Source organism: Wyeomyia smithii, chromosome 2 (assembly GCF_029784165.1).
Source record: "Wyeomyia smithii strain HCP4-BCI-WySm-NY-G18 chromosome 2, ASM2978416v1, whole genome shotgun sequence".
NCBI classification, from domain to species: domain Eukaryota; kingdom Metazoa; phylum Arthropoda; class Insecta; order Diptera; family Culicidae; genus Wyeomyia; species Wyeomyia smithii.
In genome coordinates this window covers 73,319,454-73,463,632 of record NC_073695.1, presented here as the reverse complement: position 1 = coordinate 73,463,632, position 144,179 = coordinate 73,319,454, and the positions used below count along the sequence as shown (strand labels likewise).

Below are 144,179 nucleotides of genomic sequence, written 5' to 3'. Positions count from 1 at the left end.
CAGGATTCCTTATCGAGGACGCTTCACGATTCCAATGCGAGGAATCTTATGTGTTCGTCCGGGTGAAAGGACGTGGTCGGTGCCGTTATTGGTCTATAAAAAATCGAGTTATTGAATGATGCACAGTGAGAAGAAACTACCACTCCCAGTCGTTCTTTCATTTGATTCATTGTGCATCTTGAGTGGCTCGGACCCATCACGGAGTAGCAACCATTGATATGTACAGTCAGAACTAAGCTAAGCTTAGCTATTAGTAGACTGTTGAGTTTTCCTATAATCATAGGTTATCAATTACTCCAACTTTTCAATTAAATAAAATTCAAATTCATCAATCTTCAATCTTCTCTTCAACAGTGATGTGTGTGATGTGAATTGTTGTATGTCGTTGCTAAAAACACCTGCAAATAACTTTAAAAAAAGTTTAAGGGTGGGTTATGGGTTATTAAAGTAATTGCAAAGTAATTGCAAGCACGCTATACCTTCCAGAAGCTTGCTTGAGGTGATGATAAAGTCGATAAATAAGATAATAGTTTGGGGGAATACAAGCATTCTAAAACGGTAACTTCTCAAAGAGTGACACTGCAAGAAAAAAAAAACAAAAAGTGCGAATAGCAGAAACGTTCGGACAATGCTACAGAAGATAAAAAAATCTGGTCGCAAAATGTTATTGATAACGTGTGAGGAAAAAAATCCGAACAACTTTTAAATTGGTCTACGATGCCGAAGTGCTGCACAAATCGAAAAATCCCTTTCCACAAAATGAAGATCCACTTTTATATAACTGGTAACACAAACAGTCGATTCTGTCAAGTGACGCTTAGTCGGGAAAAAGGCATGGTCGAAAGAAGATCGTCGTAAATTGATTTGCAATTTTTGTAAGCGAAATGAAGAAAAATCTATAAGTGAAGTGTTCCACTATTCACAAGATCTTGGATATAGAAAAAAACATTTATATACATTATTGACAAACTCTTCGAGAATAGAAATACATTCAAAAAAATCTGGTACCGGACGAAAATGCACTTTGCAAGAGAGTAAAGTTCGAGCGAAATTAAGGGTGGAAACGCCTGGTTGGTCGGCGTAATCATATCGTGAGCTGGCTAATAAATATGCGATTGATTAAAAAACGATGAACTAGTATTTGCATAAAATGGGTTTAAAACTATAAATATAAGAACTACAACAATGACAAAGTAGTGATTTGGTCAGACCTTGCATTGTTAAACAATGCTAATGCAACTTTATCGGATTTGCGGCAAGGCAATATCGGATTTATGCCGAAAGAAAACAATCCTCAAAAAGTGCCACTGCTGCAGTCCATTGAAATTTTCCGAGCAAATTTGAAGCGAATGGTCTACCATAAAAGTTACAGAGCAAAAAACGTCGATTGTTTGAGAGAAAAATCAAGAAGGAGTTAAAAACAATTAAAACATCCGGAATTCAGGAAGCTATAAATCAAGTACCCCAGAGGATCAGGAAATCAGCGCGATGTGGGACTGAGTTTTTCCTATGAGGTTTGTAAATGAGTTACATTACTTGAATAAACAAACAAGTATAGAAAAATGAGTTACGATTTTAGATTGGAATTGAAAGTTTGTTCGGATTTTTTTCCTCATACGTTATTCAACTTGCAATTCTAGAAAATAGAAATATCTTATGGGGTCGTTCCTAAACCACGTTGTCATGAAGAAAAGAACTTTGCCGAAAACTGCAGAGCTCTAGCATGTAAGAATTAAAAGTTGGTGTCGAAGCGCCATCTCTGCGGTTAAATCGCGAACAAAACTGAGCGTCAAGTTGAAGTTCTGATTACACTGAGAAACTTTGCTGCAGACTGCACATAGGTTGAATAGAGTATCAAAGTACTGGATCGTGTATTCCATGCATTAAATACATAGCAATTGTATTTTCTCATGAAACCTATGGTTATATATTAAAACTGAAATATCACAAAAACACAAAAAACACATCTTTCAAAATTTCAGAAAATGAAGATTTTTTGATGGACAGTTTTTAGAAAAAATCATGGTTTGCTAAAACTTGCTACCCGCTGAGATATCTACTTCACAAAATTATGTATTTTTTTCAAATTTTGTGTAATGTTTTCACTTAAGTACTTCAAAAACTTCTGTACTTGGAAGAATACGACGTAATTATTTAATTTCTATCAAGAAAAAAAAAAGTTAGAGATTAATTCGAGTGAACTCATAAAATTATCACAATGAAACGTGAAGTTCAGACAAAGTTCGTAGATCTCTGAAACTTGAAACTAGACGACGAAAAACTAGCGGCGCCCTGCTCCACATATACTCTACGGTACTGTTGTTTTTACCAGCATGTTTTCATTCAAGACATTAGTTTCTATTACGCTCTAACAGCAGGTTTCGAAATTGTTCAAGAAAAGAGGCTGTTTCAAACTTTTCGAAAAACCTTCACCTTCGAGACATCAAATTAGTCTAGGCTCATGGAAGCAAAGCAAACATAAATTGACCTTCGAGGCGAATGATCAATACATGGTTAAAGCCTCATAAAAAGTAATAAACGAATAAACGAACATAAATTAACCTATTGGAACGGGGAGATCCTGTAATTTTTTTTTTGATATTGATACAAAAAATATCACAGGGAGTGGTTGGTGTCTATTCATGTCGTCTGTGCTATAAATGTTCGCATGTGATTGGTTGTCCTTGACACTTTTTATCCATTTTTACCGCTTTGCAATGAAAAAATAATGATAACTAGCGTATTACAAAATTGTTTAACATTTTATCTATCCAACAACATATTGGTTATTGTTATCCATCATGTGGTTATGCAGTTATTATCGGTTAAAATCTGACGCAACATTTGCCAACTTTATTTCCAATTTTACAAAATGCATACCAGTACAGAAAACAAAGACGTAGTCCCACCTTAAAAAAATTCACAATTGTATACCGATACGAGTCAAGGTCGTTGCGATTATGTTTTGATTAATAAACGAGTGCTAAAACTTGAAAATATACCAAAATCATCATGAAAAGTTTATTACCCTGATTTTCAATGAATGTTTACTATAAACGCATTTTGTGTGTTTTGTTTCCCTTTTGAATGTAGTTTTTCTAGCATATGTTTATTTACGTTCAATTATTTTTAATCGGATCTGTTTATTGAATGGATATTTTTACTCGACTCTTTTATACACGGATTTTTTTCACGCGGTACAATTAACCGCGTAAAAAATATCTCCAATGATAGATAGATTCAATAGATATTTTAGGAATCGAGATGACGTCCAGAGACCAAATATCGATTTCCGATAAATGTTTGGAAACTTTTCATCGGCCCTTTTAAAAGTTTAGAAGGTTGCTTTTTACGCGGGATTTTTTTACGCGGATTCCGGAATTGACACGGTTTTTTTTAAGCGGATTCCGAAGTTAACGCGATTTTTTTACGCGGACTCCAGGATTTTGTTTATTTTTCGATAAATATGATATTAGAGAATTGAAAATATTATTTAATTCATAACCGACCAGTTCTAACGAACATGGTGATATATGCCGCATGGAAATGATCATAAGTCGTAGCAAAACTTCAGAGCTTAATAGTTTTGATATCAAAGTGTTCAAAGTTTGGATCAAGACGGTACACCCCTCTTGGAGCAGAAAACTTCATCTCAGAAAAGCTCCTAGTAGACGGTAGCAGACAACTTTGAGACAATCTTGCACGCAACATTGCTTGTTTCGAAACCTCGCAACTGTAAACGCACAAAAATTCGAACGAAAGTCTCACCATCAACAGAAACAACGTTCACCGTCCGAATGCATTGCCACTTGCTGTGATCCATCACCACGGACATGGACTATCGATACATTATTGTGTGCGGAATCGGCATTAATTGACCTATTGCATATAGGCAGCTTAGCACTTCGGTCTCAACAATACACAAGGTTGAAAAAGTTAGCAATCTTCGGGAAGCCTTTCGAGTTGTTGTTGTTGGTCGATGCTTTGCTGTTAGTACAGCAAGTATCAAATGTAGTTTGTTTGAAAGGTTTGCTTATTTCTTTAGTGATTTATAAGGATGTTTATCAAATAGTGATAATCTTTTTAAACTAAATAATTTATTATGTGAGGTAAACGCAGCAAGTTGAAAAATGTATGTAATACATAATGAACTGTGTTGCATGGAGTTATATTTTTTAGAACAGGAGGATGCAACAAAAAATGCAAATACCTTAAAAAATTAATGCAGGAACTGATTCTGCATAATCGAAATCAGACAAACAACAAAGCATATTTTCCGCATTCAATACTAGCGTCACCATTTATAAACTCAAACTAGCTAGAAAAACTACCCGGCTGGCGATATGTGTGAACAAACAGCCAGTAATGTCGTCAACAGCGGCATGCCAAACAGGTTGCTTTATTTGCAGTCGTTTGTCCGAGAACTTGAAAAACCGTTCCAATGGTCGGGCATCTTTTGTAGGAGTTGAACTTGACGATTGTGATCAGCTCTGGTTTGTTGCACCTCTTCCATCCGGACGTAAATTGATCGCCAAGGCCAAGGTGCGATTTTAATACGAGTGAGCTTCTTCATAAAATGATCTAATTCTACTAAGCATACAATAATCGGAAAGTAGGTGATGGTTATTTCCTTATTCTCTTTTTTTGACCATAATACATGTTTATAATCAGAGCCGGATTTAAGGGCGGGCCCAGGGGGCCCAGGCCCCGGGCCCCCACATTTTTGGGGCCCCCAAAAAACGAGAAAAAGTTCTTTTCTTTATCAAAAATGAGATTCAATCAAAAGTTCAATTTACAGCAAGAAAATTTGAACAGACCATTTCAATTTGAAACTTTTCTTCAGTGTTATTTTTTCGCGAGCGCCAATATCACAACTACATCCAAGATCCTTCGATTCTCTTGGAATGACACACATTAACACACCATTTGAATCGAACCAGCGCGCATGGGAGATCAAGCAGGAAAGGAAATATATAATCCACAAGTTTTTTTAATGCATTGCTGTTGATTCCGAAAAAAAGTTTACTTGTCCGAATCAGGGATACCAGATTTGCGTTGTAAAATGCAAATGTTCAGAGTCCGTGTGCAGATTTTATTGACCTGCAGATGTATGTAGTTTTTTCCTAGTTTCTGTAGATTATTGCCAGCGTAGCCTTATATTTGCGCAGTCTTACTCGAATTGTGTGCAAATTTTTGCCTGCGGATCGCATTTTTTTCAAATTGCGGCAGGTTTTTTACAGATATCAAGAAAAAATTTCCGGATTTCGAGCAGTTGCAGACATCTTTCGAAAACATCTGGCATCTCTGGTCCAAATCAGTTAGATCTGGCTATAAACAGTGAGCAAGAACCGAATTTATTATTATATTTATTCAAAATGAGCTGTCACTACAAAACCTCGCGTATATCAAAGTGGAGCTCAAAAAAGATGATTACATGAAGAAAAAAATCAAAAACTCGTTAGTGCCTTGCAAAAGTTATTTTATTTAAGGATTTATTTGAGCCTAATGATCTCGAACGCGAATGGAGGAAGGTCTTTTTCGAAGATGAAACCGATTGAAAATAGGTTGCGTACGACTATGAAGAGTGGAAGGCTGTCAAACTTAGCATTGTTAAGTTGAGAGTACAATATTCTGAAGGAGCTGAATGTTGATTATTCAATCAATAAGTTCTCTGCAAAAAAAAACTCGTAAAAAAAATCTAGCAAATTTTTGGTAACTTTTCAATAACAAATAAATGTTTTTAACTCGTACGATAAAAAAACGGGTTTGTTTTATTTTGAGGCCCCCACTGAAAACTGGGCCCCGGGCCCCCAGAATCGTAAATCCGGCACTGTTTATAATACAAAAAGTCGCTTGAAAAAATATTTTTTTCATAAAGCGTTTGAGAGATTCGCAAACTTGTATAGACGCAAACTTGTCTAGAAAGATAACAATCTCCTCTCAGATTTCAGCGAAACTATGCAAGTTTTGTGGAGACGGTATTTAAGCAATTTTTCATAGATTGAATTTCGAAAACAAACCCCAAGGTCATTTTAGAAAAGGTTTTTTTTTATTTTTTTTTTAAATTTTCTTACTCAAAAACAATACGTTAAATTCACAGAGTTTCCCTGGAACCGGAAAACTTTTTTCAACGGCTGAGTGGATTCGGATGAAATTTTTTATTTCTCTAACTTTACAATTGAATACGAAAGTGTTCTCAACGATCAAAACTTAATATTTTCGCGCTCAAACGAATTACATCTGCCGTCATAATAAAATCGAATCAACTGGAATACAACTTTCTGAACATTTGCATTCGAATATAAGGCAATTATATGCAAAAAACGAACTGATTGAAATATAAAAATAAACCTGGTGCGTCCGACCAGATGATCAATCTACCTGACAACCGTCAATCTATTTCGTGGAGAAACCCAACGAAGCCGGATTCACAGTTTGTCATGCACGCTAAAAGGCCCAATACCAGCAATTGGAATTAAGCGATTCATTGTCCATTTATGTCGGCTCCCAGCAGGTGTGCGTAGATAATATCATGTATATGAACCATAATGGAGACCTTGTGAAAAACGGTAGATCACCACTCGCATCTTAATGACCTTCGCCAGGATTGGAGTATTCTTCGAACGGCCTGTCGTTCTAACCAACAAAGACACACATCATCACCACCCAAATCTTCCAAACCCACAAACTAGAGACAATGATCAATGCTAATCAAATTTATTCTTCTCCTCTGTCATAATTATTGTCAAGCTTTGCAACAAAAGATATCGCTGTCTCCTAAAAAAAAATCTCACATTTCGAAGAAAACGACACTCCAAAAACAAACAAAACAGGTGTCAAACTGGTTTTTTGGACTGGCCACATTTTAGGCTGTTTCCGCTGCTGTAGTAGTGTATTCGGCACGATCCAGGATTGTGCGTCCTCATTCTAGAACTGCATGAATAAAGCCTGAGTGGCAAACAGTACCTATATCAGCCTTTACCGTTCGTGAACTGTTCCGAATGAGAGCGGTAAATGATCTGCTGGATATGGAATCTTTTCCGCTGTGCTCCAGCTTGTGGTGGGCTAGTTTTTACGGTTGGCTCATGATTTATTAGCGTATCAATCAAGAAGTAAATGGCTAATAATAACCATAAAATCGCTGGTAGACTTTGATACGTCCATTGTTCAAAAACTAGAATGATGTAGCGAATATGGCAAATCGGTAGAAAAAAAACAGTTCGTCGTTTTTGCTGTTTTGGATCAGTTATTGAATAAACAGGTACGGGCACTCGAGAAACTATTTGAAACAAAGGAATGAGGGTAATTGACAATGTTTCATAATTTAGAACGTGAAGTGATCAAATGAAGAGGCTATTGGAATAATCAAAATACTCATGACGAATTGCGTAATTTTACTTAACCTAAACCTTGATCCTAAGTGCATAAGTTATCCTACATGTGCCAGTTGTTAAAATGTTTGCAAGATCATACCGTTCGCACAGTTCTCCTCATCATTGATCTTCCAAACAAACGGCTTACGATCTGTGCACTGCAAGGTTTCACGCGTCATCTAATGACAGGGAAATCCTATTAATAAGTTAATTCGAAGCATTATGATCAGTATTTTTTTTTTGTCGGAGCACATTCGAATGTTCTTGTTCAAAGTTCATGCAAGACTTGAACAGGAGTCTATTAACCTTTGTAAAGAGGATATGAGGTAAATACAGGCTACCCTCCACTTAAATTTAATTCTTCATTGATTTTCAAAGGTGGTGTTTTAAAATATTGTTTTCCTGTTTTTATTCGACTTAAAAGTTTTTTCAATCTGCTCAAACAAATACACCGTCTTAGAAATTATTCCTGAGTTGAAAGAAACACCGGTAGAAAAATTATTCGAAAACATATACGAGGTTAGATCACGTTAAAAACTATCCTTTTAGATTCAAAAGTTTTTAGGAGGATTTTACTTAGAATTACTGCGTACCTAGGAAGTTGCTTTTAAGTTGATTGCCTTCGCATAAATAATCGTAAGTAAGGGCGCTGGGTGAAGTCGTCCTCCTGAGCGTCGGTGATTAGCACAAGCTGACATGCAAAACCACACTAGACTACTATCACTCATGTTCATCAAAAACATTCCCAAACTAGATTGGAAATATATCATAACAATATGATAGCTCTCCAAACAAAACAAGTTTGGTGTTTCATCAATTAGGGAATTCTGATCGGTGATAATGAATTCACTGACAGGCTGACTAGACAAGTACCAGTTCAACAGTTCATTGGTCCCCAAAACCGCTTGTAGACATCGGTATTGTTTCAACTGACGTTTATCGCTTCTGTTATTTTGAACAACAAAATTCTACACATTTGGTTAGCCACTGCGAAGATCTTGTTTTGCATAGGTACAATTTGTTTGTAAGCCATCACCTAACTTCATAGTTAGCATGGAACCTCAGGATCGAAATTGGTTTTATTCACCATGCAGCACCACCACACAAGTGGTTTGAAATGTCGTAAACTGGAATAAGCAAACCATAAATACACTTTACAGAAGCTAAAATAAAAGTTATTTCATCTTTATTTTGTTTTAGGATTCCTTCCATACCTTTAAATGAATGTGTAAGAAAACAGTTTCAAGTTTCAAGAGTGAATGACTTCTATACATTTTCAAAAATCGTTTTTTTTTATTCTCAATGACATTTTAATAACTGTAGAATAGTTTCTTTCTTTCAAGCAGGTGTTCACTTTAAAAATAGTTGAAGAGGTTGTTTATAAGACACCACCGCAAGGTTAACGTAGAATCACGACAGTTTGTCTTAAGTCGATAATTTTTTCGCAATAGCTTTGGAAATACACTAGATTAGAGTTGATAAATTTAAAGGTGTGGAGAGGTATATTTTTTCGTATATTATTTTTGCTTTAAAATGAACTAAATTCGTTGGAAACTGACTGAGTTTAAAACATTCGAAAGTGGGCAGTTTTCGTGATGCTCTCGATGTTCGATTTCTACGTCAAAAGCGCACTAATCGATGTGCTTAACTTGACTCTTTTGAAGGAAAAATGAAAAACGAAAAAAAAGTTGTATTAATTTATTCATAAATGCTTCATGATCGCGTGCGATATCCGCTCTGACATAATGAATCTCTGATTCTGGTTTAGAGTTATCTTCTGAATAACCCCGCCTTAATTTCAAGTTCCCACACTTTGTCCCAGTTTCATAATACGAATGCACAAAGAATGACATGAGTATGAAGGTCGAACTATAACCGTTTTGTTTTATGACGCGATCAGCCAGAAATTGAAACCCGGCCTTTCTTCCTTCGCCACGAGTAGCATCCAACGTCCGTGTGGTATCGGTACAGTCATGGAATGAATTATACATAAAACACAAAGCGCGCATTCCTAGTCAACTAGGTATATTTTGTCGACCTTGTTAGGAAAAGAAGCATTAAGCGACCAATCAGAGATCGACAATTGCGTTTCGACGAGGCTTATAGTTCAAACAATCAGATTACAATTTTCTGCACTTGGACGGGTGCTTAGGGGCTATCCATATTCCACGTGGACAGATTTTTAACGGTTTTGATCCTCCCCCTCCGGACAAATGCCCACATAAGATCTGAAAATTAAGTAAGGACTATGGACCCCTCTCCAAGCTGCCCACGTGGTATGTGGATAGCCGCTTTGAAGATTTTCCAATCGAGTGCTGCAAAAATGACGGAAATCGGTTGGAAACTGAATGAGTTTAAAACGTTTGAAAGTGGTGGACAATTTTCGTGACGCTCTCGATGTTTTCGGTTTTTAAAATTGGATCCCTGCATTAAAAGTGGACCCCTGTATATGTTGCCGTAAGACGTAATTGATTAGACGTAATGGATAAATATATCCGTGATGAGTTTCTTAAAAACTCCTCGCTGAATAGAAACCAACATGCCTATCAAAGCGGCAAGTCTACAGAAACTGCTCTTCGCAGCTTAGTGACGTTGATTGAAAAGTCCCTAAGTTATCAGGAGACGGCGCTATGTGACTTTCTTGATATTGAAGGGGCCTTCGATAACACGTCCTTTGCATCAATTAATACGGCTCTCTCCAATAAGGGAATCGACTACACTTCATGGAGCTGGATACACGCAATGCTCTCTAGCTGAGTGATCACAGCAACCTTGGGAGATTCGTCTGTAACAATGTCAGTGATCAAGGGATGCTCGCAAGGAGGAGTTCTCTCGCCCTTGTTATGGTCATTAGTTGTCGACACACTTCTCAACAAGCTTCCACGGCTTGGATACGAGGTCATTGGATACGCTGATGACATCGTCCTCATCGTCAGAGGTAAAGATGACGCAACTCTGTCGAGCCGAATGCAAGCGGCTCTGGATGCCACCACGTTATGGTGTCTACAGGAGGGTCTAAACATAAACCCCTTAAAAACAGTCCTAATTCCATTCAGTAGACGAAGGAAGATCTCCATCACTCCTCCAACACTGAATGGAGTCAGACTGGGCTTCAGCAATGATGTCAAATATCTCGGAATTATTCTGGATAAGAAACTGAATTGGTCTGCACAACTGGATCATGCCGCTAAGAAAGCGATCTCGGCGATCTGGGCCTGCAGAACTCTGTTTGGTAAGACCTGGGGACTGAAACCAGACTTGGCACTCTGGTCTTACAAGACCATTGCCCGACCAAGAATCACCTATGCTGCCCTTGTGTGGTGGCCTAAGGTGAACGAAGTGACTGCGCAAGCCAAACTCAAAAAAGTTCAAAGACTTTCATGTCTTCCGGTTACCAGCGCTATGCGAACAACTCCAGCTGCAGCCATGGAAGCAATGCTCTGCCTACTGCCTCTACATCTTCATGTGAAAAAGGAAGCAGAGCTTGGCGCTCTAAGGTTGCAAAGGAGGAAAACTATACTCGAAGGGGACCAAATCGGCCACCTTCGCATACTTAGGGAGTTCAAACTAACTCCGCTATTAACCACAGTCTCCGACTGGATGGACGTTAGGATCAACATGGATATTCCGTATAGAGTGATGGAAACAAACCGCTCTATCGTGGAACAATGAAGGGCCTAATCTTCCACCTGGCATCGTCGGTTTTTACACGGATGGCTCGAAAATGGGATCCCTAACGATATCTGGTATATACGGACCCGGTATCAGGGAAACATTTTCCCTGGGCAAAAGGCCCACTGTTTTTCAAGCAGAGGTATATGCCATATATATCTGCGCAGAAATATGTCTGAAACGCAACTACAGACATGCGATAATCGGTATATTCTCGGACAGTCAAGCAGCACAACTAGCACTTAAGTCCGTCAAATGCGCTTACAAACTTGTTTGGGAATGCATTGAAACTCTACGGGAACTCTCCCGGTAGAACTCAGTTTTTTTTGTTTTGGGTGCCTGGACATTGCGTAGTCGAGGGTAATTAATACGCTGACTACCTAGCAAGACAGGGATCAGCTAAGCGGTTTATTGGCCCCGAGCCGTTTCTGGGTACGTCCATTTCCGCTATCAAAAGCGAACTACTAACATGGGAAATGCTAGAAATAGTATCTCAATGGCAACAGGCACAGGGTTGTAGAAAAGCTAAACAGTTTATCTATCCGAACCCTGGAACCGCCAGAAAGCTACTCAGTCTAAATCGTAGTGACCTACAGATAATCACAGGACTCCTTACCGGACACTGTCCCGCTTTTTATCATTTGAAGAAAATCGGTGTAGTGTTGAATGACACCTGCCGATTCTGCAAATCTGAACCAGAGAGTACAGAGCATGTGCTTTGCTCTTGCGGAGCTCTTGCTTCCTCTAGGTATAACTTCTTAGGAATTTACCTTTAAGCTCCATACCAAGTATGGAGCTCTAATCCCAAGCAGGTCATTAGTCTCATCAACTATGTTGTACCTAATTGGGATAACCTAATTGGGATACAGGTTTACAACAAAACAGTTCTACTCCATCAATGAGTACAAGCAATCCGTAACCTGTGCACAGCAATCGGGACCAGCCACAGAAGACAATCAGCTAGAATGTCGCAGTGGCATTTCAGTACCTAGTGCCCTTCAGGCATACAGTATAAAACAAACAAAAAAGACGTAATTCTACGTCAAAAGAATTAGAAAAAATTGCTCAAGAAAAAAAACAACAGAAAAGTTCTCTTCAAACTGATTCATCTCATATGAAGGGTTAACCTAGGTCTTTGAAATGCGGTTAGTGATCCACCGTAGGTCGCAACTTTTTTTTCTTCGTGTGAACTCATCACTGACTATTGAAGTAAGTGATACGCTTGTCATTTATATCCGTGCTTGTGTGTGAGGTTTTACCCTTCCGTTTCAAGCTTACTGCTCTACTATATCGAGCCTCTTTCCATCTTACCAACATCACGAGATTGCATTTCCCTGAAGTGAGACTTCACCTAACGTTCCTCTCTGGCCTTGTTTATTCTCAGAGGGACTTATATGTCAAAAGGAAGGAATCTTTTGGAAGCCTCGTTCTCTGTGCCAATATTACCACTTACAATCCTCTGGAGAAAATTAATATTCCTCTGGTCAGTTTTATTATAAGAAGGACTTATTATGCCAAGAGGAAGGAGTCTTATCGATACCTCGTTTTTTCCAGTCAACATCGCGCCTTTATTACAATTCTCTGAAGAGAATTATTATATATGTTACCCCTCTTTATTCCGTCGATCTAGTTCCGCCACTGTTGTTGTGCCAATCACCGACGCCCGAGGAAGCAACTTTACCCAGGACCCTTACTTACGATGCGTTGATTAACGGACCGGCGCTAACGGCTTTACTTCCTCATGCAATGGAAGTGTTGGTTGTGAGTGGATCACACCACCCCACAACTATCGTCACCTATGTCGGTGTTAGGATTTGGTGTGCTGGGTACCAGCGTAGCTGGCGGAGATGTTAGGCCCTCTGCCTGTTTAGAGTTGTAGCCGTAATGAATAATGCGACGAATCTGTTTTATGAGGCAGGTGATTGAATCAAATGAATTTTATTCGAATTTATTTTGTATCTAATTTAGTGCTTTGTTTCTGACCTACGCCGGTAGGGGCACCGTAGATGTTCATAAGGTGCTATGGCGGCCTACCCTAGCTATGACTACACTGTTTCGGCATCGACCGCCATGGGACCAGGGGACTATTCCATCATGGATAAGGATAGCGGCTGGAATTCAACCAAAAATGAACAACAATAAATAACCAATGATGAGCCTAGAGGGGTTATCAAACCCCTTTGCGCGTAGAGGCATCCAGCGATCTAGAGCGGAAAGGCTAGCATACTTATCTCCACACTAGATAAAACGGTCGACAGTCCCAAGCGGCCAAGAGTATTTGCGCTGTCCGGACTACTTGATGCCATAATCCTAAAGAACAGACGAAATATCGCCGGTAACGTGACGCAGAATACCATTGATGATGCAAGAAAAAAGTGGAAGAGGTTGTTTATAAGAAACGATCGCAAGATTAACGTAGAATTACGACAGCCTGTCTTATGTCAATAATTTTTTGCAATAGCTTTGGAAATTCACTCATTTAGGGTTAATCATTTTAATGTTGTGAAGCGATATATTTTTCCGTACATGTTTCGTATATTATTTTTGCTTTAATGGAATGGAATGAGATAACTGGAAAAATAGGTATGACTAAATTATTTCCAGTTATACCATTCTACAACGTGCGAAACAAAATACATCTCATTCATTCTGGCTGACATGCTTGTCATTCTCCTCAGTATGTGAAAGAAGAGGAGAAAAAACTCTTCAAATATTCATTTGTGTTCTTCAAATTTCAGTTGTTCAATTTAATATCCGATAAAATGTCTGTTTATTATCGAATGTTAAACCGGAAGTAGTCAAATTAAAAAGGTCAACCTTTACACTACTGGACAAATAAATAATAATAATAATAATAATAATAATAATAATAATAATATTATCTGATGAAGCTCTTATATAGGCCAAATGATGCATTCCCAATTTACTAGGTCTATAACTCTGCCGACCGTGCTTGTGAAAGCGCGGTATAACGACCATTCAGAGGGCGAATTTTGTGTTGTGACAAGGCTTAAGAATTTTCAATAGTACAATAGTTCGAATGATAAAATTGCAATTTCATGCATTTGGTAGGAATCTCAGAAGATTTTCTAATCGATTGCTGGAAAAACGAAGGAAATCCATCGAAAACTAACCGATTTATTAGCATTTGAAATTTTTCTCACTTTTTTGAGTTTTAGATTTTCATTTCACATCCCTATGTAGCCGAACTTCCTGAGAGAAGTATTCTACTTCAAAATTAAATCTTCATTAATTCATTTGTCGTCCTTTTAAGGACAATTGTTCAATTTATCATAGGATGTAGTGTTTATCTTAAATCTCTGTGTTACCTTGACAGTGAGGACTAAGGCGCACGGTCAACACAATAAGAAAGGTATTTCCACATTGAAAACTAGACACGGCTTTACTGGAGGAAGTGTTGGCAAATGCATCTACCGCTAATACCGCTGCTATCATACGAAAGCGCGACGTTTCATGTGGGGAATATCAACAACGAAAAATGACGCGCGTCTAAGCATAACCCGAACTGTTTCGCCGTGCTGCTTCCATTTACTTCCACATCGGCCTCGGGGAAGTACCGGCTGCATCTACCGCTGAGGCTGTTACTATACTACTATTAGTACCAAAAGCTATTAACTCTTCAAATAAGTGTTTTATTTGTTCTCAAAAGAACAAGTGTTCAAATCAAAATCGGATTTACGCAATCGCATCTCTGTAATATTACCGACAATAATATTCTTCTGAACAAAATGATACAACTTTCGCATTAGGCCTCTGCCATAATAGACGCGAAAAGCGACACGAACCGATTCACTCGGCTGTAGGGTAATGTACAGCCATCAGTAGAGCTGTACATTAACCTACGGCCGAGCGAATCGGTTCGCACCGCTTTTCGCGTCTACTATGGCAGAGGCCTTAGAGAAAGTTGCTGGCTGAAGCAAGCCTGCTGCTGATGCTTCCCGCTACCACACTGAAACAGCATTTTAGTGAAGGGAGTGTCGTTGCATCAGCTGACCCTGCTACTATCGATGCTGATATACCCGCTGCAACAGCTACGCTATGCATAGCAATGCCACAGTTGAGGCCGCTATACGCTGGCCCAACTGCTGAGCAACTGCAACGCTATCCGTAGCCATGCCACAGTTGTGGCCGCTATCCGCTATCGATGGTACCCACTGCACTGCTCCCGCTGCTGCTAGAGAGGACTGCTGTTGTCGCTGTTCAGAACTATTATGAGCGGCTTCGACTAAAACAGGCTCTTATATAGGGATGAAAATAGGAATGAATTATTTTACGTACGTGGTGGAATGATATAACTTGAAAAATATGTGTGACTTCATTCTGGCTCAGAGCGATCATTTGATAAGCTCCACCTCTTTTTTCAGTTTCTAAAGTTTTTCCTCAGTTTCGTAGCACGTTTGTTCAAAAATGATTTCTTGTGGACATTCTGTAAAGCCGGACCGATAACACTCTCAATGAAGCAACAAAATAACATGTTTTGTGTCGTGTTGCGCAGCTTGGTTGAGGAAAATGTTCCCGTCCCCGTGTCGTATGAAAGCAGATTATTGCGTGTTTGACACTGCCGATGGTAGACATGAGTATGAGGTCAACTACTGCTGAAGTATCAGAATAACCGTTTTAATTTAAGACGCAAGAGCGTAAGTGCTGCATTTATGTTATCTGCTGCCATCCAGCACGAGAACAAGTATAAATTATAACCGGTCCTTCTCAGGGCCACCAAGACGTTTTTGAGGCAATGTTGAATTTTTCCTCGCTTACAAATGCTGGAATTCGCGGTTTTCCGTCTGTTACACACGATGAAAAATTTTAACTACTTCAATCACAACAGTAACAACACTGGCAAGTTTGTTCAATTATCATCATTCCGGATAACCATTCGCCGATGATTCCAGATCTTCCGTTTTCTCTAGTAGAATTGCCTGCCATTTCCAAAAATTCTGCAGCTACCGAAAACTCCATAACAGCTGCCAGATAGACAGGTGCTTAAGTATCAACGCGCCCAGAACAATCAGCCAGAAATTGAAACCCCGGCTTTTCTTTCTTCTTCACGATCAGCAACCAACGTCCGTGTGGTATCGGCACAATCATGAAATGAGTTATACATAAAACACAAAGCGCGCATTCTTAGTCAACTAGGTATATTCTGTCGACCTTGTTAGGGAAAGAAGCATTGTGCGACCAATCACAGGTCGACATTTGCGTTTCGACAAGGCTTGACAATTTTCAATAGTACAATCGTACGAACAATCAGATTACAACTTTCTGCATTTGGACGGGTGCTTGGTTGATTTTCCAATCGATTACTGCAAAAATAACGAAAATCGGTTGGAAACTGACTGAGCTTAAAACGGTTGAAAATGGACAATTTTTGTGACGCTCTCGATGTTTTTGATTTTTGAAATTGGATCCCTGTAATGAAATTGGTCCCCTGTATATGTTGCCGTAAATAGTAATTCTACGTCAAAAGTACGAGGAACTCGTATCTCGTGTGGAGGCGGCCGAGAAGGTCAAGATCAGGAGGGTGATTGCATCTTAAGAGATACAGACAGACGGTTTCTTTTTCACAGTGGTCTGATCTACGGGGCAGGTGGCTAAGAGAAGGCGGCAGTCCCCGGAGAAAGCCGATACAATACAATAAAATGAGAGCTGACCAATTAGTTACCACACTATTGCTGGTGTGCGACGCCAAGACCAAAAGTGAGTTGGAGCCTGCAGAGCGACTACCAGTGATACTGGAGCGCATCATCGAGGGATTCCTTCCAAGCCACAAGTCAAACCCTTGGCCTCCGGCAGTACAGTCGACCGTCGATGTCAAGATACGGGTTATCTCAGACACAGACCAAGGACGTGTCGAGAATAAGGAGGTAGCAAGGGCTACGAATAAGAAACTCATCGTGATCGCCGACTCCCTAAAGGTGAACAAGGCACCGGCAACATGCGCAAGGTTGTAGACAAGCTGAACAGTTTATCGTCCCCAACCTTACGGTTTTTAAAGATTATTTAGTTTAATTCGTAGTGAACTACGCATCATCACGGGACTCCTCACCGGACACTGTCCCGCTTTCTATCATTCAAAGTAAATCGGCAAGGTCCCAACCGACAATTGCCGCTTCTGCAACGCTGAACCTGAGAGCTCAGCGCATTTGCTCAGCGCATTTGCCGTGGACCTAAGTCAAACCAGTTTGCGCGTTTCGGATCTAATATTAAGGCTTAATTTGCACCTCCCGCCAAAACTGGTCATTGCTTGCGACCATTTATTAGGTCTGGTTACCAAATAATACTAAATAATAAATGTAGAGTGGCAGCTTTGGTACCGTGACCAGGATTCGCACCAATTTGCCATCACGCACTTGGCTATCGTGAGTCAGGTTTTGCTTCCAGTGATTCTGCCTTTCGTGCTCTTCGAAATTCTGCCTTTCATATTTCCGCCTTTTGAAATATTCTGCCTTGTGTGTACGGTCATAGAATTCTGCCTTTCATGATTCTGCCTTTCGTGCTTCTGCCTTTTGTGATTCTGCCTTCTGTGGCGAACCCAAAAAAGCTATAATCGTTCTAGGGCAGCACTTTTCTCGCTTTTGTCTACCAGTGTTAACCCCAACAGACTGGTAAAATACACGGAGGGTGTAAACGATCTGTCAAGCAACCAGTTTGGTTTCCGGAAGGGTAGGTCCACTCTGGATGCTATTCTGTACAACGTCAAGAAGGCGGTGGAAGCACTCAAGCGCAAGAAAAACCCATTCCGTTTTGCGCAATCGTCACGCACGATGTGAAGAATGCGTTCAATAGCGCTGGCGCTCAAGAGCATTCATGTACCAGCGTCGCTGTACAAGATTCGCATACCACGATATACGGCAACCTCGTTTTAACGTAACTCGATATAACGTAACTTTTACCTCGATATAACGTAACTTTTTAAAATGTATTGAAATTAAAATAAATGATACAGCAACTGTTTTTGGGTTATAAATTGCTTCAAAAAATGTTTGTAGTAAGTTTTGAAACCAATGAAACCAATGCGAAAATAGTCCAAAATGGGCATGAGGAAAGTTTAAAAGAACTAATAGGTGATGGGAGATAGGTTTTCACGCATCCTTCAGTAATACTTCACAGTCTTGCATCAATTAAAAAAAATTTTTTTTTGCTTGTTGAAATTTTCTCTAAATGGGCATACGAAAGGTTTCAAAATAGGATAGGTGATGGGGAATAGGTTTTCGCTCATCTGTGTGTAATTACCAAGAATCTTGCATCAATAAAAAAAAAATTTTGCTTGTGGAAAATTGTCCTAAATGGGCATAAGAATGGTTTAAAAATACTGATAGGTGATGGGAATTAGATTTTCACGCATCTTTGAGTGACCTCTTGTATCAATTGAAAAATATATTTTTTTTGCTTCTGAAATTATTTCTGAATGGGCATAAGAAAGGTTTAAAATTACTGATAAGTTATGGCAAATAGGTATTTCGCGCATCTTTGAGTAACCAATAACATTCTTGCATAAATTTAAAAAAAAATTTTTTTTCTTTCAATATAACGTAACTCGATATAACGTAACGAAAATAAAAATAAAGTTGCCTTATATCGAGGTATGACTGAACTAGTTTACAACACAAAGGAAGATCAGAGGTGCGCACCAATCCCAGCAGGAGTTCCGCAAGGTTCTATTCTGGACCCCTTTGTTGTAGTTTTGTAAATGACATACGCTAGAGGTCTACGGCGAGTCGACCGAGAGATCGAGTTGACGGCCGCGCTCTGCATATGTGTGGTTGAGACTGGTTTCACTCCAGGAAACTGGAGCTAGTGCATCATAAGATAAAGGTTACGGTTGTGAATAATCGCAAATTGGAGCAACAGATGGTGGTCAGAGTCGAAGACTGCATTATTACTTCAAAGCGATCCCTGAAGCTCACATGAAGCAAGACGGACATGTTAAAGAAATAGTAAATTTTTACGTGTGAAACAACATATTTTTTGGGACCTTAACCCCTTACATTATAGGTTGACACAAGCACTTCGATGCGTAGCATTTGGTTTTGCAATTAAAAATCGTTCTCTATGTTTTTTGAAACAATAAAAAGTTGATTGCAAAATTCGTTTTTTTATTTTTGAGTGTGCGGGTGAAACGGACAGGTGGTGTGGGTAAGGCGCACATGTTAAGGAAACCATATCAAACTGAATAGTTTCATGAAACAACAATAGTTATTTATTATGCAGTGGATTAAATCTTGAACCATTATCAATTTCAGACAAAAGTTTTAAATGGAAGAGAAAAAAAAACAAAATTCAGTTTATGCCGCATTTCACCGCGGTAGCACGAACCGACATTTTGCAGTCCACTACGCGTCTAACAGCGGCCTTTCGGTGCACGCTTGATGGATGCGATTGAGGCTTACCATAATTTGAAGGAAATAATACTATACACACTGTCCATCTTACCCACCCTGGTGGTGGACCGTCTTACCCCACCAGTACACAAAATTTTTTAACTCTCATAGTTTTTCAATAACAATATACTTTACCTGTATCTCTTCACGTATAAGTCAGGCATGTTTCAAATAACCGGAAAATGGACCAACACCGAAAAAAATGTGGAAAATTGCGGGAAAAAATCTTATTTTCTAACACGCAAAAATTGTATCCGCACGCGAACTCGTAGCCTATTTTCAAAATTTGTTAATTTTTTGCACATTCGACAAACTAACATCGTCAGCTAACTTGGTTAAAGGTGGCCGAAGCAATTTTGCAAAAAAAAAAAAACGATAAGCTTTAGAACAAGTCACATGTCCGTTTTACCCACCCTGTCCGTCTTACCCTCATCCCCCCTACATGAGGGTTGCGAGTGCGTGCCGTACAGTGTTATATGACGTGATCTGTAACTTGTTCGGCATAGTGCCTATCAGTATCGCCATTGAAAAGTACAGAGAATGCATCGACCAACGCGACACAAGGGGCATACGAGGAACCAGAAAGTTATCCTCGATGTCCCCAAGACAGTGGGGATTGTCCAATTCCGTGAAGAGTAGATGGACGCACCGACATATTCCGGAAGTATCCGGTTGGGTCGGGAGGTACCATGGTGGTTATAAAAGTAAAGAGGATGCACCAAGCACAAAATAATACTTAATTCGGGAAGAGTAGGGCCTGAGATTGGAGGGGTTTTAGTAGGACTGGAACAAGCCGTAGTAGGTGTCTGGTGTAACTACCCCAGCATCACTTTCCTAGTTTCATCTCCATACTCTGAGTTCTCTTCTCAGATTCTGTTAGCAGATTGATATTGTCAAGCTGAGGAAGCACGACAGGTTACAGTAGGCTGGCCACGTAGATAAAGGATAAAATTCAGTATAAATGACGACGACTGCGGCAGACCCCGCAAGCGTTGGATGGGAATTATGGGAGGATGTCCGAACAGCGGATGTTGGGATCGATTGGAGAGGAGTAGCCCAACACCGAGTTATGTGGAGCGCTTTCGGGATTCAACATAAGATTTCCAAGATCTGTCGCCATAAAAGTAGTCGCCATAAAAGTAAGGATTATACAGTGAAATTGAAAGATAACACAAAATTCACAGTGATTGATGTATTTAAACAAATGACTGAATTGCTTCTCTCCCGACTTCACCTTGATGACTTTTATAAATATTTCTTGAATGTTTTAAAAACATACTGAATAAAAAAATGATGGTTTTTATATCAAAATTCAAACCCCGAATAATCAAGGTCTCTATCTGCGAAAACTTTGAAATGAAAAGTTGTATTTCTAGTATATTTAATATTTCGAACAGTCAAAAATAATTACTTTGGAAAATAAAGTTATTGGGGTCGTAATAAATCATAATAGATCAAAACAAATAATAAAAATGGATTTATCACAACAGTTTACATTGCAATATCTGCACCTGTAACACAAACATTAAAACGTGCAATACTGCTCGCTGTAATTAAAACAGTCGAAACTCATTTTTCGTTCATTTTTAATAAATAAAGATACAGAAGTGTTCGAAATTTGTAATTTTGACCATTGTACTACGTGAAACGCAATAGTTTGTGACGGAAAGATTGCTGCAAGAACTCTTCTAAATACGTTGCATCATCATCGCTTTCGGAATGTGAAGTCGTCTTATACATGATTCGTACCGAACGATCGACAACAAAAACACTTAAAACAGAAGAATCAACCCCAAGGTTATACTGAGTATACTCAACATCATCTCAGCTCAATGGATCTGCACCTGCAAGTGATGCTGGCCATTAGTGCAATTCCGGCGAAAACAAGGAGAGATAATTTACATGAAAGAGAGAAAAATGATAGAAAATTCCAATTACATTAAAATGAAACAAACATTAAGCGAAACATTTTTCATAATTAGTCAAACAGAGTTTTTAAATGTCCCAAATATATTCGAGGTTGAATGCATGTTCAACCTGTGATCGAGATAAAATTGATAAACGTTTTTAAAACACATCAATTTAAGAATGAAAAAGAAAATCTATTGTTTGATCAACAGAGACGGTTTTGTCCTTTTGAAACTCATTTCTTTGGCTGAAACTAAGAAAAGTGTTATACTGAGAAAAGTCAAACTCGGTCAATTTTAGTTTCAAAGAGTTGGTTATTTCCAGCATTGACCCTGATCAGTCGTTCATTAGACCAATTCCGCATTGGAAAACCGGTCATAAGACCGGTTTTCCAATACCAAAAGAGGAATTTTACCAGCTTGTTGACTCCAATCTGTTTTCTAAGAACTAGTTTGTCACGTAACTTTATATACACAAAAGGCTCCAACGCTAAAAAACATCAAATCAAAAATTTTGAACGTGAATTACGCTAAAAATATTTGGGAAGCATGTGAAAGAAAATTGAAGTTTCTGAATTAATAATGAGTTTTCAATGTAAGTTAAGCGAATCCGTGTAAGTGAAACATTGTTTTTATTTGAAAGAACGTGAACTTGTATCGATATCAAATGAAAACTTTAAGGCAATATTTTTCTACTACACACTCCAACAGTATAATATTAAAACGCTGCTTCGGATTTTCTCTTTTTATTATTCACGCACCTATTTTCTCTTATTTTGTACATACATATTGTGTAACACTGTGCATTCACGACACAGTGCTCATATACAACTACTTCTTTTCACGCCTGTTCACTTTGCACATCAAACGTTCGAGTTGTTCAGTCGATCTCTCCCGTGCGCCCCCCGTCAGAAGGTCATAGACCCACGGCTATCAAACATTGTTCTGTCGCTGAAGTTCACTGATATCAACCAACTCACTGTCGGAGTTATTGGATGAGCTGGAACTGCTACTGGACGAACTAACGGTAGGTGGCAGATACTGATCCGACGAGGACGGAGAAGCGGCGGCCGAGCCTGATTTAATGGAAGATTGCCCACTGAACTGGAATGACTTCTCGTGCTCCACCAGTGGAGCAACGGAGTTCTTTTCCGGAATCGGTGGTGGTGTCGTAGACTCCGTCTGCTTGTCATCACAATCGCCATTGGAGCTGCCTCCGGTCGGGCCGAAACTGGTGTTGATGGTAATAGTTTTCTTGTACGGCGCAGAACTTTCAGCGTTGACCATATAATTGAAGCTGCGAGACTTGATGTCCATCAACGAGCGCCAGAGTTGATTTTTAAATTCCACCTTCTGTCGAATGAGGCTGGAAATCATGTCGCTTATGTTTGGTCCATTGTATTGCTTGTTGATGGTAAAATCGAAGTTTCCCCAGGGAACTGCCACAGTCGTCGACAGAACGCACACAGCCAGAACTATACACACCGAAACGATTTTCATTTTTACCACACTAAAAAGTCCTTCAGGAAGTCTGAACTTGCCAAAAGTTACAACGTTGCGTGAAACTTCAAGTCAGCCTATATATAAAAATGATCGCCGGTGGTAGAGCGAGATCACCAAATCACTTCTAAGCGATTCCGGATACTGAACGCGAATGCGGTGCCGTCCTGCGCGTTGGTGGCTCAAATTTTCAAATATTCGAAATAAATATTGAACTAATCGCCCCGCTTACCGCCGTCCGTTCGACCAACCACACTGAGGGCTGGAAACTAGTTTGGGATGGCAAATAAATCGCGCTGCATGGTGCGGCACACTGCGACGACGGTCAATCGATCGTCTTTTTGCTCCTCTTCAGTTCGCTTCTGGCCGGTGCCTTCGCGCCATTGAGCGAACAGATGAAGATGAGAGTCGAATATGGTGAGGAGACTGCTAATGAATTTGCATCATCGCGCTCGGAAGATACACTGCTATATACTGCGGTAAAAAGGCGACGGAATCTGCAGAATTTGGAATCAAAGCAAAGAGCCTAAGCGCGTACGGTGAACGTTATTTTGGCAAATTGGCGACTTTGTCATGCGAATGACGTGACGCTCGGACTGTTGATTCCGTAGGTTTTTATGGTATAAGATACGATCTTGGGTCAAAGGAACATATATTATATTTTTTATTAGAAAACCTTCAGTTCAGATACAAAATTTTTCGTTTTTTTTCTAATTAGGCAGCAAGATTGAGGATGTAAAGTACATTTACCCTATTCGTCGGTGGTATTAGTCATACAAGAAAATATGAAAGAATGTTACCATCAGCAAGACCCGATCGCATGTATCAGAAGTTGAGCAAATATAACCATCGGCGGTATTTTTGCATAGACGTAATTCGGTAAAGTTTAAAACTATTAGAAAATTTCCTTTATGAATGACCAAATTCACTTGTTCTTTCTACTAAAATATGGTTTTAGAAATTTCCTGAAATATCTACCATGCTCTTCAATAAACAGACCGTCTCACAGTAGCAATTTTATTATTGCATTCGATTGTATTCAGAGTCCCGAACTAGGATGCACTTCAAGAATCAAATATCAAGACTTTAATAGAAAAAGGATGTACACAAAAACGAATCGGGTCTAGCTGGCGAAGCCTGCGGACGAGAGTCTTTTTGATGACTAGTCCAAATCTCAATGTGTCCCGAATGGAAATTTTATGACTTGTGATCATAAACCAACATTTTTTTTTTTTGACGTGGGACTACGTCTTTCTTCACTATACTAAGGTACATTCTGGGAAAACTGGATTGAACATGTAACGTTTTTGGATGTCGGAATGGAAGATTTTAGATGCTGATAGCGCTCAAACAACTGTTCCGATTTCAATAGTTAATATACCGTTGGAAAGCTAAAACATACAAGATTTGTAGAACATGATAATTTTAGTTGCCATTTTCTCATTACTCCACCCCACCAGTGGTAATCTAACTCAGATATCGTTGAGGAATACAGTCCGAAACTGGACGTGATCGGCACTGGGGACCATTGGAAGCCGTTGGAAGGGACCATTGGAAGCCGTTTGTATGCTGCCGATAGTAATTTGTGTAGGTATAGTGTGTCGTATACCAAGTGTGTGTGTCTGAGTAGCGTTAGCGTGTGTATGTGTGTGTGTGTGTGTGTGTGAGTAGCGTGTGTATGTGTGTGTGTGAGTAGAGTGTGCATGTGAGTAGCGTGTGTGTGTGTGTGTGTGTGTGTGTGTGTGTGTGTGTGTGTGTGTGTGTGTGTGTGTGTGTGTGTGAGTAGCGAGTGTATGTGTGTATGTGTGTGTGTGAGTTTCGTGTGTATGTGTGTGTGTGTGTGTGTGTGTGTGTGTGTGTGTGGATGAGTAGCGTGTGTATGTGTGTGTGTGGATGAGTGGCGCGTATGTGTGTGTGTGTGTGTGTGTGTGTGTGTGTGTGTGTGTGTGTGTGTGTGTGTAGCGTGTGTGTGTAGCGTGTGTGTGTGTAGCGTGTGTGTGTGTGTAGCGTGTGTGTGTGTGTAGCGTATGTGTGTGTAGCACGTGTGTGTGTAGCGTGTGTGTGTGTGGGTGAGTAGCGTGTGTGTGTGGGTGAGTAGCGTGTGTGTGTCTGTGTGTGTATGTGTGTGCGTGTATGTGTGTGTGTATATGTCTGTGTGTGTGTGAGTAGCGCGCGTGTGTGTGTGTGAGTAGCGCGTGTGTGTGCGTGAGTAGCGCGTGTGTGTGTGTGGGAGAGTAGCGTGTGTGTGTGTGAATGTGTGTTTGAATGTTTGTGTGTGTGTTAATGTGTGTGTGTGTGTTAATGTGTGTGTGGTAAATTTATTTATGATAGAATACTTTTGTAAGCAACAAGTTAATTATTTTTCCTATTATTTTGTATGCTTTGGGTTATGACAGGTGTGTGTTTTTTTTTGTTCATGGATTGTTGTGTATGATATTTGTACGTTTGGTGTGTGTTATTTACTATTGCTATAACAGAATTAAATCTTTAAACCCACAATAGTCCCACGTCAAGCCTACGTTTGGGCACTCGAGCACATACCCTTAAACTTTTTTGATTAAATCCTTTTGTTATAAATTGTTATATTACTTAGTGGTTCTGTTACATCATGCTGATCAGGAGTGATTGCTTTGAAACTTGAGAGTGTTTCCAAACGAAGTTCTTCCGGATGGTTGATAAGCATTTTCACGATACACTCAAATGTTGACTTGACTTGCACACAAGACTCGACCCTATCATGCTTCTTATATTTTAGCCTGCAAGTATACCTGATACTGTTTTTGATCAAAGATCGCCTATCTCAAGAGTACAGACGGTGCGAGAAACTCTTCTCACACTTCTCTTTTCTTCTCAGTGTTATTTATTTTTTGCCCTCCCTTTAGCTAACTTTGATAACCGGGAACATAAAAACTATTCAAAATTTGTATCAGCCTAACTTAACTCTTGCGTGCGTTTGAATTATTTGCCTAGGCAAAGTTTACGGTTGAGTAAGTTAGTTATTGAAGATTGTTGGCAAGGTTGCATATTCAAATTCGGGGTGTCAATTCCATTCAATTTGCCGCCTGCCGATAGGTCGCTCCACAAGTACAATTTTCTAACTTGATGTACGATATACTTGCAGTCCAAAAATAATGTTACAAGTTTGTTGAAGGAAGCAATGTTCTAACTCTTGGGCCTAGGGTTACCATTTAGTCGGGGTTAAAAATCAGGACAACTTTTTCCGGTACAAATTTGATATGAGGTGTTTTCTTTTTTTGAGGTATCATTAAATAAAACACGCAATTTGAGATTTACACTTCTAAATACGCCACTCATTTATTCATTTAAAGTATTTCTCGGACGATACAATTTTGCAACTTTGATTCATTAGGCGTTAGTAGATACCTAAAAAATGCAGTAACGTAAACTGTTCGAAATTGGGTCCTAAAGTTTAACAAGGTTTTTTAATTTTTATATATCAGTTGAAAGAGCGCAATTTTCTGAACAAAACGTGATTTTGGAAAAATGTTTATCGTTGTCCTTCGATTTTTAAATGAAGAATAATAAATTGCTCGAAATACCTTAAATGTCAACTCTCCCATATACCGTACTTGTGCGAAATGTGATTTAAGACATTTCGAGCAGTTTTTTATTCTTCATTTTAAAATCGAAGGAAAGCGATAAACATTTTTTCAAAAATCACGTTTTGCTCAGGAAACGCGGTTTTGCCTTTCTCCTAGAAATGTATAGCAATCACTTGCAAAACCGAAAGTATAAAAGTGCTCCAAAGGGCCGAATGGCATATATTTTATTCTTACTCACTTTTCTCAGAGATGGCTGGACCGATTTTCATGAAATTAATTGCAAATGAATGGTCTTGTTGTCCCATGAGACCTTATTGAATTATATTGTAATCGGATTTTTAGTTTATAGGTTATGTATCAAAATGTGAAAAACACGAAACATCATTATCTCAAAAACTACACAACCGATTTGAACAAAATTGATATCAAATGAACGGACTACCTTAAAAACTCTTAACATTTGAATTTTATGAAGATTGAACTTGTGGTTCAAAAGTTATGAAAAGAAACGTGTTTTGAAGACTGTTTAATCTCACTCATGTTTCTCAAAGATGGCTGGACCGATTTTCATAAAATCAGTTTCAAATGGAAGGTCTAGTTGCCCCATAAGACCTTTTCGATTTGTTTTGCAATCGGACTATTACTTTGCCTGTTATGTTTAAAAATGTGAAATCAAGCTATGAAAAGGAACATATTCCGAAGACTACTTGGACTCACTCACTTTTCTCAAAGATGGCTGACCCGATTTCCACAAAATTAGTGTCAAATGAAATGTATAGCTGCCTCATAACAGCCTATTGAATTTTACTGTAAGCGGACTGTAACTTCGTCTGTGATGTATCGAAATGTGAAAATCACGAAACTTCATTATCTCAGAAACTACACAACCGATTTGAACAATATCGATATGAAATGAACGAGCTAGTTAAGGGGTAACTGATGAATTATGATTGAACACGTGGTTTAAAAGTTTGGCAGCCCTATACGTTCCCATTTCATTTAATTATAATCGAACTTAAGCAACCGTTATGTATTAAATTGTTAATAAAACAACGGAATCTATTATCTCAAAGACTACATGACTTATTTGAACATAACTAGTGTCATACGAACGAGTCATCTCTCGAACTTACAAATAACAAACTTCATAACATTTTGATATGTGGCTCAAAAGTTATGGAAAGAAATAAAATTCAAAGACTATTTAAAACTATACCTGCTTTGATCGATATATGTGGCCTCAACATAATTTAAATGTGGTATCGTACTATTTGAACGTTCCAATTTAATTGATTCCTTGCGATGTGTTAAAAGTCTGCAAATGCACGACGAATCGGCCATAGGATAGGATCAAAGTCAAATAACAAATCGTTTGAAATGATTGTGTTTATGGAAATGACAATATCCTTGACTTTTGGCTTCTGTACATCGCCTTAAGTCTGAATATATTCATATTGGGTGGTATTCTGTCATTATCGGCAGACTTTCTGGCATCAATCTGACACCGGAAGTACCCATATTGGGAGGTATTTTTGGTTGTTTTCCAGAAACTAAAAGTGGTCGTTTTCAAATTCAAAATGGTGTCCAGGGTCAATGTTTGGTTTCTATGCATCATCACGTTTACGGAAATATCCATATTGAGTATTATTCGGTCATTTCCGACTGTTGCCTATAAGTTGTCATTTAGCAATTCAAAATGGTGCCTGAGGTCAATTATTAGCTCATTGCATCATTCTAGTTCCAGATATACTCATATTGGATGGTATTTGGTTATTTTGGTATTGGGTGTTATTCGATCATTTTCGGCTGTTTCCCAGGAACCGGAAGTCGCCAACCTAGAATCCAAAATGGGATGTGTGGTCGATTTCAGCTGCTGTGTATCATTCTAGATCCGGAGATACTCATGTCAGACGGAAATCGGCCATTTTTGGCTGTTTTCCAGAAACCAGAAGTTGTCATCCTACAATTCATAGTGGTGTTCTTGCAACATTCTGGCTCCGGAGATACTCATATTGGGTGGTATTTGGTCACTTTGGGCTGTTTTTCAGAAACCAAAAGTCGTCATTTTGAACTTTAAAATTGCCTGTGAAATCAATTTCTGTCATCTGGGCGTAATTCTGGTTCCGAAAACATTCATATTGAATGGTATTTGGTCATTTCCGGTTGTTTGCCAGACACCGGAAGTCACCATCTTAAAATTCAAGATTGTGTCTGTGATCAATTTTTAGCTTCTGTGCATCTTTCTGGTTCCGGAGATACTCATATTTAATGGGAATCGTCCATTTTAGGCTGATTTCCAGAAACCGGAAGTTGCTATCTTACAATCCAAAATGTTGCCTAAGGTCGATTATGGAACATATTTTTTACCACTAAAACATTCACCTGCCAAATTTGGTTCCATTTAGTTGGTTAGCTCTCGAGATGTGCAGAAATTTGTGTTTCATTTGTATGGCATCCCTCCCTTCCAAAAGAAGGAGGGGTGTCAAAACATTATGGACATATTTTTTACCCCTTAAAACATCTACATGCCAAATTCGGTTTCATTTGCTTGGTTTGTTCTTGAGTTGTGCAGAAATTTATGTTTCATTTGTATGGGACCCCTCCCTTCCAGAAAAGGGAGGGGTTTCAAACTATCATGGGAACCTTTATCGGCACCAAAAACCCCTACATACAAATTTTCCCGCCAATCGGCTCGGTAATTTTCGAGCCTATATGGATCAGACAGACAGACAGACCGGATTGCATTTTTATATGTATAGATTACAACAAAAATATTTTTTAAGAGTGAATATACATTTATTGGATTGAAGCGTTCATGTAAATCTAGTTTTACAAATAAAAGTTTGAATGAGAAAGGCTGGGTCTGACCGCTAGGTGGATTAATTTAGGTTTTTTCAAATGATATATAAAAACTGATATCCAGCTTTTTACGCGCCATAATGGCGTAGGCTAAAATGGAAAGTTCGTATTAAATCATCCACCCTTTTAACAACTCTGCTCATGTCAATTTGAAATCTTCACGTATTTTATCAAAAGAGAAATAAATCTGGTAAGATTTGTGTTGCCAATTCCTCAGAAATCCCCAAAACTGACGTAAGCAGAGAGGTTCGCATATTACGAACACGCATCACAGCGAACGCCATTATGCGAAAAAAGTTGGATGGCTTTAGGACCCAAAAGTCAGATAGTTGAGGGTTGCAAGAACTAGACAATTTCTCTCGACAAAATTCAACCAAAGAAAAAAAATCGTTCAAAATGAGTCCGTTCCGTTCCGGAGTCAAAGTTAAAGTACTGAACAATCTTCAACATTTTTGAACATCCGGCATCATCCAGAAAAATCAGGACAAATGCTAAAATCTGAAAAATAAATCAGGACGCTCCAAACGGATCTCAAAATCAGGATAAGTCCTGCTAAATCAGGACGGATGGTATCCCTACTTGTGCCTGAAGTGTGAGAGCCCATATTCAGCGGGATGATATTGCACTGAATATGGGCTCTTACGCTTCCGGCATAATCCGATAATCCGTTATCCGACAAACTTGTAGTACTACTTAGGGACTACAAGTTTGTCATACATCGTATTTCTAAATTGTACTTATGAAGCGAGCTGTCGACACGCGGCGAAAAAGTACCCTAGTATAAGGGCAAGTTGATTGATGATTGATTCCCTTTTAACTAGCTGCCTACCATGTGTCTATGGTGTGTATGCATCTTGCGAATGCAATTGCATCGTTCCATACCTAGGCAGGGCCGGCGTCACATTATTTTCCCGAGTGGGTAGTAAGGAATAGGTAAGGTTCATGGGTGACCAAAGGCGTAGCCGGGGGGGGGTCTGACCTTCTGATACCTGAACAAAATTTTACGAAAAGTCGACAGTGCATCAACAGGTTGCCAATGGTATGTTTAAGAGAAATTAGCTTTTGAATTTCGTTCAGTAGTCATGTTTTCCATTAATTTCCCATGGAAGGCAATTATGTAGGCTCATTTGCAAAAGTAATTCCACGCCCTTGCGAGTGGCTTTCCGTGAGTTTACCGTATTTATCAATTCCTCCTCAATTTTCGCGTCAAGATTGTTGAGGTAGGTCTCACGCTTCTGGTTTGTCCAGAAACTCTGGATGGGATGCAGCTGGGGAACGGTGGGTGGGTTGGCCGACCTGGGTACCGCATCAATTTTCAGCCGCTCCATCTCCTCCAACGATTGCTTCGAGTAGTGGGCCGACACCAGATCGGGCCAGAGCACCGCGTCTTCGCCCCTACGGTATTTCTTGATAATCGACACAACTTCCGGCAGGCACTTCGTACTATGAATTTCCCCATTCACGCCAACTACGGAGCTTCTCGCTGATTGTCAGCCACAGCAGCACCTTCTTTGGGAACTTGGTGTGTGAAATTAATTTCATCTCAAAGGTCACTTCCTTTGCGGTTAAAGTAAAATACGCAGTGCCCTGCCAGTTGTTGTCATCCAGGGTGAGATAGGTCTCGGCGTGGACCACCATCATCACGTCGCGATTCACCAGAAAAAATCGACTCGACCATCGAGCAGCTCCGAAACCAATGAACGGGACTTCCGCTTTCTGATGTCCAAGTTCGCCAGGTACTTTTCCACTGTTTGGCCGGTTGAACCGACCTCCCGATCAAGCGTACGCAGCGATGTAGCCACTTCCCCCTCGGTTTTTCTCTTCAGCATTCTTTGGAGCTTCTTGAACCGGTCTTTCTTTTGATGCTCTGATTGTAGTCCAGCAGTGCCAAGATGTTGTACATACCGGAACAAGCGTAACCGGCGTCCCTTTTCCGTAAGATATTTGTTTTTGACGCGACGGGATAACGTTCTTTGATCGCGCACACTTCTGAACGGAGTATCTTCACTGTTTTCGCCATTATGGTTAGAGTTTGAGTCATTTTTTTTTCTGCTGACTCATAGGTTACTATGATTGATGCTTCATGGGTAGTTTCGTCAGTGCGTGTAAAGGTAAACTCATGAAAAATCGGCCTTTTTTGAGCTTTTTTTTTTCAATCCTAACGTAAGGACTCAACAATTCTGTCTTCTCTAAAAAAGTTTCCATCCAAAATTTGAGCTTAATCGAACTTCTGAGAGGGTTTCAACCTAAAAATGCACAAGAGTACTTCTTGAAGTTTCAGAAATCGATTTTTTTTTATAGCAAATCTCTTAGAAGAACTTAGAGAACTGATGTTATTTCATATAAATTTGTTTGAAAAAAATAAATTTCAGGGCCTTAGAAACTTTTGCGTTGGGAGACTCGAACTACATCAGAACACACAAGAGACACTCCCAGCTCGAACATTTCCTTTATCGATAAAAAAACTGTAACTTTGACCGCTTTGAGGCTCTACTTCACAAAGTCCGATTGAGCTCAAATTTGGCATGGAAAATTTTTACGAGAAAACAAAACTTTAGAGCTCTATCGAAAATATACACTGGGGTCTTTTTTAACGCGGGTTATTTTTATGCGGTTTTTTTATACACGACTTTTTTTACGCGATTTTTTACAATAACGCGGATTAGTTATACGCGGTTTTTTGAAATAACGCGGATTATTTTTACACGATTTGATAGATTATTTTTACGCGGTATTAAATAAGTTTAGCATAAGTAAATCCAATAAAGTAAAAATCAATCATATGGTTCATGACAATTAGATATTCTGTTCAATTAATCTAAATAATGCATATTTTTAATATATTTGCTGTTATTATCAAAAAATAGGCAATTTCCGTTGATTCGGTAAGAAGAAACAAAAATACATTAATAATTGTGCAACGATACGAGTCAGGGTCGTTGCGATTTACTTCCTTTTAAGAAACGAAAGCTTAAACATGTAGCAAAATTATTATAAAAAAGTGATTGTCATGTTCTTCAATGAATTTTCATTTTAGAATCACTAAAACTTATTTTGTGTGTTTCGTTACCATTTTTATATCATTTTTCATGTTTATATTCAATTACGTGCCATTATTTTTAATCGGATCTTATTATTGAATGGAGTTTTTTTACGCGATTTTTTTGAATTACGCGGTTCTTTTATACGCGGATTTTTTCAACGCGGTACAACCAACCGCGTAAAAAAAGACCCCAGTGTAATTCAAAACTCTATCATAAATGAAACAATTTAAAAAAATAATCCTCTCTGAGTAACGTTACAACTGTACATAAGTCTGTAGATTTATCGCCTCTCGCTCAACGATATCCCTCAAAAAATCTGTCGCTCGCAACAGTACTTTTTTTGGTTTTGTCCAATAGTTCCGTGTGGGTAAGTACCCACATGGATATTTTCCAAGTGGGTACTACTACCCATACTACCCACATGAAACGCCGGCCCTGCTTAGCTGCGTTGAATTCGAACTGGATATATTTTGCTGAGTCGAGTATACCGGCCAGAAATCAACTAGCTAGGTTTGCATGAGTAGCTACTCGGTTGCCAGTTTTACTGCTATCGTCAGGTTGTGTTGCGTGTAGTGCTGGGACTTTTAACCGGATATATTCGTGATTCGAATACTAATCTAAACTAAAGTGAACGAATACTATTCGGTTGACCGGATATCCAGATACGGATAATCGAATAGTCGGATATTTGGAAATCCGGATATTAACTATCCAGATATCCGCATTTTTTGACTCAATGGAATTGTATAGCCCTTTCCGACCGAGCCCACACAATTGTGTAGGTAAAAAATGATTGATAACAAAACCTAAATCGAAGCAAGTCCTATATAAAAACACTTGCTTGCTCCTTTTCTTATTTTTCGTAGCAGCTGCGATGTTGACACTAGCGTACAGTGGGGCAGATTGGTCTGTTGGCGCGACAAAACCTCATAACTCCTAAACAGTTGTTTCCACAGTGTTCATATCTTCGGCAATGTTGTTCACTATAAAAACATCTTCTTGAAAAATGTATTCAAGCAGCTTTAATTTTTGTTCTACAGATGGCGCTGACATCTATCTTTTAAATAAAAGGTTCTAGCCATTTTGTTTCTTCGGGAAAGTTGTTTATATCATCAATTGACATAAAGTTGTCGAAAATATTACAACTGTAGGACTGACCGTTAACGAGATAAAATTATTTTCATTATTCATAAACCCAAAATTTCAGTAATGAATTATAACTGGGACTTAATTACATATGTTTCAATTTCAGATATATTCAAACTTTCGAGTCATCCTGAAATGAATTATTGAAGGTTTGTAGTTGCCTTTTTATAGTTTTTGTCAACCTATGATGTGTGAGAAAGAATATAAAATATAGTTTTAATGTTATTGTTTGTGATAAAATGTTTCAAATAGGAACATTGTTCAATTAAAAATTAGTTGGTCATGTTCCCTTTCTAAGAGCTCCTCTTGGGTAATTTGATACCATTTAACAGGAATACTAAACGCTTACTTTTGTTTAAAACACTGTTTACCCAATAACAAACTGTTTCCTAGTACTAATAACTATTTCCGAGGGGTCTTAATACTACTGGACGTCAGTTTCGAAAGACCCCCGAACAAAATCATGGTCGTGTTGCATACACCGGCATTCAGCAAAGCCTATTGTAGGAAAAACATCGATACGGACACTGCTGATTAACGATTTTTAATATGAATTGACATGAAAACAATCGTTGCGAAAACTCGAATTACTCGGTAAGTCGCAACTAGTAGCAGCTGATTTTCGGTTTCGTACTAGCCAATACCTTGTATTTCAGTACAATAGTAGTGTCATAGCAGTACAACGTAGAACTTTATGTTTTCCATATTGCCGAAAATGAGGAAAAATTACAACAAAAAAACTTGTTTTACACATTATGCCTCCTACGAACCTATTTTCAACAAAACTGTCTTAATATCACATTACCTATTAGTTTATTCTCTATTTTATGAGGATCATTTGAGTTAGCTAATTATTTTCTAGGTAAGCATGCCCTACTGGAAAATATCTGAGAAAATTTTTTCTTCCATTCTACAAGCCTTGTAAATCCGATCAGCACTGTGATTGGTGCGTACGTATGTAATGTCTGTGAAGAACGGGCCGTCGATGAGAACGTGGTCAATTGTTTTGCTGTACGTTGGTCGAGGAAAGAAGGGACTTTGGACTGCCAGCCCGTGGGAAGCTACGAAGTTGGTGTATAGCTGGCCGTTGTCGTTCGTCACGGGTCAGGTCTTCTTTCGTGAGGGCAGTGCACATTGGGAATAGTGTAGTTGTAGAACCAGCCTTTTATTCTCAACAAACACAACCTGTCGCTGATTGCCTGCTACTTCATCACACGACTCTGCATCCTGCACATCACTATAAAACCGCTACCAAGCTCATTGGTTGTGCCGCCTTTGGTGGTACTGTGCCTTGCGGTCACAAATCCACCGTACCCTCTCTCCTTTCAGGCAAAGCTTCTGGACGATGTCGAAGTGGTGGCATTCTAGCTGATCCAGCGGAATCCAGTCGACATCCGGGACGTTGAGCGATCTACTGTTACAGATACCGAGCTTCTAATTGCCGTCCTTATTTCGTCGGCTGGGTCATTGCCTATTGTTCCGGTTCGTTTTGAATTCTTGATTCTTCGTAGTATGTTTATTTTAGTATGCTGCCTTACTAGGGCTGCGATGCCTAGTCTCGCGACGGGGCTGCCGCTATAGGTGTAGCTGGCGAGACACCGCATTTCATAGTTCAGCCGTTCGGTCCGGATCAGTCGCTGTTTGAGCCGCCCCTAGCCTATGGGGTTCAGACAAGCTGCTCTCTAAGGAGAACAACTACCCCTTTCCTGTCAGCATACGACCAAGTTCCCACCGGTTCACAGGTTTTCCCTTGGTTGCTCGTATCACAGTCGGTAACACGTGGAGGTAGGAATTGGGGAATTATTCCTTGTACCACACTGGGGTCTATTTTATTTCAGCTAGTATAGGTGTGCTGTTAAAAAGCACTGCCCAGCCATTTACCAAACCTAGCTCTCCTCAATATCAAATCAGTGTTGCTGAAAGAGGTTGGCGTTGACGCTGTGTTCAAGATATTTAATAAATCTTCGGAGATTCTATCCCGAAGTGATTTTTTCTGCTGTTACGACACTATTTTCAGCGTTTTTAAATAAGCATATTAAAACTCCTTTTTCCGTTTTTTCAAATTACATACATGAAAACTAGCCCCCCCTAGAAATTTTCTTTAGTTGCGCCCATGGCAATAATATAGGCCCGGTCGGAAAGGGATAGGAAAATCAAGTTTTTTGATGAAAATAGATTGCAAATAGTTAAAGTCAGTACTAGAAAGTTATAAGAATATAAAAACAGGGTAACTAATAGCAGTTTTTCCGGTCATTAAGCAAAATGCTCGTGAAAATTTCGATTTTACTACCACTACTACTACTGCGCCATCTCTTAGCATTGAACATATTTTTGGGTGTCTCATTGTCTGCTGCCGTAGAACGCATCCTCTGAATAGGAAATCATATTAGTTGAATCGATGGTTGCCTCTGGTCTGTTTCAAATGAACTGTCCGACGTTTACTGCCTAAACACAATTGATACGTTGCGGCTGCGTTTGGGGAAATTTGACAGTTAGCCCATACATTTTCTGTCAAATTAACGTCAACGCAACGCAAACGTATCCATTGTGTTTGGTTCTTAAGCCTTTGCGAATGAATAAAACAAGCATTATTTTCGTGCACGAACAGCCGAAAACCGTTAAAATCTTCGTGCGATTGATCCATTGTCCCTCCTCGTTTTGGGCATTTATACGAAATAGTAAACCCTTCAATCGCTCTCAAGTTCATCTGTTAGTATAGCTAATCTGTTTGGCGATTTTTGCATCTGTGCCTAGCATGGACTTCTTAAATTGTTGCCTGTCTCAGAAACTGGCCATTCTTTAATCTGAATCTTAGCTTCCAACAGACCGGCAATCATCAATCTTCAGCCAGTGTTTCTGAAAGAGTGCGCTGTATCGTCGAAAGTTCCGTTATAAACTATGTTCAATTACTCGCATCGTCAAATTATGTTTCCTAGTTTAAAGAAAACCGCTCAATCTGGCCGATTTACACAGCAGGTTCTAGTCACGCCATTGAAAATTATTGCGACTTTTCAATTTTATGCTGCTTAGCCTTTGAAGGATTAGCCCACGACGCACTCTACGCTGCTTCTCTACCATTGCATTGATGTCCCACTTTCAACACAGATTTGTAAAGAACTGGTCAACGACTATGAATATCATGACGTTCATTAGTTTTCTTTCAACTGGAATCGAGAACAACCGACAAATCGATGTCATATATTTTGACTCCAAAAAGTGTTCGGCAAAGTGCAACACAATATTATTATAGCTTGGGTTTTCCATGTTGGACTACCGATTGGCTGCGCTTCTATTTGGCAGAGCGAAATTCTTTCGTCAACGTCAATGGCTCGCATCTTATTCATCGCATCTGGTGTTCCACAAGGAATCGTTATAGGTACGCTTATATTTGTGATGTTCAAGTTCGACGAGCACATCTCCATCACTACTGCTAAAGCGTTAGCAGCTCAAGGATTTTTTTGACGTACCACCAAAGACTTAAACGTCATTTGCGCTCTCGAGGCGCTGGATTGCTCGTTGTTTTGGAGCATCTTGAATGTTTTGTTACCAACAACAGCAAATATGGTTAAGTTACAGTAAACTACAATTTTGCTGAAAATACATGAACTTTGGCCAAATCTCACCCCTTCTATGGGGTGACATTGTGCCTAAAACAAAATTGAAACAAGTTTGACACCTGAAAAATTAACAGTAGTGTATCTACGAATAATTCACATGAATAACATTATAAAATAGTAAGTATAGCGACGACCATAAACAACGTTGACTATGAAGGGATTGGAGGGGATTGACCAGAAACTACGTTTTATACGAATTATGAAAAAAATGTATGTTTGGATCAACTCGATACCTGGAATTACCAGTAATGAGAACGTGGTTTATAGTTTGGTTTATACACATAGTGGCATCTCCAGGTTCTTTAGAAAGGGAAAACTTTAGGACATAAAGCCTCAGAATACCACAAATATCATTAACCACAGTTTATTCCATTGGAGATCTCAAAGCCGCTGGACACGTACCCACAACCCTTCTTCCTTGGTTTAAAAGTCATCAGTTCATATTGAATAGATGTACAAATTTTTGTTACATCCCATAATAACCCAACAAACAATTGGGCTGAATAAAAAAGTTAATAATTTAAAAAAAGCTGATTAAAGTCTGCATACAGGTGAAACGGATTGCCACAACGCTCAGGTTGGTTTATCAGCTAAACAAGCAATAAATTCAGGTTTTAAGAAACTTGTAAAATACTCCACGCCATTATTTAACTGTTGGCTGGTTAAGCGCTATTTCGATTTTAAAAATAGCTATTAGACAACATTAATCAAACACTGAACGAACTTGTTGAATAAACGCTTCTTGATACTTCCCAAGAAACGTTTTTGGCTAAATAAGCGCTTTTATAACTAATCTTATTCAGCTGACGGCTGAACATGGGTCGAATAATGCATTTCTATGTGTTTAATCAGCTTTTAATCAGCCGGTTTTGTAAAACTAAATCAGCTACCTGTTACATTCGACTTCCTAAATAGCCGAACACGGGCTTAATAAGAAATAACTCAGCCATTTGAACAATTTTTATACATGCTGATCGATTCTGTCGAAGCGACTATTCATTCTTTGTACAGCTTGTACAAGAACTGTTTTACAGCTAAAAGTAGCAGGCTTTTAGTTTAAATAAGCGCCTATATGACAATTCCGTTGCTAAAATTTTAAATTCTGTCTTTCTGGAAAAGTGCTTTTTTAGTTTTATTATAGCTACGATAAATATAATTCAAAATATATATTCGTCTAAATTCTACAATTTTTTTATTGTTTAGGCGATTCGAGCACATCTAAATCTTTCGATTTTTTGCACTTCTGTGTGTATTTTTCAACGCTTATTTTTCTATTATTGTTAGTGAAAATTGGATACTAACAATTCTCCAAGTCCAATTTAAAACAAAAAAATTCTCGAATCTCGAACTCATGCTCATGACGTTCCTGGTAGAATACGTTGCCGATTCGTCTATCTTGACATACATGCTTACGTATCAATTTAACCCGTACATATATTTCCAGTTTATTTCATAAACAGTTTTACACTGGCTGTATATATATACTGAATTGTAGCTGAACAAGCGCTTCAGCATTTGTATCCCTAATTGTAGAAATTGTAGAAATCATTGCTAGTTTATCCACTTCGTAAACAGAAACAAACAGTGCAAACGAAAAATAATGATAGTTTTTGCAGCACGGCTAGCCGTACCCACTAATATTAAAATTCTACAGAGGACAGTCACTTTGACAAAACGTGTTCTATCGTGTTCAAGGGATATGATACAGATGCTGATGTGCTTGTTCAGCTACAATTCAGTATATGTACAGCCAATGTAAAATTATTTAGGGGCCATCCACATACCACGTGGACAGCTTTGGGGGGGGGGGGGTTGGTTAATGTCCACGGTCCATACATTTTTTTTGAATTTATATGGGCAGTTGTCCACGGAGGGGGAGAGGGGGGGGTCAAAATCGTTAAAAATTTGTCCACGTGGTGGATGGCCCCTTATGAAATAAACTGGAAATATATATACGGGTTAAATCGATACGTATGCATATATGTCAAGATAGACGAATCGGTACCGCGTTCTACCTGGAATCTTATGAGCATGAGTTCGAGATTCGAGACTGGCAGTAAATTAATTGGATACTAAGAAGGTAATTTTCACTAACAATAATATAAAAATAAACGATGGAAAATACACACAAAAGTGCAAAAAATCGAAAGATTTTAGATGTGTTTAAATCGCCTGTAACTAGCGAGATATATTGCTATTCAGCAATTATGAGAACCCCCAAACAAGCCTCAGGGTCGGCACAGGTTCGCGACTTATTGCCAAGAAAACACTTGTGACTTCTCTTTTACCAAAACTTCCGCCTTTATTCTTTATTTCTCTACTTTTGGATTTCTTAATCACCCTACTCCTACCTCGAAACTCGGTGGTGTGCCTTCTTTGAAGCCGGGACTGCGGTCAGCGGTCTGGTGGGTCGCCTGTTGGTAACGGTTGAGCGAGGTTGCCGGGTGCAACCGTAGCAGTAATTTTTGGTGGTGGATAACAGCGGCTGGTGATGGCGGCAATGCGATAGCGTCGTGGCGGAGTGGTGGTGATGCATGATGGGCGTCGATTCCAGGGTAAAAATACGGGGTCCTGTTGTTTTAGGACGTTTTAGCGTCGAGTAGCAATTGGTCGTGATCGTGAGCGCGATCGATGGTTTATTCCTACCTGTCGTTTGCTTTGCGTAACGCCTGTTTCTCCTTCTCCAAGCTTCTATTGGTTAATCTTACTACTTCTAGGTAAAAGAACTTCACTTCTCCACTTTACTATAAAGTAACTTCTTATCTTTTCGGCGGTTGGAATTGGTATGACCAACCCTTCTAGTTGTCCTCGCTCTCACGACCAATAACCTATTTTTTCCGCGCCAATAATATTGCTCTCTTTAGTTTTTTTATCGCTTTATTATCACCACCCATCTGCAGATTAGTTCCATTTTCCGCCCCCTGGTGGTGGGTGGGATGAAGCTGTTTCGTTGCGGCTGCATGCTTCATCAGAGATTGGATGGGAGGGGTACGTCTGGTAATCAGATCCCACCTGAGTTTCCTTGACATTCTACTGGAATTTATTCTACTCGCACGATGCTCTCACCATTCTTAAATAGAAATTATACCGACAGTCACACGCCTAAGCAAAAAAAATATCTAAATAAGACTATTATATATTTTGAATCATATTTATCATAGCTGAAATAAAGCTGATAAAGCACTTATTTAGACTATAAGCCAGCTACTGTTGGCTGTAAAAGAGTTTTTCTACAAGCTTTACAAAGAATGAATAATCGCTACAGAATCGATCAGCATGTATAAAAGTTGATCAAATGGCTGAGTTATTTCTCATTAAGCCCGTGTTCGGCTATTTAGGAAGCCGAATGTAGCTGATAGCTGATTTAGTTCTCCAAAACCGACTGATTAAAAGCTGATTAAACACTTAACACATTATTCGACCTATGTTCAGCCGTCAGCTGAATAAGATTAGTTATAAAAGCGCTTATTCAGCCGAAAAACATTTCTTGGGAAGTTCTTGTAATTTTTCATCTAACAGTTGTTAGCTAACAATTCTCAAGCTTTTAGTAATTATTTCAAAAAATACCATAGCTAGAAAACATACCCTATATTAACAATGCAAGTGTTTTGGTGTAAACTGATTAAATTTTGTCGTGAATGTGAATTCTGCACAGTGCACCGTTCATTATAGCTTGGCACAGTCACCCCAGAATAGCTCGTAAAGTGTTCAATTTGGAAAACATTCTTTTCTGAATCAAGACAGGTTCAATACATAATATTTCCTAAACACATTGGAGACGACATCCTAACGTACCATCTGAGCAGTAAGTTGATACATCACTGATTCTGCCCGCCACCGCACAAAGACAGCATTCAACTAATGTTTATTACTAAAACTTGGGCCGGATCAGAGCGGCCACACTGTCGGGATTTTCTGTGCTATGAAATTGAACTTAAAACACTTGCACGGTTACAATGCTGGGGGCACCCAGCATTTATTCGGACGAGAAGAGATCTATGGCGTCACAACCGTTTTATCTGAAGGTTTATTCGAGACTGATCCATAACACATTTTATCGTTGTACTGCCCAAGTAACACATGCAACATCTTTTACGAAAAAAATAAAAGGAAAAAGTTATAAATAAGTCATAAATAAGTTACAGGGAAAACACTGGGTTTTAATTCACTTGCATTGATGTTTAAAATCGGAATGATGTTTTAAATCGAAATAACAAGTTGAAGTTGTAAATACATTACATTATTGCTGTAAAAACTGATTTATAACATGTTTATAACTAGTTTTTGCCTTTCTCCTAGAAAGGTATGGCAATCACTTGCAAAACCGAAAATATAAAAGTGCTCCAAAGTGCCGAATGGCACATATCACTCGACTCAGCTCGACGAGCTGAGCATTTTCTGTATGTGTGTGTGTATGTGTGTGTGTGTGTATGTGCATATTTTTATTCTCACTCACTTTTCTCAGAGATGGCTGGACCGATTTTCATTTTCATTAAATTTCATTGTAATCGGATTTTTAGTTTATAGGTTATGTATCAAAATGTAAAAATCATGAAACATCTTTATCTCGAAAACTACACAACCGATTTTAACAAAATTGGTTTCAAATGAACGGGCTACCTGAGATACTTTTAACTTTTAAATTTGTGGTTTAAGAGTTATGACAAGAAACGTGTTTCGAAGACTACTTAATCTCACTCATGTTTCTCAGAGATAGCTGAACCGATTTTCATAAAAGCAGTGTCAAATGGAAGGTCTAGTTGCCTCATAAGACCCTATTGATTTGTTTTGCAATCAGACTATTACTTTGCCTGTTATGTTTAAAAATGTGAAATCCAGCAATGAGAAGAAACATATTCCGAAGACTACTTGAACTCACACACTTTTCTCAGAGATGGCTGACCCGATTTCCGCAAAATTAGTGTAAATCAATAAGTCTAGCTGCCTAATAACACCCTATTGAATTTTACTGTAATCGGACTGCAACTTCGTCTGTAAAGTACCGAAATGTGAAAATTACGAAACTTCATTTTCTCAGAAACGGTTGTGTAAACCGATTTGATCAATATTATTATCAGATGAGCGGGCTAGTTGAGGGTTAACTGATGAATTATGATTAAGCACGTGGTTTCAAAGTTTGGCTGCCCTTTACGTTCCCATTTCATTTGATTATAATCGAACCTAAGCAACCGTTATGTATTGAATTGTTAATAAAACAACGAAAGTCTATTATCTCAAAGATTACATGACTTATTTGAACATAACTAGTGTCATACGAACGAGTCATCTCTCGAACTTACAAATAACAAATTTAATAACAATTTGATATGTGGCTCAAAAGTTATGAAAAGAAATGAAATTCAAAGACTATTTAAAACTATACCTGCTTTGATTGATATATGTGGCCTCAACATAACTTAAATATAGGATATGATCAAAGTCAAATAACAAATCGTTTGAAATGGTTGGTTTTATCGAAATGACAACATCCTCGACTTTTGGCTCCTGTACATCCCCTTAATTCTGAATGTATTCATATGGTATTCGGTCATTTTCAGCAAATTTTCTGGCATCAATCTGACACCGGAAATACTCATATTGAGAATCCTTTAGTTATTTTGGTTGTTTTCCACAAACTAAAAGAGAACGTCTTTAAATTCAAAATGGTGTCCAGGGTCAATGTTTGGTTTCTATGCATCATCTCGATTACGGAAATATCCATGTTGAGTATTATTTGGTCATTTTCGACTGTTTCTAAGAAGATGCCATTCAGCGATTCGAAATGGTGCCTGAGGTCAATTGTTAGCTCATTGCATCATTCTGGTAGCAGAGATACTCATATTGGATGGTATTTGGTTATTTAAGACTGTATTTCATAAACCGGAAGTCGCCATCTTGGATTTAAAATGGTATTTAAAATAATTTCTGGCCTCTGAGCGTCATTCTGGTTAAAGAAACACCCATATTGGGAGTAATTCGATCATTTTCGTCTGTTTCCCAGGAACCGGAAGTCGCCAACCTAGAATACAAAATGAGGTCTGTGGTCGATTTCAGCTGCTGTGTATCATTCTAGATCCGGAGATACTCACAGAAACCACAATTGCCATTCTACAATTCATAATGGTGTCTGAAGTCAATTTGTGGCTCCAGTGCATCATTACGATTCCGAAAATACCCATATTGGGTGGTATTTGGTGGTTTGCCGCTGTTTTTCCGAAATCGGATGTCGCCATCTTAGAATTCAAAATGGTATCTGTGGTCCATTTTAGCACCTGTGTATCATTCTTTATCCGGATATTATTATATTGGGTGGAAACCGTCCATTTTTGGCTGTTTGCCAGAAACCGGAAGTTACCATCTTACAATCCAAAATGTTGCCAGAGTTCGATTATGGAACATATTTGTAACCACTAAAAACATTCACCTGCCAAATATGGTTTCATTTTGTTGACTAGTTCGCGAGATATGCAGAAATTTGTGCAGAAACATGTGCTTCCATAAGAGGGAGGGGCGTCGAACCATTATGGACATATTTGTTACCCTTTAAAACACCCACATGCCAAATTCGGTTATATTTGCTTGGTTTGTTCTTGAGTTGTGCAGAAATTTGTGTTTCATTTGTATTGGACCCTTCCTTTCCAGAAGAGGGAGGGGCCTTAAACTATCATAGGAACCTCTATCGGGACCAAAAACCCCTACATACAAATTTTCACGTCGATCGGTTCGGTAGTTTTCGAGCCTATATGGATCAAACAGACAGGCCGAACTACATTTTTATATGTATAGATTACAACATCAATATTTTAGAACCTAAAGAGTGAATATTTATTTATTGGATTGAAGGGTTCATGTAAATCTATTTTTACAAATAAAATGAATGAGAAAGGCTGGGTCTGACCGCTAGGTGGATTAATTTAGGTTTTTTTTTTTGACAATGCAAGAGAGACAACAGTGGTGAATATGTGTTTGACAGCAAAACGTATAGTGGAGACAAAATTGAAAAATGGCCGTAAAAGTTGTTGTTCAGTTTTAAATCAGTTGTAAATGTGATTTTATGGTGTGAACTATTTCTTCTTCATCAAATACAATGCAGATCAAAAATACTGTTATAATATTCAAAATTATATAAAATATTCAAACACCCAGGGAATTTATGTTTGATTAAACATAAATAATAAATTTGACAGTAAATTCTAATCAATAAATTTATCATTCAATTTACTTAAAACATGAAAATCGTTTGATCTGATCAGCCATGATTTGTTTTAATTCTCTTTTTTGTCTTGCTCAACGATCTTCGGTTTTATTATTATTATTTTGATCATCGTTAATAACCTCAGATCAATGTTTGAATATTTCTGTTTTACTTTAATTTCAAAATGTATTACTTAATGCGTGGTTTAGCTAGGAGAATTTTTATATTATTTTCTCTACTACGATAATCAAGATGGTGACGTCGATTTTTTTATAGATTGTAGTAGCTATATATAGCCTTGCTTAATTGGTTTCACGATTCCATCTCCAAAATGTGGCAGAAATTACTCCTCGTTTGGTTTGCTAAAAGAGTAAGAAAATTCAAATAATTAGTACATAGTGCATGACATCTTAGTTCACCTTGATTTTTCAATGTACATTTTTTTTTGATTATTTTGCGATATTTTCACCGAAATAAACTTTATAGATAGTGGTTATATAACGGACAAAATCTTTAGGCAATTGGTGTACCCATTCAACGAATGCTAATAATCAACATGGCTGCCTCGTTAGCGCAAGCGGCGTGCCAAAATAATATTCAACACCATTTTTCTGTTCTAATAGCACGTTTCATAATATAATCCTATCGAAAATATATACCTGAGGCTCATTCCTCTAGAGTTCATCTGTTACTTTTTTCTTTATTTCAAATTAAAAAAAAAATATGATATTGACTACTATCATATTGTGGTATTTTCGAAGTGCGTAAATTTCAACGAAGTACAAGGCCAATATTCACGACAAATCTGAAATCGCACGTTAATTTATTGTATTTAATCACAATACCAATACCCTATTCTATTAATAAATTGTCTTGATAATTTCTCAAATGAAGAGCCATGATTATTTTCGTGGGTCATCTGTTTTGTATGTATTAGAAACAATCATCAGCGAGTGAAATTTCAACTCATTTGTGCAATTTGTTTATGACCTATTAATAACAGGCCACCATTTGTTGGTACTGGAAATGTAAGAGTGGTGGTTATAGTCGTTATAATGTTGTTTTATAGAAGTCGTGTTAACAATTCATTTGAAGTTAAATACATGTTTTATTTTGGCTCCGCCCCTTGCGCTTTTTAAGTTGTTAACAAGTTGTATATAAGTTTATACGATATTATTCTAGTGACGAGATTTGTTATACATCAATTACCTAAACTTATTAAAGACTAACCGTGTTACTCGGGTGAGGCTGAGATGCGATACTATGGATGCTACTGGGTGTCGATAAGAATCGATTCAATCGGTATTATATGATCGTATGTGCGATCGTGTGCGTGTGGGATCAGTGCCTGGTAGCACCAATCAATAGCGTTATCGAACTCTGTCTCTGTTTCGCAACAACTAAAGCAGGTGCCGCTGCATCAGCAGGTGCTGCTACTATCGATGCTGATACCCGCTGCAACTGCTGCTGCTATCCGTTGCCACAGCTGCGGCCGCCATCTGCTGCCATTGTTATCCGCTGCACTACTCTAATTTAGGACTGTTGTAGTCGCTGTGTAGAGCTAATATGAGCAGTTTCGTCTGAAACAGACTGTTTTATAGACCAAGTAGAAAATTCCGAATGACGAGGTCTATATTTCTGTCGGTCGTGCCTGGGAAAGCAATCATATAACGACCAATCATTGAATTTTGCGTTTTGACAAGGTTTGACAATTTCCAACAGTACAATAGTTCGAATAATAAAATTACAATTTTTTGCTTTAGGGAGGATTCATAGAAGATTTTCTAATCAATTGCTGAGTTTTTCCATAAGCCTACGTAGAAGCGACGATCCTGACGATCAAATTCCTCTGCGGCTTTCCGAAGCACTTATGCATACGCTAGGGGCACCAAAGTTTACAGGAATGGTTGAAAAGCTATAATCTTTTTAGGACAACTTTTTGAGCTTTTCGATCACTGTTGAATTATGAAACTTGCCGGTGTCACTATTGTAATACATTATTGGCACTTTTTGGCGCCACACAATTATTCAATTGAAGCAGTTATTCTTTTTCTGCAATTAACCAAATGTTGTGAACGTTGAATGATAAAAAAACCTAAATTAATCCACCTAGCGGTCAGACCCAGCCTTTCTCATTCAAACTTTTATTTGTAAAAATAGATTTACATGAACGCTTCAATCCAATAATGTTGTAATCTATACAAATAAAAATGTAGTCCGGTCTGTCAGTCTGTTTGATCCATATAGGCTCGAAAACTACCGAACCGATCGACGTGAAAATTTGTATCTAGGGGTTTTTGGTCCCGATAAAGGTTCCTATGATAGTTTGAGATCCCTTCCTCTTCTGGAAAGGAGGGGTCCAATACAAATGAAACATACATTTCTGCACAACCCAAGAACAAACCAAGCAAATGAAACCGAATTTGGCATGTGGATGTTTTAAAGGGTAATAAATATGTCCAAAATGGTTCGACGCCCCTCCCTCTTATGGAAGCACATGTGTCTGCACAAATTTCTGCACATCTCGCAAACTAATCAACTAAAAGGAACCATATTTGGCAGGTAAATGTTTTTAGTGGTAACAAATATGTTCCATAATCGACCTCAGGCGAAATTTTGGATTGTAAGATGGTAACTTCCGGTTTATGGGAAACAGCCAAAAATGGACGATTTCCACCCAATATAATATTATCCGGATAAAGAAAGATACACAGGAGCTAAATTCGACCACAGATACCATTTTGAATTCTAAGATGGCGACTTTCGGTTTCGGAAAAACAGCGGCAAACGACCAAACACCACCCAAAAAGGGGGGTATTTTCGGAATCGTAAGGGTGCACTGGAGCCACAAATCGACTTCAGACACCATTATGAATTGTAGGATGGCAACTTGTGGTTTCTGGAAAACAGCCAGAAGTGGTCGAATTCCGTCTAACATGAGTATCTCCGGATCTAGAATGATACACAGCAGCTGAAATCGTTCAAAGACCCCATTTTGGATTCTAGGTTGGCGACTTCCAGTTCCTGGGAAACAGCGGAAAATGATCGAATTACACCCAATGTGGGTGTTTCTTCAACCAGAATGACGCTCACAGGCCAGAAATTATCTTAGGTATCATTTCGAAATCCAAGATGGCGACTTCCGGTTTGTGAAAAACAGCCTAAAATAACCAAATACCATCCAATATGAGTATCTCTGGAACCAGAATGATGCAATGAGCTAACAATTGACCTCAGGCACCATTTTGAAATGCTAAATGGCAACTTCTAGGAAACAGCCGAAAATGACCAAATAATACTCAACATGGATATTTCCGTAATCGAGATGATGCGTAGAAACTAAACATTGACCCTTGACACCATTTTGAATGTAAAGACGACCACTGTTAGTCTCTGGAAAACAACCAAAATAACTGAACACCTCCCAATATGAGTATTTCCGGTGTCAGATTGATGCCAGAAAATTTTCTGAAAATGACCGAATACCACCCAATATGAATATATTCAGAATAAGGGTGATGTACAGAAATCAAAAGTCGAGGATGTTGTCATTTCGATTAAACCAATCATTTCAAACGATTTGTCTTTTGACTTTGATCATATCCTATGGCCGATTCGTCGTGCATTTGCAGACTTTAAACACATCGCAAGGAATCAATGAATTTGGAACGTTCGAATAGTACAAAACCACATTTAAATAACGTGGAGACCTTTAAATAGCCTTTGTTTTTTTTTTCTTTCCATAACTTTTGAACGACATATCAAATTGTTATGAAGTTTGTTATTGGTAAATTTGAGAGATGACTCGTTCGTATGACACTAGTTATGTTCAAATTAGTCATGTAATCTTTGAAATAATAGACATTCGTTGTTTTATTAACAATTTAATACATAACGGTGGCTTAAATTCAATTATAATCAAATGAAATGGGAACGTATGGGGCAGCCAAACTTCGAAACCACGAGTTCAATCATAATTCATCAGTTAACTTTTAACTAGCCCATTCATCTGATGTCAATATTGTTCAAATCGGTTTTGTAGTTTCTGAGATAATGAAGTTTCTTGATTTTCACATTTCGATACATTACAGACGAAGTTACAGTCCGATTACAGCAAAATTCAATAGGGTGTTATGAGGCAGCTAGACCTTTCATTTGACACTAATTTGGTGGAAATCGGTTCAACCATCTAAGAGAAAAGTGAGTGAGTTTATGTAGTCTTCTGAATATGTTTCTTTTCATAGCTGGATTTCACATTTTTAAACATAACAGAGAAAGTAATAATCTGTTTGCAAAAAAAAACAATAGGGTCTTGTGGGGCGTCAAGACCTTCCATATGACACTGATTTTATGGAAATCGGTCCAGCCAGAAACATGAATGAGATTAAATAGTCTCCAGAACACGTTTCTTTCCATAACTTCTGAAACACAAGTTCAATCTTCATAAAATTCGAAAGTTAAGGGTTTTGAAGATAGCCTGATCATTTGAAACTAGTTTTATTGAAATAGATTATGTGGTTTCTGAGATATTGATTTTTCGTGATTTTTACATTTTGATACATAACCTTCAAACTATAAATTCGATTACAATAAAATTCAATAGGGTCTTATGGAGCAACTAGACCTTTCATTTGCAATTAATTTCATTGAAATCGGTTCAGCCATCTCTGAGAAAATCGAGTGAGATTGGGAGAGCGTTACACACACACAAACAGAAAATGCTCAGCTCGTCGAACTGAATCGATTGATATACGACATTCGGCTCTTTTGAGCACTTTTATACCTTAGTTTTTGCAGTGATTGCTATACCTTTCTAAGAGAAATGCAAAAAGGAATGACTTTTAATATCGAACAATTTCATCACGAGCGATACCGGGAACGTTCAAAGAGCATGAATTTTTTTCCGTGTTGGGTATTCTATCACTGCGACCAATTTTTTGATCTTTTGTGACAAAATAAATAGTACGATACCACATTTAAATTATTTTGAGCCCATATATATCGATCAAAGCAGGTATAGTTTTATATAGTCTTTGAATTTTTTTTTGTTATGAAGTTTGTTATTTGGTCGGCGTGCGACCAGACCGAGCCGAGCGCCATTTTCTAAAAAATTGAGTTATTAGCACTAGTGGATGTGCAAACTGATGATCTATGTTCCATTAAAGAATAAAATCATTTGAACAGTTCATAGGCGTGTTATAGTAAAAAAATCTCTGTTGCACTTTGTAAAAAGAACGAAATTGCGTTCGACCCGAGTGAACCATAAACACAGACATGGCATCTAAATAAAGTGATTGTTTGAGATTTAAAAGCTAACTTTGCGATTTATTTTAATCAGTAACTGATTTCTCCGCTTCGGGCAGCTCGTTAATACGACTGTAATCAGAATTAGATAAATAAACAGCCAGGTGGTTTTCGTAGAGCCGAATTTCGTTTCTATGAGCACATCACTTTTTTTCTAGATCTTGTTGACCCAGACCGAACCAAATGCATTTTATTTCCATTTGATATTTTTCAAATAATATTAATTCCTTTCTTGTAACAAACGTCAGGACTGGATCAATATAAGTTAAATCAATAACAATAGACAATACCCGCTTCAAAATACCAGAGCATTTCATATTGATGCTATCCTAACACTTAGCACTTGGTGCGTTTTGGCACCAGGAAATAGAGCAACAGAAATAAAGCTTTTTTTGTCTATCAGCTGTATAATTTCTGATACAGATTGGACTGAGAGATAAAGCAGCGTTGATATCTATGTATTACGTTTGACTAGTGAGAAAAATTAGCTTGTTTAATAGACAAGTTGATATATTGTAGTAAATACGTTTAACCAGACCGAACTGAAGACCAACTTTTAAAATTTTTGTTCGACCAGAGTGAACTGAGTGCATGGGTGTCAAAAATAAAAACCAAATATTTTATCAATTATTGCTATTTTTCGTGTATTTATGATAAAATGTCATTCATAAAGCCCTGTGCATTACATGTTTGCATTGAATTAACGATAAGTTAAAACACGATTAATTTATGGGTGGTCAAACTTCAAATGCTAATTACTCAAAACAATGTGTTTGGCGCTTGGCTCGGTCTGGTCGCACGCCGACCTTTTGTAAGTTTGAGGGGTAACTCGTACGTATGACACTAGTTATGTGCAAATAAGTCGTGTAATCTTTGAAATATTAGACTTTCGTTGTTATTACAATTAAATACATAACGGTTGCTTAAGTTCTATTATGATCGAATGAAATGGGAACGTATAGAGCAGCCGAATTATGAAACCACGTGTTCAATCATAACTCATCAGTTAACCCTTAACTAGCCCGTTCATCTGATATCAATATTGTTCAAATCGGTTGTGTATTTTCTGAGATAATGATGTTTCGTGATTTTCACATTTCGATACATTACAGACGAAGTTACAGTCCGATTACAGTTAAATTCAGTAGGGTGTTATGAGGCAGCTGGAACTCTCATTTGACACTAATTTAGGGAAAATCGGTTCAGCCATCTCTGAGAAAAGTGAGTGAGTTTAAGTAGTCTTCGGAATATGTTTCTTTTTATAGCTGGATTTCACATTTTTAAACATAACAGGCAAAGTAAAAGTCCGATTGCAAAAAAAATCAATAGGGTCTTATGGGGCGTCAAGACCTTCCATTTGACACCGATTTTATGAAAATCTGTCCAGCCATCTCTGAGAAACATGAGTGAGATTAAATAGTCTCGAGAACACGTTTCTTTCCATAACTTTTGAACCACATGTCCAATCTTTATGAAATTCGAATGTTAAGGGTTTTTTAGGTTTGGGTTAGCCCGTTCATTTGAAATCAATTTTGTTCAAATCGGTTGCGTAGTTTTTGAGATATTGTTGATTCGTGATTTTTACATTTTGATACATAACCTCTAAAATAGAAATCCGATTACAATAAAATTCAATAGGGTCTTATCAAAAAGTTATTTTCGAAACAATTCCGTTCTTCGAAGCAGAATGTAGCTCAACCCACACAGTTTTACAACTTCAAATAGATGATTTCGGGGCGCTAAGAAGTGCCATTGGTTTTGTTAGAATAGTGGTACCCGACAAGTCTTTATTTTGGTCATTGCGAATTTGCATTTGCAGATGACGCGGAATCATTAACATATTTTCTGGTTATTTCTGGCAGCATTTCTTTTACCTTGATTATCAAACGATTTTTCCGAGTTTTGTGTTGCTTAAAACTGATATTTTAGTCTGTGTTTCATATTACTAAAAGGCCCAATCACAGATTTTTTTTTACTTTGGGTAACCCTAACTAGCTTGACTATTGAAATGCGATCGTATTTAGTGAGACATTCACATAAGACATTCTGTCGTGATTCTTTGATGACCTTCCGGTCGTGTCTCATAAACAACCTCTTGAACTATTATTTGTCATTGTATCGTGGGCTCATGGCTGGCATTTCTCATTATATTTTGTATGATTCCAGAGCGAATATCTGCAATTGAAAACCACAAAAAAATATTAAACGAATGTGTAAAGAATAGGCGCACAGAAAAAAATTAATGTGGGTGGTAGTAACATATCTTTATTTTGTCACTTTGACAGTCCTTCATTATTAATCATATTTATATTATTAAAATAAGACTACATTTTTTACTGTTGCGAAAAGTTAATAAACATGATTAGTTATCACGCTTATTTCCTTCAGCAATAATAAGCGTGTTCCTCAGTGCTATTAGTTCGGCATTTTATGTAGATTTTTACTGAACCCCCTCTATTCAAATGTAGCGTGTACCAATAATATTTTAATTAATAAAAGGTCATTACCATCGGTTACATAATCGTTGTTTGAAACCAGTTTTTTCTTTCCTTTGGTGCAAGATTCGTTTCCATTCGCAAATTTAGGTCCACAGCGTCGACAATATCAAGTTGCAGCATCTGAAAACTGGTTTCGGAAGTGCATTTACCTCATTCCAATTTCAATTCGGCTTTTCTCAGAACCAGAGCGCTTTTTTCGACATTTTTCGTTTGACCCTCATTCGGTTCGGATGCAGGTGAGCAGTTGCAGCTAAATGGTGCTTCCGTGTCGATCCTGTTTGGTGCTGGTGGTATTACCTTTGGTGATACTGCAGATTGGACCGTCGGTTCAGAAACGCAAACCCGATAGGGATAACTATGTGCTAGAAATTTCCGAAGCCGGTCAGGTGAAACAGTTTCCGATAATTCAACCAGCGCTAGATGTGATATCTGATCTGTGGTCCTCGCTGTCAGAACCAAGCCCATCCAGGAAGCGCACAACGGTCAAACCGTTTCCAGGGACTACCCAGAGAGTGAAGTCTACCAAAGCTGTTAAAACAAATCCAACGGTGACGAAAGGTGCTGTGAAAACAACGCTGAAGAAAATAGACAAACCTACACCATCTTTAGCGACACCTCCGCCAAAGCAGCTAATTTTACCAACAACTAAGAGTACAGAGGGTACCACGATGACCAGCTTCAGTACGGGGAATCCACCCGCTTTCGCGCCGGACACGGTACTGCGTCCGATCGTTTCAGCGGAGCATACTCAGACGAAGGAACCGATCGAAAAAACAGCTCAAAAAGTTATTCCAAGTGAATATTTTTCTCAACTACGTCTGCTACTAGAAAAACTCAAACAATACAACAAAGAAATCGCAACTCCTATAATCCCTCTGAAGTGATTCCAGTCATTTTTAAAAAGAAATAAAAAGTATGTATTCAATAAAAAAGTGTGTAGCGTGCACTTCGACTTTGTTCCCAATCAAGCTTCAATTTGTTGTTGGTTCATATGGAATTGGACCGCCTTCTGGATGGGTCCTTCGTAGGTCACAACACTAGGTATGTCCGGATTACTCAGCTGCTCCGTATCACCCGTAGGAATGGTATCATCCAAGGAACGACTAGCGCGTAGAGTATTTTTCTGATAGCGACCGTGGCTTCCTCCTAGTGGTACTGGAGCTGGTCCCAAGGTTGGAAATGATGGTCTAAAAGTTGGTCGCGTTGGTCTCAGTGTTGGTGGACGGGGTGGCTTCGGGTTGTTCGGCTGATAGAACAAATTGTAGTTTACTTCACTGTTGGCGTTTCTTATCTCCTCATCAATCTTGTCGTCTATCTTTTCGATCAGTTCGTTCATTGAGATCAATCGAGACGCAATCTCACGAACGCATGCTTCCAGTTTCTCACGAGCCTCGCGTATTTTTTTCTGCTGTTCTCTAAAATAGGGTTCCTCCTCCAATCCGTCGATATCGTTGTCGTCCCCCTCGAAATCGTCATCACCATCTTCGCCGTCTTCGTGCGGTGGCATCTTACCCATAATTTGCTGTCGAATCTTGAGCAGTGCCCGACGGATGTCCTTCTGGGAGTCTAGCATACTTCTGACAACGCGTCGTTTGTCTTCCACGCTGAGATGAACCGAATCGTGACCGAAAGCGGCACCAATCACCATCAGCACTCCAAATAGGAGCAGCACTATTTTGGCGTCAGGTTTCATTATTGTCTGAAAATCGGCAAAACATAAATTTTTTCTCTGATACAAGTGTGCAGGAGCGATTTTGGGTATACCTCTTCAAACACGTCCACACGGATTCGAGCCTAATCAGATAGTAGCGTGCTTCGCACGCTCGTGCTTTAGTTTTATATCCTTCACGCAGTAGGAAAATCTCCCATATCCCCTTTACCTTTCACTTTGATGGCTCTTTTCTTTCTGCTCTGCTATGGATGTGTTCAACATGTAAGATGGGATGGAATGTAACAATCTGTTCACGTTGTGATTGAGGCATTTTACACCAATTGGGTTGTTTAGCTATATCAGTTCTTTATGTCATCCTCAAAAGCAGCATTTTCTAAACAAAACGTGATTTTCAAATATTTTCTATCACTCAGTTTGAAATTTACAGCCACTTCGAAAGTGTTCTTTGAAATTAGTTTCTTGGCTAAGAACTCTTACAGAAAATTCCAGTACTAACTTATGTTCTACGATGAGGGTACGGTTTGTGATGTGATGTAAGTTGATTTAGATGAATTTGATGATGTCCATACACTTTTACTAAAATCTGAGTGTTGTGAATTTGCGTGAAATCCCTCATTCGTTGAACGTTCGCATCCTGAATGAATCCCTGTGCTCGAGAATTGCATGAAAATGCATTCCGTTCGGTGAAAGGTATCACTTCTGGCTTGGTATTTTATATATATAAGCACTCGTATTTCCCTTTGCACAAGTTTATTGCTGCTTTATCTGTCGGTCTCACCATAGTGCCATCTTCTCAACAATCTTTTCTTATTTCACAGGCTGCAACATGTATTACCAATCGATTCTGCTAGGAATAGCCCTAATCATAACAGCTGTGGTCGCAGATGCACCACTGTCAACGCCCCCACCACCGGTAGTGGCATCACAGCAAGATATTAGCCTGCTCGGCAAGAACCAGCAGCTTTCGATGGTAGATGATATGCTCAAGGGGCAGGAAGCGATGGACGAAGCACTGCGTAGAATGTATCGGTTTATCGATGCCCCAATTCCTTTTTCACCGGAGGACGCCAACGTTGGAAAGAATAATCCTGAGGATGGTAACGATCCGAACGTCATTGACTATTCAAAGGAGGAGGAAGCTTACGATCAAATGAAGTTAGAGAAAATTCGTGAAGCACGTCGCCAGCTAGAGAATTACTCCCAACGAATGTTATTGAGTTTCAAAAGCATGGACAGCTCGATTAGGAATATAGATGACAGGGTTGATGAGGCGATTCGTGACGGTCACAGTGACGTCAACTATAATCTTTACTACAATCCGAAGCCGAAACGCTCGCCAAGTCGTGATGCATATCAGGTGAAAAGTCCTGGCCGGCGTCATCTTCGTGGCAGTAGGGAACTAAAACTGGATCATGCTGACGAACCGCAAGCAGAAGAAAGTTCTCGGTTAGAGGGAGTCGAGAAAACATCTGAAGTGGATCCTATTTCTGATAATTAGGAAAATAAGTAGTTGGCTGAATGTTAACATCGTAAGCGTAGAATAAATTAACGTTCACACAAATAAAGCAGATTGTTATATTTGTTCTTTTGTTTCGATCTTTGAGAGCTTAAAAAATCCGTTCGCCTTTTTTATTAAACCTTATTTTGTAACAATCCGTACCTACGATCCACAATACTAATCACCAAGCTGGGAAAAAGGCCTTTGAAGGTTTAATTTTTCTTTGATTTATTTAAGATGAGAAAACCACGCATATATAGTTTTTTCTAGAACTTTTGCCTTCTTTATAGTTGGTTATAAAATGTTTCCAGCAATCTGTCTAAATTTAATCTAAAAAAAACAAGAAAAAAACTTCTCAGTGAAATTTACCTTAAATAAAAAGGATGCTGTTTCACTCAAACCTGCTTTAAGAGATCATCACTCATAAACCGTACATCGCAGAATCAAAGTTACTTAATTAGTTAGTTGTGAAATATTCCCAATGTATTGTAAATATAACGCCAAAAAAAATAACGTGCCAAACAATCTAGCCTGAACGAAAAAGAAACCAAGTTGCTCATGATTTGTGCATAAACAAAAATTTAATCTGGAAGAAGAATCTGGATTTTTAATATATGTAATCATTTTTTTGTTTCACAACGCGGTACTAAAATAGACTATTACCAGTTTTAAAGTAGTTGTTTGAAATTTTTACTTACCTGAACGTATAACCTTGGTAGAAAGATTCTAGACAAAAATCAAATACTTATCCATGTTCTACGACGCACAGTTTGAAAATCACCATTTTAACTAACTGACGATGTCCGAGCAAATGCGTGAAATTGCTTTAGGTTTATCCGGAAAATTGGCGAAAAACTTTTTATGAGTTGAATAGCGTTAGCATGAGGAGTTTCAACATTCAATATATCCGAAATGGAACGATTTTCGTCAAACGACCAGCGACTAATATTGTATTTGGTTTCTTGATTTCCTCGTGGTTAAAATATTGATTTAAGTCGTTCAATCACATCGGTTGCAATATCATTTCAACGGAAAAATAAATATCAGGAGTACAAATGCTTTGTTTGTCATCAAAATACAATTTAATTTATAGGTCGAAAGAGCGGAAAATAAAGACAGAAACTGTTTTCAATTATTACGTAGAGAATCAGGTGTTGTATCAGGATAGGACTAGTCCGAAAATGAACTAATCGGACCATTTTTTCTGAGCGAAACGCTCCACTGTTTGATGAAAACTAAGATATGATCTATTTTCAAGCAGAATTTGCTTTTACCATAGCTATTATGCCTTTTTTTCAGGCAAAGGTAGGGACAAGGGGCACCTAATCCCTTCATTGTATCTTTCAATAATAATTAAATAAGTCTTCTAAAGAAATGTGCCATCTGTCTATACATACAGTCATGGAGAAAAAAATAAATACACTTGCAGTGTTGGATGATTTTTCGTATTTGCGCAGTGATTTTAATTGTTGTATGATGTTATGTTACGTCATTAAGATCTGCAGACACTCTTTTTGAAAGAAGAACGGAGAAATAACTGGAGAAATTTCTTTGTCGGTGATTCCGAAAATTTTTTGAGTGAGTTAGTGTTTTGAAAGTGGCGACAAAAATAAATACACTATTGAAATATATATACAAAACAATCCAAATTAGCTTTATTTCTCTACATATCGTTAGCAAAGTGACCTTTATAGTTACAAAACTCACTTTCAAAATTTTGTGGCTTGTCTTTTGTTTTGTAAAGCCATACTCAATCTTCCGGGTATGTTTACCACCAGGTTTTCACGAGTAGAAGCTGAACTAGCATTTCACGCTGCCTGTCCGACGTTCCATAAGTCTGTTTTATTCTTTGGATGATGCTTTGCACCCTAGACTTTTCCAATCTTCCATAGAATTTCTAAAGGATTTAAATTAGGAGTCTGCGCTGGTCAAACTAATAATTTTATATTTTCGTTTGAAAATCATCTATATTTATATTTGTCGCCACTTTAAAAACACAAACTCACGCAAAAATTTTTCGAAATCACCGACAAAGAAATTTCTCCATTCATTTCTCCGTGCCTCTTTCAAAAAGAGTGTCTGCGGATCATAATGACGTAACATAACATCATACAACAATTAAAATCAGTGCGCAAATACGAAAAATTATCCAACACTGCAAGTGTATTTATTATTTTCTCCATGACTGTATATAGACTTGGAAATGACTGAGCCGATCGGCGTGAAAATTTGTATGTAGGGGCCGGGGAAGGTTCTTATGGTAGTTTGAAACCCTTCCCTTCTCTGGAAGAGAGGGCTACGATACAAATGAAACACATTTTATCTATCCAACAACATATTGGTTATTGTTATCCATCATGTGGTTATGCTGTTATTAACGTTTGAAATCTGACGCAACATGTGCCAGTTTCATTTCCAGTTTTACAGAATGCATCCCAGTATATGTATTGCCAAATGTATTTTCCAATTTTTGCAGGTTTTATGCAATATGGGAAGCTAATATGATCCACCCGCGGTAATAATGTAAAACAGAAGTGAAACTACTTTAAAAAGGTATGTATTTCGTGTAATATTGATGTGGCGCGTTTTGCACCGGCTCGGCATTTTGTTCACAGTTCCCCTATGTCAGACATAGACACAGTAGCACTGGTTTTTTAAAAGCGATATTTTCGGATGACACAAGAAACAGTTGCATCCCCATACGACCTAGCAAAATGGTTTAAAAAAATGATTTTTAATTGTTGAATATTGGAAAAAAATGAAGAATCTTACCTGGCAGGTTTTTTGCAAAATTTCTTGTTCTAGGGTTTGCGTCCAAGTATTCCGTTACGTTATCCAGCAGCATGAGGAAACCACGTTTCTGTATATCGAACAACCATACTTCCAGTACGAGTTTTTCCTTTTATTTCAAAATTATAGCCAGCACTGCGCGGAATACTGTTTGGGTTTTCTTCGCGAGCCCTAATTTGATCAATGATAGTGCTAGCCAAATAAAATTCAGAAAAGAACAAAGAGATTTCGCCAGTAATGAATATGTATAAAGCCCCGCAATTGTCCTGTACACTTTAACAGTTGGCTGCGAAGTCTGTGTATAATAAACAGAAGGTCGTTAAATAAACATTACGATTCGGAACTCGACCTTCTGTTTATTTATACACAGACTTCGCAGCCGACTGTTTAGTGTGCAGGACAATTGCGGTGCTAGCGCTACGATGCTATTGACACTAACAGTCTCTCCCGAGCCGAGACTCGAACCTACGACAACTGGCTTGTTAGGCCAGCATCGTACCTCGAGACCAGCTGGGTGTTAACTGTGCACTCAGGGTAAAAATTTGTGGTTTTTTCAGTAGCTTTCAATTAGCACATTTTCACTATGGCCAAAAAATAATGAATTATTATCAAATCATTTTTCGCGTGTGTGATTTAAAACTAACGTCTGGAACGCAAAAAAATTGGGCCACTTTAAGTTTGTGTAGGGGAACTGTTCCTTTATTCATCTCAGCCAATATATTCATCTCATACAACATGAAAACACAATTGAAAACAGGAAAAAGCGCATATTGTCTTCTTAAACCAATATGCTATTCCATGGAATGGATTCTTCTTAGTTTACTTTGGATTCCTTATAAAGTATAATCCTCAAAAACTCACTTAAGGGGTTATATACCTTTTTGGTCGAGAAAAATGGGGGAAGTTTGAATTTAATTTCAAGTGCATAGCACCATTTTTATTGCATCAAAGTTGTATTTTTCTGGAAGTACAGTTTCTCAACAACAAAAAAATACGTTTGATTTTGAGATATTATTATTACTAGAGTAATGGCCGTTTCCCCGAAATGCTTTTTTTGCAGAGGCTTGCGGTGATCCTGATAAAATTTAGCGGGTCAACTGAAATCAAATAACTTATATTATCTCATTAGTTTAGAAGTGTGCCGTGTCCTTGAACGATCGCTTTAATGAGTATTTTGTTTTCAGTATTATGAGTATTTTGTTTCCAGTGAACGTTTTTCCCAAAAAATACACGTTTTGAGCGCTATGAATTGCATTAAATTTTTTTTTTGCGGCAAAATGTAACTGTATGTTTCGAAAAGCGATCGTTCAAGAACCGGCGAATTTAATGACTATAATTTAAAAAAAAAGATGAAAGAAACCGCTTCAGTAGTTTTCCCGCAATCAGGATCACGGCAAAGTCATTTTTTGAGAAACACCATTCCGAGATAAACGCGTATAAAGTTTCAAGTTTAGCTTATGCGGCCGTGGCGAGGCGCCCTGCAAATCACTCTAACTTTCTCCTTATTGCTCAGATTTTCATAAAAATTTGTGAAAATGTTCTCAAGATGTTGTAGTTCAAGATAATGCAATAAAAAAATTTAGATTTTTTGGAAACTAAAAAGGTATATAACCCCACTAAATTTGATATAATAGCCGGGCATCTGCACTCGAAATTTTATTAAATTCAATCACCTACCTCAGGGAACAAAATCCGCGCATCGTTCTATACGGCTACAACGGGACTCGTTCAGCAGCCAACCAAAGTTTTTATCATCACTAGCGGATCACTTTTTATTTTAATCACTTAGCAAAATCACTCATCACACTAAGAATACTTTAATCTTTGACATGTTCACCTCAAATTTCCTAAACAAGCTTGAATTAGCAGAAATATATGAGATGAATTTCTACAATTCCTAAATTTCAACTGTATGTATTTTCATCTGTTTTCACTGCGTTGAAGAAAATCAAAAGTTGCCAAATCAGTTTCTGTTAATACGAAAAAATCATACTAAATATGTTTAATTATTCCGACATAATTGACATATATCTACAGCACTGTAGTGGTTACCTAGGTTACCAATTTTGCATGTAAACAACTGCAGCGGATATCTTGGTAACCTACTATAACGGGCTGCGGCTACGTCCATTCATGATAATGTGATTCATTCATGATTAACAGTGTGATGAATATGGGGGCGTCGTGAGATGAATAATTGTGCAGTGATTCAAGTTTGATTGATTCAAGTGGATATGGAAGCGTTGTGAAAAATGATTTGTTTTACAAAACTCAGGATAAACCTAGCTAATTTTACTAAATATGCAATGCTAAATTATTCCATTAAAGCACGTAAGCATATTTAGTTTATTTGTTCAATGATTTCGTGAAAATTTGGCGTTTAATCCGTGAATTCTTCGTGAATATCGGCTTAATGAGATGAATAATGGAACAGTTCCTCTATTTATGCTAAAAATGCGTTTAAAAAACCTGAAAAAGTGCATCCGGAAGCAGAATGTATATACTATGGTTGCTATTGTAAGTAAAATTGCTGGATGTGGCCAAGCCGACCGTGATAAACGTTTTAAAAGTGTTTGGAGAGCGTCTGTCGACCGCCAGCAAGTCAAAAAGCGATGGCAATCGTAATCCGGACACGGCAGCGACGACAAAGAAGGTGCACGTTAAACTTTTCCTTATTACTTTGAAAGCAATAGCGCAAAATTGCCCTTTGGGTAACAAATCTGTTACTTAAAAGGCAATAAAGATCTTCCCCAGTCAGGCAACAACACATACTGTCAAATATTTTGCACGTATTACGGGAGTACGACTATCTAATAATGGTCGTTTCAACCACATGCAATATTTTCTCTGTCCAAAAATGCTTTCTTTCCATCTCCAGTCAAGAAAAATCACACACCGTCGCATATGTTGCACATGTTGGGCCTGAAGCATGCTGAACGCCAACGTGATCGATCGGGCGAGATTCTAGCCGTAGGTCAATGAACAGTCGTAAGTAGAGCTGTTCAATAACCTACGGCAAGAATTTCACCCGATCGCTTGGCGTTGGCGTTCAGCATGTTTCAGGCCTTACAAGGTTCTTCTATCTCCAATTCATAAGGTGTGCGTGTATTAGTTCGCTCGTTGTATGCATATGGAGTAGAGAGAAAATTAACAAGAGCTGCCAAGCAGAATGTTTCCCTGTCATACAGTATGCAACCGTTGATGATTTCAAAGACTTCGAATGCATCTTGAAATCACGATCTGTAAATTGCGTTAGTGAAAAACACAAACATTCGCTTTCTCGCAAGCTATCTAAAACACACACTCATTGGTTCATGGAAACTCATTTGGACCTGTTTGAAGATACAAAACTTGTCTAGAACAACATAGAGGCATCGCACGCTATATTTTTATGCAAAAATGTAAATGTTTCCTACTACAGGTTCCTTTGGGGACTTTCGGATGAAAAATAGCCATTTCTTGATGAGTTCTTGGCCGATTCCGGATCATGATGAATCATTCGCTTCAGAAATGATTTTGTCCTCTATGCCAATGATGTGAATAAGCATTTTTATCAGGTGGGTTACCTAAATCCATTACCAAATCCATCCAAAAATTAGCAGGTTTGACATGCCTATCGGAACTCAGGAATATTTCCTTCATCCGGTGACCTACGCCACATTCGTGGTCAGAAAATGAAACTTGAAAAGTTTTCCAGTTTAATGATATTTGAATTATTTAAATCGAAAAATATTTGGCAAAGCTACAGAGCAATTGTACAAAAAACGTGCAACCAGTTTAATCGAACATTTTTGATTTGACTAAAACTTTGCATAGACGTTTCTATAGGTAAAAGAAGCCATTTTGTGCTATTGCATGAATTTTTTGAAACACGACTCATTTTTGAGGAGCTATTGAAATGCTATTTTGGGAAGGCAATGATGATTACAAATATTTTTAGGGCCAAAACAGTTTGTTTGATCGGTGTGACGTCTTCGGTAAGGTTGTGGATAATCATTTTGTCTTTCCGAAAAACATTAGAGTGTAAAAAATGATCTATTTTTTTTTTAAAAAGGTGAAAGAAAAATTAAAAATTAATTATCTTAAAAAGTTAGTTTTTTTTAAATCTATTTTTTTATAAAAACTACAAAAGAATACCTAAACAATGCAATCGGTGGAGAAATCACGGAAAACAAGTTATGATTTTTTGAAAAAATTGATATCTACAACTTTGCTGAAAACATTATGCAAATCATTCAAACCATTTTGGCTGTAGAAATATTTTTAAATTCGAATAGAGCATTCTATGGGGAAATAAAAATATTTTTACAGTCCAAACGGCTTCTTTGATTGGCATAGTCTCTTTGGCAAATTAATAATTAATAATTTTGTCCTTCCATAAAAAAGGTACTCTGTGAAAAAAAATATTAAATATTTTTTCAAAATATCATAACTTTTTTTCCTGATTTCTCCATGATCGGACCGATTGTATTGTTTAGGTAATCTTTTGTAGTTTTTATGTATAAAAATTTAATGTTTAAAAATAAGCTTTTTTAGGTAAGGCCGTTACAAATTTTGTTTTCATTTTATGTCACCCCCCCCCCCCTCAAAAATCTTGAATATTGGAAGGGGAAGAAAAAAAAAGCTCAAACCGTTTTGTTTATTTTATTGGTTTTCCGACAGCATAAATGCATAATTTAGCAACAAACAAGTCCAGTGGCAACGAAAGTGTCGTCAATAGGCAAGCGAAATAAATAATAATAATAATAATAAAGTGTTGTTTTTCAACATTTATTTGAGTGCAAGTTACAAACGTTATAACTTGCAACCACAAACTTTGATCGATGATTTTTCTATTTTCCGTCTCGGTGTTATTTATTTTTTGCCACCCCCTTTGCCAACTTTGATAACCTTGGATATAAAAAGAATTCGAAATTTGTATCAGCCTAATTAAATTTTAATTATTCTTTTAACTTCTTTTCATAACAATATTTATATTATATTTCTTAAAATTTATATTTTTTTCTTAGAGTATAATTAATATTTATACTTTTCTCTTAGAGTGTATGTTTTTTTCGAAAAGACAAAATTACTATCTACAACTTTGCCGAAGACGTCACACCGATCAAACAAAGCGTTTTGGCCCTAAAAATATTTGTTCTCATCAATACCTTTCTTAAATAGCATTTTTCAATAAGTCTGATACAAATTTCGAATTCTTTTTATGTCCAAGGTTATCAAACTTAGCAAAGGGGGTGGCAAAAAATAAATAACACCGAGGCGAAAGAAATATCTTTGATCAAAGTTTGTGTGCAAGTTATGACGTTTGTAACTTGCACTCAAATAAATGTTAAAAATAACACTTTATTATTATTAGTATTTATTTCGCTTGTCACCTGACTTGTTTGTTGCTAAATTAAGCATTTAAATTAGCATTATGAAATGAACAAAACGGTTTGTTCAGAGCAGAATCGGGGTTTTCGGCTTTGTTCTCGTTAAGCACCACACAGGATTTAAATTAAACTAACGATCACTGAGAACAACTTTTATTTGAGATCCGAACCGCTTCGCGTCTCGATGGGAAAGAGACCGTATCTTAATTTCTAGCCGCTGAGTACCCTACGTTGTGACAAATTTTATTATTTCTATAGCGTGAGAGCTAACTTTCCAGTGCTATAATTGCATTGACCACTGACAGCCTCCTAATATTGAAGCAACGCTTCTTATTAGAAACTGTCATAGCCGCCACCTGAAATTCCTAAATTTCACTCTGTCTATCTACTGTCAAAATCCTCATCGCGATCACATTTCTTGATTCTAAATGATACAAAATAATTAATTTTCCTTCTCGTTTTCGGTTTCGTAAGGCAATAGGCAAATTTTAGTAATCGGTCGGCGGATGACACCTCTGCTGGTGCGAAGATCGACGAGTCGAGTAAGACCATCTACTCCTGGACTTGCGCTGACTCTTCTCGCTAGCGGCCACTTCACAGGAGCCAAAAACTCATCAACGACGATCACCATTCTTCCTGGCTGAAACGAAGTGTTTGGTGCGATGTGTCTGTTCTCCTTCTGCAACTCCCGTAGATATTCGGCTTTCCATTGATGCCAAAAATGCTGCACTCGTTGCTGAAGGCGCTGGTAGTGACTCAAGCGGCCGATCGGACTGGCGCTGAAGTCAGAAGCAGGCAGCGCGGTTAATGATTCGCCTATTAGAAAATGAGCTGGTGTCAGGATGGATAAATCATTGGGGTCTTCTGTGAGGGGCGTTAGGGGTCTGGAGTTCATTGCTGCTTCGATTTCTGCAAGCACCGTTGCCATATCCTCGAAGGATAGCATGGCGTTCCCTAGCTGCCGATGTAAGTGCTTTTTCGCCACCTTCACTGCGGCCTCCCATAGCCCACCAAAATGTGGGGCTTTCGGTGGTGTCATATGCCACTGGATCCCCTGATTTGCACATACTTCTGCAATCTCTCCTACATAATTTTTATCGTGTAGCTGTTTGTATAAAACGTGAAGTTCATTGCGGGCACCCTCAAAGTTTTTACCGTTATCCGAGTGTATGTGCAACGGACAACCACGACGAGCAATAAATCTTCGTAATGCAGTGAGAAAGGCAGCAGTAGATAGATCGCCTACCAGCTCAATGTGTACGGCCTTCGTTACGAAACAAACAAAAATACTGAGATATCGGCTTTAAATATACTGGGCCTGCGTAGTCCACTCCAGTGACGGCAAACGGACGTGCGGGAGTGGTTCGTTGGAAAGGTAACTGACCTGTCATTTGCTTGGCGGGAACGGGAGAGGCTCGTGTGCATCGGAAGCATTTTCTGATTACATTGTTGACTGATCGACGTCCATGAATGGGCCAATATTCTTGTCGAATAGCCGCTAACGTTGCGTTGCCGCCACCGTGAAGCAGTTTTCGGTGGAAACGCTCGATAACTAATCGTGTAAAAGGATGGGAACTGGGTAGTAGGATTGGATGCTTGGTTAGGTAAGGCTGCTCAGAAAGTCTCAAACGCCCTCCAACTCGGATGACTCCGTCGGAATCGATAAACGGATTCAGTAGCCGCAAATGCGAGTTATTAGAAACAGGCTTTCCTTTTCCCAAATCTCTTAATTCTTCTGCAAATCCGTCTGCCTGGGCTAGCTTTATAAGGTTTGTAGGCGCGTTCGATATTTCATCCACAGTGAGGTGCTTTGGTTTTACTATGGTCTCCGACGACATTGGCGGTCGAAAGGCATGAATGAAGCGGAAACAGTATGCTGTTACTCGTAGCAACCGGTGATAAGAAGAGTATTCGCCGAATATTTCATTCACGGCTTGCATGCTTTGGACTGCCGCCACCATTTTGCGTCTCTCTAGAATGTCTTCTGAGATTGTTTGCCTTGGATCCGATATTGGCCATGCCACCGATGGAATTTTTAACCAGGTAGGTCCATAGTGCCATAATTCGCTGAGCAGAAAATCGTCAACTTTCATCCCTCTCGTGATTAGGTCTGCTGGATTGTGTGTGCCAGCTATATGTTTCCATTGGCATCCCTGCGTGTTCGTTTGTATTTCGGACACTCGATTAGCAACGAAGGTGCTCCAAACAAATGACGGTGATCGTAGCCATTCTAGTGTAACAGTTGAATCCGAACAAAAAACAGAATCGAACTTGAGTATTTCGAGAGCGCGAACAACTTTTTCATGCAATCTGGAAGCAAGAACGGCCGCGGCTAGCTCCAATCGCGGAATGCTTATCCTTTTTAATGGTGCCACCCGGGATTTCGCAGCAATCAACTGAACGTGGACATGCCCGCGGGGATCGGTAGATCTAACACAAACACATGCACCGTATGCTTGTTGAGATGCATCCGCAAAGGTGTGCAATTGGATAGTGGAGTTGGGTAGGACTACGCAACGGTTAACTTTGTAAGCAGAAATTTTTTGAAGATCGTGGTGGTAACATTCCCATTTTTTCCGTATATTGTCAGAAACCTCATCATCCCATCCACAGGGTTGAAGCCAAAGATCCTGCAACAGCATTTTTGCCCGAATGACTACCGGTGCGGTTAGACCCAGCGGGTCGAAATGTTTCGATACGGATGACAGAATGGCCCTTTTCGTTAATGGATCGCAACCCTGCGTTAATGTGGAATGAAAAAGCAGCTTATCCGCATTTGGTTCCCAACTTACACCTAGCGCCGTGGTGGGTTGACCGTGGTCGAGTTGCAGAGTAGTCTGGGCACCAATTTCGAACTTGATGGGTCGATACCCTCTAATACTTTTGAATTGTTAGTGGTCCACTTTCGCAGTCGGAATCCCCCCTTAGCTAACAGTTTGTCCAATTCCAACCGGGTCTGAATAGCCTTATCCAACGTATCTGCTCCTCCAATGTAGTCATCGACATACAACGACTTGCGTAGCGCGAGGCTTCCTAGGGGAAAACTTTTTCCTTCGTCTAAGGCCAGCTGCTGTAAGGTTCGTGTGGCGAGAAAAGATGAGGGGGTCAAACCGTATGTTACAGGTAATAACTCATAGCTACAAATAGGTTCGTCGTGACTAAATCGCCACAATATTCGTTGCAAAGAAGTATCCTTGGAATGCACTCGAACCTGTCGGTACATTTTTTCTATGTCCGCAACCATCGCGATCGGGTATTTCCGAAACCGGAGAATCAACGTAAGTAGCTCGTCCTGGATTATCGGGCCAATCTTCAACGCATCGTTCAGGGAATATCCGGTCGACGTTCTAGCAGATCCATCGAACACCACGCGGAGTTTTGTCGTTCTACTGGATTCTTTCAAGACGGCATGATGCGGTAAATAATACACATGCTCTGGTTCACATTTTTTTGTAGAGACTTGTCTCATATGCCCTAGCGTTAGGTACTCGGACGTAAAGAGATGGTATTGACTTTTCATATCAGGATCTCGGGATAATCTTTTCTCAAGGTAGCGAAACCGCCGTAAGGCTGTTGTTTTGGATTCCCCTATCATGTGGTCAAAATTTGATTGACGGGGCAATCGCACCACGTATCTGCCCTCACTCGTACGGGATACATTTTTGGTGTAGTGGGATTCACATTGCTGTTGTTCGGGGGAGTGAAGTCGCTTGCTTTCAATTTCTTCGATGCGCCAGAACTGCTCCAGAGCTTCAGAAAGGCTATCGTTTATCGTGAGATGACAAAGCACAGGGTGCGAAACGAGCCCCAATTGCTGCCTGCCGGTGACGATCCACCCAAAAACGCTCTCTATTAAGGTTGGCTTTCCTAAGCATTCAATTTTGTTTCCCGAATTAATGAAGGTGAAAAAGTGTTCTGCACCGAGCAATAAATCGATAGCACCAGTTTTATCGAATGTTGGGTCGGCCAAAAAGAGGTGTTGAGGTACATGCCAATTGTCCCTAGGTAAAATCGTTGCAGGTAAGTCAATCGTGATACGAGGCATAACAAGACATTCCAAATCAATTGCGAAATCATTCATTCTGGATTTAATGTTGGCTTTAACAGCGTGACGAACGCTACACGAGGATTGGCCCACACCAGAAATAGGAATATTGATTTTCCTGCGTTTCAAACGCAACATTTGGCACAACCTTTCGCTTATGATATTTGACTGCGATCCGTTATCTAGCAAAGCTCGGGCAGGGTGCGCTTGGCCATTCGAATCGAGAACCAATACAACAACTGTTGAGAGCAATACGTTTGCATCAGAACTCCCTTAGAGCCTTAGAGACATGGGATTGCAAAGCAGCCTTTATTTGGAAAAAGCGGGTTTCATAGTGGGAACGAAATTGGAGATTTAGGACCATACCTTCATTAGTATCCTCCAAGTCCTCAAGCTGTGTCTGTACATCCTCCAGTCCCATCCACACGGTATCAAGATTTTCGAGTCGTAGTTGCACTTGACCTGCATCCCGTTCCGCAGCATAATTTTCGACAAACTGCTCCGCTCTTCCTAGTGACGCGACAAGTGTTGTTCGCCGATTGATAAGCTGCTGCTTTGTACGCTCGTCTGCCATTTTGGACACCGAATCGCCGACACTAGACGGAAAATGAGAGAGCACGGAAGCACCGAAAGGGGAATAAAAAGTAGTTGGAGCGGTACTAACCTTCTCAAGGCTAGTTTAATGCCTTGTATTTAATTATTCGATGAAACTGGATTTGCAGATGAGCGTCGATCTGTTGATACCAGAAGTGCAGTAGCAACCTTCGAAATTCCTGCTCAAACGTGCTTCGGCTGGGCAAGGATCCGTCCGAGGAACATGTGGTCGCAGAAGATTGCGCGTAGAATGTCGGAGCTCGTAAATTTCTATTCAAGCATCAATTAGGCGGCAATCGCAAATGCGGTATCACAGCAGCGAGTAGATAACGCGGGATAAGACACTTAATTTAAAAAGCCGAAAACCAATCCTGGTCACGGCACCAATGTTCAGAGCAGAATCGGGGTTTTCGGCTTTGTTCTCGTTAAGCACCACACAGGATTTAAATTAAACTAACGATCACTGAGAACAACTTTTATTTGAGATCCGAACCGCTTCGCGTCTCGATGGGAAAGAGACCGTATCTTAATTTCTAGCCGCTGTGTACCCTACGTTGTGACAAATTTTATTATTTTTATAGCGTGAGAGCTAACTTTGCAGTGCTATAATTGCATTGACCACTGACAGCCTCCTAATATTGAAGCAACGCTTCTTATTAGAAACTGTCACGGTTTGAGCTTTTTTTTCTTCCAGTTCCAATATTCAAGGTTTTTGAAGGGGGGGGAAGGGGGTACATAAAATGAAAATAAAATTTGTAACGGCCTAACTTCTCAAAAATGAGTCGTGTTCCAAAGAATTAAACCAGTAGGAATAAAAAAATATTAAATTAAAAAAATGTTAAAATTTCATCAAATTTTGCTTGTCCTATTCATTTTGACTATCCCCTGTACATGAGGATTTCATACATCTACATACCGAAACATTTTTTTTCTTAATTATTTCTGACTTGCACTTTTCAGAAAATTGAATGCGCTTTCTACACCGAAACTTCATTATTCTTAATTTAGAGATCTTTTGAAGAAGCGGTAAATAATCGAAATAGAAAGCATGAGAAAACCGAGCGTGAATTTGGTGAGTAGAAAAAAAACCAAAAAGGTGATAATTCCATAAAAAAACAAAATTGACAAAAATGCAAATGGGATGGACATGCCATAAACAGTAATACAGCGCTCAAGACTGATTTTAAATATAAGTAAAAAAGTAATAAAATTCGAAGCAGTGGTAGGTAAAATGAATTAGCTATGAAAATATAAACAAACTTTATTTTATCATGTAATCGAATGCCAAAATTTATGGTTTGTGGAATTAAAAGCACTCCCGACTTTGCAATGTTTTGTTTTGGTAAATTGATTTCGGAGCTGTTTTTATGATGTGACTTTTTGCATAACCTGTTGCAAATAAAAGGTAATCAAAGCTTTCATTTATACGTACTTATGCAATTAAGAAATTATACTTGCGATGAAACGCAAGTTCATCCCTCTTCAGTTTAATGAAGCATCAAACTGAACCCGATAGCAGGCCTTACACTCAATTGCTCACTAATTATCTTGTCCAATTGTAAATGCCATAACCAAATTGCTTTTAATTTCTGTGACTAAATGTATCAGGATATTGAGAGCTCCCATATTTTCAATTATACGGCGAAAATAACCGTTGTTTCATTTGCTATTCCACTTTACACTAGATTTTGAATGGTTTATATGAAATTAAGCTTATTTATGACTCGTTTAACAAACCAAGGTTATTTCTAGTATTATTTATATATTACAAACATGCTCAATCAATTTCCAGGAAATTTGAATGGCATGAATTTGTTCAAGTTATCTTTATCACAACCGACTACCTACTAAGGAAAACGAGGTCAGCAGGTTTCTTTCAAGTCGCCCGATCGTCTTCACGTTCTGACATTTTTGCTCCCTAATATGAAGTGAAAGGTTCCTATCGCACCAGATCTGACTTCACAGGTCTACGTTGTAGGTTTTTACTTCGTACCCAAAGCCACACAGGACACCTCAGGTACTGCCATTAACCTGTCTCTTTAGACAATACTTATTGCAGAATATCATTGTGGAAGAGCGACTTTTCCGGTGAAAGTTTACGCGTATCAGAAGATTCTGCAGGCCAAAAGCTTTCGCACCGCTCGATGCTATCAGGTTTCCGATGGCTTCAGATTTGGTAGCTCAACCACCTCAATCATCTTCATAATTGCAGAGACCCCTCTCTTTTCGTGTATATTGGCACACTTATTGAGTGATAATGGTGGTGTTTTACTTTGTCTTAAGTCGCTGATTATGGTTTGCAAACTGGTACCTCCCGTGGCTGTGTTTAAGTTTATGTTCACAAGCCTCGTGTGGAAAAGTACATTCGGCAAAAAGCGTAATACGTGAGAAAGGAAGAAAAAGTTTCGTTCTTGCTGTAAACGTACATTCCCTTCTGACTTGCGATGAGGGAAATACCAGTCTAAAAATAATTCAATTTAATTTTTTAATTACGATCAAGTATATCTGTACTTTCACATTTTTCGTTATCATAACGTTACCATCTGCATTACTTTATTATAGTTCCAGACATTCTCTAGTTTATTTTCTCCGTAATTGGGTACCGTAAACTGGGGTGACTTTGATCACCGGGGTGACTTTGATCACTGTACCTCTTTTTTGAAAATGTGGTAAAAAAGCACTCGTAGTGCTTGGGACTTGTCGTAATCTTCACTGAATGCGTGGATATATGTTCGCATTGCTACTATTCATGCATTTCCTGCTATTTAAAGTGTGTTTTTCATGCTAAAATATTAATTGAAAATAAAGTGTATTTTTGGCGATTTTTGTTGCATACAAACAATCGGTTCAAGCAGATTCAAAACAACAAGTTGCAATACGTAAAGTTTTTTTATTTTGTTCCCAGATTAGTTATTAAAATGAACAAATATTATAACAATACATTTTATTGTTATTTTTGCAAGTTTTTCCTCAAAGGCAATGTTGAGTCCCAATATTCTCCACAGCGTATTACATATTTCTTCTTAACAAAAACCCAAGACGTGACGTAACATGCAAATTTGGCCAATTTCATAATTAATATTCCTCGTGGACTAGTTTTTGATGATTTTAGACCACCTTCTCTCTCAGTGGATAACAATTCATATATATTCTAAAAATTTCGTACGAATCTTGTACATTCGCCATTATAAACTGTTCACGTAGAATGTGAATGGCCCCTAAATTGCTTTTCATATTAATAAACTCGTTTAAGCCGTTTAAGGCTGTTTAATTTAGTGAAAGTAGCAAAGTGTTACACCAAATTCATCAAAACAATGAAGTGATCAAAGTCACCCCGGAATGATGATTGGTGTAAAATTTTTAGAGCATATTTAAAAACAGCAAAAATGTTGCTAAACTTTTGAAGTAGTGACTGTACTAGTAGTGTTACTATTGTATTATAATAATTTACAAATTTATGGCAATTTAATATTATTGTCCTAGATTTTTATTGAAAAAAATAGAATTAGCTTCTACACAATCATGTTTGAAAAAATGGTAGACATTCGGGCGTTTTTGGAATAATTCAGTTCGAATTTCACTTGTATACCAATTTGTTGCCATATGCTTGGCTTACGTTAAAATTAAAAAGAATGAACAAAGCATAATGATTGACAAAGTTGGTAGGTTTAAGATATGATAATAATAATTACACTGATTTTTTGTCATTGCAATACTGACTTAGAAGCCATTCATTTGCAAATTGCAGTTTTAGTTTTCAAGTTATAATTTTTTATTAAAATAATAAATTTCGCAATACACTCTGTTTTGGAGTTTACTGTTAAGAAAAAAAAAACCTCAAAATTGATGAAAAATTTAACCTGTGTGAGTAAAATGTCACCAAAGCTTCATTGCAATCAGGGACAGTCACGGCTAACTATTTCGCTACTGAATGCTGAAATTAAGAAATAACATCCACTGTTAAGCTTAAAGCACAAGAATGTTAAAGATCAAAAGATTTCTCTTAATCGTTCATTTCTCTTGTGTTATATTTTTTGTAAAATAATTCAACTGAGCTTTTATAACGACTTGACTCAACATCATTATTGTCATATGCTTGAATTTATGCTGTCGGGACAGTTAAAGTAAACCATTATTCTGTTTTTAATAATGGCTTGTTTAGATATTATTGTAGCAGCTTGAGCAAGATTTTTTCTGATCTTCGAAGTTGCATTGCTTAGTTTAAACACAGATAACAGACATCCAAGCTAATTTTGCTTCATGTGTAAAGAGACGCAACGGTTTTTTAGCATGTCGCAATACGAAGTATGGTGGCGTTAAGAACGCTTAGTGGTAAATGCTTCGATGAAATCGATAATTTTCCAGCTCTTATCGATATTATTGGAATAAGAATGGTTGCCGTTTTTTAACGTAGAAATTTTGAGCAGTCGTAATTTGTACATAATCGACAATTTTATTTAGTCCCAGTTTATATTGGCGATAAATTTGTTTATTTCAGTGCTGATATGAAAAAAAGGTACACAAACCTCATAAAAACAGTGTTGATTTCTGGAGTTTTTAGTTCTAGCTTGGATATCTATTATCTGTGGTTTAAATAAGATTCATTGGGTGAGCTTCAGTTATGGAAAGGTAAACCACACACATTATTTTTTTTAGCTTTCCACAATTAACTAAATTACTTCAATTAAGCTCTTCACAATTTAGAGAATGATTTTTAATACTATCAATTACTCACACCAACCTAAAGAGCGATTTTTTCCCAAAAGGATAATTGACAATCCGTATATACATGGCAAAAGTGAATGTACACGTTTTCTCAAGCACCGAAAAACACTGGCTCCAAAATTTATATAAATCCCTTCCACTACATTACCACAGCATTTATTCCAGCTGATATATCCGACCGCTCCAGTAGGACTGTTGTGCTTTCTCCCCAGACCCGAAGCGAAGATGGTACCTCGTAGCTTTCTGCTTTGCCTGCTCGCTAGTGCTGTCACAAACTACGCGACAGCCAATTCATTTGACGATGAATTCTACCGTAACATTCGGTCACCTGAGCTGGCCGGAATGAACGACGATGGCTTCAGTGGTCCAATCAATACGGCTGAAAACCGCAACCAGAAAGCCCCGCTGCATGATTCTTGGCACAAGATTGTCGACGATATGGCTGACTACATGAAGATCCTTAGTGAAAACTCGGACGCGATAGAAAAGAGCCTGCAGCATCTGTGGGTTAAGGTGGATAAACATTTGAACCCGAAAAAAGACGAAAACTACAACCTGTGGTACGCGAAAAAGGTAATCGACGAGCAACGCGAAATGATCGAGAACCTGCAGGCCGGCCGCTCGAAGCCATTCTCCCACAGTGACCTGATGCGACGAACCGATGAGTATGTAAGGCCGAAAACTTTCGATGGCACCGATCGGAACATCAACTACAGCGAAATGGAGTCGGAAAATGAGCAACTGTATGCAGCACTGAAGCATCTAAAAAATCTGTAGGAGTAAGAAAATTGATTGAATAATAAATCTTGATTGTTATTATTTTGGCCAAAAAATGTTTTCTTATTGTTTTGTTGGTTAGTCTAGTCCAGCGGATCTCAATCTTTTTTCGTTCACGTACCTTTTGGCGTTATTTTCCTAATGAATTGTACCCCCAATATTTTTTTTTTGTATACATTTTCACCGTTTATTTTCCATATAGTAATTTGTGAAAACAACTAAAATAATCTGCAATAAATTTAGTGGTACTCTCTAATAAATGAATACATGTCAAAAAAACAGTGAAGTCATGTTTGAAGAGCAAGGTTGAAAAACAAAACCAAATTCCATTATTACATAATCCAGGTTGAGAACCGCTGGTTTTACTGCATGAAAAGTCATAATTGAAATCAACAAAGAAATTGTCATACAAATAATATTTTCTCAATTCAAGTATTCCACAGTAATTATGATGTTGGTGATATTTAATCATAAGTTCATATTGTATCGTGTAATAAATGTTTTTAATTCATGTCCATCCATTCAAAAACTATCCCTAGACCCATCTGATTTAGTTAACGTTCTCGTCAGTCTGCTGACAATCGTTGTTCCTAAGCTATAGTACTCTTGGAACTTCCTTTTCAACTTTTGCACTTCCAACGATAAGTAGGTGAGGTAAGGACGCTCAAGCTGTCTGTTCATCTGACTTACATAGAAGAATATCATATTGGAAGGTGGTCTAATCAGTTTCGCGTTGCTGACCAACGGTAATCCGTGTGAAACCGTGAACACAATTACCACAGTAAAACATAAAATCACAAAACTTTTACGATTCATTTTGACGAAAAATACTTCTGCTGCTTCCTGGTCAACTGCTACTGATGCAACTGAAGACGATCCACTCAAATCAATTGTTCGTCAGGAAATCGCGAATCAGCTGCTTTCGTGCTGCGAAAACTAACGGTTTTAGGTCGCGTATTTGAATAAATTTGGAGATGCTCTGTTGGTCGCTTCTTTCTGCTAAATCAGGGCGCGGCTGATTATCACCTATGGCAACCTCGACGGAGTCCTGTAGTATGAAAAGGAACAACGATATAGCGCAAAACAATACAACTAAGGTGAACAGTCTGGTCAGCCTGCCGCCAATGGAGACGTTGTTTGTGTCCATTTCGGAAACCTGTTCTCGTTTATTAGTCGTAGGGATTGGAAGTATGGCTTTATACTACTTTGGATGTAACGCTCCAGAAGTAAACTATGCAATGACAGCGCAAGAGTTTATTAGTCGGGAGAGGAATGAAGAAAAGTGTTTTGATCGAATTGTTTCAAATATTTCAAGAGTTGGTTTGCAAAATTTTCCGTACCCTTGCACGCTAGAGTAAATTTTTTTGCATATGACAGTTAGAAATTGAATTTTCTTTCGATTAATTAATTCTGATGTACAAATAACTCAAAACCAAGCACTAAAACTGATATTAATGACTGAATTTAGAATAAACTCTTCATCGGTGTTATATTTATTTTAAAAGAAGTGATCTGCAAATCAACCGTGAATAATTTTTTATTTTAATAAAGGATGAAAGAACAAATCACCCTAAGACATGACATCTGTCTTCATACTCTTCTTCATCTCCTACCTCTGTAATCCCTGTTGTATTTATCGCAGTTATTCCATTTAGGCGTCGTACATAAATTACGTAACGCATGAAGGGGGGAGGGGGGTTGAGTCCGCGTTATTTATTGTTACATAGGGCGGAGGGGGGTAGTTGAGACCGTTAAGTAACTGTGATGTTTGCTCAAAGTTGCAAATTTGGAAGGGGGGCAGGTAGTCCAGCGTTACGTAATTTTAGGAATAGGGGTCATAGCGAACGTTGCTTATCGTTACATAGGGGGAGGGGGCCTGAAATTTAGGTTTTTAGCGTTACGTAATTTGTGTACGACGCCTTACACGGAAAATTTTTAAAATTATGCACAACTCCACCTGTAGGTAGATTTCCCGTCTCAGGATTATTGATGATTATGGTTCATTTATTTACCCAGCATTTTTAATGGGCACTTGAATATAAAAGATAATAACAAGTGAAATCGTAAAGGAATCAAAGAATCCAAACAATGAAAACATGCCATCCAGCAACACAATGTAATAAGTAACATGGTTCGTTGGGAGTGACAAAGCTAAGAAAGTACACTCCTTTGTTGACCAATTTCCTGAGATGGAACATAGGTATTTCCCCCTCATGTTCGGGTTTCGAAACCAAGGATATAGCGCCTTAACTCGCTTCAACTGTTACGGTTGGAACTTGAGTACTAACTCTAGTCCTAACATTTTAGCTTATGGTTATAGCGCCATTACACGCTCTCTGAAAGGAATATGAATTAAGAAATAAATCTGAGATCCATATTTACTAAGAATTTGTTTATATCTCCTGTTTCTTGAACAAAATTTCTCTGATACTTCGCGTGCACTAACATGAGTCAATCCTTGTGAACGATCACATAGAACGAACTCACCATCCAGGATCCCGATTTTTGTCGACGTTCGGCCTTGCCGGACCCATACTGCCACTGAAATCGAAACCAAAAATGTTTTGAACTTAAACGCCCGCAGCGACAGCGACGAAATGATGGTGGCCATCCCTTTTGATTTCTAAATTTTTCACTGATGCCATTGTCAATTTTGCCGTTGCGGCTTTTGTTCCAAAACAACTCGACTCCGATCCAGAAATAATGCCAAACGCTAGTGGGGCTCTGATACTACCACGAACGCCTGTTTCTACTATTCCGCTGAAGGTTTGAAGGACATTAAGCAGGATCGATCTGGGATGGCATTTTTTCTATTCCTGAATCACTTTAATGACAACACCTCAAGCACGTTACAATAAAACACTATTGCACTACTGGTAATTTAGAAAATGTACCACAAGGAACATAATTTTCGAATTTTTCCAGTGAAATTAAAACCACGTCAAAAATTTATGTCTATTCGTGCTCTTGGCTTGCTATGATCTTACAAAGTTTGCTTACTGTATTACGGACAAAAAACGAAACCTGGCAGCTTGTGTCACATTTTTTCTCTATAGACCTTTCTATCTATGCTAGTATTAGTGGTCGATTTCACTAATATATGTATGTTTTTTGCTGGTTACAAATAAACAAAACGCTGGTGGGTAACGAAAAATTTCTCGCTACCTCGAACATTTATTCAAGTTGTAAGCCAATTTTTAGTTTTATTTCATCTGTTTTCCACTGGAACAAAGTTTGTAACAACATGTACATCAATGAGCTAGCTAGCTTTTTCGAAACCGAGCATCAACCGATTTTTTGGTTGAGAACAAATCGATTTTATACGGTTACACGACTAAACTTGTATTTGTGAGATCTGACATAGGAAGCTTTATTACGTATTCGTACGACAGAAAAACTAATACACGCACACCGGATGAATTTGAGATGAAAGAAACTAGTAACATTTGAAATATATATGTGACAGTATGTAGTGTTCCTTAGCTGGAGATGTAAATTTTTTATTTTTTTTGTAACAACTGAAAATTTTGCATGGGGTTGTAACGACCATTATTAGATAGTCGTACTCTCTTAACATGTGCAAAATATATTAAAGTATGTGTTGTTGAACTTGACTTTAGAAGATTTTTATTGCTTTTTAAGTAACAAACTTTTCACCAAAAGAAGAAGTTATCGTTATTGCTTTTAAAGTGACAAAGAAAATTTTTGCGTGTATCAAATAATTACACAGTTCTGCATGTATAAACAACAATCGGGACTAAATGGTGTCCCACATCAAACTGCATCACGGAAAAAAACACTGCAGAAAGTTACCTATTGTGTATTTTTTCTTATCTTCTTGTTTCATATCTAAATTTGAGTAGAAGTTGTTCAGAGTGTGGTGTTTACACTGCATTTATATCGCTGTCCGTCTTTCGAATTTGGAAAAATGCCGTCACCCGAAAAGCAACGTCGCGAATAAATCGGAAGGAGATATGTGGTCAAAATGGAAGTTCTACCTTTTTTACTTCCCTGTAGAACCGAAACACAAATGCGTCCATCAATAAAGACTATTGTTGTAAGACCCATGTTTGATTTGGTATTAGTCGATTATCCTATCACAATTTAGGTATGATGGACACTGGTTGAGAAAATACCCAATCCCAGTTAGGGTCGACTCGTTTTATGAAGTTTATCACAATGCCAAATTTCGTAGGAATCGCCCAGCATTGTATATTTAGTAAACTTAGCTAGATTTATCCTGAATTTTGTTAAACAAACCATTCCTCACAACTCTCCCATACTCATCTCAAAACTTAAATCACTGCTCAATTATTCATCTCACGACGTCCCCATATTCATCACACTGTTAATCATGAATGAATCACATTATCATGAATGAACGTAACCGCAGACCGTCGTAGTAGGTTACCTAGGTATCCGCTATAGTTGTTTACGTGCAAAATTGGTAACCTAGGTAACCACTGCGGTGCTGTCGATTTATATCAATTATGTCGGAGTAATACAACATTTTCAGTATGATTTTTTCGTATTAACAGAAAATGATTTGGCAACTTTTGATTTTCTTCAACGCAGTGAAAACAGATGAAAATACATACAGTTGAAATTTGGGATTTGTAAAAATTCATCTCATATATTTCTGCTAATTCAAACTTGTTTTTGAAAACTCAAGGTGAACATTTCAAAGATTAAAGTATTCTTAGTGTAGTGAGTGATTTTGTTTAGTGATTAAATTGAAAAGTGGCCCAAAAATGCGTTTTTTCCTGTTTTCATGTTGTATAAGATGAATATATGGGCTAAGATGAATAATGGAACAGTTCCCCTATATGTTCTGCTGTTTAGGTTTCAAAATGGCAAAAACGACATCCTGTAGATTTAGTTTTTCCAATTTTATTTAGGTGATACCTACTCGGGCAGTGACTGGTCAACAGACTTGTAAGTACCCGAAAATCTTTTTTTTCTGATTTAGTAAGATCCGAGCTTTCACAGCATTCGGTGTGATAAATCTTCTAGCTTGTCTGGATGTATCCGTGGCGTTCCAGCTTGATTCTATCATGGACATTTCCCAAGTTCTAAATTCAGTCCTCAGAGCGCATTCTGGGACTCCACAGAATGGTTCCGGACCATTAAAATTTGATGCTGTGCCTTCTCTTGCTAGGCAATCAGCTTTTTCATTTCCTCCAATACCGCAATGGCCGGGCACCCAGCATAGAATAACTCCGTTCCTACAGGCCATTTGTCTTACATCTGTGCATGCTAGAAAAAATCTTTCACCATCTTTAGATTCAGAAGACATTACTCTGAAAATATAAAGCTTTTAAATTGAAGAGCTTAGTTGAAACCTACCGTGGGAGACTGAGAAAATCAGGTTTCCATGAAAATACGTACTTTAGTGAATTTAAACTCGTTTTTCTCAAAATTTTTGCATGCTAAAATAAATATTTCATCGCGTATGGATTTAAGAGACCTTACCGCAAAAATGTAGAGCTTAAAATTTAAAGAACGGTTTTGTTGTTTGAATTCTTATAAAAATACGTAGTTTTGTGATTTTGTACTGAAATAATTTGGAAACTCCAAAATTCACTCTTACATACCATATTTCATCCACCTGACATGATTTGATACATGGAGCAATTGATACGTATGAAAATTCCCAGTGTTTGCCTAATCTTTTTGAAAAAATTAGAAAAAACACAGACATATTTGCGTCTCACGAAAACGGGGAATGGTCCAGAGGAGTGGCACCTCTACCAAAACTTTGAGCTACTATTCTCCTTGAATAAAATTCCAAGTTTTCCAAAATCGGCCGTTCCAGTGCTGAGAACGAGCATTTTCAAAAAACAAGTTCCGTCTCGGGTCTTTACGGGTTAAAGAAAGAAGGCATTTCCACACTAGCCTCGATTTACATGTAAGAGCTTTAAGTGCATTGAAGCTGCTTGGCTGTCAGAAAATATGCAGATTTTCGCAAATCTGTATTTTCTTGTTAAACAAATATTCACACATTCAATAATAACATGAATTTCTGCTTGAAATACCGTTGGACTGTGGCCAATTGCTATAGCTCTACTGATTCCAGGGCCAAACACCCCAAGTCCAGTATTTTCACCAATTTTTGATCCATCAGTGTAAAACATTACAGAACCTGGACGCAGACTCGGCCCTCCTGAGTCTCATTCATAAGGGCTTGATTTAACTACTTCGAAAGGAATGTCATAGTTTGTCTTCGTTGTCATCCAATCTTCTATAGTTTGAACATCAGAATTCAGTCTGAATTCCTTAAGGATCCTTAGTTGTCCCACCAGGTCACCATCTAAGATCTTATTATATCGTTTAAATAGCAAAGCACTTTTTACAGCCTGCTGCTTTACATATTTGTGTAAAGGTAGCATATAAAGGAGGGCTTCCAAAGCAACTGATGGTGTATTTTTGATTGCCCCAGTTATTGATATACAGGCAATCCAAGCTTGGCTTGAGCGGTTACCCCATTAATTTTAGGCCACCATATAAGGGGCCATCCACATTCCACGTGGACAGATTTTTAATAATTTTGCCCCCCACCTCCCCCTCCGTGGACAACTGCCCATATAAATTCCGAAAATTTTGTGTGGACCGTAGACATTACACAGACCCCCCCCCCTCCAGGCTGTCCACGTGGAATGTGAATGGCCCCTAAGTGAGGCGTATGTGATCTTCGGACGAAAAATTACCGAATAAATCCAATGGACTGTTTTTGGTCGTAGTCCCCATGTTTTTCCCTCGGCTCTACTACAAACCCAAAGGGCATTTGTACCCTTAGAGATAGTCTTGTCTAGATGAGAATTCCAAGTTAGTTTTTTGTCCATAGTTACACCGAGCTATTTAATTTCTTCTGCAAACTGAATTTGAACGTTTGAATAACAGTTTTAGAAGGAATAACATTCAAACCCTTTTCTCTACACCATTTTAAAGTAGATTTGAGCGCAGTTTGTAGCCGATTAGATATCGTGTCATCGAACATCCCACGAACTATTATGGATACATCGTCTGCGTATCTGATTACCTCATATCCTAGTTCTGTTAGCTTTTTAAGGAGTTCGTATACAGCTAAGGCCCACGATAAGGGTGAAAGTACTCCTCCCTGAGGACATCCCTTATTAGATCTGATATTTAGCTGCGCGCCTCCAAGATCAGCAAAAAATTCTCGATCTCTTAGCATCATCATTGTCCATTCAATAATACAGTTATCCAGTCCAGGCCTCTTGCTTCCATTGCAGAACGCATTGAGCTATAGGATGCATTATCGAATGCTTCTTGTATATCGAGAAAAGCCAGGGGAGCTATTTATTTAGCTTGAAAGGACTTCTCGATTCTGTTAACTAACGCTTGTAGCGTTGTTTTTGTAGATTTACCTGAATGGTCAGCAAATTGGTTTTTGCTCAATGGAAACCTAACCAAGTTCGTTGACTTGATAAAGTCGTCCAAAATTTTTTCTATTGTCTTCAGTAGAACAGAGGAGAGACTGATGGGTCTGATGGGCTTTGGGAGTTGTTTGTCCTTTTTTCCCATTTTAGGAATAAAGACAACTCTAACCTTTCTCCAGGCTGTTGGTATGTAACTCATGGTAACACTGGCTCTGAAGAGCTCAGTCAACTGGGGAATAAGAGTTTCGTTTCCCTGTTTGAGTAGTGCTGGGAAGATTTCATCTTTTCCGGTGGATTTGTAAGGTTGAAAAGAACTCAATGCCCATTCAACCCTACCAGGCGTGAAGATTTCACAGGCTTTAAGATAGACTTCAGTTGACCATAAAAGTCCTGCCTCATCTGAGTCCTGTTCTTCACCGGATATGGGTGTTGACCCTAGAAAATGAGTTCTCATCATTACTTCCAGAGTTTCAGCGGAATCAACTATAAAAACTTGTAATTGTAAAATATTTTCAATAGTATTATCATTTTCACACGACATATCTACAGTTTTGAATATTGATTTCTCTCAGAGATATTCTTTGGATTTTACAAATCGAGAAAATTATTATAGGGATTTGAACGTCTTTTTATTGTTTAGTGTGAAGATTAGAAATCATAGAACATTACTATCAGTATGTACACATACCGCTTTTTATACATCTTTTTAGTCGCCGAAAAAAATTATTGAAAAATTATTTTTTCGCAACAATCAGACGTCACTACTAAAACGCAAGCGTTACAGTTTTGGTTGAAAAAGTATAAAGCCATCTTGAATGAAATTTGAAATGAGAATATAGCAATTAAAAACAAAACACGTGCAGCAAAAAAGCAAATTATCTTAACAACCTTGTTGTTTCTGCTCCCTACTCTTTTCTTTGCGGCTCAGATTGCAATAAATTAAATAGAGCAAGACAAAAAAACTTGATCTGCTGAAACAGGATCAAGCATTAATCATTACCGATTCTACACAGACCCACAATTCGATAACTTGAAGCCAAACTGTTACACTGGCACAGATCGAATAACCGCTCAATACTGCTGATGGCATCAGCTGTGAAAGGAGCGCAAAAAATTCTAAAATTGCTTGTACAGCAGCACCTGGTAAATTTCCTGAAGAAAGGAATCCGTGACCGTTAGCCAGGATGGTACGAGGCTCCTTTTCCATATTCGTGGGATGCTTCAAGGTGAAAGGAGTTTGTAACGGTATTTCGTGAAAGGTATATTTTTTTTACCGCACTACGATATATTGCGGTACAACGTTTCAATCAAAAGTTGGAAAACATTGCAACGGAAGTGATCGAGTATAGCAAAAATGAAGTACACAAACAGTATGACTTGTGAAAGTGGCAAACTGTGTCAAATTAATCACGTCCCAAAAGAAACTGATACTTTCAAAAACAAACCAAGTGAAAAATGATAACTGACATTTTTGGGACATTCGAGGTATTGAATTGGAATAATTTTGCATAAAATTTCCGAAACTTAAACTGACACTGGAATGTATTAGAATGTAATTCAGAAAGTTTCGCATATATTTTTGCAGTTTTATTGTTAACACTTAGCTTCAGACCAAAATTTTTGACAATACATTTGTAAATGTCAACGTGCTTTAACTCTTTGACAAATTTGACAAATAAAAAAAAATCCTTTCCAATCGTACTGTTTAGGTACTCGTTTCAAGCGTGAAATTAGCGTATAAAACAGAAAAATAACTCAACATAATGATATTTAATAATGAAATAATAGTAATTAACATAATCGAGTGAATGGTGCAAGATTCCTTTTTCATATTTTTGGGATGTTTCAAAGAGAAAGGAGCTTGTAACGGTATTTCGCGAAAGGTGCCTTCCTTTACCACACTATGACCATTGACCGGCGACGAAATGCGGTGTGTGACTGAACGTGCCCTATTGGACTCATTCTGTTCTACATTGCGGTACATCGCTTCAATTAAAAGTTATTGTGTAGTTGAAACCGAAAAACCTTTCAACGGAAGCGCTCGAGTACGGCCACAATAAAGTAACCAACAACAAAAAATGTCACACCATAATTCAAAAAAAAAACTTTCGAGTCGAGCTAAATGGAACATATACTTTGTGAGAGTGGTAAACTGTGCTAAGTAAGAAAAAAAATATGATGACTGGCATTTTGGGGACGTTCGATGCATTTAATTGGAATAATAATGTACATGATTTCACAAATTTGACCTGACAATGAAATGTTACACAGAGAAAGCTATCATGAGATTTAGAAAGCAAATTGTGAGTCCTCCAAATTCGCAACGTTATCTCTTGTTGTTAGTATTGTGTTCTTCATTCATAACTTTTTACCAAATTTTCGTGATAACCTCAAGTTGTAAATAAATAAATAAATAAATAAATAAATAAATAAATAAATAAATAAATAAACAAATATATAAATAAATAAATAAATAAATAAATAAATAAATAAATAAATAAATAAATAAATAAATAAAATACATATCCTCTTTTTTTCTTGAGAAGGTTCAATAATCAAAGGATTTAGGAAAAATGTGATCCATTGAAATATTATTTATAGTTTTTCCATCGATATACGAAATTAGTTCATTTTTTTAATACATACGTGTTTACTTGAACATAAGTCTGACATGATAGGGGAATAGAGATCCATTTATATATTTATTTTGTCATCTATAATATAAGAACAAGCTAAGAATATTGAAGACAAAGGTTTCCAACAGAGCCAAAACAAAAACAAAAGTTTGAGCAGAATCCAAATCAATGTAGGGGAATTGTGGGTAAAATGAACAGGGGTGGTAAAACGGACACCCGTCAAAATCTCGACTTCAACGTTGAAAAGTAGTAAAAACTTCTTTGGCACCTTATCTTAGAGGCACTAGAAGCTATTTGAGACAAAGTATGCGACATGAAACAGTAAAACAACCAAAATAATAAACAAAAACAAAAAACACGTGTTATTTTTGGCCTACAGAAAACAAGGTTTTTTTCTAGTGTAAAGCAGTATTTTATAACAATTTTTCTGCAAATATCTCTACTCAGACTACTAACCAGCAGAAATCATCAAAGGTTAGTAATTGTTTAAATGATTTTCTCGATATATATAGGTATTTTCAATAATGTGTATGTGCGGGTAAAATGGACAGCCCATGGTGATGGTGAAAAAATTGTGTTAATTTCCATTAAAAAAACTAGATGCTTCGTGTTTATATCAGTAAAACGCAAAGGTAAACTCGGACCGATGAACAGATGACCGCGGCTAAACGTACCGTTGAATGCGGAAATCCGTAAAAAAGCTTCCGCCATTTTTCAGTTTCTTGCGAACAAGGTCATATATTGTTATTAATTTTACGACAAACGGTGAAAATTGAACTGCTGGTGAATGCATAAGTGTGTCACGTGCTATCCCTAGTAACAATATTGGTTTTATCAAAGTTTTTTAGCGGTTAATACAGCCAAAAAAGCGCTACAAAACTTTCATAAAACCAGTTTTGTTACTTGGGATGGAACAACATTTTACTATCTGTAAAGGGATAGTTAATGTTCACGCCCAAGGTGTTCATATTACCACCTCCCTATGTTCATTTTACCCACACGTGTCCATTTAACCCCCAAAAAAACTGCTTTCGAAAATGCTCATAAAAACTACGAAAAATACTATATTTGAGTACTTCTTCTTATTTTTTGTATCAACCATTAGTGGCTCAGTTGATGTGCGCTATCGACTCATAGTTGTAGTGTTCAACTGTGGAGGAAATTGGGAAATGGCTTAGGGTGTCCATTATATCACCCCTTCCCCTACTGCATTGCTATCATTTAAATATTTTTTGTCAATGTTTTTTTCTGGTATTTCCATTTCATTTACGAACGTTATCTTTATTTGAAGGGCCAAAAGTGTGCATTCTAAATGAAAAGCAATTCCAAGGATTCCGAGGATAAGGTACACGATCAATTTGTACTTTATTAATATAATTTACTACAAACTAATGTAAGTCAAGCCACGTATTTATTGCATGGAAGCTAAGATTTGAAACTATATTCGAGCCTGTTGCCACTGATTGAACAAGGAGCGCACCTCGTCTGGGCTGTACAGCTTCTCCAGCTTCCGCAACTCGTATCGATCGAAGAACTTTTTCTTCCATCGTTCGATTTTCGGATCCAAGTGATGCCGCAGATCTTGCAGCGTTTCGAGTGGACGCTTTTGCCTCCTCCGCAGATCATCGGAAGAAGCGTCCGGATCATCCGGGTCGTTTGGATTTCCCCAATTAGGTCGATTAGATTGGTAGCTCGGCCCCGCGAAACCGTTCTGTTGAGCTGGGTAGGAATGATGTGAAAATGGTTGCTGCTGATCCCCAAAGCTGGGTCTTCCACCGTAAATGTAATAATTGAAGGTGTTTCCTACTGTGTTGTACTCATGAGATACTGGGCGAGTATTTTGACAGCTGCAATTGCAAGCTTCCGGTTTATGACCGTGAGTGGTCGGGTGGACTGTTGGTGGTCGAGGTTTTGTTACACTGGTTGGAATGTTATTATATACAGGCTGGGGAACATTTGCTTGATTTGATCCTGCATGTAACATGAGAATTAGTTATTTATTATTTGTTAATATTAGGTAAATAACTTACCACCGTACGCAATCGGGCTATTCTGTGAAGAACATTCCGCTAGTTGCTTCGCTTGCTTTTTATACTTGGCATGCAGCGCTTGATACGCTCTGGACAAAATCAGCGCTTGGCTCTTGAGTGTCGTTACCTCATCGTTGATTTTTTTAACCAACAGTTCAAATTCCTCTCGATCCATACTGGCACTGGTGTCTGCATCGAGCTGATTTTTCACTTCAGGAATGTGACGAGATTCGGTCATTAAGCTGAAGTGAATTTTCATTAAGGCTTCATCCACTTCTTGGGAGTCCATTTCATCCCACTGGTGCTCATCATAGGCAACGGACATGCAGAAGTGTATGTGAACCGCAAGCAGAAGATAAATCAGACGAAATAAAGGAATCTGCAAGAAGTAATAAATTGTCATTAGCACTGAATGATGTTTAGTTTTGTGATGTACAATTATTCTCACCATTGTAAACTTCTAGTTCATCTGCAGTAAGTTAACGTTGCCTCCCTGCAAAAGTTTTCTTCAAACTGAAAATGAACGCCTTCAATATGTGTTTTCTGTTTTACTACAGATGAGAGAAAGTAGCCACAAATTATCAATCAACTTCCATTTAACTGATGAACAACGGTGGTATAATCTGCAGTGTTTTGACAAAAAGTATAGCTTCTAAATTATTCATCCAGTTTTTTTGCTGCCGAAATGAACTGTGTTATATTAATCATATATTTGAATAATTCTGCTGGAGAACCACGAATAATCTACGTATAAGGCATATTTTCATAAAAAGCTCAAATATTCTTAATTTCATTTCGAAATATCTCGAAAATGGATTAAGAAGGCTTGATGCTAAGAGTTTTATGATTTGAGTTACAGTAAGTAACAGTAAGTAAGTTACAGTAAGTAAAGTTTGTCTTACATTTTTTCTTTCTTAACTTTTTATTAAAAGTTTTAAAATAATGTCAAGTATGAAAAGAGAAAAGTGTTAAGAAAAAATTCAACTCTTTTTATTATTATTCAATTTTCCAAACTAAAATTTAAAATAACTTGAGAAAGCATGCATTTGGGAAGTTGATCATATTTCTGATTTAAAATGGCTATCTGAATTATAAGAAATCATTAGAAGGCCAAAAGTTTGGAAAAATGTTGAAATCATAAAAAAAATTTAAACTTTACCTTCCAGAAAAAAAATGTCTCATTTTTCCATCTTGAACTTCTTTTTTTCTATAACTTTAACTCATTTTTAATGCAAACTAGAATTTAGTCTTTATTTATTCAACCAAAGGTTTCTGAGCAAGAAGTTTGAATAGAACCTCTGTTATAATGCATACGCTCTTTTATAAAATTACCCTTGATTCTTAAAAAACATCCCTCCATCTGTGAAAAATACTTAGTTTTTTAATCTAAATACATGTGAAAACTTTCGTTAAAAAAATACGCTCATTGAATGTAGCATGGAATCTGTCGTTCGGGATTAGGTGCACAACTAAGTTTTGACTATTAATCAATACTTTGAGTTTTTTGAAATTTTTTTTTGCCCCAAATTATCGTTATTTGCAAGAAGCGTTACTTTTCTTCTGCAACCCCCGGTGGAATCTATAGTTGTATGCTGACTCTAAAAGGGGTCGTACATGGCTGTGTCCCCATGTTAGGGGCGGCGTACAACAGCGTCCGACCCAGAGCGGACGGCTGAATCATTAAATGTTGTATCCTGCTAGCTACATCTAAGATGGCAGCCCCATCAGCAGGATGAAGGTATCGCGACCCTGGCTATGTAGCAAACCGAAACCTCTCCTAACCACGAACAACGAAATTAATATGGAACGGATCAATTTTTTTTAACAAAATCAATCGGCAAAGACCCAAGCTACGAACAAGGAAACGTAGAATGGTAAATGATTGAAAACTGAGTACTTGGAACATTCGATTTCTAAATGAACCGTCGCCACGATTTAGGAGATTCGATGACCAAATTCAAGAGAAAGGCAACTCCGTGCAGCAGATCCTATTGCACACATCTTTTTCAAGTACGACATCTACTGCAGTGGTGGTGGAGCAGCGGAGCGGGGCGTCGGTTTCGTAGTACTGGGAAATCAAAGAACAGAAGTCATTCGGTGGAGACTCGTAGACAACCATATATGCATGTTAAGGTTTAAGAACAAATTCTTCAACTACAATTTGATCAACACCTACACACTGACAAACGACAAGTCCGTTAACGTCAAAGATGAGGTCTTTGAAAAGCTTGAATGAATCTATGGTAAGTGCCCAAAACACGACATAAGAGCCGTCACCGGAGATGCGAATACGCGGGTTGGAAGGGAGGAATTCTTCCGTTCGGTAATTGGAAGGCATAATTTCCACTCGTCAACCAACGAAACCGGCCTAAGGCTGATAAACTTTGCCGCGACCAGACGAATGGCCATATGTAGCTTTAATTTCCAGGAACAATCCATTAATGATGACACGCAAAATTTGGAAAAAATTCACTCCCCCCTCCCCCTTGTCACAAACTGTCACAACCAGGGTTGATATTTGTTGACAATCTTGAGTGAAAGTGAAAAAAGGCATCCACAAACGTTATTTTTTTACAATCTTTTCAGAGTTCTCCCTTCCCGCTTTTTGCATGGAAATGAACTGTCAAAACACCTCATTATATTTCATGCGATGAAAGCAAGACAACAAAATCAGTTTATCAGTTAACGAAGATTGTCAAGGCATCGGTCAGTGTCAATGAAAAAGTGTTTCGGTGAGGTTTATTTTGGTTGAGTAGACTGTTTGTTTTTCTTTTTCGCTTTGAAGTGAAGATCATTTGGTTGGATTTGTCGTCAAATTTTATTCCGTGACCATGAACGATGCGCGCGATCTATTTCATCTGAGTATAACAGCACGTTACTAGGACGAAAATCTAGTGTATCTGAAAGAGTGCTGCGATCATTGGAAGTGAAAATTGAAAATGATTGGCTGTAATTTTCGAAGAATTTTGCTGGGGAAAATGACTTTTATCAGCACTGGTCACAACTTCCTTGACCCCCCCCCCCCCACTCAATTAAGTCACGTTTTTATATCCCCTCCCCTTTCTTTGGTTATAATTGACTGAAAATTAAGCAATTTCTAAAAAATGCTTTTTTTTCTAAATTAGAACGAACGAACATTATGCTTTTTTTTCTTAAGCAAATCCTAAACAAAAAAGCGATCGTAGAACCATAATGAATGAATGATGCAAGCATCATAAATAATTCTGAGTTGAACTCTGTGGTATAGGTATGTGTCTTCTTATAGCGAATTTCTTTATTCCACCAGCTCACCTCGTTTTGACCTGGAAGCGCACTAACTGCTGTCAAAACTCTTCTTTATTCGCTCGACATTGACCCAGTTTTGACCTGGAAGCGCCTGCAAAACAGACAGGTTCGCACTGTGATTTTTGTCAGTTTTGCGAGTATTTTGCGAGTATTCACCAATACTATTACATCGTATCTGTCAAAACGGTCAAACCACGCGGGTGATGCTGAAAACAAAAGAAAAATGTGATTTGTCGTCTGTGCAGTGAAATCCTGGAACGCAGAGAAGAAATAATTGCTGCAGCAAAGGTATTTGTTATGGAATTAATGGAATCGGATTTAGATTTGGATTCCGATTCCGATTCCAAGTTCGAAAGTACTTTAATCAGAATTTTCAGTAAGCCATCGAGAACAAGCAGGAGTCGGGTGGCGAGACAAAAAAAAAAGGCTGACCAGATTTTCTAGGGACAAATAGGTACGAAAAAACGGGACACTTGGGAAAATCAATTTTTGCAAATTATTACTAACCAAAGCGACACATACAAAAAATTATTCATTGCCTTGTTCTGTACAAAAATACTTAACCGGTAATAAAATTTTACGCAGTAGAACGTAATGTTAATGGTCATATAAATTGTCATCAGAAAGATCGGAATCTTGTCTAACAATTATCATGGCTCTTACGGTCTCAACTTGCAATCACGAAATTCAATCAGCTCACATACCGTTGACGATTGAAAATGCCCTTTACTAGACACGGTACTACCAGCAAAGCACGACATGTACTCAATAGAGCAAGAAAAACATATTTTCCTTTTCGTAAAATATTTGAACCCAACGGTTTGCAACTGTCATGAACTCTATTGCTGAAGCTTTATCAGAAAAAATTTCAACGAGTAAGTACAAAACGGCAAAAAGACAGGACGGTTGCTAATTGTACGTTTGGTCAGCATAGACAAACGCTTACTCGACGGAGCAGCACACTACCTTCACCATGCCATGCGATGCTGCCAAATTTATCCAGAACCATATCATATTCCTGGAGGTTAATGGTGCTTCCATTTGGCAGAAAAGAAAATTTTCCAAATACACCAGAATTTCAGAAAAACGAAAAAAAAGAGGATTGTGCGAAAAAACCAAAACACGACAAAAAACAGAAATCTTTTAATGTCGGCAATAATATCAAAAATGATTTGTTATTGTTGTATTTAGGATTGGCACCCGCAATACAAGAGTTACCGATCGGATAACATTTGTTTACCACGCTTCTGGATCCGGGTTGCATCCGCATACGTAAAGCTGTCATAAGTTGAAAACAGACTGAAATCAGCTGATCGCAACTGTCTCGTGGATTGCCTTATTTATATTTACATCGCACATGGTCTCACGCACACCAACGCAAGGCTTTAGATCGTAGATCGAGATCGTTTTTTTATTCCACCCGAAAGTTGGCACTACCCCCGTGGAATAAAGAAATTCAGTATCAATTATTTTTTAAGTTTAAATGTGATGTCACACTCTCCCAGCTGGTGTCGAGGTACGATGCTGGCCTAACAAGCCAGTCGTCGTAGGTTCGAGTCTCGGCTCGGGAGAGACTGTTAGTGTCACTAGTCAGTTAGTGTGCTCCAGCTAAACCCCCCCCCCCTCCCCCATATGAATAAAAAATACAGATATAATTGTGGCAACCCTGCTTAAACCACAGCTAAGCGAGAGAAGCGTGGTGAATCACTCTAGAGAGAATACATAGCAGAACGCCGCGCGGAGTACACTGCTGAGATCAATTCGATGTAATTCTAAGAGCAAACATACGTGACGTGCGGCTGGATTATTTTATTTTTTCAGTTTCGAGATGCATAATAAACACCGTTGTCTACTTTTCTACCTGGGTATGTGTTTCTATCACAGTAAAAGCACGTTCTGCAGTGATCTCTGTTGTATTTGAGCGTATTGTCCTTTCGTGTGAAAAAGATTACACCAGTTTGCTATCTCTCTGGAGAAATATTTCAGCACGATTTGCTGCTCTCTTCAAGCAAGTGCGTCGCTTTGCTCAGCAGTGTGGCCTCTGCCATTCTGAACGCCAGCAGAGTGATCGGACGAGATTTTTGCCGTAGGTTAATGAACAGCTCTACTTACGGCTGTTCATTAGCCTACGGCAAGAATCTCGCCCGATCGCTTGCGTTGACATTCAGCCTGGCAGAGGCCTGAGACTCTGGTTGAAGTGGACGTGAATAACGGCGCTTGCCGTGTAGTAATGATACACATTTGGATTCGAATCATGTCTATGCATTCCTTGTGCTGTTGATGCGTTATGCTTTCCCCACATTTTTTGTGCGTTTACAACGCAGAAAATGTGTGGACTGAGAGGACACAGTGGCTGCGTAAGGATATTGACATACTGAGGCGTCAAATGAAGCGAAGCAAGAAGCGTCGCAAAAGCGTCCTAGCTACTTCTTCGAACGTCTATATGAAACGTCAAACCGGCCATACTCAAGCGGCAACGACGCGTCGGTAGAGGCGAGTAGTGTTTTGACGCGCGTAATACCTTGTTCAGACAAAATCTTTCATCGCCAGGTGCTTTATATTCGCCTTATTTTGGTCTTAAATATAGAAAATATCGGAAAAAAATTTCAGGTATTTTTGATTGGTTTTGCATGCCTAACATACTGAACTTCTTTAGTCGCGAAACGCCAGCCGCTGAGTAACTAGCTGTGCTCACAGGTTAAAAGCCTATCAGATATCATAAACTAGTTGAACGTTACTCGGGGTCAGCGGGTTTAAAATCTAGAATAATTTCTTATATTTTTACTACGTCTGTAGCGCAACTGACTTTAGACATATTATTTTACTTCATAAAAAAAATCTCTATGTTTACTAAAAACGTGATTTACCTTGCTTGAAGAAGCAAACAAATCTTCATTGGACGAATTCATATTTCCTTTAAACGAAACCGCTGCTGGAATCCAGGAATATGACAACACAACGCGTTGGCGACGCTCGCTTCAGTATGTCATAGGAAACTTCACCTAACGCTTCTGTTTATTCCGCTTCTAATACGCTCAACGCTTCGCTTCATTTGACGCCTCAGTATGTCATTAGCCTAAGACTTGAAATTTTGCGTGTAGTGTACAGTAACTATTCGCCTCCTGGGCACGCTTTAACTGGCCTTTTTTTAACTGGGCGCTCGTTAACTGGGACGATTCCCAGTTAAAAAATCAACAAACGTCAATGATCAAAACGAACGGGGGGCACGTAAATGTGGAACATTAAAGGATGATACTTCTCCTTGTTGGTTTCGCCGGTAACTTTTTAGTTTAGGATATTAAAGCAACATAAACAGTAACAACACCAATAGAACATTCTGTCTGGCGATCAACTCCAAAATTTAAATATTTTATGAAATTGTCGTCAAGCGGCACTAATCTGCTTTTCATCGAAATCCCCCTCGATGTTTATTTACGTTTGAAATGACATCCCAGTTAGCGAACCGATTTCAATAACTGGGAAGTGCTCTTCGCCCAGTTAGCGAACAGCTACTGTACTGGTAAATCATGCACAACATTTGAAGGGTACTTTGGTCACAATTGAAATGACTATAATTGAAAATTAAACTGCATCACCCGAATGTAAACAAAGTTACCAGTATCTGTCAAACTCAAATACGTGACGGCATCTTGCGATGGTCTATAGCAGAGTCAATGTTTATAATTTACAGTCGCGCAAAGTTGAAATCAAAGGAACCAATTTAACGTCAAATAAGGGTACCAATCGAGCAATGTAAATCAAAAAAGTGATAATGTTAGGAGTGGAAAAGAGCGTGATATTAAATATGAGTTTTTCCGAAGTTTCAACTACATATATGTAATCCAGCATAACCCTGTAAACTGCTTCAGTGATATTTAACAGAGCATCACCGGTATAATCTTTTAAAACTGTATACCTTGTGAAAAATTTCAAAAACGATATTCGCTTATATGTACATGGTAAAAAACAAAACTGTATAGTTCTTGACAACAAACGGTACAAAAACTGTGTTGCCGGAACGATAGATTTTCTCTTTGCGCGACTCTATATAAACATAGACTCTGGTCTATAGTAGCGGTACGGTGCGGTGGGATCATTTTCAAATGCTTACTGTGTCTCTTCTCTACCACTGACTCGATTTCAAGCACCAATATCTTAATTGACAGCTAAAACTTTGCCCAAGACATTGCTATTATAATTGGAAGAATATCTTTACGATACTAAACTTGTTTAAATTGTTTTAAAAATTGTGTGCATTCAACCAATCACAAGCTCGCTTCCCCTTCGTGACGAGCAGGTAGAGCGTTGCGATGTGTACTCCTGATTAGTAAAAAAAACCGCATCACATACTGTAGCGGTAACAGATGTTACGTAATCATTTTGGTTACCGTCAGCCGGGGTGAGATTGTGCCAAAAAAGGACACGTTTTTGTTCCTTAGCTTGTAATGCACACATTTAGGCAATGAGTTTGATCCAAATCACGTCAATGCACACTTATATGTTCAGTTAACGACTGCCGCAAATATGGTTAAGTTACAATAAGCTATAATTTTGCTGAAATAAAATGAACTTTGGCCTAATCTCACCCCTTCTATGGGGTGAGATTGTGCCAAAAACGAAAAGTTGAAATATTTACCTGTTAAATGAACAGTAGTGTATCTACGAACAATTCACATAAATAACATGATAAAACAGTAAGTATAGGGACGACCATAAACAACGTGGACTATTAAGGGGCTGTAGGGGGTTGACCAGAAACTACGTTTTATATGAATTATAGAAAAATGTATGACTGGATCAAATTGATATCTGGAGTAACCAGTTATGAGAACGTGCCTTATAGACAGTCTCTATACACATAGTGGCGACTCCAGGTAGCTTAGAAAGGAAAAACGTTAGAACATAAAGCCTGAGAAGACTTTTCGTTTCAATTATTATGTGTCATTGACCACTGTATATTTCATTGGAAATCTCAAAACCGCTGGAAACGTACCCACAACCCTCCTTCCTCGCTTTAAAAGTTGTCAGTTTATATAGAATAGGTGTACGAAATTTTGTTACATTCCAAAAGCAATATCAGTCATTGTAAATTTCCATCTAACAGTTGTTAGCTTACTGTTCTCAAGCTTTAAGTCATTATTTCAAGTAATATCATAGCTAGACAACATACTTTATGTAAACGATGCAAGTATTTTGGTGTATACTGATACAATTTTGTCGTGAATGTGAATTCCGCGCACTGTACCGTTCATTATAGCTTGGCACAATCTCACCCCAGAAGGGCTCGAAAAAAGTACAGTTTGGAAAAACATTATTTTCTGAGCCAACACAGGTTCAATGCATAATATTTCCTCAACACATTGGAGATGACATCCTAACGTACCAATGAGCAGCAAGTTGATGTGATTTCTTGATCGGGTTGGTTTCCGTGGGACATTTTTGGTTAACGTTATTTGCGCATGTTTTTCACCCTGTACTTTGGAACATTATTTAATTGGAACAGTTCACTGATATTATCTATATTCCATTTTAAGTTGTGAATAAATATGTCACGTTTTATAAAGTATTGCATTCGAGGTATTAGGTTCAAGAAATCTTAAGTAATTTAACATACAAACATTTCCCGTTTTGGCTCAATCTCACCTCCGTGGCTTAACCTCACCCCGGCAGACGGTACCTTGAATTTTTTGACTAATGGCGCTTTCTAGCGCCTTCAATTTATTTAATTATTTCTTCTACTATTCGGCAAACGATGCAGAGTAAAATTATGCACTTTCATAAATATAAAAAACTAGTTTATGATATTTTTCGTGAACATTCTCAAGGCAATTACACATGCAATATTATTTTAATTTTATTCTGCCTATTCCAGCATTGTTGACTAAGATTAATGCTTGTTTATGTGTAACTGTGGAACCACAAGATTTTATGGAATGAATATACGACCGGAATAATTGGTATAAAGGTAGTTCGGTTTTCTCGGTCTTGGGAATCAAACAACTAAATAGTGTTTATCCTAACGTTTCGACCTTTGGTTAGGCCTTTTTCAAAGGTTACTATAATTTAAAATACAATTAATACACAAACTAACAACTAACAACTAACAAAAACATGAACTTACACTCTAGTCTGTCGTTTTTCGTTTAGTATAAATACATAATGGTCAGTCGGTAAATCTATTTCTTCGGCTCAGATGGGCCTATTTAAAAAAAAAACATACGGTTGGGTTAGCACAAACATAAATTAAACGGGTAAGTATAATTTAAGTACTCAAATAAATAAGGAAAACACATACATAACTTAGGAACTCTGGCTGAAAATTGATCGCCCTCTAATTATTAACTGTAACGGACAATCAAAATGGAGTGGGAGGCTTTGCGATGAATTGTACTATGCATCTGAAATACTAGCATCTATTGGACTCTCTGTTGGTCTATTGCTCTCGTGAGCGATTTGTGATCTGCGAGAAACGGTATTTGCGTAAGTGTGAAGAATGCCTGCCTTCGTGGTATTGTGGTTGTCAACGTCTGTGCGGAAATTCACTGTGTTGGGTGTGTTGTAGATATGGCACATTTCTAGTATAGGGAGATCCGTAGAGCGGTAGCTACGATCAACTATTTTAGTACTGCTAAGGGTAAAAGTGTGTTGGTGATCAATGATATGTTGTGTAAGGGCTTTTCTTTGCTTATTTGGATGGTGTAGGGATGCGGATAATTTGTTGATGTTGGATCTGTGTCCACTAACTCTAGTTTTCAGATGATTTTTCGTCATGCCTATATACGATTTCTCACAATTACTACCAGGTATCGTATAGATGACATAACTCTGTTGTAGTGGTTCTATGGGATCTGAGCAAATTCCGGGTTGTTTTGGTGGTTTTTAATGCTATCTTAACTAAAGGGTAATCTTTTTTGAGGATGCTGACATAAATGGAGCTGAGTACTGGTATGTTAACCATTGAACGGTAGGTGGTTTCAGGAGCAGCGTTGCCGTGCGGGCAGACGTTGGGTTTGGGATGGCGTTGTCGGTTGAGTAATCGGTTGTGTCGATCTGTTTATGAGGCGGTTGATGAGAGCAGATGGGTAGCTGTTACGACGGAGGTGCCTAAACCAAAGGTCGAAACGTTAGGATAAACACTATTTAGTCGTTTGATTCCCAAGACTGAGAAAGCCGAATTACCTTCATACTAGATTTTATTATTTTCGAATTGACGTTTCATGAACACCAAACTGCTCGGTAATTTGAGCTTTGAACAGGTCTTTATGCTTAACTACTTGAATAGCACGTAACATTTGCTCCAAAGTCAATGAAACACGCTTTTCCGATTCATTTTTCAGAAAATTATGACATAAGTACATTTTAACAGATATGACACTTGGTTGCCCGCCCTATTTAAAAAAATAAGCGAAAAAATTGAATTCATACACATGCAATAAGGACACAATCCACATATGAGAATTATGTTTTCAACGCACTTTCTACAACTGAACCTAAATTTTCCTTGATTTAGAAATCTTTTGAAGAAGCTATCAGGCTTCTTCAAATAGGAAACGTCAGAAAATCGAGCGTGATTTTGGCGAGTTGTGATAAAAACGAATGTTGATAAAATCGAAAAAGCACTGTAGTTATAATTTACATAATCCAAACTAGCTCGATAATCAAAATGAGATCGCATTTAATGAGAAACAGTTCTATTTCAAGGACTTTAAGCGCCACTTTTTAATCGTTTGAAATAAATGCAGTTACACATTTCAAAACTTGGAAGGTAAAAATAATAATATTGCTTCAAGAACGTGATCGTGATCCTGAGAAGGGCCGATTGTAGTTTGTACTTCGTGGGTGGAATAAAACAATCTACTACATGTTAGTGCATTTCGCAACAGCTTCAATTTAATTTTAACTTCAGGCCCAGTGTGCTTTGCTAGCTCTCCTGGCAACAGCAAACTTACGGAAGTCTGAACTTGGCTGCTATACCGCTTGTCTTCGGTGCCATCTTAACGGTATGCTTAATGACGGTTATGGTTACAGTTCACGAAAAGCTAATGTATTTCGCACACAATGTTTGTCTGTATACCTAAAAGCAGTATGCAGCGCAGTCTGGCCTCTTTTTCGTATTCCCTTATTCTATCACTCACGTGGCGCCACCTGGTTGTAAGGTTAGTCCTCTTCGCAGGTATTTAGGGTATTTACACTATCCGTTAGGATTACATTAGAGCAATCCGCATGTTTTTCGATTTTCTCGGGCGTTTCGCAAGCAGTAATTTGGAACCACTACTTTTTGCGTTGTATATAGACGCATCGTTAGTACTACCAAAAAATTGCCGTTCGACTAGACGACATTATCAACGAGTGATGTTCTGACAACTTACTGACAGCTAGTATCCAGAATTGTTGTGTAATTTCAAATCTCTGTTTGGTCCAACTTTAGTGACTAGAATAAACCAGATTCGAGATTTGGGTGTAGCGCTACGTTGAATTATAGTAAAGGTGAATCGATAACTGGGATTCGGTGTACTGTACTACTCTCTGGTGCGATCTTCTCTTGAAACTTATTCTGTAGTGTGGTATCCTTACGAGGCAAATTGCAAGAATAGGACCCGTGCAGTGAAAATTTGTACGCTAAGCATTTCGTTTTCTTCCGTGGCGAGAGTTACCGGCGTATCCTGATCGTTGCCAACTTCCAGGTATGGAAACACTGCAGCGAAGACGCAGCCAGCGTCAACGACGTAACAGCGCTATTTGACTTCAACATGTCGATAACAATGTTTAGGCGACAATCCTAATAGTTTTGTGAAGTGCTTTGTTTGTTAATATTCGTAATAGACTTAAGACATTTTATCATTAAGACCACCAATGTTTCAGATGATTTTAACAACAAACAATAACAATGACAATCATCCTTTTTTTATCATGCCGTTTGGTTCAGCGATGTGATGCTATTTCTTTCAATAGATTTTGCTAGTTACAATGTCTTGTCGTGTCAAAAAGGAAAAGTCACAGTCCCGTTCATCTCGTGCAGGGTTTTAATACCCGGTAGGTCGAATTCATCGTCTGCTGCGTAATGAAAATTATGTGCGTTGGTGCTGAAGTACCTGTCGATCTGGCTACGTAGTAATAGTTATCTTTCAAACTACGTTTGAAAGATAACTATTACTAAAATTTACCGCTTCACATCATCAAATTGGTTAACCCGAATCGAGTATATTCACAAACCTGTTGCAAAAAATAAATAAACCTTGCGGTAGAGTTTTAATAAACCTCTTCAGCTCTCGGGTATATTTTTCGACACGTAACTCGCAACTGTGTTAGTTTCGATTACGTTTGATTTTGCATCTTGTTTTTAATTTTTTATACTTTTATTGTGCTCTTTTTAGTCTTTTTAGTTTTAAATGTTGAGATTGTATTAATATTCTTTAAAGTTTAATTTTAACTTTAATTTTCTTGATTGCTTTTACTTCATATTTTATTTCTTTACCTCATAGAATATAAATTATTAAATATTCAAATTATTCAAATCATATAATATTACATTGCATTTTCGAAAAATCTTCCAATTCAACAACCGTCAACTTCGCTGTGCTACACGGGAGCACCTTTCTCCAGTTGCTAAAGTTCTACACACTGGCGCGTCCTGCACTCAGACAACTTGACTGTATAAAGCACTGGTAAGCCCACTGCGCATGTTTCAGTCACTCCCATCGCATCCATCGAACCATACCAAGTGAGTATTTTCTTTCAGCCATGTGTTGTTCATCAATTCAAATTCAATATATTTTCAGTTCCATCATGGCCCATTACGGTTTAGGTTTATTCACATTACTGGCCGCATCCTGCCTGGTGTTGGTGTCCAGCTATGACCAGAGTAAATCAGTGATTCCCCTCGTCAAAGAACCGGGATCATCGCGACAGGAACGGGACCTGCTATTGTCAAACGACGATGACGATTATGAGTTCTTCAATCGGCAGTCTCTCTCGGAGCCGGAAACTGCCGGCGCTAAGAGTGCATTCGACCAGCCCGGTTTGCACGACGACAGCGCGGAAATTATGGGCAATATACCACCGGAAAAGATCAGTGCACTGATGGCCAAGCTGCAGGCCAAAAGTGGGCACTTTTCCGACGTTGCCCGGGAGGTAGCTATTTCGGCGGTCAATTTGCTGATCGCTTTCGGCAGGTTAGCTGAACATTCCAAGGATAAGTTTATTATTTTGGCGAAATAAAGCGTTTGATGTTTGAATGGATTTGGTAGTGTGTGTTTTTGTTAGAATCTGAGAAAAATAATTTTTATATAATGCAATGTTTTATCGGAAAAATGCTTCAATGATATTGAAAGTTGTTTAAATTATGAAGACATTATGAGCGAGAAATTGAATTAAAGAGCTGTTTGACTGTTTTGTATTTTGATTAGTTCTGTTTACTGTCGAGACATCACGGTTTTTCTGCACGTAATTCTATTCCCTAAAGTTGGTCATGTGCTGGTTGAGAGGTTCTAAGCGGGTTTCCTAGTACCTAAACTGGATGTGCATATGGTAAATGTAAATGTTTAGAAACTTAACATATGTTTCTAAACAGACGTTGCGTTTGAAGTTATGGAGAGACAAATTAAATTGAGGCTGAAATCACTGAACGAACGTTAGAAGAGGCAGAAAGCGATTCCTAAGTGGATATAGACTCACTAGGTAATATTTTTGAGCTTTACAACGAGCAAGAATATATTTTTAATTAAGCTAAATTCATCCTTTTGAAAGACTATTTTTTATTTTAATCAAGATAATCGAGCAAAAAAGATTAGAATAAAAAATGCCTGTGAAGGTCATGACAGCAGCAAAAATAAAAAGGAAAATATTTCAAATAAGCCTAAAATTACTGAAATGTCCAGGTTGAATCGCAGGTTAAACAGGTCTAAACCCAAAGTGGGCAACATTAAATCCTAACTTAGTCTAAACTCATTGAAAGGCACTTTCCTTGGTTAGCAAATGTTGATTTTATCAATTTCACGTAGAATATTGCATCAATGATTGTCTCTATAAACTAGGAAAATATAGTTTTCCGATGGATGTTAATGTTTATGGTTACATTTACACACGATATTGACAGTGCAAATGTGATATGAATTGCGATGTTTGAAAGTAGCCAAAATCACCGCTCAAACTTGAACTCCAGACAAATGTAGGAAAAAATCTGTAGGAAAATAGCTACAAAAGATTTTCACAAGTAGAATATAATAAAAAATACCAGATTAGTAACTACATTTTAATATTTTATTTCCAACAATAATGGTCTAAAAACTAGGTAAAGGTTCATGGTATCGCATTTCTACAACGCCATAGTGGGGCTTCATGCTCGATAAAACATTTGCCATGTCCATTAGGTACGCATTCAAGTAATAGATTCCTGAAAGTTTCTCGAATTTGCGGGCCACTTCGCCCATAACGGCCTGAACGCTGTCATCTCCTTGAGCTCGAAGCGAGTCCACCACCAGCGCCAGCAGAATGAAAGTCCATAGAAGAAATCGACGAACCATTTTGTTACCTTAGTTGGTATACTAGAAGGAAATAAGTAAGTGAATAGATTTGTAAATTGAAGGATTCTCAATTATCACCGTTGGCGCGTGTAAAATTTTCAGAGGAATCGTTCCTTCTCTAGCAGGGAAGGGTTCAGAATGCACTAAACCCTGATCTCCCGGTGATGGCTGCTTTTGATTGGTGAAAGTATATTCCGAAGAAGTTTTGAAGAGCGTAGAGAAAGCTAAAAAATCCGAAAAAGATTTTGGAAAGGAGTTTTCTGCTGCCTTGTGCTTCTGCTTGTATATGTGGGTTGAAAGTGGTGAGTAGAATAAGTTTGTGAGAAAAGAAAAATATTCCTTAGATTGTTTTCGCTCGTTCAAGAGCGCTGTACTCGAGGAAAACTTTATCGTCAGGTTGTTGCGGTGAGTTAATTTTTAGTTAATATTTTTAGGAAGTCATTTTCTGAAACTCATAGTTTAACTCATAATTTAATGGTATATCAAGTGTTAACTGCACTTCTCTCGTTCTTCCACTCTTTTGAACTATTTTTACCACTCCCTTCTCATGGGAATTCACTAATTATTTTAGTCATATAGTACAACTAATCTTTATTAACATTGAACATTTTACTAAAGAATAAATAATGATCTAAAATACCTTTTATTTTATTGAAGTATAAACTGCAAATTCTAGGATAATAATTTACTTTTCACTCACGAAATTAAATTTCCGAAAGAAACAAAGTAATATATAATGAAAACCGAAATCGATACAAAGCCACCAATATAAAAAATAACGCGTCTGGTTTTCCTCTCATTCACTCACGCTAAGCTGAACCTGACAAACTCTTCCTCCAGAATAATTGCAGTTGCCAGAGGAACACCTTTCGCCACCATGCAGTACGTTACGTGCGTGTTACTTTTGACCCTGTTGACCACCGTGACGATCACCGCCCACGGAGCATCCCGACTGCCCGCAGCATTCCAGCCACCGTACGATCAGCAGCAGTCACGCAATGCGATAGTCGATCTGCCAAGCTCTGGTAATTCCATCGAATCCTATTTGCAGTACTGCGAAGCCGTGATCCATGCCCTGGAAAGCGAACTGCCCCGCCGATCCATCTTCCGGTCCTTGTTCATCGACAAAGCCCGACTTTCGTCCGGTTATGATAAGCACATTCGTTTCAGCTCGTCCGAGTTGATCAAGGACAAGTTCAATGATTAAGACATTTTTGAGATTGTTCAAGTAAAAAGGTAAATAAAGAATGTTATGTACTGAAAACCACGTGCGAGTTCAATTTTCGTCGTATGTACTTCTACTGAAAGACAGTCACCCTCTCTCCGAAAACATCGACTGGTGAAAGTAAAGTTCCTTTCCAATTGGGTACTTCTTAGCAGGACAGAGTCAGAACGATATCTAAAGCGTCGGTAACGTCTCTTTTCGAACAGTTTCAAGTGGTCTTTCGTTCGAACAAGGTTAACCTTAAACATGAAACTAGCCGTTGCATCTCTACTCTTTCTGGTTATTGCCGTTACGGTCGGCCATTCCGATGCCGTTTTGCCGGAGAATTTCGTCGAACGAGTTGAAGCTATCCTGCAGTGGTTCGACTTGCGCATTTCGGTTTACCGAAAGGCCAACATTTTACTGAAACAACTGGCACGGAAGGTTAACGCACTGCCGGCCTATCACGATGGAATGATCTTCTACTATCTGAAGTGGCTGGACTATCCGGTACCACAACTGAAACTGGTGGCACCGAATGGTGTCTACAACGGAACCGAAAGCGTGTCGATATCGGAAATGCTGATGCAGGCTCTCGATCAGCAGGACATTAAACAGGTGCTGAACATGATGCCGGAAGTACGCGAGGCGTTTAAGAAGTTGATGTAGAAATAAAATTGCTTTGGTTGCTAGAAAGGTTTAGGTTTTTATGTCAATATATCACACGAATGTCAATAAGTTTTAAATTTTACTACAGAGCTTCAACTCGAAACGCGTTCAACAATAAACAAAATTCTAAAGTGCATTGTTTTACAAAACAATTAAAATAGGTACACGGCACAAAACCTTTTTATTAGTAATAACACCTGAAAATCTTAGAGAAACTATCTGAACGTCACACGAGGAAATTGACGATTACTTGTCCATTGAATTGTCATAGCCTAGTGAAGGATTTGCGTTGGAAAAGGTTTTTGACCAATTGCATTTTTGTTGAACATAAAAATAAACAGGCAAAAAGAAAAAAATATCATTATGGTTATATTTTTCTGAAATTGCAAAAACTTCTACTCATCCGTCAAATATCCGTCGGCATATACACTCAAGTCTTTTTTCACGTGTTCTCTGCGGATTTCGGAATCTACGCGGGTTTTTGCGCGGATTTCCCAGATATTTTTTCACGTGGCATGGTTTTATTCATTTTCAACCCGTTTATTCAGAATGTCTGATGAATTTACTTAATCCAATTACTGAATATTCACTGACTTGACCAAACCTTTTAATATTTTTTCTCGATTTTCAGCGTGATTCGCTAAACTCTTAGCAAATGAAGTTTGTAGGCGGATTTTGGAATTAACGCGGTTTTTTTACGCGCTGCGTATTTCCCTTTTAAATTAAAATTCGGGCATAGGTGGTGTTTTTTAGCTTTAACAGCCGAGGAATCCCACTGCTAGCACCATGTTAATCTCTTTATCTACATGAATAAAAAAATAAGTTGATGTCCGTATCTGAAGATTTAACTCAGAACAGATCAACGGATTAAGATAAGGCTTTTTGCGTTAGTTTTGCTTTCTGCTGCGTCAAGTTTTTGTGCCATTTATCATTTAATGAAAATCAACTGGAAAAGTTAGGGAAATCATTAGAAACCATAGCCAGGAAAATACTTTAAAATTTTTGCTGGAATATTCTTGACACTTGATTTACAAGTTTTATAAATTCAAAGAAATTTCTAACTGATATTAATTTCCTTGTCGAAACGACATGAGCACAGATGATTCCGTTGGAATTTTAAAATCCTCGAGGGTATTAATACTGACGAGATAATGATTTCTTGGGATGTCACAGCACTGTATCCGATCATCCCGATGAAAGAAATTATAAATCTTGTGGAAGATTGGTTTCACTCGATGTGATAATATTTGGAAAACTAAAGTACGCGGTTACTTGAAGTTAACTCAGCTTTGTGTGGAAGTATTTCTCATTCCGAGGGAAATTTAAAAACAAATCTAAGAAACGCCTATAAGAAATTCTCTTTAATAATGTGAACTGTTTATGGCAACTTGGAAATATACTAGAAGAAAAAACTTTCTTAGCAGATCGTTGGTCGTTACGTGGACGATATTTAAATTTCATATTGACGCAGGTGAGCCTGGAAAATTCGAATTGAATTTCTAAAAATATACGCTTTATTTGGAAATGGAATAAAACAACGGGCTTTCTTTTTGAGATGTAGTCGGTGTTATAAAATCCAACCACTTAAAATTCGAATTATGTAGGAAACCACACACTCAAGGTTAATACCTGACACTTCGAACCACTCCTTTCTGTTAAAATAGTAAGCGTTGCATTTGTACACCCTTGATAAACTATTTATTCGTTGCCAATTCCTCGACCAGATCAGACGTCTTTTATTCTATCAGATTATGGGCACAGGATAGCTCTAAACAAACTGTTACATAGCAACAGCAAGCTAACAAACGAAAAGTGAAAATTTTTTCGCACGAAGACTTCAAGTAGTTTTATCAAGATGTCCGTAAGACAAACAGGGGACGGATTGTTACCAGCTCAAGATAGTTTAACGGCCATCACCGAATCAGCATCAATTGTTCCTGAGCAGGTCAACGGTTTTGGTGAACCAGCGAATATGGGCTCCAGACGGAGTCAGCCAGCAAGGGTGTGTGAGCAGAGGATTCCGAGTACCATGTCCCATCAACCGTTGGAGAAGCTTGGGTACTCTTGGGCAACAATCAGAGCATCGAAAGAAAGCCCGGTTCCAGACGGCTGACGACCCTGAGTGACAAGAAGCTCGAAAACGATGCTGAAGAGAAAGATCAAGGGAAAAGTGGCTACATCGCTGCGTGCCGATTTCGCCGGCGAGTCGCGACGTGGTGGTGGTGATGGACGACGAAACTTTTCTCACCCTGGATGGCTACGACTGGCAGGGCACTTCGTGTTTTACTTCCCCCACGAAGGAAGAGCGCTCCGAGGTAAAGGTCACTTTACACGCCTCGTTCCCAAAGGAGGTGCTCCTGTAGCTAACAGTCAGCGAGAGGGGGATATTGAAGCCGCTTTTCTTTTGCTCCAGACTGGCCGAATTTTACCTGGACGAAATCACCGAGGGGTGCGACATTGCACAAGCCCTCAAAGCGAAGTGCGGGGTGGAGGTGGCTAAGGTGTCATTCCGCCTCCGCAAAGGTCCGGCGGGGACCCAGATAGCTACCTTCCGACTACCGTCGGCGGATGCTAACCTGGCCCTGAAAAAAGGCAAGTTGAAGATCGGCTGGTCTGTATGTCCTCTGGGCATACTACAGCAACCAGACATTTGCTTCGGTGCTTTGAGGGTGGACATAAGTCCTGGACCTGCAAGGGGCCCGATAGGAGCCAGTTGTGCAGACGATGTGGAGGTGTAGGCCATAAAGCGAAGGACTGTGGGGAGTCTCCTAAGTGTATGGTATGTTTCGGGAAACGGGACGCCAAACACTTTATGGGAGGCCCCAGGTGCCCAGCCGGTAAGCCGGCTGCGAAACCACGGGCGTAAGGGTGACGCAACTGAACCTGAACCATTGCTTCGCGGCACAGCAGCTGCTACACCAAGCAGCCACTGAGTCGTTGTCGGACATCGTCATCATATCGGACCCCTATCGCATCCCTCCCGGAAACGGTTACTGGGTTGCGGATAAGTCCAGTATGGCGGCCATATGTACGACGGGCAAGTTCCCGGTTCAGGAGGTTGTCTCAACCTCAGAAGAAGGGTACGTAGTTGCTGAGGTGAACGGAGTGTTCTACTGCAGTTGCTATGCTCCGCCACGTTGGTCTACCGAAAGGTTCACCCTGATGATCGATCTCCTATCCATGGAGCTAACGGGCCTAACGCCGTTGGTGGTAGCGGGCGACTTCAACGCCCGGGCTGTTGAGTGGGGAAGTCGCTTCACGAACCAGAGGGGCCAGATCTTGTTGGAGGCTTTGGCAAAGCTTAACCTAGATCTGGCCAACGTTGGGAACATTTAGCAGAAATGGTGCGGAGTCGATCATCGACGTGACGTTCTCCAGCCCAGGACTGATCAAGAACTGGAGGGTAGACGATGGCTACACTAATAGCGACCACCAGGCGGTCTGTTATAGTGTAGACAACAACGAGAGGCGGCAAGCGACGAGTAGGGCCAATACTCCGTTCGCTCGCGGGTGGAGGACATCGCATTTTGATGCCGAGGTATTTGAAGAGGCAATTAGACGAGAGCGCGAGGGAGGCAGTCGTCTTCGCCCGACGCCTGACCAACTAGTTGCTATGCTATCTCGGGCGTGCGACGCCACCATGCCTAGGACTCGCCAACCTAGGAATGGGAAGCCACCGGTCTACTGGTGGACTGACGAGATAGCGGACCTTCGCAGTGCGTGCCTCCGTGCGAGACGGAGGATGCAGCGTGCGCGAACAGAGGACAGAGCGCCGCGCAGCATTCAGTTCTGCCCGATCGACGCTGAAGAGTGCGATTAAGGCCAGCAAGAGGGCCTGTTCCGATGGGCTATGCGCGAGTGCCATTACGAACCCGTGGGGTGACGCCTACAGGATCGTAATGGCCAAGACCAAAGGCGCGCTGGCGCCTGCAGAGCGATCACCAGCGGTGCTGGAGCGAATCATCGAGGGACTCTTTCCGCGCCACGAGCCAAGTCCTTGGCCTCCGGCGGTCGAGTCCCACGTCCGACGTTCCAGTATCTTAGACACAGACCAGGGATGGTCGGCCAACCTGCCGAGCATCCAATCCGTGGGCGACGACAGCCGTGTCGAGGTTCAGGAGGAGGCAAGGGTTACGAATGAGGAACTCATCGTGATCGCCAACTCCCTAAAGGTGAGCAAGGCACCGGGGCCGGATGGCATCCCTAACCTGGCAATCGGGCTGGCGATAAAAACGGTCCTCGGGCTGTTTCGAGTAGTCATGCAGAGGTGCCTGGATGACTGCCTCTTTCCGGATAGGTGGAAGCGGCAGAAATTGGTCCTACTGCCGAAGGCTGGGAAACCACCAGGTGACCCATCGGCATATAGGCCTATCTGCCTGCTAGACACAACGGGTAAGGTACTTAAGAAGATTATCCTCAACAGACTTATGAGGTACACAGAGGGTGTAAACGGTCTGGCAAGTAACCAGTTCGGCTTCCGGAAGGGCAGGTCCACGCTGAATGCAATCACCTCCGTCACCAAGACGACGGAGATAGCACTCCAGCGCAAGAGAAGGGGAATACGCTATTGCGCAATCGTCACGCTTGACGTGAAGAATGCGTTCAATAGCGCCAGTTGGGACTCCATAGCACTCGCGCTCAGGAGCATCCACGTACCGGTGTCGCTGTACAAGATTCTGGGAAACTACTTCCAGAATCGAGTACTGGTTTACAACACAGAGGAGGGTCAGAAGTGCGTCCCAATCACCGCCGGGTTCCGCAAGGTTCAATCCTGGGTCCGGTATTGTGGAACGTCATGTATGACGGGGTGTTGAAACTAAAGTTTCCTGTAGGGGTTGTGATCGTCGGCTTTGCAGACGACATAACGCTAGAGGTTTACGGCGAGTCGATCGAAGAGGTCGAGTTGACGGCCGCGCATTGCATAAGGAAGGTCGAGGACTGGATGCGCTCCAGAAAACTGGAGCTCGCGCACCATAAGACGGAGGTCACGGTTGTGAACAACCGTAAATCAGAGCAACAGGCGGTGGTCAGAGTCGGAGACTGTACCATCACCTCAAAGCGATCGTTGAAGCTTTTGGCGGTTATGGTCGACGACAAGCTCACGTTCGGGAGCCACGTCGACTATGCCTATAAGAGGGCCTCATCGGCTATTGCAGCACTATCTCGTATGATGTCCAATAGCTCAGTGGTCTATGGCAGCAAGCGAAGACTTCTTGCCAGCGTGGTTTCGTCCATACTTAGGTATGGTGGGCCAGTATGGTCCAGAGCGCTAGGTACTAACAGTTACCGCGGTAAACTGGAAAGTACCTGCAGGCTCATGTGCCTGAGAGTTGTGAGTGCGTATCGTACGGTGTCATACGATGCAATCTGTGTCTTGTCCGGCATGATGCCTATCAGCATCGCCATCAAGGAGGACAGAGAGTGCTTCGACCACCGTGACACAAGGGGCATACGAGGCACCAGAAGGTCATTCTCGATGCTCCGTTGGCAGAGGGAATGGTCTAACTCCACAAAGGGCAGATGGACGCACCGACTTATACCGGAGATATCCGGCTGGGTCGGGAGGCGACATGGCGAGGTGAACTTCCACCTGACACAGATCCTGTCAGGCCATGGTTGCTTCAGGCAATATCTGCACAGGTTCGGGCACGCGGAGTCCCCCATTTGTCCCGAGTGCGTAGAAGAGGAGGAGACTGCAGAGCATGTCTTTTTCGTATGCCCCCGTTCCGTAAGAGCGAGGAGCAACATGATGGCTGTGAGCGGGCCTGGCACTGCTCCGGACAATCTTGTCCGGAGGATGTGCGACGACCCAGACATCTGGAACGCCTCCCAGATTGTCCTGGAGCTACAACGTGTGTGGCGGGTCAATCACCAACACGCCAGTGGTAGCTAACTACCAGTCTCCAGGTAGTTAGCTAGGAGGTTATAAGAGTAAAGAGGGTGCATCACGCACAAAAGCCACTTCCCGACGTAATACTTAACCGTCGTTCCGGGAAGACCAGGGCTGGAGACTGGAGGGGTTTTAGAGGGTCGGGACAGGGATCAGTAGGTGTCTGGGGGAGTGTAACTACCCCAGCATCTCTCCCCTAGTCTCATCCCCACACTTTGAGTTCTCTTCTCAGGTGTCTGTTTGCAGATTTCCCCGCCACCTTTGAAAAAAAAAAACAAAAGACTGGCCGTGAATGTCCCCTTACGTCCACCAGCTGCATCCCTTCGAGAATGTGTGGGTAAACCTGAATCGTAAGATCTACTATATATTCACGTGGGGCCCTATTTTCTCAAAAAAAGTCGAGGCTAGAAAATTTTAAATTTTAAAATGACTTAACGCGTCGCTAGAAAGTGACGAGCAAAAAAAAGGTCTCCACTCTGTCTTCACGTCTGCCCCACGACAATAGGGTCCCTCATGTCAAAAGGCCAGGGGCTTTTGCCACCTTTGCCCCCTCCCTAAATCCGGGCCTGGCCAACACGCATGTTTTCGTTCGCCACGGTGAATATTACGGTCAACTACCGCTAGCAAGAACGTAGAATTTTCATTATACCGTAATGCATCAAATTTCGAACACTTAAGCTATGATGTAACTTCTTGCACAAAAAAATCAACGAAAAATAATTTTTTTCGACGATCTCAAAGGTTTACCATGTTGGTTAATTTATTTTTGTTGCAATTAAGTGGTATTTATATAGATTCAAACAAGTTTTGTTTATTAAATTAACAAGAATTTAAACCTAGGTTTTGATTCAAATTCCGAACACTTCCATGTAATTACTAAGAGATAGATAGGCAAACCGTCCCAACACTGACTGTCACTTTTTTCAACGCCTGCTGGTTCCCTGGAAATGGCCCCACAGTGAAGAGCTATACATGACAGGGTAAAGGACATTCCGAGGAACGAAATGGTATATAATAATCATACTTTTGATTACTCTAGCTATAATAATGTGGTTTTCATTCTAAAGTGTTCGAAGTTTATGACTGTTCTAAGTTTGAGTCAAAACGGTAATTACCTTCCATGGGAAAATGATAATGAGCAATTCTCGCTGAAACTAGGCCACTAGGTGCACTAGGTCTTTCAAATTCCATATAAATGCACATAGTTATTAGAAATAGAGAAAAAATGATAATGCCATTTTTGTTTGATCGAATTTGTTGACCCCTTGGTCACAAAGGGGCGGAACAGTTTGCAGAAAAGTTGAAATTTTAGCAATTCTTGATGTATTATTTGAGCTATATCTCTAGAATTCGTAATGTAAAGTACTACAAGTAGCACTTTTCTGTAAAGAGGAATGATAGCGCTTTCATTTGAAGTGATCAGAATTCAGGTCGCCATCTTGAATTTGGCCGCCACCTTGGATTATATCAGAAAAATGCAATTTTGATCATGTTCGCAACTGCCGATTTTCGATCTGAGACCAGCATTGGAAAGCTGAGAAAAAATGCTATAAGATGCAAGAAAAAAATTTGGTGAGCATCAGTGTTAAACCATCGATTGAAGCTGTTTTCCAAGCTGAGTTTCAAAATATTCATCGTACATCGCGCGATCAACGTAGTAACCTGTCTACTGAGACCAAGTGGATGCACATGTTATGTCCATATATTATAATCGATTGATGCTTCAACTAGTACGTCACTGCTGTTTTTTTAAAGTTTAGTGAGAATAATGAGTACAACACTAGCATGTGTGATACTAACAAAGCGATAGGTTTTTTATTACTGTGCAGTTCCACAAAAAATGTCCCAGTTTTAATATTTCATTTAAATTGTCATTTTTAATTTGGCTGAAACTTTGCATAGACGTTTCTATAGGCAAAAAATGCCATTATGTGCTAATGGTTTAATATTTTGCAACACGATTAATTTTTGAGAAGCTATCGAAAAATGCTATTTTGGGAAGGTATTTATGATTACAAATATTTTTAGGGCTATAACGGTTTGTTTGATCGGTATGACGTCTTCGATAAAGTTGTGGATAATACTTTTGTCTTTCCGAAAAAAACATACACTCTATAACTTTTTTTTGGTTGCATTGTTTCAGTAATTTTTTGTAGTTTTTATAGAAAAAATAGATTTAAAAAAATGAGCTTTTTAGATAGATATCGGCTCTATGATCGTCAGTTTTCACCCATTATCGCCCGGGGGGTAAATGATGTCCTAGAGCGATAAGTTTTTGCATCATGGTTTTTCATAATGCAGATTATCTTCCTGCAAAAGATTAGTTAGTAGTTAGTGGTAGATCTATGTCTTCATTGGCCACCCGGGCGATAATAGCTGAAACCTGACGATAAATTTACATTTTCCTCTTACCTTTTCTTCAATAAAAAAATCATTTTAAAGTGTATATTTTTTCGGAGAGACAAAAATATTAACTACTACTTTATAGAAGACGTCGTACCGATCAAACAAACCGTTTTGGCCCTGAAAATATTCGTAATCATAAATACCTTCCCAAAATAACATTTTTCGATAGCTTCTCAAAAATGAGTCGTGTTGCAAAATATTAAACCATTAGCACAGAATGGCATCTTTTGCCTATAGAGTTCAGCCAAATTAAAAATGACAATTTAAATGAAATATTAAAACTAGGACATTTTTTGTGGAACTGCTCAGCAATAAAAAACCTATCGCTTTGTTAGTATCACACATGCTAGTGTTGTACTCATTATTCTCACTAAACTTTAAAAAAACAGCAGTGGCGTACTAGTTGTAGCATCAATCGATTATGATATATGGACATAACATGTGCATCCACTTGGTCTCAGTAGACAGGTTACTACGTTGATCGCGCGATGTACGATGAATATTTTGAAACTCAGCTTGGAAAATAGCTTCAATTGATGGGTTACCACTGATGCTCACCAATTTTTTTTCTTTTTCTTTCAAATTTCTTCTTTTGACTAACCCACTAAATTAAAAAATAAACAATTTTCATGAAAAAACAATAGAATCTTGTAGTTATTTTTCGTATAAATGCAGTCAAACTGAAAGAATGATTTTGATCAATGTAGGGTAAGGAACGGCTTAAGCAGTAACGCCTATTCTAATCAGTCGAAGAAAACAGGCCTCAAACTCCTGAATTTTGATCAATACCGACAATTTCAATGATGGAAACGAAAACTTTGATTGTCTAGCTGCCTTACGAATATAAAAAATACCGTTAATCACAAAGAAATCCGTGAACAATCCCCAGTTGAAACAAATCGACCTATATTGCAGCCATTCAGTAGCTATTTCGAGTGCTGAAAAACGCCTGAAAACATATTGAAACTGCTTAAAATAGGTTCGGGGTAATTGAAATAATGTCTCTCGATTAGTAACTTTAATTGATTATTGTTGAAGTTTGATAAGTTAGTTTTACAATCTGAAAACAAGTTTTAACAGAGAAAAAGATGGAGAACAGATTGATATACTTCTGTTTGAATTTCACCCAACACATTTCGAATATTTCGTCTCAATACACAGACGGTTCCTAAAGCTGCTTACCTTTTACCCTTAACGTTAACTTTTTTTTTTAATTTAGATTTATTTATTTTATATTATTTTTAGTTTAATGTAATTTTTTCGGCCGATTTTTAATGTTTTCATTTGATATCATGTTGTCTTTTTTTTAATTTTTTGACGGATTTTTTTTATTTATTTTTAATCTCTCATTTTTTAAGAAAATTTAACCCGTTCAGGTACAATATATTGTTTATTATTATTTTATAATTTTCTCAACTTAAATTCAAATTAACCTAAAAACGGATAAGCTCTTTTTATAGAATGTTAATTCAAACCATTGAAATCCAAACATTCTCAAAAATGTTGGACTTGAAAATTACCCTTCAACGAAAAATTTAGTTTTCATATCTTAATCCTGGACTTTATACCAAAATTTTTGTTATAACTTCAAATATGTTTGAAAAGAGGAACAATTCAATTCCTCTATGTTGTTAATTAATGTTTTTTTCATTTCAATCTTTTGAAGAATTTTTTTTCCAGTACCGTCAGCCAGAGTTAGATTGACATTGAGACAATCTCACCCCGGCTTATGGTGTATATTTTTTTACTAGGCAGCTTTTCTTTCCTGCAATTCTCGGACAGTTTTCCTGTTCAACCAAACTTTCTGAGCTACAATGCTTCGAATAGACCTGTTCCAAAACACACACTCCCTTTTAGAAAATTACTCCTACAGAAGTATTAATGTGATATATTGACAACGCTAACGAAAAACAACACTTGCAACAGTTTATTTATTAACAAATCAAATTCACAAATGCTCATAACTACGATACCGCTGCTGATATCCTTTGAGGTTACTATCTGCCTCTCTTACAACGAGCATCCGAGGCCCATATCCAAACAGGTTCAAATTGTCGTAAACATCATACAGCAGAGCCGCCATGTACCAGTTAAGATTTCTCAGTGGGTAGGCTTGCATTATGTTGGAGCTGGCTTTTTGAATTATATCCAACACCTGGGCGTACCGCTCATCACTGTAGAATTGCGATTCTTGCGAATGCATCTCTGGCAAATTTTCTGCGGGCGGTTTATCCGATTGTCCGTTAGCAGTAGCCACAAACAAAAGTACGGCGATGATTGCTAAGGTTGCAAGTTTCATTGTTATTGAATTTTCGAGTTTACAATTTAGATACGACTTGCTGCAGAGAAGAACATCAACTGAACGAAAATTGCCAAGTAGATGCTCCCTGAAGAAAATTTGCACGTTGTGTCCTTTCTCTACCAGCCAGTTAGTCGCTGAAATTATCGTTTTGGCTTTCCAAACTTTCACCGCACCGGTGGAGGGGATCGTTTTGGCGATGAGTATTCTTACCTCAGCATGGCAAGAATATCTCTCAAAAACATTTCATTACAACAAGCGAACTGATGCAGGTGTGTTCATTGCTGTGAGACCCGGCTTCATCGATATCGTAATTTACTTACAGATAATTTCACAATGTCACAAAAACCGCGACTGCTCGTATCTCTATTGTTGATTTTTGCTGTAAGTTTTGTACGAACAGACCCCCGTATAACCTTCAACACATTAGCCGGTTTAGAAGGAGTTCCCGCGGGTGATGCTGAGGCCGAGGCGCAGTACAAACTATCGGAGGAGGCCGTTTCGCGACTGGAGAAGGCACTCTTAGAATCTCAGCAGGGTGCAAAGGATCCGCAAGCTGTGCTGAATCTCTTTTTTGGAGCGTCCAGTTTGGTTAGTGATATGAACCAAAACCCTCCGATCTGGGTACTGTTCGATCAGTTCGATGCTTTCTTTAACATTGCCAAGCTGCTGCCGCAGCAAAATCAAATTCTGTTTGTTAAACGGTATTGAGTGGAATGATAAAAAAATACATAATTGATTGTACAAGAGTTTTGTCGCTTCTTCGAAAGAAATTTCTTGCCAGATGGGGTTCGCAAATATTCATCATGAATCGCAAAGTTCCTCCAGAGTATTCATTGTGATTTAGATAATTTCAATATCTATTGCTAACAATTTTAGAAAACCAAGAAAAATAATTATTTTAAACTAACAGTTCAAAAGTTATATTATAAGTTCATAGTGGAACATAAACCACAAGTAATTTGGTAGTATGAGTACTGATACATTTACCCTACACAAGGGTTATTATATTTATGTATGAACAATTCAGTCGAGTTGCTGCAATCAATGGCAAAATTAGCCACAATATTGAAATTGCTACTTCGCTTTCATATGAAAATGTTATTTTTACACTCATTTCGTGGGCAAAATATTTCAAAATGGATAGCAATGTGTGGGCCTTCCTTGACTAAGCAAGCTAAGCTTTGTAGATTTTTTCTAGAAGATTTATTTAGAAAAACAATTGAAAGGTCAGTTTTCGGGACCTTTAATATAATAACGATTTATTTGAAAAATGACAAGAGTAAGAGAAAAGTTGTAAAAGGATGGTTTTTGGGAAATTATCTGAATTTCCATTCGAAAATGTAAAAAAAAATCAATTTGATATCCCATACTCTAAATAATAGATTTTAAAATCACCAATTAATTTAGTAAAGGTTATTTAACTCTCTTGAAACTCAACACAATAAGAGACAATGTTAGATATCAAAAGTTTTTGTTAGAAAATATTTTTTCAGTTTGCACCATTCCTATGCATGTTTTATTCCAGGATTACGATGTCTAATATTTTTCGATTAAACTAAACAATTTATATTTTATTGTTCTTTCAAATCTATTGGCTTCTATCACTTTTTCGCCCCAACAGCAGCGTCAACTACGCAAAATACAACAGTTAAAAGGCGGTCCTACTTCCTCCCAGAACTCATTTCAGTTTAAGCTGTTGGCAAGTATAATACGTCTACTATTCGAAACTTTCCCCACGATGAAACTCAAAATAAGTACCGAGTTGCCACAAGTGCTGTCACTGCTGTTGCTGGCGATCTTCACCATCGGCAGGGCGACGGCAATCGATTCATCCTTTTGGAAAGTATCGACCAAGTACGGAGATAAACTGACTGCCCCTCTACAGGAACACCGAGAATTTACACACACCAAGCCGAATCACCCCTTACCGGTTCAGTCCCGTCAGGAAAACGATCTACCCGGTGAGAAACAAAAAGAACACATTCACCAATCACACAAAGCAACGAAGAAGGATGGAGCTCCTGCGCCTCCCTCGCGACCAGCCATCAATTTCGAGCATTTCGATACCGACGGATCGACAAAACATTACCAGATGCAAATGCCTGAGCTGATCAAAAAACTCATGACATCCAATTTTACCAGCGCAGACTTTTACAACCTCGATGCGCCTCGTGCCGGCTTAAATCCCAAGACTGAATTTGTACAGTTTCAACCCATGTCCGATAGAAGCATGAAGAAATTAAAACGATATCTCGCTGCTTCGGAAGAGTTAGTCGCTGTCTACAACGACATCCAAGCACTTGCGGTAAATAACGTTGAAATTCTACAAAACCTGGTCTCAAATACCAACCAAGATTTCGTTGGTTATTACAATTAATATCGATTACCCTTAATAAAGAAAATAAAGTTTAACAGTATGTCTTTTGTTTTACTGAACATCGAAAACTCCTCCCAAAAAAGAATCACTTTCCATTCAGTGTCAAGGTGAAAGGCAACTTTCTCACCCCTTTAGCCTTTATCTGCAATTCACCGAACCCGTACAGAGAGGAGTTTTCTTTTGACCATCAACTGGACGACATGTATTTCGGCGCTGTTCTGATCACAGCTGTGGCTGCCGAAATTCTGCTGCTGTCAAGCGCCCCTCGAGTAGCCGCGCATGATGGAGAACCAGGGCATCATCACGCAACCTATATCGAGGAAATCCATATACACTCACCGGTGGCTTGGTACCCCCAAATCATGGACGTAATCGTTGACTTCTATTCGCATGTGTTGTGCAATATGGTCCAGGTTTACAAGGTTGCCAGGTACCGTTTGGAACAGCAGAACGCTCTCTTGAAGCAGTTCCAGCCGTTCTACGGAAGCATCGGATTGTACTACGATGGTGACCATCTGCGGTCGGTTCTCGCCAGAAGAAGCAGTAACTTCGAGGATCTGCCGAGCGGCAACTATTCTGTGCCGCAGCCGAAAGTGGCTTTGGATGTGGTGGACTCGGTGAAAATTCTGATGGAAAATTTGAAGCAGCTTAAAAACTAATGAACAATGGCAAGTAGTAATGTGCAGTGGTGAAGTATTATTAGAAAAAAAAAATACACAGAAAAATTCGAAACTTTTATTACTGACATTTTCTTGAGAAACCCGCCGATCAGCAGACAAACGTTGTTACAAACCAGTCACTTCGCGTTAGCAGCTTCTCGAGCCGGATGCATTGTATCGCAATCCTAAATTTTTGCCTGTTTATGAATAGTTGGCCACAAAGCCTATCGAACAGAAGAGATAACGTTAATTCACGGAATTGTAACATGTAGAGCTGGTTGTATTGTGAACGTCTGGTTATTTGATCATACTTCTTTTAATTGATAGAATTTTGTTGAAGTGCTTTTGTATTTAATTTATTTTATTGTGTTCAATTTACTGAACAATAATTTTCAAATGAACTGAACTCGATCCTGTCCAAACAGAGTGCAACTCTCTTTGTGCCTTTGGTTATTTTCATTGGCGTAACAAAACAAAAGATCAATTCTTTAAATTGTTACTACAACAATATTGAAGCAACATAAGTACCATAATTACAATTTGGAGGTTTTGTTTGTTTAGTTCACTTCTGAGGTGAGAGTAAATCGACTGTGCGAGTGTTTGTAAGAGTAGGGTAAAGTTGGGTTTAATTAAAAATTAAAAACCCTATACCATAAACAAAAAAGTTATCTTAAAAGTTGAATATCTCCGCAACGGCGCATATTGCATTCTGTGGATAGGCGATTCTTATGTAAAATTTTCCGCTGAACACATTGGTGACAGCAGATTTAAAAAAAATTGGGGGTGTTTTGAGATAAACGAAGTTTTAGTTTTTAAACGTAAAAATATCAATATTGGCAACACAAAATCTGATAATGCCATTCGATGACACATTCGATTGTAAATTTAATTACCTTTAAAAAGAGTGTCTAATATTGTCTGTAGCTCCTACGGTCTCTGAGATATGATGTTTTTCCAAAACATGAAAAATGATTTTTTGTCCAAAAATACAAAAATGGAGAGCCTCGAAATTGGAGGTGGGTTGTCCGATTGACTCAAAACTCTGGATTTTTCAGTTTCGACCTAAAACAAGTCATTTTATTCATTTTGAAGTGAATCGGAGAGGGTCGTTGCATTTGCCTGATCACTTGACATGGGATGTCCCATGTACATTTCAGCTACTTCGTAAACTGATACTGAACGATCATTTCCGAGTTCGTTGAAATTTTTCACAGTTATTCTGTTTGATAAAGGAGTCATTTTATGAATCAGTTCTTCATGTTGACTCACAACTGATGTTTTAAAAGGGGTTATCCAAAAATGAGATATAGAATATTTAATTCATCAGTCACATTTTTAAATAGGCCCTTTTGAAACAGAACTGCTATCATAAAATGACCTCTTTATCAAACAGGAATAATTGAACAAGTTTTAGCGAAATTAGAAACGACTTGCTAAAATTACTTACTTTCCTGACGAAACATCCCTCAGGACCAGTTTCTTGAGTGTCCTACATTTCTAAGATCTTACTCCACTTGGTTCAACCTCGAGCTCGATGCGTGCTTCTAAGTCTTGTACAGGCCTAATTCGAGACGAATTGTTGTTCAGCATTCTTACAACATACCCTGCCCATTGTACCCTTCCAGCTTCAGCGTCTTTCTGGTAACTGGGTTCGCTGTAGAGTTGCACCAGCTCGTGGTTCATTCTTCACATCCATGCGTTATCCTCACGAAGATGGTTACCAGAACTCAACGTCTTGTAGAATCCGTAGTAGGCACGACTTCCAGCTACACGTCTGCGAAATTCCCTGCTGCAGTTGTTGTCTGACGTACACAAACTCGTCAACCACCTAGAACTAATCTTCGTCGATCACTACGCTACTGCCTATGCAAGCCCTATCGCTCTCGATTCCCCCTGCTAGCAGATATTTTGTCTTTAGCGTATTTATCTTCTATCCAACCTTTTCTGTTTCACGTTTCAGACTTAGAACGCATTCACAAAAGCAGTTAGTTCGACTATGCAGTGCTAATATGAAGTCAATTCAATCAATCAGCATGAACAGAATTTCGTCGTCTCTCAGCTGCGAAATTGCAACATGATGCAACACGCAATAGCGAGCAAACGGAATCGCTTGATGTTACAAACCGCAATAAGATACGGGTTAAAACCGTTGCGTGTGTGAGGGCACCATCGGTGTTTAGTCGCTGGATACAAAAATCCTATGCGAATTGTGGAATAATTCGTCTGAAGAACATTAGAGAATTGAAAAACTGAACTGAAAGGCGTGGCCTATTTCGTAGCACCCTTCGGCTATAAAAGAGTGTTTCTGGGAAAACTAGCTACATTCATTAGTCGGAAGGTGACCTGGATGGACCATCCACAACGTTAACAGCAGTAGCAGCAGATATCAGCACTTAGCACTGAGTCAGCAGTAACAGACAATAGCAGCGGGTTGCGCCTGTGGCTGCTTTCAAATTAAACAAATCACTTGCCCTGTGGTTGGTCACCACGTCTCAGGCCTCTACCAGGCTGAACGCTAACGCGAGCGATTGGGCGAGATTTTTGCCGTACATCAGCCGGCACTCCCTCTAATGGAAAATTTGGATCATTTTGTTCAGAAGAATATTACTGTCGGTAATATTACAGAGATGCGATTGCATTATATCCGATATGTAATTGAACAATTGTTCTTTTGAGAACAAATAAAACACTAAGTATGAAGAGTTAATAGCTTTGGGCACCAGTAGCAGTATGGTAACAGCCTCAGCGGTAGGTGCAGCCGGTACTTCCCTGAGACCGATGTTATAAGGAGTAAATGGAAGCGGCACGGCGAAACAGTTCGGGTGTGCTTAGACGCGCGTCAGTTTTCGTTGTTGATATTATTCCCCACATTAAACGACGCGCTTTCGTACGATAGCGGCGGTATTAGCGGTAGATGCATTTGCCAACACTTACTCCAGTAAAGCCGTATCTAATTTTCAATGTGAAAACACCTTTCTATTGTGTTGGCCGTGCGCATTAGGCCTCTGCCAGGCTACAATCACAGAACAGGTATGCAACTAAATAACCAAAAACGAGACCAAATCTCATTATTTTAAGTATCGACACATTTTTTTCCGTGTTGGGTATTTTCGTCACTGCGACCAATTTTTTGATATTTGTGACAAGTATCGACACATAGCGGTGGAAGAAACGCATTTTACACTCAGAATTTTCATTACTTATACCATTCATACCTGCTTGTGGTGAAGATTTATTTCGGTCTCTCTTGCCCTCAGACAAAACTAAAAAGCAAAAAGACTGTGTACGAGCTCTCGCCACTCTTTCATCGGGCGAATTGTTTGTTCTGTTCGGTACTGGTAAAGCGAGAGTGCCTATTCATAATAATCGTACAGTACCACCCGCATACGTGCAACTTTTTTTATGTACATATTTTTTTATGAATTTCATTGTTACTCGAGTTGAAAACCGAATGAATATCTTGACTAACGATGATCGTTTTTTTTACATTATACCTAATGTCGCAAGCAGTATTGTGTATAGCGCGTCTGATATGTATTACTCACGATGATAGGTATAATAAACAGCACGAGAAAAAAATTTACTGTCGTTAGTCGAGAAATTCGGTTTCCAACTCCGAAGAAAATATTTGAGTAGTTTCTTACTAACACTAAGTAGTTTTTAACTAAGTTCTAAGTGGTCAAAATTGTTTCAACAGTCGCAGTGTGTACGATCCAAGAAAATTTGTTAATCAACATTTGAATGGATGAGAGATTTTTTCTAGTTGATTGTGAATTGTTATTAAATTTCCGCACAAAAGATCTCTTGAATGCGGACCTGTCTTAACTTGATTATGATTAATTTAACCATTTTAGCTGGTCACCAGTTTCACCTTTATGTCTGGTCATTGAAGCAGAAGCTGCGTTTTGTTCGAAGGTGCATATTTGTTCTATGCCACCACCCAATCATGCGCTTCTGCATTTTATCCATCACAACGAAAGTTGTACCCGGCTCGCGTGTGTTTCCGCAGCTCCTGGTTGTCAACTCACCATTTGAACCCCATGCTAAAATTAAATAGTATTTTCTTTATTCTTTTTTTATGGAATGACTCTGTCGTGGTGAAGATCGACGGCGTGGTCAATAACTCGAGCCTGACGTCGATGTTCTGCTGGAGGCTGTAACTGGCCGTTTTAAGGATTACAGCCTTTAGCCAGTAAAGATACTGGATTGCATGCAGTTGTATTCGATTTATGTACACGTGAACCAAATAGTCTGCTCGTGCGCTTGTTTGTACCACGTTCGATGAATTGCATCTTTGGAGGCGAATATATGAAAAAACTTAAAAAAAAACAGAAATGGAAAATATTTTTATTTTTTTAGATATCAGGGATAATTTTTCAAAAATGATTGGAAAAATAGTAGATCATTGAACCAAATCATTAGCATTCTACGCCAATGTCAAGAGTTAGGGAGTGGTCGGCGTCACCTTCCTTAGCTACGCGTATGAATCTGTTCACAAATTTGACAATTGACCATGGATGTAAGGCCTTCAAGAAGCGTAAAGCGGCGTTTCTGAGTCCACTCAGAAAAAGAGACACTGAGGAGAAACGTTTCGACCCTGGGCAGCCACACAATCCACAGAATGATCGATTGTGGGCAGCAGCAAGAGACTCGATTCTAGAGTGCAGGAGGAGGGGGGTTAGTTCGCAATTGACGATCGTCAGGAGATAATGACGCTGCTAACTGTCACATTTAATTGAAAAACATTTGTTTCATCTTCGAGCACTTTGTGAGTCACATGAATGCTGCTCGAATACTACTGCATTGAGTTTGACAGTTGAGGGGCTCGAAAACGAATATGAAGTGATATTCAATAGAAAGCTAAGTTCAACTACGTCATTATCTTCTGACGACTGTCAACTGAAAATGACCTTGAGCGTTGACAGAGACAAGGGGCTTCCATACAGTACTTCACGCATATAGAGCGATTAGGGAGTTAAGAAAATCGGGACGATATGTGATGTATGCGAGAGGCGGGAGGTTAGGGGAAAGGTTTAAAATCATATGACGTCACAGAAAACATGTTTGAAAATACTAGAAATTTTCCCAATAAAGTTGTATAGTTTAGTTATTTTATTAAGTTGTATTTTCGTTCGTCGTAACCTTTTTATTCAATTTTTTTTCCCGCGGACAAGATTTTCACCAAGACCAAAACCAGTTTCGGTTACAAGGCGCCAGTGATCAATAGCATAAACAGCGAAAACAATCCTTCGAAAAATTGATCGGAACCTGCGTGACCCCTTAATGGATGCCATCGCCATTCCAACTATGGCTTGCAGTGGATTTATGAGCAGCTATGAGCCTCTTTAACTATCTCTTATAAGCCATGATCCTGATTTTGTCACAGAATTTACTGAAGTTCAGTATACCCTAGGGATTGTCAGAAAAATTCTGAATTCCGTGTCGTTTTAGGAGAGATTCCTAACAGAGATAGTTTTTAGGTGCAATGTTTTATGTCGTCTATTAAATCTGATACGGCCTTTCAAAATTCAAACATCAAATGGTAAACATACCAAAATATCGATTCACTCACAAATAAGATACTTGCGACTGTTTCATAAAATCAGCTGGGACATATTTGGGAGAAATAATTTATATATCTTTATCTTCTCTTTGTGTATATTTTTTTTTTGTTATTTTCTTTTCATATAATTTTTATCGTGATGAAATGCATGGCGGTTGTTAACTATGAGTTTTCAATGGGTTAAACATTGAACATTGAAAACTAATCAGTATTTTCCATAATCTTCAGCTCAACCCATTAGCAACTCGGAACGGATGAATGAATGATGAATGATACACTTAATGGCTAATGAATGGAACATAATTATACCTACTGAAAATTTCGTCTATTAATTTAAATAATCTAACGCTACGATTTTGAATCCAAATTGCTTCGATACGTAAGTAGGTCTAGAAGTAATTCCCGCGCTCTTTGAGGTGGGATTGTCAGTCCGGTTTACGATCCTGTTGCCGTGAAATCCCGTTAGAGGATTCCACTTGCCAGGGACGGTTAGTATTACGTATACGAAAATATCCTTGCGTACCTATAATGGCTAATGTGGGACGATCGCCTCCCTCGTGGAGATCGATTCACCCAGTAAGCTTTTTCTACCAGCACCATTGTCGAGATTTCCAGACAGCTCACAGTTTGAGCTGTTTATCACTAGTTCCGGTTCAGAGTTTTCATGAGTAAACGGAGTCAAGGGTTCAGTCATTATTCTTCTTTATTGTTTGTTGTGCGATTCGTTCAAAAATCTAATTTTTCTTATCATCGTCATCATCGCCGAAGAAATTACCAGCCACAGAAGTAGCGGAAGGTGATGCCAAGGCTAAACCTTTCTTTCCCGAGATGGCAGTTCCGGTTGGAGCAGCAGCAGCTAGCCCACCATTGCCAGCGATGGCTAATCCAGTTGGCTTCACCGCAGCAACAGAAGGCTCGTGCGATGCTCGCGATTCCTCACGGTCTTCTTTTTTGCTTTCGTCCATATCAGCCTGAGGAAGATTCTGTCCGTTTTCCTCATCATCCTGCTGGGAGCGACCCTGAATCTGCGGTAAACCCTGCTTTTCAGGCTCCTGATTCGGTTCATCATCCAATGAGCGCGCCCAATTCCGATCGGCATGATTTTTATCCGGATGCGACTCCAGAAGATCGTTTTTCAACTGGGCAGGAACAGGTGCCGGGACGGGTGCAATGGGTGCGATCGATGTTACAATCTGGGGCTGCAGACGTTGTTGGTCGTCTAGTGCTTGGATGTCCGAATTGGCCCTTGCGTGAATAGCTTGCAATGGCTGCAGACTGAAAATTGGGTTTAGAGGATTTTGAAGAGCATCGAAGTTACCGTAGAACTGCGGAGCCCCAGATAGGATGTAATACCGGTGCCCTTGAGGATTATATTGAACCCCAGCTTTCGAGGGAAGCTGTTCAGCATCGGCTGGCGCCATAAACATTTGTTGCTTCTTCATGGAGTCCGTTTCAGCTGGAGCTTCGGTCGCCGATTCGGGTGCTTCCGCAGGTTTTTCTGTACTTGGCTGGAAGAAATTGACGAAACCCTGCCACCAGGGTGTCTCCTCCTCATCCTTTAGGGTGATCAATTGAATCGGCTTGTCATGAATTTGGCTTCCCAGAGGAATCGAGGGGTAATAGTAGATCAGTTGTTGTTGTTTGGGTAGCAGTTTTAGCTGCTGAATCGGTTGAATAAGATGTGGCTGAATCTTCAACGTTGTCGGCTGGGGTTGGAGTAGATAGTACTGTGCAGGCTGGATGATGGTGGTGGTGGCTGGTGCCGTTTGGCATCCGGCGAAAGCTGCTAGCAGTAGAATCAGCGAAGACAGTCGTCCCATCTAATTATAGAGAGAAAAATAAGTAGTGAATTAATTTACTAGAATGGATTCAAGCGGGAATAAGAGTGCAGTTTCTTAGAGCATCAGTAGTTAATTTCGAACATTTGAAAAAATCCACACACAAAGAGAGATAAATCATGCGTACTATTTGGTCATCACTGAGTTGTTCCTACTTCAACCGCAATATAAATCGCAGGCAAAATAAATTACTGCCACGAGACCGAATTTGAATAAAACATAACAGCAATAACTGCACTTTCCTGTTGCAGCAACCGGATAGTCCTCGCATCGGCGTTCAGAAAAGCAAAGTCCTACACAGAAACCGCATCACCATCCCAGGGTCAGTGGGTTCCATGTTTCAATGTCATCCCAGCCCAACCTTCAGACTAGCAGCCACCAGACGAATCCACACGCAGTGGTAACGCTTGTGGTCCGCATAACGGACGCTTATGTGTGTTCTCGTTGGTCGCCATCGGTCCGGGCGTTTTTAACTCACTCGACAAAAAAAAACTTTCCGAACAGCCCAGACTTTCGTCTTATCGACTTTGCCGGACAGCTTTGGCTTTGGTCCAGAAAATTGGACAATGCAGGCGCACGGCATCGACATAAAAAAGCCCTCGCGGGCTGTTGCTAGATGCGGATGAACGCAAGCTTCGTCCTTGCCATCAGCTTTCATTACAATTGGTCGGCATCGAATTCAGTTCCGCTTAAACGCGTGCACGCAACTTGGAGGCTTCCGTTTTTTTGCTATTGTAGGAAACAGAATGATGTGTCACTTCAATATATGTGAGCGTTTCCTTTTTTAGTCGAAAAAAAAAACTCTTAGTGTAGACATAAACCTTTCCGATAGTTTAATGGAGAGCTGCCAGAATGGTAAAAAATGCGCGAAACAGGATACAATATTTCATGCTTCGGCGTTATTTCTAGCACGTGTACTTAAAATGCAATGCATGTCATAAAATGCATACAAAATGAGCATACAAAATGCATACAATGCCATTTTAAGGAAAATTTATAATTTTCTAATAAAATGCTAATAGAGTATTCACCAGTATTGAAATAGATTTGTTTTGACGACAACAAGCGAAAAATGTTTGTTCGCTTGCCTGTGGGAGCCGGGTAAAGGCGATGAAAAGCGCTTGGATCAGACAAAATTCAATTCAATACGCAACACAGTTTGTGTCAATTGAACATGTAGTTGCTAGGTAGTTAATAACAGTTTGAAGGTCTTTTTCTAAGGAAAAATCTGATTTCTCTCCGCCGGGAATGAGTTAATACGTTTCGATCGAGGAATTCACCTAAAACAATGTAGTCTCTTTGAAACTGACGAATAATTAAAGTCGGTGTAAGTCTTTTTGTCTTTTGTAAGAGGCGACCAAACGCGGTGACCGCACTGGAAATGATGTACTTCTACGTCGATTCATAATCATGAACGAAGCTTTGACCCACCATTTGACATCCAAGGCGAAAGCACAAACGTAACAATAAACCGGATGAAGGTAATCGCCTCCGAAGAAGACGAAAACAGTTTTATTCGCTTGCATCGGTTTTTTGGGATGCGCGTGGGCGCAAATTAATCGGAAAATTTACTGGAGCGTAAGAATGATGATATCTAGAACCAATGGCCTCGTAAGCGAAAAAAAAAGTTATTTCATCAAGATCTAATCTAATCTAAGTGTAGTCCTTTCCGAGATTTTCAAGAAAACATTGTATTTCTTTTCTTTTTTTTATGATTCCCTTCTCAAAACTATCATTTTCAAATAAATCGATGACACAGGATCTGTACACACAGATAATAGATTTTTGCCAAATACAGCGAGTTATCCAAGGGGATGGCAGCCCGATCTAAACTCTACACATTTGACAGTAAGCAATATATCGGGGCTTTATTTTAAAATAAAGACCCGAGGCAGGCGCCCAGCAAAAATTCCATATACCTGTCACTTTAGTCGGGAAGACTCTTCACTCATTCAACATAGAAAGAGATAGCATGCTGCAAATTTAGCAATAGCAATATGCAAATAGCAAATTTTAAAAATATTTACCTTGTTCAAAGTATTAATGCATATTTAGATGGAAGTCAGTAATTTCGGATTGCTGCGGTTTTAAAACAAAATTTCATCGTGACTCTTAACACTTTTTAACCGGTGCACACAGGGCTATCAGTGTTATATCTGATGGAGAGCGTATGAAAAGTTTTCATATACTCCCAAAAATTCGAAATTTTGCATCATTTTCAGATCTGCTCGTAACATACTTACTTACACAAACTATTTGTCAAAGCCCCTAAATAATTAAACGAGGGGTATCTGAAGGCAACACGAAATCCAAATGCTCTGCACAGATTTTTGAACAGATTTTCTACCGAGTTGAACAAATTGTCAGATTTTTCCAGCCAAATAAACAAAATTAAATACGGCAACCTTGGTGACAATTTTTAAGAGGCTCTCTTACTGCACAACAAAGACGTTCAGAGAGAAATGAGAGTATGTATTTCAAAGGACTCTCTGTCCTTTTTGCCAGTATTTTTTATTTTCTTCACGCATGCCCAATTTTGTCCAAAATGGCATCGAAACAAAGAGCTTTCCGCAAGCTTATTGAACAATTCACTTCAAACTGCGCAACAATTTTGGCGAAAAGTTTACGGTTTTGAAAGTGAAAATCTTCCAGTTTCTATTCCGTATGATTCACTGCAAACCTCAACTATAATCCGCCGGGAAGACAGTGGAAGACCAGCCAGAGCAGAGGGCAGAAATGAATTTTTTCCTTTTTGTCTAAGTCATGGTTTATCCCTAGTTCACAGTGGTTTAAAATAGTAATGTCGCGAACTTAATTCTGTAGTATCCCAGTGTTTCACTTTAGAACTGTAGTATCTTCGAAGCAATTGCTTGTATTAAATTTGCTCACATTATGGTGTTATGTAACAATAGCCATAGCCTACTATGACAAAAATAAAATTTGTAGCTCTTTTGTTTGTACATGAAACTCAAAGTTATCTTCAGCAAAGTTGTAGATAATTTAATTACAAACAACTTTGCTAACAGATCTTTTTCTTTTTACATATATAGTAGAATTTGAGAAAATTTGGGTTTCATATGACAATGCCCGTAAATTCAGTAAATTCTGCTTCTAACTTGTTTTTTTATTTTTCTTTTACCAAATACAATGTTCTGGAGAATTTTAGGCCTAGTCATGCCTAAAAATTTTATGAAGACTCTATGCAAAGATTAATTTTGGTTAAAAAGATATAAGCCAGGAAGTTTTGAAGCTTCAGGTTCGTACAACAAAATGGTGGAAGAGTTACTCGTCCGACTCATCACAATTGAGAGAACGAGCTTTAAAATTTTTTGTTGTTTTGCACATGCTTCCTTCAGCGTAACGAGATAACATCACAGTTATACGCGTTTGGACGTTTTGTGTGCATTGTGTAGTGGTTTGGCTATCAATCAAAATTAATTCCAGAACGAATGTTTAAACAACATCATTATTCCATTTCTTCTAACACCATACCGATGAAAAGTTTGTGTTTTGATCAGATAAAATATCATCACATTACTTCGAAAAAAAAAAAAACACAAACGTTTCTGAACAACCACTCGACCTCATGTGTACCCCAGATACTCAACTCAATGAATCTACCTCAGTGTCGTCCAATCGAAAATTTCTTTGGGATTTTGAGTTCCTTCAGTGCAAAAATAACTGAAGATCAACTAATTGCGAACTGTTGATTGGTAGAACCAAGAGATGCATTTGAAAAGCGGACTTGAAGGCCGTACAACGTTCTTGTTTCGGCATCATAAGAAAGCTTTTTCGGAAGGCGGATAACGGACCTTTCTCAAATGTTCAATATTTTTTGTTAGTTCGTAATGATTGTATCTTCATGAGAAATAAATCAGTTTTTCACTAAGTTTATCCCCCTTGTTTTGACGGCGGTAGAAAAAAATCAAATTTTCAGTTGTCACCGGTTATAATCACCAATAGAGTGCACTACTTATTTTTTTTTCCAGCTTAACGGTTGGTTAATTGGTATAATGTCTTTGGCAAAATTGAAGATAACAATTTTCTCCTTCCAAAAAAAATCTACCCTGCGAAAAAAATTTTGTTTTCAAGTAATTATAACTTTTTCTCTTGATTTCTCCATGATCGGACAGTAAATAAGCTTTTTGAGATAATTAGGTTTTAATTTTAAAAAAAAGTTTCAACAGCGGAAATTTTTTTTGCTTAAAAAAGATAAATTTATTATCTACAATTTTGTCGAATAAGTTCCCAACATAAAAAAGCCTTGGTGCTCTACATTCCGATTCGGAACTTGACCTTCTGTTTACTATACACAGACTTCGCAGCCAACCGTTAAGTGTACAGGACAATTGCGGGGCTAGCGCTACGATCCTACTGACACCAACAGTCTCTCCCAAGTCGAGACTCGAACCTACGACGACCGGCTTGTTATGCCAGCATCGTACCTCGAGACCAGATGGGGAGTTCCCAACATAGTATTTTAGTAAATAGCTTCTCAAAAATAAGTCGCCTTTAAAAAATTAAACCAATAGCACAAAATGGCATCTTTTGCCCATATAAACGTCTATGCAATGTTTCAGTCGAATCAAAAATGACAAAATAAAAAAAATTGAAACAGTTTTTGTGGAACTGATCCAGATGGAAGCAGAAATGGAAACCGAAAACAAAGCTAAAGCTGAACTACAAAAGAACAAAACTAAAAAAATCCGTTGACTCAATATAGTAGTACAGCAAAATCAAGTTTATTGATGAAAATATATTGGATTTAGTGAAAGTAAGTACAAGAAAGTTAAAATAATATAAAAACAGAGTAACTAATAGCAGTTTTTTCGGTCATTGAGCAAAATGCTCGTTTAAATTTCGATTTTACTACCTCCATCTCTTAGAATTGAACATTGTTTCGGGTGTCCCATTGTCCGGTACACTAAACAGTTATCCGCGGAGTCAGTATATAGTAAACAGAAGGTCGAATTCCGATAGTGGAATGAAGCACCAAGGCTTTTCCTTTTCAATGTCCTTTCGATCTATACTGCCCTCCCGTACAAAAATCCTTGCAAAGTTGCAAAACATGTGGTGTATACTTTGCATCTCAAGTTATGCAACTTGATCACAATTAGGTTCACAAGCAGGCTTGTAAACGATCAAGCCTTTTATTTGGTTTCGTTTCGTTAGTATGCGTCTCAGTAGGCTTGTGAATGTAGAACGACCGTCGGCTCTGGCACAAAGAACAGTTAGTCAATTGACACTCACGAATCGAAGCGATGTATGACAGATTCGCATGACAGGTTCGATTGTGATATTTAAGCTTATTTTTGTCTACTGCATTCTATTTTTGTTGAGCAATATCATTACAAGATCAATCTTATGAGTAATTTCAAAAATCTCTGTACACAATATGCAAAATATGTTTAGGGAAAATCATAGTGATGGCAGACTCTCTATGGTAGCAATTTTAAGCAAGCAAGTCAATCGTACCGTAGATTCAAGACTCGATTGTATATACAGTACGTTGCTAACACGCAAATCAATCTGCGGCGGAACCCAAAAAGTGATTGGAAGTTTTTTGGAACGAAGCGAAGGAATAATAATGGAATCCCAGCAAAGGTTTTTCTAGATGATAAATCTACTATGAACCCATTGATTAAACGTGAACTGTTTGCTGATCATTTGTCTACTGTTTTCAATACAATTGCTGCTACTACTGAAGCTGTACTGGCCGCTTCCGATATCCCAATGAGCATGATTTCGGCTGACGCTCCTGAGATAACCGAGGAATCGCTACTAACGTTAGCGGTAAAAAAATGGACAAAAATTGCCGATTTTTCATGGGTTCACCTTTAATCGCACTGACGAGACTACTCATGCATCATCAATCATAGTAACCCATGAGTTAGCAAAAAAAAATTGACAGCTCTATAAGTCGAACTCTAACGAAACGATGGCGAAAAAAGTGAAGCTACTCCGCTCAGAAGTGTGCGCGTTCAAAGAACGGTATCCCGCCGCGTCAAAAACCGACATCGTGCGGCACTTTGTGCCTATAACATCTTGACACTATTGGACAACGATCAAAGCATCGAAAGAAAGCCCGGTTCCTAATGGCCAACGACCCTGAGCGACAAGAAGCTTCAAAGGATGCTGAAGAGGAAGAGCGAGGGAAAAGTGGCTAAAGCGCTGCGTGCACTCGGCCGGGAGGTTGGTGCATGCGGTAAAACAGTGAAAAAGTATCTGCAGAACATGGACATACATGTCAGGAAGCGGCAGTCCCGTCCACTAGTCTCGGAGCAGCAGGCAATGACGCAGCGACGGCGGTTGAATAAGATGGTCAAGTCGATTTTCCCGGCGAATCGTGACGTGGCAGTGATGATGGACGATGAGACCTATCTCACCCCGGATGGCAACGATTAGCAGGGCACTTCGTATTTTACCTTCCAACGAAAGAAGGGAGCACCGAGGTGAAGTTTATTTCAAAGACCAAGTTCCCCAAGAAGGTGCGGCTGTGGCTGACAATCAGCGAGAAAGTTGCTCTTCTTTCGCTCCGGGCTGGCCGTGAACGGATAAATTTATAGTACGAAGTGCCTGCCAGAAGTTGCGTCGTTCATCAATAAATTCCATAAGGGCGGAGATACGGTGTTCTGGCCAGATTTGACGTCGGCCCACTACTCGAAGCGATCGTTGGAGGAGATGGAGCTGCTGCATATCGATGTGGCACCGAAGTCGGCGAATTCGCGCAACGTCCCCCAGCTGCGTTCCATCGAGAATTTCTGGACAAAGTTGAAGCGCAAGATCTATTCCAACAATTTTGTCGTAGAAAAGGAGGAGGAGGAAATAAAAAAACGAAGAATGAGCTTAAAAACATGCCTACACGCATGTTTTTGTCCGCCATGACGAATGTTCCGGTTAACTGCCGGAAGGCCGCTCGCAAGGGTGCAGAATTTTTTTGCAAATAAGATAATATAATTACCATAAATGGGGTCTTAGTTTTTTTTTCATCACCATCCGTTTTTTTACCGCAAACGTTACCGCAGTGCGAATAAGGATTCGGACCACTACCTATTAGCTGTATGCTCGACGGTGCATAATACCCTCGAAGTCCAACGCCGCGGCATCGACGAGAATGCTACAACACCGTACTAGAGCGAACGTGGAACGGAACAGCAAAAGCTCAGTTCTGCGAAGAAAAAAGCGCCAACAAGAGGACCGAGTTCGCGTAGTAATGGCAGAGCTGTACCAAGCTAACAACAATCAAAAGTTCTACGAGCAGCTGAACAGCTGCCGCAAAGACTACGAGCCGCAAGCCAATATGTGCAGGATGAGTGTAAGGTGATGGAAATGTTCAAGCAGCATATCGCTGAGCATTTGACTGGCGATATTACAGAGCGCGAGGACGGTATGGCAATTGAAAGTGGTGCACGAACAGAAGACAACAGGATTACAGCCCTAATCTCGTAAAGATGGAGAAGGGGATTGGTCGGCTGAAAAACAACGAATCTGCTGGAGTGGACCGACTTCCTTGACTACTTTGCTGTTGGCTACCTCCTATTTCACCGCAAGTCAAATTTATAGGGTCCCGTGCCACCACGGATCAAATATTCGCGACCCCCTCCCCGCATAAAGGAGAGGATCATGTGAATCCAAATTGTTATTGTATTGTTATTGTATCTTTAAGTTATCGCTTACACTCTTGATATTACGTTAAACAGATGTCAAATAAGCAGTGGTGGGCACCATTCCGCTAATTCGCTAATTCGCTAATTAGCGACGCAAAAATGCAGTTAGGGATTTAGCGATTTCGCTAATTTTTGAGCTGGTTAGCGAAACTGTTAGCGTCGCTAAAATTTTGGCCTTCGAAACGCTAATCGCTAATTCGCTAAATTTTGTGGAGTAGCGACAATAGAAATATTTAGAAAAACTGTGAATTGCTGATGGCGTACGTAAATTGCTTCGAAAGATGAAGATACTTTACTGCGAAAGTTACTTTTGTCAGTTTTTTTACCCTAGAATGGAGTTCCAGTTATCGTACAAGCCACAGGAGCATTTTGAAGAACTAGCACAAGGTCTAGATTGAATTTTTGGTACACCAAGAACTATGATGAATTGCAATGCGCTTGAAATTATGTGAACTTTGGTTCTATTTTTTCGATTCAGATAATAATTGAATTTTCATGAAAACATTCCTAAGAGTATCTATTTTCAATGCAAGCTAAATAACTTTTGTTATTCTTGTTTTTACGAAATCAAATATGAATACCGTTTCGTGAACCTCTTACTGTAAATAGCTTTAAAAAGTAATTGTTTTCTTTTTTTACCAAAATAGATCATAGTGGTCCAAATCTTACAAAACATGAGCAATAAATATAGCGCTATGACTATTTACATATTAAAAAGTTAGCGATTAGCGATTAGCGAAAGTTCCGCTAATGTGGGTTTAGCGTTTAGCGTTCAGCGATTATCGAGCTAAATTTTCCGGTTAGCGACTTAGCGATTAGTGTCGCTAAATTTTCGATTAGCGGTGCCAACCACTGAAAATAAGTTAATTTCGCGTCGAGATCAACCTATTTTAGTATTGTAGGGGAATTGGAGCAAGGTCGACATGTTGCTGACATTATATGTAGATCAGACACCAACCAATCGCTTTCTGAGACTTTTTTACTCAATATATGCTATAACTTTACTACCACTTTCAAATATTAGTGCATTACCATTAATACTCTTACATACTCGATATTATTAGGCTTTGTGAAATATACTAAAATCATGCCAAAAACCGGTTTCATAGAATCACCGTTTTGAGCTCAGTTTTTGTCCCATTTAAGTTCTTTTTTTTTTGTTTAAATATGGGTAAGAAGATGCTAATAAGTGGACAAACTCATAAAATTTTGATATTTGGTCTTAAAACAAAATGGCGTCGAAAAAAAATCAAAATTTCCGATTTCTCAATAATTCAAAATGGCGCCATTGTTGTTCCTTAAGTTGAAATATGTTCAAACTCGGGGAAATTTATTTTCGCATCAAACTCCATCAAAAAATCATACATGGAAGCCAAGGCAAAAAAACGTTTCACTGTGTAATCAATATTGGACGTAACTGAAAAAAGGTAAAACTCAGATTCACATGCTTCCAACAGTGTTCAATTATTCGAAAAGACTTTACGGATTTCCACAAAATTTAATTTCTGATCTCTTTGGAATATGTCGACTAAACTATTATCATTGATATAAAAATAGCGGACATCCAGCCAATAATTTCATTGTGTTACAACTTTTCAAGGTATAGTTCAGCAGAAATTCGCTTAATAGCAACTACAAAAATTGTAAATCCACCAAATTTTTTGTTGAGCAAAACTATAAATTACCGGCACTTGTTCTACAGTTAACATGTTCGATTTTTAAGCACATTATGAAAGATCATGTCGACTCCATAAAACGATGCAAGAAAATAAAATGCACTAAGAAATTATCACTCACAGCGGTAGGTTTCAGCTACATCATTAAACACATCAATTTCTGATGTTTTATGTTATAAGAGTTTTTGCCTATTTTTCATTTTTGAGAACCATCATAGCTCCAAGCATCACAACCAAGCACACTCTCTTACCTTAGCACTCTTTCGTATGCCTTCACTCTATTCCAACTATTCCCACTTTGCGACTAGATCCGGAGTCTATCCGACACTGACTGGAAATGGCCAAGGAAGCGGAGCCCTTTATAAGCTTTATCTACTACCATTCTTGGTACGCTTCAGCTAGCCGGCCACCGACTTCGAACGAAGATCGTCCTGCGTAAACCACCTCCTCCGCATCATCGTCTTCGTGCACCATCTCCCTCTGACGCCCATACCGAGAAAATTCAATGCTATCAGTGCAATAGAACAACACAACAAACAACGGCGCGGACCATAGCAAAACCGAAGAAACCAGCAAAACAAAACACAAAACATGAAGCACCGCAAAGTAGAAACGTGAAAAAATTGCATCGAAAAGACCCAGCGCACTTAACTTGTCTATCTTTCTCACTGTAATTGAAACTGGAAATTTTCCTACTCGCTAGGTTCACCAGGTTTCTCTGCTCGATCCCATCTAAACCGGACTAACCCTTTGTGGTGGACGATCGGGTACTGCGCTATTTATCTCTTCCGGCAGCGTACAGTAATATAACGCACTCTTCGCGGTGTCCTCCCGGCCTGTCGTCACTCAATCGCACGAGTGCAGAAGGTGATGGGTAACATTGTTTATCACGGAACATTGACTTTAATGCATCTCAGCCAATCGAAAAGATTTACGATGCTATCGGTACGATTCTCATAAAATCATCGCTCGGTAAGCTTATTCCAATAATAACATTCGGATGGATTGATGGGTGCGAATGTTTATTACACAATGTGAATTTATAAAGCACTAAACCAAACATATGAGAGAGAGAGAGAGAAAACTCTCAATTGTTTTACACCACGCACATTTTCGGTTCGTAGAAAATTTTCCTTTAAACATTTTATTCTTTTTGTGCAAAACTTTTTTTCGTGATTGTCCTTTTGTGGCTACCTTTCGCCTCCCGTTTGGGTTTCTTTTGTCTCTTTCACTTTTTGTTGCACATTTTGCTCTTGATTTCTATTGTTTGTTTTTTTCATTTCATTGTGAGTTCTTTTGTTTTTTTCCCTTTTCCCTCACTCTCGAGCACGCACTTTATTATTTCATTCTGCCTTTTTAGCAATCTATTTCTCTTTTACATTTTTTCATAGATTTCCCTTCGATTTTCTTCTTATTGTCAGAATTTTAATCCTTGTTAAGTCCATTTCATGTTTCATTTCGGTTTTTCCCCTTTGCTTCTTTTTATCCAATATCTGTTTTTTTATACTCTTTTGGGGCCTTATGTTATCTTCCCTACTGTCCTACTGTGCCAAGATTTTTGTTTACTTCAACAGCGTTTTTTTCTTATAGTATATTTTTTGTTTTTTCTACTTTTGTATATTCTCCTTCAACTTGTATACCTTTCTCGCGTTTTAAGTTGTTTTGTACACATTTTTCTAATTCTGCCATGTTAAGTTTTTATTTTGTTTGCCTTTTCTGCCATTTCAAGTCTATCTAACTATTCTTAACTATTGCTCTCTGGTTTGCTATTTAATATTTTTTAGGTCATGATTTGGAATAAATTAACTTTATATTATATTTTAAGGTTCAAAAAAGGTTGAAACGAAAAAAATTAGTAATATAACGCACCTTACATGAAAAATATGCCGTTATGATTGAAGAGCCGAATATCACAAATCATGCAACGGATCCTATCTAGTTCCTTTTATCATTACCATTAATAGAAAACTAAATCATTCGAACACGGCACATAAAAACATTCTGCAATCGTGAGGCAACAATCAGCATAATTTATGTAAGATTACTTCGCCGTTGCAGAAAAATACCCATTTCGAGCAGAAGACCCGTCACTCCAGCAGTGGGCATCTTCTTTGAATAGGCTGCAGCTCCCAGGAATTGCTGCGAGCCAACCGGTTCTGCAAGAATTCGAGTTTAGATTCTTCCTCCCGCACGTTAATGCACCGAATAAAGCCGCACTGTAGTGGATTCCACACACACAGCACAAGACACCATGCCTTTAACCGATCGAACCTCGTCCCATGGGGTCTCGGTATACTGCATGAAGAGCCCGAACCGGTTTATTTGCCTTTGATGTTACTGCTAGCTAAGCATACCGAACGAACGGGGTGCCGCAATTTGAGCTTGATATTGAAACTGCAGTCCGCATTTGCATGTGCATTTCGAAATCTTTGCCAGCGTGGTCACAATAATAATCGAAAGAATAAATAGCTACTATGAACTTGAAAGTTTTATACCGATAGCTGATGATGGGTGCTGATTTGCAGAACGTGCAGCCCTTCAGCCCATACAAATTAGACCCATCAGCTGAGAGTGCGATTGGCTGCTTTTTAAGGCACGAGAGGGAGAAGCAATGAAAAACGAGGCTCCTTTATGTGAAGTGCGTAGAATACGGATCGCATAATTAGCGTCGGAGGACCCACGTTCGAGTTTCTAGAATTTTTAGTGGTGATAAAATTGCGCAACATGTTTGTTGGAAGAAATTGATTGAGTCATTTTTTTTTTGTCTTTGTTTCAATACATAATGTTTTATAGGGTTTGTGGTGATTATATTGAAAATTGAAATGGTAGTCGACCAATATAAACAGAATAATTTATGTTATTTTGCCAATTTGTTTTCCATAAACACTTCAACGCCAATATGAATTGTAGAACTCATGCTTAGCAAATATTCTGCCTTTTTTAAATTTAAGAAAAATCGTAAACCAACACAGCATTTACGACAAAAATGATGCGCAACCGGAAACCTTGAACAGCTGTCTGCTAATTTGTGAGGAAGTGTAAAAAAATAATTACATTTTACTCACTTTCCTCCCATTGCATAACATCCGACGCATTTGAGGCTGAAACAACATTTTGAATTGCCCAATCCATTCGCAGTTTCGCTATACGGTTCGGTCATAAATAACCCTTCTCGTTTGCATTACCGGAAATTTTTTCCTAGTTAACCTGGTAGTGGTAATATAACCACCCTTGGCTTTCGAACTTTTACTTTTTATTAGCATTGGAAGTTTCTTCTATCTTATGCTCATGGGAACCGAAAAATCCTTACGGATGGTGTGCAGCAAAAGCAAATTTTCGCTTCACACCATTTCGTAATTGTTCATAAATTTTGTGGCATTAAGCATAAATCTTGTATACAACAATAAACTCAATTACAGTACACTACTGATTTTCATCCCAATTCTGTACCTATTTCGGTGAATGCAAGAAAGCGACGCGTTTGGAATTAAAACTAAGAGCGTTTCAATTTTCGAAATAATTGAAAAAAAATAAAAAAATACCCGCATCACACACAAAACATGTTAGGAAATAAGTTACAATGAAAGTAATCATATAAGTGTGCTACAAGCGTAGTTTAAAACTTGTGTTGTTATATTGTGTTTGGAGTTGTTTTTTATCGGTAATACAACCGCATTTCGAAAACAAGCTCGTTTTTTCTAGCTTTGGAAATGTTTTTAATAACATGAGTTCAACAACAACAGTATCCAGTATACTTTCGTAAGGCATTACACCATCTAATAACAACACTACACGCAAAAGTTGGACTGTGCGTAACCACATCAATATTGCGTCTTTTCAGAGCATCTTTTGTACTGTTTCGGAACCAGTACCACGAATGTGTGTTGTTCATAACGCATTTGGTGCTCTAGCGAATGTTCAATGTATTGGACGGCTCAAAATCAAAACACTTTTGAAGTATTAACCGGTGCCAGTATTTTTTTTTTTTTTTTTTTAAGGTGGCGGGGAAATCTGCAAACAGACACCTGAGAAGAGAACTCAGGGTGTGGGGATGAGACTAGGGGAGATATGCTGGGGTAGTTACACTCGCCCAGGCACCTACTGATCCCTGTCCCGACCCACTAAAACCCCTCCAGTCTCCAGCCCTGGTCTTCCCGGAACGACGGTTAAGTATTACATCGGGGAGTGGCTTTTGTGCGTGATGCACCCTCCTAGCTAACTACCTGGAGACTGGTAATTAGCTACCACTGGCGTGTTGGTGGTTGACCCGCCACACACGTTGCAGTTCCAGGACAATCTGAGAGCCGGCCGCACAGACCGCGTTCCAGATGTCCGGGTCGTCGCACATCCTCCGAACTAGATTGTCCGGAGTAGTGCCAGGCCCGCTCACAGCCATCATGTTGCTCCTTGCTCTTACGAAACGGGGGCATACGAAAAAGACATGCTCCGCAGTCTCCTCCTCCTCCACGCACTCGGGACACATGGGGGACACCGCGTGTCCGAACCTGTGCAGATATTGCCTGAAACAACCATGGCCTGACAGGATTTGTGTCAGGTGGAAGTTCACTTCACCAAGTCGTCTCCCGACCCAGCCGGATATCTCCGGTATGAGTCGGTGCGTCCATCTGCCCTTTGTGGAGTTGGACCATTCCCGCTGCCAGCGGAGCATCGAGAATGACCTTCTGGTACCTCGTATGCCCCTTGTGTCACGTTGGTCGAAACACTCTCTGTCCTCCTTGATGGCGATGCTGATAGGCATCATGCCGGACAAGACACAGATTGCATCGTATGACACCGTACGATACGCACTCGCAACTCTCAGGCACATGAGCCTGTAGGTACTTTCTAGTTTACCACGGTAACTGTTAGTACCTAGCGCTCTGGACCACACTGGCCCACCATACCTAAATATGGACGAAACCACGCTGGCAAGAAGTCTTCGCTTGCTGCCATAAACCGCTGAGCTATTGGACATCATACGAGATGGTGCTGCAATAGCCGATGAGGCCCTCTTACAGGCATAGTCGACGTGACTCCCGAACGTGAGCTTGTCGTCCACCATAACCCCCAAGAGCTTCAGGGATCGCTTCGAGGTGATGGTGCAGTCTCCGACTTTGACCACCGCCTGTTGCTCCGATTTACCGTTTTTCACAACCGTGACTTCCGTCTTATGATGCGCGAGCTCCAGTTTCCTGGAGCGCATCCAGTCCTCGACCTTGCGTATACAGTGCGCGGCCGTCAACTCGACCTCCTCGATAGACTCGCCGTAAACCTCCAGCGTTATGTCGTCTGCAAAGCCGACGATCACAACCCCTACAGGGAACTTTAGTTTCAACACTCCGTCATACATGACATTCCACAACACCGGGCCCAGGATAGAACCTTGCGGAACTCCTGCGGTAATTGGGACGCACTTCTGACCCTCCTCCGTGTCGTAAACAAGTACTCGATTCTGGAAATAATTTTCCAGAATCTTGTACAGCGACACCGGTACATGGATGCTCCTGAGCGCGAGCGCTATGGAGTCCCAACTGGCACTATTAAACGCATTCTTCACGTCAAGCGTGACGATTGCGCAGTAGCGTATTCCCCTTCTCTTGCGCTGGATTGCTACCTCCGCCGTCTTGATGACGGAAGAGATTGCATCCAGCGTGGACCTGCCCTTCCGGAAGCCGAACTGGTTACGTGCCAGACCGTGTATACCCTCCGTGTACCTCACCAATCTGTTGAGGATGATCCTCTCAAGCACCTTGCCCGCGGTGTCCAGCAGGCAGATAGGCCTATATGCCGATGGGTCCCCTGATGGTTTCCCAGCCTTCGGCAATAAGACCAGTCTCTGCCGCTTCCACCTGTCCGGAAAGAGACAGTCATCCAGGCACCTCTGTATGACTGCCCTGAACAGCCCGGGGGCGGTTTTTTCGCCAGCCTGATCGCCAGGTTAGGGATACCATCCGGTCCCGGTGCCTTGCTCACCTTTAGGGATTTGGCGATCACGATGAGTTCCTCATTCGTAACCCTTGCCTCCTCCCCTGCCTCGACACGGCTGTCGTCGCTCACGGATTGGATGCTCGGCAGGTTGGCCGACCATCCCTGGTCTATGTCTGAGATACTGGAACGTCGGACGTGAGACTCGACCGCCGGAGGCCAAGGACTTGGCTCGTGGCGTGGAAAGTGTCCCTCGATGATACGCTCCAGCATCGCTGGTGATCGCTCTGCAGGCACCAGCGCGCCTTACTCTTGGCCATTACGATCCTGTAGGCGTCACCCCACGGATTTGTATTGGCACTCGCTCATAGCCTATCGAAGCAGGCCCTCTTGCTGGCCTTTATTGCACTCTTTAGCATCGATCTTGCCGAACTGAATGCTGCGCGGCGCTCTGTCCTCTCTTCTTCGTTTCGCGCACGCTGCATCCTCCGTCTTGCACGGAGGCACGCACTGCGAAGGTCGGCTATCGCGTCCGTCCACCAGTAGACCGGTGGCTTTCCATTCCTAGGTTGGCGAGTCCTAGGCATGGTGGCGTCGCACGCCCGCGATAGCATAGCAACTAGTTGGTCAGCAGTCGAGCGGAGCCAACTGCCCCCTTCGCGCTCCCTTCTCATTGCCTCTTCGAATACCTCGGCAACAAAGTGCGATGTCTTCCACCCGCGAACGGTCGGAGTGTTGGCTCTACCCGTCGCTTGCCGCCTCTCGTTGTTGTCTACACTATAACAGACCGCCTGGTGGTCGCTATTAGTGTAGCCATCGTCTACCCTCCAGTTCTTGATCAGTCCTGGGCTGGGGAACGTCACGTCGATGATCGACTCCGCACCATTTCTGCTAAATGTACTTATGTTCACAACGTTGGCCAGATCTAGGTTGAGCTTTGCCAAAGCCCCCACAGGATCTGGCCCCTCTGGTTCGTGAAGCGACTTCCCCACCCAACAGCCCAAGCCTTGAAGTCGCCCGCCACCACCAACGGCGTTAGGCCCGTTAGCTCCATGGATAGGAGATCGACCATCAGGGTGAACCTTTCGGTAGACCAACGTGGCGGAGCATAGCAACTGCAGTAGAACACTCCGTTCACCTTAGCAACTACGTACCCTTCTTCTGAGATTGAGACAACTTCCTGAACCGGGAACTTGTTCGTCGTACATATGGCCGCCAAACTGGACTCATCCGCAACCCAGTTACCGTTTCCGGGAGGGATGCGGTAGGGATCCGATATGATGACGATGTCCGACAACGACTCAGTGGCTGCTTGGTGTAGCAGCTGCTGAGCCGCGAAGCAATGGTTCAGGTTCAGTTAAGTCACCCTTACGCCCGTGGTTTCGAAGCCGGCTTACCGGCTGGGCACCCGGGGCCTCCCATAAAGTGTTTGGCGTCCCGTTTCCCGGAACATACCATGCACTTGGGAGACTCCCCACAGTCCTTTGCTTTATGGCCTGCACCTCCACATCGCCTGCACAGCTGGCTCCTATCGGGCCCCTTGCAGGTCCAGGACTTACGTCCACCCTCGAAGCACCGGAAGCAAATGTCTGGTTGCTGTAGTATGCCCAGAGGACATACAGACCAGCCGACCTTCAACTTGCCCTCTTTCAGGGCCAGGTTAGCGTCCGCCGACGGTAGTCGGAAAGTAGCTATCTGGGTCCCCGCCGGACCTTTGCGGAGGCGGACTGACACCTTAGCCACCTCCACCCCGCACTTCGCTTTTAGGGCTTGTGCAATGTCGCACCCCTCAGTGGTTTCGTCCAGGTTTTTAAGCTGGAGAGTCACTTCTGAGGTGAGTACCCGCACTTGCACCACTTTCCCTAGGACCTTTTCAGCTACCGTTTTGTAGGTAGCCCCCTTGTTTCTGGCGTCCTTCCGGAGCTCAAGTATCATCTCGCCAGTGCGAGATCGGTGGATACTCCGCACATCCGCCCCCAGATCCTTGAGCTGGGTTTCCCCCCTCATCTTCTTCAAGACTTCTGAGTACTTCGACCCATCCGTCTTGAGTATGAGGGCATCACCCCTACTCCGCGCCTTTTTGACCTTTTCTGGTCCTCTGGCCGCTCCGCCGTCATGTCGCGTCGCGCCTTCCCGACGCTTCCTACCCTCTACGGTAGTCCAAGGGTTGCCCGTAGCCTCCACCTGTGCCTTTCCCGCGGTGGACCTTGAACCGGTTAGCGTGTTTTCCCGTGGGAGTAGCACGACCAATCGTTTCTTGGTGCTCCCGGGGACCGTTTCCCCCGGGGACTGCCTCGTTCGCTTAGCGACCTGCCCCGTGGAGCAGACCGACGCGAACGAAGGGGCGTCTGTCTGCACCTCTTTAGATGCAGTCGCCCTCCCGGTCCTGGCCGCTTTTTCGGCCGCCTTCACCCGAGCTACGAGTTCTTCGTGCTCCTTTCTGGTTTCATCAATGGTGCTCCGAAGCAGGAGGAGGCTCTGCTTCAGGTCGCCAGCGATGTTTCGCCTGTTCGCCAAGAACTCGATTATGGCATCGAGTTGTTCAGACAGCGCCGCCACTCTTGGCCGCGTGTCCATACACCTTTCGACGGCCTTGACTAGCAAGGGACCGTCTACCGAGATGTCTGGTGTGGACACCGACGGATTCGCCGTTTTTCCACCTCCAGATTTCGCCGCATCCGCCTCCGCCATCTTCTGCGGAGACCGCTGGATGCCACCTCTTGCGAAGGGATTTTGTAATCCCTCCGCACTCGTCTCTTTCATTTTGAATGTGTTCATCTTGATGTTAAATGGGTCCCCCTTCCAGCCGCTATCCTTGTCCATGGTGGAGTAGTCGCCTATGTGGTCCCATGGTGGTCTATGCCGAAGCAGTGAGGTCATGGCTAGTGTAAGCAGTCATAGCGCCTTATGGGCAACTATGACTCCACCGACCGGCGCAAGTCAGGAACAACCATCTGATCCTACTCCTGCTTGATTCCCACCAGGCAATAGACTCGGAACGTACTGGAAGGCCTGCCAGGTTTTATGGGACGGAGACCCCTGCACCGGGTACCACCTCGCCATTTCAAGCCGTTGTCACACGACTTTACTAAGGGAGCTCGATGCAAGTGCCAGCCCGAGGACGCGGTACCATTCCGAAATCCAGCTCATATTCGTTCACTATGCTGCCAGTTGCCAAAATCGGGACTTTAATGGCATCAGTCCCGATGGGTGGGTTAGTGCTTTTGGGTGTTGGGAGCGGCTCTATTCGCTCCGTCAGAGGTGCTTCCGGGTGATTGTGGCTTTTGCGAGGAGTCGACTGTCCCTGGTCCGACGCTCACCACCCCTAGGCGACCTCCCGCTGCTGGTCCGGGACTGTTCGGTACTGTCAGTGGTCACACCTGTATTGTGCGCCCTCGACGATCGCCACACGTCGACCCGTGGTGGCATGCAGCTCTGCCGGTGCTAGTATTGCCATGATGATTCGTACTGGTATCGGTAATATTTTTCAGAATGCTGCTATCGTTAAAGCAGTGCAACCAGTAATCAATACTAATGATCTTGGTACTGATTAGGTTAAGGCAAATATGAACTGATCGATTCACTATCATGAATCCGGTCATTCAAAAACATCATCGAATCAATAACAATTAAAAAGCATTTGATTTCTTCAAAACATTTTGCATTTAACGACGACTCTGGTTTTATCCATATGCCTTCAGTTCCACGTTACTGGCACCAGCGTCAGTAAATTCTGTTGCAACGAGGCTCGCTATATACCATCTCACCGAATCTCTTTAACCTCACTTTTCTGACAGTTAGTGGTAACTAGTAGCTGAGATCGACCGGAATAATCGTTACAGAGGTGGGATGGCTTTCTCGGTCTTGTAGAAACAAAACGACTAAGTTTTGTTCAACCTGACGTTTCGACCTTTAGTTTAGGCATTTATCAAAGGATACTACGGATTAAAATCCACTTACGCAGGAATTCTTCACACATACCAAAACACCAATTCTCGCAGATCACAGATCACTCTCAATAATAACAGACCAACAAATAGCCCAGATTATAGCACCACAGATACGCAATCACATCAATCATAAAGCATCTCACTCCCCATTTTGAAAAAACCCGATACAGTTTTAACTTTCCGCCAAGTCAAACTATTTTTTTTCTCGATATTTAAATACTTATTGCAGGGGGAATTGATTAGACAAGTTGAGAGAAATAAATGATTGACAAATAATTAACGCGAAACCTTCAAGAATCGATGTTTAATGTTTAAGAAACGAAAAACGGTAGACTAGTGTGTAAGTTTAAAGCTTTGTGTTGTTAGTTAGTACCTACATGTAATTATGTTATTTTAATACGTAGTATCCTTTGATAAAGGCCTAAACCAAAGGTCGAAACGTCAGGTTGAACAAAACTTAGTCGTTTTGATTCTTCAAGACCGAGAAAGCCATCCCACCTCTGTTAGTGGTAACTTTTGTTTTTTGATAGCGGGAATGGTTTGTGATGAATTAATTATTTACTAATATTTATTCAGAATTTTTATTGTGTGTTCTGCCACAAACGGTGACATATCTACACTATTACAAATATTTTAAGCTTTATTTTAATTAAAGATTGTAATTGCTTCCGCAGTTAAGTGAATATAATTGTAGGAATATTTTAAACCTACTTGTCAAGAAAAAAAAGGAATTAGAAATTAAACCTTAATCTAATCTTACACCTATCTTACTGACTATAAAGTCAGCTAATCGTTGTAATTGAGGATTGCAACGACTTTTGTCGGAACTTATGGATAATTTGGTTTGACATATTTTCTAATGTTTCCACATTAGTAAGCCTGTGTAGTTCATTGTTGAGACAAAGTCTAGAATTTCTGTTGATAAGAGGATACAAACATTTGATATATTTATTGCACTTTGTTTGGATATTCTCAATGTGCTCCTTGAAGGTAAGATTTTTATCATAAATTAGCCCTAAATATTTAACTTGGTCAGACCAATTTAAGATTGCACCGTTCATCTTAACAACATGATTATTGGTGGGTTTGAGAAAAGAAACTCTTGGTTTATGGGGGAAAATAATTAATTATGTTTTTGATGCATTAGGCGAAATCTTCTATTTTCTGCAAATATGAAGAAAATATATCTAGACTTTTCTGCAGCCTACTGCATGTGACCTGAAGGCTCTTTCCTTTTACGGAAATGCTTGTATCGTCACAAAACAAATTTCTCACATCCTGGTGGTAAATCAGGAAGATCAGAAGTAAAAATATTAAATAAAACTGGGCCCAAGTACTTCTTTGAGGTACACCAGTTCTAACAGGCAATCTATCAGATTTACTATTCAAATAGTTAACCTGAAAAGTGAGGTCAGTCAAGTAACTTTGTATCATTTTTGTGATGTAAAGAGGAAAACGGAAATTGGACATTTTAGCTATCAAACCTTTATGCCAAACACTGTCGAATGCTTTTTCTATGTCTAGAAGAGCAGCTCCAGTGGAATAACCTTTTAGATTTATTAGTACGAATCATATTAGATACTCTAAGTTACTGATGAGTAGTCGAATGCCCATGGCGAAATCCAAA

The 144,179-nt window shown here is 39.4% G+C and overlaps 6 protein-coding genes and 1 long non-coding RNA gene across 7 annotated transcripts; 2 read left to right on the top strand and 5 right to left on the bottom strand.

Moving 5' to 3' along the window:
• Positions 1 to 52,973: 52,973 nt before the first annotated feature.
• Positions 52,974 to 53,997, bottom strand: LOC129725468 (uncharacterized). The gene is made up of 2 exons (XM_055681344.1): positions 53,845 to 53,997; positions 52,974 to 53,779 (listed from the first exon to the last, which is right to left on the bottom strand). The coding sequence occupies exon 2, from the start codon at positions 53,771 to 53,773 to the stop codon at positions 53,045 to 53,047; it is 729 nt and encodes a 242-aa protein (XP_055537319.1). The 5' UTR covers positions 53,774 to 53,779; positions 53,845 to 53,997; the 3' UTR covers positions 52,974 to 53,044.
• A 9,857-nt stretch (positions 53,998 to 63,854) lies between these two features.
• LOC129719682 (uncharacterized) lies at positions 63,855 to 68,031 on the bottom strand. Its single transcript, XM_055671073.1, has 4 exons — positions 67,824 to 68,031; positions 66,228 to 67,162; positions 64,726 to 66,150; positions 63,855 to 64,676 (listed from the first exon to the last, which is right to left on the bottom strand). Exons 1-4 carry the CDS (start codon positions 68,029 to 68,031, stop codon positions 63,855 to 63,857), a joined length of 3,390 nt encoding a protein of 1,129 aa, XP_055527048.1.
• A 16,887-nt stretch (positions 68,032 to 84,918) lies between these two features.
• Positions 84,919 to 86,163, bottom strand: LOC129723584 (uncharacterized). The gene is made up of 3 exons (XM_055677899.1): positions 86,068 to 86,163; positions 85,620 to 85,998; positions 84,919 to 85,560 (listed from the first exon to the last, which is right to left on the bottom strand). The coding sequence occupies exons 1-3, from the start codon at positions 86,068 to 86,070 to the stop codon at positions 85,028 to 85,030; spliced, it is 915 nt and encodes a 304-aa protein (XP_055533874.1). The 5' UTR covers positions 86,071 to 86,163; the 3' UTR covers positions 84,919 to 85,027.
• Positions 86,164 to 98,535: 12,372 nt separating this feature from the next.
• On the top strand, positions 98,536 to 99,143 carry LOC129723585 (uncharacterized). Its single transcript, XM_055677900.1, has 2 exons — positions 98,536 to 98,625; positions 98,684 to 99,143. Exons 1-2 carry the CDS (start codon positions 98,585 to 98,587, stop codon positions 99,120 to 99,122), a joined length of 480 nt encoding a protein of 159 aa, XP_055533875.1. The 5' UTR covers positions 98,536 to 98,584; the 3' UTR covers positions 99,123 to 99,143.
• Positions 99,144 to 100,141: 998 nt separating this feature from the next.
• Positions 100,142 to 101,371, bottom strand: LOC129724259 (uncharacterized). Its single transcript, XR_008727897.1, has 3 exons — positions 101,067 to 101,371; positions 100,505 to 100,650; positions 100,142 to 100,447 (listed from the first exon to the last, which is right to left on the bottom strand). It is a non-coding gene; the product is annotated as an uncharacterized LOC129724259 (long non-coding RNA).
• Positions 100,715 to 101,706, top strand: LOC129724258 (uncharacterized). Its single transcript, XM_055678986.1, has 2 exons — positions 100,715 to 100,831; positions 101,267 to 101,706. Exon 2 carries the CDS (start codon positions 101,304 to 101,306, stop codon positions 101,631 to 101,633), a length of 330 nt encoding a protein of 109 aa, XP_055534961.1. The 5' UTR covers positions 100,715 to 100,831; positions 101,267 to 101,303; the 3' UTR covers positions 101,634 to 101,706.
• Positions 101,707 to 121,573: 19,867 nt separating this feature from the next.
• LOC129725695 (uncharacterized) lies at positions 121,574 to 133,073 on the bottom strand. The gene is made up of 2 exons (XM_055681780.1): positions 132,929 to 133,073; positions 121,574 to 123,316 (listed from the first exon to the last, which is right to left on the bottom strand). The coding sequence occupies exon 2, from the start codon at positions 123,314 to 123,316 to the stop codon at positions 122,231 to 122,233; it is 1,086 nt and encodes a 361-aa protein (XP_055537755.1). The 5' UTR covers positions 132,929 to 133,073; the 3' UTR covers positions 121,574 to 122,230.
• Positions 133,074 to 144,179: the final 11,106 nt, after the last annotated feature.

Bases quoted from the DNA above. Each gene is read 5' to 3' on its own strand.
- LOC129725468 (XM_055681344.1), bottom strand. From the start codon at position 53,773: ATGAAACCTGACGCCAAAATAGTGCTGCTCCTATTTGGAGTGCTGATG.
- LOC129719682 (XM_055671073.1), bottom strand. From the start codon at position 68,031: ATGGCAGACGAGCGTACAAAGCAGCAGCTTATCAATCGGCGAACAACA. The intron at 67,163-67,823 runs GTATGGTCCTAA...GCCTTTCTGAAG, and splicing joins CTTGGAGGATACTAATGAAG to CTCTGGAGCAGTTCTGGCGC. The intron at 64,677-64,725 runs GTATATTTAAAG...TTCGTAACGAAG, and splicing joins GAGTGGACTACGCAGGCCCA to GCCGTACACATTGAGCTGGT.
- LOC129723584 (XM_055677899.1), bottom strand. The intron at 85,561-85,619 runs GTAAGTTATTTA...TGTTACATGCAG, and splicing joins TAGCCCGATTGCGTACGGTG to GATCAAATCAAGCAAATGTT.
- LOC129723585 (XM_055677900.1), top strand. From the start codon at position 98,585: ATGTTTCAGTCACTCCCATCGCATCCATCGAACCATACCAA. The intron at 98,626-98,683 runs GTGAGTATTTTC...ATATATTTTCAG, and splicing joins CATCCATCGAACCATACCAA to TTCCATCATGGCCCATTACG.
- LOC129724258 (XM_055678986.1), top strand. From the start codon at position 101,304: ATGCAGTACGTTACGTGCGTGTTACTTTTGACCCTGTTGACCACCGTG.
- LOC129725695 (XM_055681780.1), bottom strand. From the start codon at position 123,316: ATGGGACGACTGTCTTCGCTGATTCTACTGCTAGCAGCTTTCGCCGGA.